Raw genomic sequence first — 144,179 nt, 5'->3', positions numbered from 1 at the left:
CTTCAGTAGGCCAAATGGTGGTCCTTTCCTTCTGAGCCCTGCCATGGGCCCAAACGGCAGTTTATCACCACAAATGGGGTATTGCCGCTCTAAGGACAAATTGGGCAACAAAATGGGGTATTTTTTTCCCTGTAAAAATAAGAAATTTTGATAAAAAATGACCTCTTATTGGAAAAAATGACTTTTTTAATTTCACAGCCCAATTCAAATAGGTACTGTGAAAAAACTGTGCGGTCAAAATGGTAACAACAACCATAAATGAATTCCTTGAGGGGTGTAGTTTCCAAAATGGGGTCACTATTGGGGGATTCCTACTTTTTTGGCACCTCAACACCTCTCCAAACCTGGCATGCTGCCTAAAATATATTCTAATAAAAAAGAGGCCTCAAAATGCACTAGGTGCTTCTTTGCTTCTAGGGCTTGTGTTTTAGTCCACGAGTACACTAGAGCCACATGTGGGACATTTCTAAAAATGGCAGAATCTGGACAATACATATTTAGTAGTATTTCTCTGGTAAAACCTTCTGTGTTACAGAAAAAAATTGAATAAAATTGAAATTCAGCAAGTAAAATGAAATTTGCAAATTTCACCTCCACTTTGCTTTAATTCCTGTGAAATGCCTGAAGGGTTAAACTTTCTAAATGCTGTTTTGAATACTTTGAGGGGTCTAGTTTTTAAAATGGGGTGTTTTATGTGGGTTTCTAATACAAAGGCCCCTCGAAGCCACTTCAGAACTGAAAAGGTACCTTTTAAAAAAAAAAGGCTTTTGAAATTTTCTTAAAAGTATGAGAAATTGCTGTTTATGTTCTAAGCCTTGTAACGTCCAAGAAAAATAAGAGTGTTTGAACAACGATGCAGATCTAAAGTAGACATATGGGAAATGTGAACTAGTAACTATTTTGGGTTGTATAACCGTCTGTTTTAAAAACCGATGCATTTAAATTCTGAAAAATGCTATTTTTTTTCAAAATTTTCTCAATTTTGCAATTTTTCCCCAATAAACACGAATATATCAACCGAATTTTACCATGAACATGAAGCCCAATGTGTCAAGAGAAAAGAATCTCCGAATCGCTTGGATAGGTTTAAGCATTCCGACGTTATTACCACATAAAGTGAAATATGTCAGATTTCAAAAATTGCCTCTGAGCCTTAAGGCCCAAACTAGGCTGCGTCCTTAACCCCTTAATGACCAGCCTATTTTGGACCTTAATGACCAAGCTATTTTTTACGTTTTTCAATCGTCGCATTCCAAGAGCTATAACCTTTTTATTTTTGCGTCGACATAGCTGTATAAGGTCTTGTTTTTTGCGGGCCAAGTTGTATTTTTTTTTTTTTTTTTTTTTTTTTTAAATATCCTTTTTATTGTCAGTTTTCACATTTTCTTACAAACATTTCACGTAAAAGTTACATCATAAGTGTGCAGCACTCAGCTGTCATTGAATTAACTTTGTATTAAATTCAACATAACATAACATATAAACATGGCATAAGTGTCGATCTTCAAATGGACCGAAAACATGACTTCCCCCAACCCCGACACGACTTAGGTCATCAATGAGTGTCTACTTATCATTTATCCCCCAACTAGTTCAAAGTTGCAACCCCCCTAAAGTGCCTGCCAAGAGCTGTGTGCAGTACCACTTTGTGTGCTGGAAAGGCTTAACAATTTCCGCTATTTCGGCTGCTGTACATTGCGATTCTATGAATATTTGCCACTTATCAAATAGCTTCTTGGTTCCCGTTTCCTTCTGCCTTTCCACCTCCACCCTCTCAAGAACTAATAGCTGTTTCAGCCGTGACACAATCAGTTCTAACCCCGGCGTGTCTGCCTCCAACCATTTACTCAGCAGGCATCTCAAGGCTACCAGTAAAATCGTGTGCACCAGCACTGGAGGTGATCTCACTCCTCGAGCACCCTCTTCCTCCGGCGGCCGCGCCTGATGGAATAGTAGCGTTTGAGGTGTCATTGGGAGGTTCGCTTTCCAATGATCCTCAATATATTTTTGTACCATCCCCCAAAATCGTTTCGTATGTACGCACCCCCACACTCCATGCCATAAATTCGTCAGAGGTGTATTGCATTTGGGACAGCACGTAATGCGGTCAGGGAAGGATTGTGAAGGCAAAATATTAAAGCCATATATAGCTGAATGCATCAACTTAAAATAGGTTTCCCTCCAGCTCTCATTTATAACACTCTTCCGTACCATCTCCCAACCCCCCAGTATGATCTCTCCTATACCTGGATCTTGGGTCCACCGTTCCCAGTTTTTGAAACTAATCCTTGATTGCGGACGAACAAAACCATCTCTCAGTGCTCTATACAACCCTGAAATGGTCGCCCGCCCAGTTGTTGGACCTATGACCTCATCTAAAGTGTGCGAGGTAGCTTCCTTACTCAAATCCCTGAGCCTGGAGGTGCAAAATGCTCGTACCTGAAGTATTTGTAAAAAATTGACCCTACCTGCTATGGGTCTGAGTTTAGTGGTGATTTCCTCCCCAATTAACCACCTCCTTTCCTCTATGTGCATAAGATCCCCGGCGTTGTCAATGCCTACCCTCCCCCATGAGGCAAATCCGTCCCCCTTGCCTACTCCCGGTAAAAATTCCGGGTGTCCGCTCAATGGCATATATTTCGAAACCAGGTGAGGTAACCCAAACTGCTTACGTACCACTTTCCAAGCTAGGACTGTATCTCTCAATACAATGGAGGTTTTGAGACGGCACGGAAGAGAAGCAACTCTACAATGTAACAAAGCTTTCAGGTTCCAGGGTGAGGCATACTCCCCCTCCAGATCTAAGTTGGAATAATTACTCGTTTCGTGAAGCGAATCTACTACATGACTAAAGAGACAGGCCACGTTATAACCCCTGACATTCGGAAAGTTCACACCCCCTTCTTGTTTGCCCATCATGAGCTTGGTAAGTGCTATGCGAGGCCTTTTTCCTGCCCATATAAATTTTGTGAATGAGGCCGTCAGTTTAGAGACATCCACATGCTTCAATAAGAGAGGGATTGTTTGAAAGGGGTATAGCAATCTGGGGAAACTAACCATCTTAATCAGTTGGCACCTTCCCAGGAGGGACAACGGCAATTGGCCCCATCTAGTGAGTTCCGCTTGTATTTTTTTAATTAACGGGGGATAATTTAGGCCATACAGGGTGTCCGGCACCCTCCCTATTCTGATACCCAGATAAGTAATGCAATGTTCAACCGGGGATATCCCACACCCCAAGGATTGCCAAAAGGTCTTAGGCAATGGCCTGCCCAACTCTAGCAGTTCGCTTTTAGCTAGGTTGACTTTATATCCCGAGCATTGCCCAAATTCCTGCAAAAATTGAAAAACCGTCTTTAAATGTTCTTGAGGATTTGACATAAAAAGTATAACGTCATCAGCGAACAGGGCTAACTTCACTGCCCGAGACCCTACTTGAATGCCTCTGAACATATCCGATTCCTCCAGAAATCTAGCCATAGGTTCCAATGCAAGATTGAATAACAGGGGCGACAGGGGACAACCCTGCCGTGTTCCTTTATGTAATTGGAAGGGATCCGACAGGAACCCTGAGGAGTGAACACGTGCCTGCGGGTTATTGTAGACACCCTTCAGGAAGACCCGGAAGTCTCCCTGAACGTTCATTTTGTCCAGCACCATCCCCAGCCATTCCCATTGTATGTTATCAAAGGCTTTCTCTGCGTCTAACGCTAATAGTGCCGGCCTGGTACCTGGCTGGGGATCGTGCCTGACTGTTTCTAGCACCGTCAACACTTTGCGTAGATTCATCACTGCTGCCCTGCCCTTTACAAATCCTACTTGAGATTTTCCCACCAGTGTGGGTAGATACATAGCCAGCCGATTGACCAAAATTTTTGTGAGCAATTTCTGATCTTGGTCTATCAGTGAAATGGGACGGTACGACCCCGGGTCAAGAGGATTCTTCCCCTTCTTGGGTAACGCCTTTATATGCGCTACCTTGGCCTCTGCTGGTAAAGCACCCGTCCTTCGTAAAATATTATAGTATGCCACCAAGGTAGGGCTGATTTCTTCTCTCAGAGATTTAAAAAACTCTCCTGTGAATCCATCCGGACTCGGGGCCTTTCCGTTAGATAAGGTCTTAATGGCGCTCCGAACTTCCTCTAATGTAATCTCTGCGCTCAAGTGACCGTTCTGCTCCTGAGTGAGCCCTGGCAGCTTCACCTTCTCCAAAAATTCCCTCCCTTTTTGGAGATCTATGGGTGTTTCTGAGTAAAGGGCTTGGTAGTATTTACTTAATATGGTGTTGATTTTTTTTGGGTCTGAGGTAGAAGTTCCATTAGATTCGTTAAGTGTTGAAATGTGTGACGGTGCATACCTCCCCTTCGCTAATCGCGCTAATAATTTGCCCGCTTTATTGCCGAAACGCATTAGATCGGCATCAAATTGGGACCGGTAAATACTCTCTTTTGTCTAACCACTGATCAAACTGTCGCTTGGCTTCCCTCCATTTCACCCCCAATGGCGGTGATGGAGAGTGTAGAAATGCTGTGTATGCACACCGTAATCTGTCGCTCGCTGCCTTGTAACCTTCGGTCGTCTTGCGTTTAAGATTAGACATAAATTGCATAACTTTCCCCCTTATTACCACTTTGGCTGTACGCCAATACAATGACGGTTCCGAACGATGCGATACATTATCCCCATCAAATTCCATCCACCACCCCTTAAGCTTCTGTATAAAGCCCTCATCCTTTGTCAGAAAGGCGGGAAACCTCCAGATAAAATCCGTTCCTCTAGCTACTGTGTCGGCCAAGGTAATGGTAACCGGGGCATGGTCCGAAATAACTAGATCTTCAATCGCCGCTTCACGTAATCGTCGCGATAATGCGTCATTAACTTGCAAGTAATCAATGCGCGACCATGACTGATGAACATGGGAGAAATGTGTATATTCCTGCGCATCTGGGTGTAGACTCCTCCACGCATCTATTAGGGCCATGTGTCTTAAAGTCGGGCAAGATCCTATCTCTATTTCTCTGCGAACTAGTCCCTGCGCTCCTAGCTTCCCTTGAAGACCTCACAGTGTTAAGGTCTCCCCCCAGAATCAAAAACCTAGTGCGATCCTGCTGGAGTTGGGTTTCCAAATGACCAAAAAAACCTGTGTTAACCGTATTTGGGCCATACACATTATGAATACTGATAGTTTCCCCTGCATGCTCCATCACTAGATGGATCCAACAGCCCTCGTCATCCCGTTCCTGGGACACCAGCGTAAACGCAAAATTTTTATGTACCAAAATTATAACTCCCGCCTTACCCTCCCTTGCCGACGAGCCAAAAACCTGACCCACCCAGAATTTTTGCAAATACTTAAACTCTGGCTCGGTAAGGTGAGTTTCCTGTAATAGGGCCACATCTGGGTGCAATCGTTTCATGTGTCGCAAAAGTTTGGTCCGTTTCTGTGGGGATCTCAGCCCTTTAACGTTCCAAGAGACTATTTTCATGTTATTGGGCCGTGCATAAGATGAGCTAAAATGCCTAAAAGTCGTGATAGGTTCGGGGAGTCAGATCCGCCTTTTTCCAAGAGCCATGTATAAACATTAATAACATAACCAAAACCCGGCTTATAAACCAGAACCAAACTCCATGTCAAGGCCATCCGGCCCTTATCTAACAAAACCATAAAATCACCTACGGCAAGGGTTATCAGCCCCTCAATACCCACTGGTGTAAGTGACTTCACTTTTTTTCTGTTGTGTCAAAACACGCCCCTCCCTCCCCCTCCCCCCCAGACCTGCATATATGTCTCCTTCAATGAGGAAGCAGCACCTGCCCTTACCACCTCATTACCCCTTTGTCGCCTGTGCACACATTTATACATTCTCATACCGTCGGTTTAACAACCTAGAGACCGTTTGGATTATATCCTCACATAACCACATAAATCTTGTTTCGCCTCTAGGTTTCCCTGCCTCCTTTTCCCAGATCTCCTACCGCAACTTCCCCCAGTATGCCATCTGTGGCAGATATAACTAATCCCTTGCGTAGGGGAGGCATTGTACCATTCCCGGTCGATCCCGCCCACAAGCAAAAGTCTCAGAACCTGATCTAACTCCCTCACTAATCTCCTGTAGCGAAAATGCAGGGAAATACCAAAAATGCATACATTTCAACATTGTAACATTATAACATTAGGTCAGCTGTTGACGGTACAGAGTGCCGTATAAGACCGCCAAATATCGCCCTCAAAACGTTCAAATTATCTGCAAACTTATCTGTAGCCGGTCGGAATCTGCAATTGATCTACAGTGTCCACAAAATCATCATCACATCTGGGGTCCGGCCCCACTCTGTGCGCCCTCTCCACCCGGCAGGGACGGGGAAGACCTAAAGCTGCTGGCAATGTCCTCTCACATAGTCGCTGTAAGTCAGAAGATATCACCGCTTCCTTCAGCCCCACCAGTCGCAGGTTGCTCCTCCTGGAGCGGTTTTCCAGATCCTCCACCTTGTCCCCCAACTGCGTAGTAACAGACAGCACCCCTTTCAGTTTGGATTGCAGACGCTCATTTTCATCCTCCAGCAGCGTCATACGCTGTTCTAACTCATCAGCTCTGGTATTGACTTGTGCCAGCTCCGCCTGCACGCGGTTTAGGGAATCTTGCACCGTTTTTTCCAGCGCCTTTTGCAGTTCTGGCGCTATCTGGCTACTTCACGGGCCAGGGCTACAATGGCTGCAGGATGAGAGGACATTATGTGTTCTGCCGGGCTTGAAAGCTGGGACTGATGGTGTTGCAGCTCATCTTCCTGTGTGTATAGCAGGGTCGCAGTGGCGGGAAGCGCCGCCATCTTACCTCCCTTTACCACGGTCGCGGCTGAATCTTCCATGGCAGGCTTCTGCGCGCTTCTGAGGAGGTACCTGTCCATACAGGCACCACCGGGTATGTTTCCGTGTGCAGGGCTGGTGGCTTCACCGCTGATTGTCGTCGCCGAAGCGACTATTGCGAGCAAACAGGCTGGAGGGGAGCGGGAGCTCAGTCACTCGCGTCCTGCATCGCCAGCGCCGGAACCGGAAGTCAAGTTGTATTTTTTAATAGCACCATATTATTTATTGATTAACTTTTATTAACTTTCTTTTGGGGGGGAATAGAAAAAAATCTGACATTTCGCCACTCTTTTTTTGCGTCCTAAATCTACGCCGTTTACCGTGTGGTATAAATAGCACTAACTTTATTCAGCGGGTTGTTACGATTGCAACGATACCAAATTTGTATCGTTTTTGTATGTTTTACTACTTTTACACAGTAAAAACGCATTTTTTCTAAATTATTTGTTTTTGTGTCTCCATATTTGAAGAGCCGTAACGTTTTTATTTTTTCGCCGATGCGGTTGTATGAGGGCTTTTTTTTTGCGGGACGACTTGTAGTTTTTATTGGTACCATTTTGGAGTTGATGCGACTTTTTGATCACTTTTTATCACATTTTTTTAAACTCCGTATTCACAGAAAACAGCAATTTTTCTATAGTTTTTTATTAATTTTTTTTACGGCGTTCACCGTGCGGGTTAAATAATGTAATAGATTTATAGTCGGGGTCGTTACGGACGCGGCGATACCAAATATGTGTAACTTTTTTACTTTATTTTGTTTTTTTAATAGTAAAGCAGTTTGTAAGGGGAAAAGCTGGGTTTTTAATTTTTTTTTTCACATTTTTTTTAAAATTAACTTTATTAAACTTTTTTTTTTCACTTTTTTACTAGTCCCATTATGGGACTATAATATGCGATTCTGCGATCGCATTTATAATACACTGCAATACTTTTGTATTGCAGTGTATTACTGCCTGTCCGTTTAACACGGACAGGCATCTGCTAGGTCATGCCTGCGGCATGATCTAGCAGGCATTCGCTCCAGGCAGACCTGGGGGCCTTTATTAGACCCCCGGCTGCCATTAGAAAAACAGACACTCGGCGATCGTATCGCCGGGTGTCGGTGGGAGAGAGAGGGAGCTCCCTCCCTCTCTCCAAAACCACTCAGATGCGGTGCTCGCTATTGAGCACCGCATCTTTGGGGTTAAACGTGTGAGATCGATACTAATATCGATCTCACACGGCAGAGCAGGGACGCTCCCAGCCCTCAGCTGCCTCTAGCAGCTGAGAGCAGGGAGATTTGACAGCTCCCTGCTCTGTTTACTTATTCCGATGCCGCGACGTAAAAAGTCTATGGCATCCGAATAAGGCCCGTTAGTGACCGACGTAGAAACACGATGGGCCGGTCACTAACCTAAGACAAAACTTAGGGCAGAAAGACCCACAAACAAGCAACAACTGAAGACCGCTGCAGTAAAGGCCTGGCAAAGCATCACAAAGGAGTAAACCCAGCGTTTGGTGATGTCCATGGGTTCCAGACTTCAGGCAGTCATTGCTTGTAAAGGATTCTCTACAAAGTACTGTAAATAAAATGTGTTTTTTTTTAATAATGTTCATTTGTCAAATTACTTTTGAGCCCCTGAAATGAGGAGGTTGTGTAGAAAAATGGTTGCAATTCCTAACCGTTTCACAGGATATTTTTGTTCAACCCCTTGAATTAAACCTGATAGTCTATACTTCAATTGCATCACCGTTGTTTAATTTCAAATCCAATGTGGTGGCATGCAGAGCCCAAATCATGAAGATTGTGTCACTGTCCAAATAATTCTGGACGAACGTTTTGTTTTTTTCACATCCCAATTCTAATAAATTCAGCAAAAACTGCTCACTACACCACTGTGGGGTCAAAATGCTCACTACACCACTAGATTAATTCCTCGGGGGGTGTAGTTTACCAAATGGAGTCACATTTCAGGGGATTTTACTGTACTGGTACCTCAGGGGCTTTGTAAATGCAACATGATGCCCAGGAATCAATCCTTCAAAATCTGCGCTCCAAATGGTGCTTCTTCCCTTCTGAGTCCTGCCGTGTATCCAACCAGCAGTTTATGACCACATAGGGGGTATTTCCCTACTCTGAAGAAGTTTGCTTCACAAATGTTAGGGTGCTTTTTCTCCTTTATTTGTTGAGAAAATGAAAAATTTTGAATTACAGCTAAGTCTTATTGGAAATTGTAATTTTTTCATTTTCACTGCCCATTTCTAATAAAATCTATGGAACACCTGTGGGGTCAAAATGCTCACTACACCCCTAGATGAATTCCTCAATGGGTGTAATTTACCAAATGGAGTCACTTTGGGTAGTTTCCACTGTACTGGTACCAAAGAGGCTTTGCAAAAGCGACATGGTACAGAAAAAACATTCCTCAAAAGCCAAATGGCGCGCCTTTCCTTCTGAGCCATGATGTGTATTCATACAGTAGCTTATTATAGTTTGCTTTAGAAATGTTAGGGTGCTTTTTCTCTTTTTATTTGATGAGAAAATGAAACATTTTAAGCTAAAGCTACGTCTTAGTGGAAATTTTTTATTTTCACTGCCCAATTCTAATAAAATCTATGGAGCACCTGTGGGGTCAAAATGCTAGCTACACCCCGAGATGAATTCCTTGTGGGGTGTAATTTCCAAAATGGGGTATTTTCTTGAGGAGTTTCCTTTGTTTTGACATCACAAGAGCTCTTCAAATCTGACATAGTGCCTAAATTATAATCTAATAAAAAGAAGGACCCAAAATCCACTAGGTGCTGCTTTGCTTTGGAGGTCTGTGTTTCAGTCCATTAGCACACCAGGGCCACATGTATTTCTAAAAACGGCAGAATTTTGGCAATAAATATAGAGTTGTACATTTCACCTCCACTTCGCTTCAATTCCTGTGAAACGCCTAAAGGGTTAAGAAACTTTCTAGGTGCAGTTTTGAAAATGGGGTGATTTATTGGGGCTTCCCAAAATATATAAATTGGACCCAATAAAAAATAGGCTTTTTAAATTTTCTTGACAATGTGAGAAATCGTTGCTAAGCTTATAAGCCTTGTAACGTCCTAGAAAAATAAAATGATGTTAAAAAAAATGATGCCAACATAAAGTAGACATATGGGATATCTTAATTTAGTAACTATTTTGTGTGGTATTACTACCTGTCTTACGAGCAGATGCATTCAAATTTAGAAAAAAGCTAATTTTTGCAATTTTTCTCAATTTTTGTGTTTTTTTTCCCACAAATAATCAATGAATTTATCAACTAAATATTAACCCTGACATAAAGTACAATTTGTCACGGTAAAACAATCTCCGAATCGCTTGGCTAGGTGAAAGCATTCCAAAGTTATTACCACATAATGTGACACGTCAGATTTAAAAAATGGGGCGCTGTCATTTAGTCCAAAACTGACTGCGACAGGAAGGGGTAAACCGAGATCCTCTAATGATTTTTGGGTTGAAAGCTCATATGGACATTCTTCTGTCCTTTTGTGACTATAAGGCCTCGTTCACATCTGTGTTAGGGTCCCGTTCTGACGTTCCGTCGGAGCTTTCCTTCAGAACGGGACCCTGAGCAGACCCAAACGAAAACCAGAGTTTTCAGTTGCCGTCGCCATTGTTTTCAATGCTGACGGATCCGGTGCCCATGGTTTCCGTTAGTCTCTGTTGTGCACCGGATCTGTAGTTTTGCCGGAAGCAATAGCGTAGTCTACCCCCCCAACACAGATCTGAACCAGGCCTTATACTTGTGCATTGACAGGTGTACATGGGTTTTGAAACTTGCTTTTTCTTGTTTTGTACCTCATTGGCGCCACAGAAAATTATATCCTAAACAAATATTTAAATACGGCTTTGAATTTCTATTGTTTATAAATATAGTGGTGTTCATAACACATTAGCGCGCCAGGAGATATTCTGAAGTATATTTTGGTCTGAACGATCATGGTGGTCCATTGGCCATGCTTGTTGTAACATGTTTTATGCACATGCATAGTATATTGGCATATAGATATATTCCGTACCAGTGCAGTTATAATAAAAATAAAGTAAATTGACAGTTTATCTGTTTTTGCATGTATTAACCCCTTAGAGACTAAGCCTATTTTGCACTTAAGGACCTTGCCATTTCTTTCAAATCTGACGTGTCACTTGAAGTGGTAATAACTTTGGAATGGTTAGTTATTTTTTTTCAAGCGATTCTGAGATTGTTTTCTCGTGACACATTGTATTGACCAAATGTTACCACTAACTTAAAGTCCAATCAGTTTATTTGTGAAAAACACCAACATTTAGAGCAAATTAGCATTTTTATAAATTCAAATGTATCTGCTTGTAAGACAGCTGGTAATGCCACACAAAATAGTTACTAGTTAACATTTCCTATATATCTACTTTAGATTCTTTTGATTTTTCTAGGACGTTACAAGGCTTATTACAAGCAATTTCTCACATGTTCAAGAAAATTTCAAAAGCCTTTTTTTTTAGGGACCAGTTCAGTTCTGAACTGATTTTGAGGGCCTTATATATTAGAAACCCCCAAATCATCCCATTTTAAAAACGGAACCCCTCAAAGTATCCAAAACTGCATTTAGAAAGTTTCTTAACCCTTTAGGTTTTCACAGGAATTAAAGTGGAGGTAAAATTTACAAATTTCATTTTTTTGCAGAAAATCTGATTTAATAAAAAAAATTCTGTAACACAGAAGGTTTTACCAGAGAAACACAAATGTAATATTTTTTGCCAAGATTCTGCAGTTTTTAGAAATATCCCACATGTGGCCCTAGTGTGGTAATGGACTGAAGCACCAGCCTTAGAAGCAAAGGAGCACCTAGAGGATTTTGGGGCCTCCTTTTTATTCGAATATATTTTAGGCACCATGTCCGGTTTGAAGAGGTCTTGCCGGTTTGAAGAGGTCTTGTATTTTGCAAACTACACCCCTCAAGGAATTTATCGAGTGGTATAGTGAGAATTTTGGTCACACTGCTTTTTTGCAGAATTTAGTGGAATAGGGCAGTGAAATTTAAAATCAAAGTTGTTTTTTTTCTAATAAAATGTAGTTTTAGCTCAGATTTTTCCATTTTCACAATAGATAAAGTTGAAAAAGAACCCCCAGATTTGTAAAGCAAACACTTCTGTAAACAGCAATACCCCATGTGTGGTCATACACTGCTGTTAGGACGCACGGCAGGGCTCAGAAAGGCAGGAGCACTATTTGGCATGCAGATTTTGCTGGATTGGGTTTTGGCCACCATGTCGCATTTGCAAAATATCGGAGTACAGTGGAAGCCCCGTGAAGTGACCCCATTTTGGAAACTACACCCCTCAAGGCATTTATCATTTGCCTGGACAAGACCGGGCTCAGAAGTGAAGAGCACCATGCGCATTTGAGACTATTTTGTTGATTTTTACAGCATTAGCCCCCAATTGCAGGGCCCTGAGGTCAAATAGTAAAACAAACCCACAAGTAGTAACTCCTATTTTGGAAACTACACCCCTTAAGGCATTTTAGTGCGCATTTTAACCCTGCAGGTATTTTTACATTAGAAATTAGTGCGCAGTGGATTGTGCAAAGTGAAAATTGCAATTTTCCACTGATATGCCATTTTAATGCCCAATAAGTGGTGCACAGTTTGTGCCACTGAAGACAAATACCTCAAACTGTTAAGCGGGTTCTCCCGGGTAAGGCAATGCTATATATGTGGACGTAAATTGCTGTTTGGGCACGCTGTAGGATTCAGAAGGGAGGGAGCACCATTGGCTTTTGGAACGCAGATTTTACTTGGTAGGAGTTCTGTTTGGCCTTTTGCTGGTATGGCTGGGTTCACACGACCACATTAACGTCCGTAATGGACTCCTAGCATCGTACATAACTATGATGCTAGGAGCCCGGCTCTCTGCACTGAGTTCGGTCCGGGACTTCCGGCCGAAATACGTCCGTCCATTACGGACGTTAATGTGGTCGTGTGAACCCAGCCTATTTCAGTTTATAATGTGGAGGCATATTTAAGCTGTGTGGAGCACATTAGGGCATAAGAGGGTATAATAATGTGGTAAATAAATAATAATCCACAGATATGTGGCCAGTGTCGCACTGATAAATGGTGCCTAATCTTATCCGCTTTTGGAACGGTCTGCACATTTTTGGTTGCTTTATTCTGAGAGCTATAACGTTTTTATTTTTTCTCCACTGGAGCTGTGTGAGGGCTTTTTTGTTGCGGGATAATCTGATGCCGATCTACTGGAAAACCCTAAGATGCTGCGATCGCTTTTGATCACAGCATCTAAGAGGTTAATGGCAGGGATCGGAGCTAGCTCCTTTCCGATATCCCTGTTCTGTCACCATGTCTTTTGACATGGTGACCGAAAAGCACCATGACGTAACTAATTCATGGTGCCTTCATGCAGGGCAAACCATGACGTACAGTTATGTCAAGGTGCGTTAAGGGGTTAATATGTAGTTTTACTGGTGATTTGCTTGTGGATTTCACCTATCAGAGTACTGTAGGTGAAATCCAGAACAAATCTGTGGGAGAATAAAGCCTGTTCCAAATTTTAAAATGCATTGTACTGTACTTTGTAACAGATTTTTGGTCCTGCTTTTGAATAAGCCACGTGGAAACATGGCCATAGACCATTTTGATTAGGCCCACTGTTTTTATACTGTAAATTTGAGGGTAAAACAAAAAACACAACAAAGTAATCAACATGTAAAAAATGTAATTAAATAACATACATATTTGGTGTCCACATACGGTAATTGTGACAAATCACACAATAAAATTAGCTCAGGTTTTACCGTGATTAGTGAAAGAAGTAGAAAAAAGCAAAAACTTTGGCAGAATTTTTTTTTTTTACAGCATTTTCTCCATTATAAAAATGTATATAATATATAAATGAAACACTTTTATATGTATCCCAAAATTGGGTCTAAAAATATAAATTTATTTTGAGTAAACACTGTGGGGCACAATGCATTTCTTATGATAGATTTGTGTTTTAATTCTAACCTAGTGCATGTTTGCCGCCATTATCCACTCATCACTTGTAGGAGACAAGGGCACCAAGACCCTCGGACCCTTATTTGTTTGCTAATGTTGCAGTGCATGTGCCATGTAGACCGCTTAGTGCAGGTTCACAGTCTATAATGCAGAGGGATTGGGCCAGCCTGAACTAGGGCGCCTTCTCCTCTAGACCCATAGCCACAGTGGCTGCTTTTTTTTTTTTTTGGTGTACCGAACATTTATAGACTCATTACCAAGTTATATAACAATCAGTATTACATTTAGGAGATTGTGGAAAATATTCAACGCATTCTAATAACTTGTAGAGGGCCAAATGAAATGGGATGACCTGATCTTTGATTCATGCATCAATTTGGTCCTTGCCATGTTTAGAGCTGGGGTGATCAACCCACCACATTATAGAAGCTTCAAGTGTCCCTTGACTGTATCTGAGGGCTGAAGATTACATTCAACATCCCGTTTCAATTTTTGTTTTCAATAGTTTTTTATTAAACAGTTTTTTGTAATATAATAATAACACAGACTCGCAGAGTCTCAACTTTTGCATATCAATAATACAATTAAACAAAGTATTAGACCAACATGGTCTCCAATAAATCTCACATTATATATCATTCATGATGTCAACACTTCTGCCAAATATATAGTATATAAATGCCTTCATTACTAACATAGGTAACCAATCTTGACATCACATTGCTTTATAGAGTACCTTAACATGGCCTCTAAGGAAAAAATATAAGAGAGAAAAACAAAACACACACAATAAACAAAAGAAGGATAAGGAGGGGGGGAAGGAAAGGTGTAGGGTAGAAGGGTCTCCTAACCATCTCTATGTATTCACGAAAATGTGTGGTTCCTCCATGGGTCCCAAATGGCATCAAATTTGTCTAATGTACCCGCCAGCTGATGTGTTAGGCGGTCATTAACCATTATCCATGAGATCTTAGCGATCAACATATCCATAGACAACGTGGGTGTTCGCCAGGCCCTAGCAATAGTTATTTTAGCTGCCAGAAACACATATCGGAGAAATTTACATGCGGGGGCCCGAACCTCGGGAATAGGACCGCATAGCAGAGCCGTAATCACATCCCTGGGGGGTTTGACTTGGATCACTGTGTTAATAAGCTGGTATACCTGGTTCCAAAATGTGGCAACCACTGGACACTCCCATAGAATATGCATTAGTGTACCCTCCGCACCACATTGTCTAAAGCAGTGCTTATCCACCAATGGGTTAAAGCGAGCTATACGAGTAGGGACCATATACCATCTCATTAATACTTTATAACCCGCTTCCACCAAGGATGTATTGATAGATAGTTTTGAGGTCGTACATGCCATCTCCCGCCACTGCTCCAATTCCACTCCCGTACCTAGATCATGTTCCCATCGTGTCATGTAAGGGAGTTTACCTTCCGGAGTAACCAGATCGGAATATATCGTGGAAATTTTATGTCGTAAGCCAGAAAGCCAACACAGCCGTTCAAAAGTGGTCAATGTGCTGATGTCCCCCCTCCTGGATTTCCAGTTCAACAAGAAGTGGTGTATCTGGATATATCTAAAATGCTCCGATGGGGGCATCGAGTGTGAGTCCTTAAAGTAATCCAGAGTTCTGATGTCCCCCCCTACAAAAAAGTCCTTAATCCTGTAAAACCCCTTATTGAGCCACCACCGGAATTCCATTCTACGCAGACCCGGAGGAAAGGCAGAATTACCCGTGATGGTCATGAGCGGATTATGGGGCGATTTAATATGGAATCTCTTTCTAAGCGAGTCCCACAGCTGTAACATCTGAGAAAGCACAGGGGAGAGAACCGGAGGCCTGTCCGAGGACTCCATCCACAGTAGCGTTTCCAGCGGGAAACTGGTACATGCGGCCGTCTCAATTTGCGTCCACTGGGGACAGTATGGTCTCGCATACATATCTGTAAATTGCGCCAGACGTGCTGCGTGATAGTATTGTTGGATATTGGGAACCCCCAGACCCCCCGCTGTTTTAGGGGTGAATAAAGTTTGTCTCTGTATTCTCGGTCTTTTAGAACCCCAAATAAACCCCATGATGAGCCCTTGGATTTGTCTAAGCGCCTTCTGAGGGACCACAATAGGGAGCGTGCGAAAATAATATAGCAATCTGGGCAATATCGTCATTTTGATGGAGGCAATGCGGCCAAACCATGAAAGATTAAGAGGGGACCATCTAGTGAGATCCGTAGCTATTTGTTGAAAAAGTGGAGGGAAATTGTCCTCGTAAAGGGACTCTATGGTAGGTGTCAATTTAATACCCAAATACGTCAATCTACGTGCATCCCAATGAAAATCAAAGTTAATTTTTAGGAGCTTCACTACCCCTATTGGCAATGTAAGGTTCATTGCCACCGACTTGGAATGATTGACCTTAAGCCCAGACAGCTTGCCAAACTGATCAAGAATATGAAAGAGATTCGGCAATGATGTGAGAGGTGTCGATATGAAAAGCAGTATGTCATCCGCGAACAAGGCACATTTGTGTTCTACTCCTCCCACCTTCACCCCCCTAATGTCGGGAGAATCTCGTATGAGGTTGGCCAATGGCTCAATAGCCAGCGCAAACAGGGAAGGCGATAGCGGGCACCCCTGTCGCGTTCCTCTGCATATTGGAAAAGCTCCCGACATAAATCCCCTAGAATTTATTTTTGCTGTAGGAAGACAATATAAGATCTTAAGAATAGACAAAAATCCCGTACCGAAGCCCATTCTCTCAAGGACATAAAACAAATAGTCCCAGGATAGCGAGTCAAAGGCTTTCTGGAGGTCAAGGCTTAATAACATACTTTGACGTCCGGAAGTGCCATCCCACCCCGAACGAACAGCTGAGATAATGTCCACAGCCCGTCTCGTCTGGTCTTCCGCTTGGCGGAGGGGTATAAATCCCGCCTGATCCTTATGTATATATGTGGCTAGGAATGAATTCAATCTAACCGCCAGAATTTTTGTCATAATCTTAAGATCCACATCAAGAAGGGATATCGGGCGATAGTTAGCCTGATCCGTATGATCCTTATGAGGCTTGGGGATAAGATGTATATAGGCTAGATTCGAAAAAGGGGGCAAATTGTTACCCTCCCGATAAGCATTGAACAATTCAACCATGTGCGGGGCCAGGACCTCCCTAAAGTGTTTGTAATAACCTGAGGAAAACCCATCTGGCCCCGGGGCTTTGTGAGCCTTCAGATTTTTAATAACATCCAATACCTCCTCCAATCTAAATTCAGCATCCAGTGTTTCTCTATCCCCTTGGGAAAGTTTAGTAGGGAATGTTTTTTCCAACAAGACCCTAGCCTTATTTTTATCAAACTGAGGTGGAGCTGAGTACAACGCTGAATAAAAATCCTGAAAGGCCTTTACAACTTTTGTGGGATTCTGTGATAAAGATCCATCCGCCAATCGCAGTTTCGGTGGTGTTGAGGTGTTAAATCGGGGCGTGAGGCGTCTAGAGAGTAATGTTCCCGGTTTATCCCCTTGTGTAAAAAACTTATGTTGTGACCAACGCAGACTTTTTTCCGCCCAACTTGTCAGACATAAATTTAATTCTGTTCTAGCTTCTGCTAATTTTGCTTTAATAACTGCTGAGGGGTCTGTTTTAAATTTCTTAGACAGGTCCGCAAAGTTCCTCTCCTTTAACGCCAGAACCTCCTTCAACCGTTTCTTATTACGCGAGGCTATCTGGATGAATTTCCCCCTAATCACTGCTTTGTGAGCCGCCCAATTGGACATAATTGAGGTGTCTGGTGCCTTATTAAGTAGAAAATATGTGTCCAATTCCCTTTGGATTTCTTTAACTATCTCCTGATCCGATAGTAATGACTCATTCAATCTCCAAGAGGAGATAGGCGGTCTCCCACATAAATCTGACAACCGAACCACAATCGGGTCATGATCAGACCAGGGTGTAGCTAAAATCCTAGCATCCGTGACCTTAGGGAGTAAGCTAGTTGACATCATAACATGATCAATACGGGTGTGGATATTATGGGCTGAGGAGAAATAAGTATAATCCCTTGCTGTGGGGTTAAAATCCCGCCAGACATCTATGACGTCCACTGAATGGAAGAAACGTGCTACTTGTATGCTGGTTGACGTAGGAGGTATAAGTCGCACCCTGAATGCGTGGGATTTATCCATGGACGCGTCCAAGGCGATATTAGAATCCCCACCCATGATTATCGGGCCCTCTATCGATGAATGGATCTTGCGCCACATACCCTGGAAGAACGCCGGTTGATTGGAGTTCGGGGCATAGTAGTTAATAAAGGTTATTGGAGATTCATGTAACAGACCCGAGACCAGGATGTACCTGCCATCCGGGTCAGAGATCGTGTTGTGAGGTGTAAACGGGACCGACCGAGACAACCATATGCCCACTCCCCTGTGCTTAGTAGAGGCACTAGCCAAAAATTTTTGTGAGTAGTGTTTATGAAAGTACGATGGAGCAGAGGAGGTAGAAAAATGCGTTTCCTGTAAAAATAGTATATCAACATGAGAGGATTTATAATACAAGAAAGCTTTTCGACGCTTGATCGGGGAATTAAGGCCCTGCACATTATGTGTGAGTAAGCTAAAGGTTTTAGCAGATTCCATGGCCGCCATCATAGAGCAGGAGGTAGAACCATGTGCGTATTAGGATCCCGCCATAGAGACAAAGGTCAGAAATAGGAAAGAAAGGAAAGGGAAGGGGGTAAAAGACAGAACAAAAATAAGACATACACAAGGTACCAGTAGTACCGAACATAGTCTACCGACTAGGCAGTCAAGGAAGACTGCTAACAGGGGGACAGCAGACCGTCGTGAAGGCACAGCATTTCCGAAAATATATATCCAGACATTCAACCCCTTAACCTATATCAACCCTGAGCATAATAGGCATTCACATGTTAAATATAAGGTAAAGCAAACTTTCATATTTTTTTTTTTTTTTTTTTTTTTTTTTTTTTTTTTAAAAAAAAACCAAAACAAACATATCTATAGCCAGAGTACCAACTCACTGCGAACTTGACCCATCCAAACCCTTCCTCGCCTTTTTCGGGTCAGCTTATAAACCAATTTCCATTACTATAAGTGGGAGTCCAGAGAAGCAAAAGAAATCCCCACATCCCCCCCAACGTATGGATCCCCAGCTCCCAGTCCGCTGAGAACTGCAAATGGCGGTATCCGGCTGAAATTCAGCCTCCATGCTGCTTGAAGACATCTCCGGCCGATATGAAGAATAAAGAAAGAGAAAGAAAAATAAACTATCTGCTTCTATAATCGACCTCCTTTCCGTCATGTCGGATTCAATTGTTGCCGACGAGATTCCACCCTCTGTTCCCGAGGAAACTCTGGACGGCCTCCTTGGGTACGCCATATTGGTGACAACGGGGGATCCCGTATGGGGAGTCGGGAGGAACTGGCTTTATCCTGGGGTGGTAGAATATGTAAGTCCCTCAGCAGGTCCTCTCCCTCCTGTAGCGTAGAGAAGCCATATTGCCTATTATTGCGCATGAAGAGGAGACGAAATGGGAATGCCCACCGGTATGGAATCGCATGGTGTTTGAGGGTCTGCAGAACAGGGCGAAGCATCCGCCTTTTTTGAATGGTTTGGGGAGCCAAATCAGCATATATCTGAACCGCTGTATTATAAATGGTGATCACCGGAAGCTTCCTAGCTCTTTCCATCACCTTCTCCTTAATCGAATAATAGTGGAGTTTCACTATAATATCTCTGGGAAGTCCATCCCTCCTCATGGCCGTCAAAGCTCTATGGGCCCGGTCAATTTCCATATGTGATTCCGATATATCAGGTATCAAGGTAGTGAGTAGCAGGCGAACCACCCCCGGTACCTCCGTCTGAGATTCCGGGACCCCTCTGATCCTGAAGTTATAGCGTCGAGAACGATTTTCCAGGTCCTCAATTCTGGTGTTCGCTTCCTCCAATTGCTCCTGCAGATCCTCCATAAATCTAGTATTCTGGTTAACTCTTGCAGTGACTGAGGTCATTTTGGTCTCAATAGCCTGCATATGCGCCCCCACTTTGTGTAAATCTTGATGTACCGCGGCTATCTTGGAGCTTATTTCCCCCATCTGAGCTTGCATGGCTCTTGATATGCAGGAAAAGATGGCGTCCTCTGTCAACCCGGAAGTAATGGCCGGCTGCATGGGCGAGTGCTGTGAGACGTGAACGGGCGCTAATTGCGGCAGTCCCAGGTCTGGGATCGGGCCCTCTTCTTGTAAATCCTCCTGTGCCTGCAATAGTGATGTGCTGCTATTTTCCCGCAGGAGCACAGGATAATCCTGTGATAACACCGCCGAACTGGATTCTATCTGTGTCCCCTGCTGCTGCTGCAGCAGGCCTTGCTCCGCCATGTTCGGCGCCGCCATCAGCATATCTGCCACGGACCTCTGAGCCTGGGTTTGCTTACCCCTTCTTCCACTCCCTCTGGCCATAGGTGGATGCCCGAACCTCTAAGGTACCTCTCCTTTCTTTTATGGGTCTCGATGTCTGCTGTTAGCGATATATATGCTGGAATGCCTTCACGAGGTGCGGAGCCTGGTTAGAACGCGTCCACCATGTTCAGCTGCGCGCATGCGCCCCCCGTTTCAATTTTTGAATGTGAAACATGGAGCTTGTCGGACCCCACCATCAACCATCATGTAATAATATGTCACAAATGTGGTGGGAAGGCCCAAAAACAGACCAGCTTAAAGGGATACTCTGCTATGGCCAATGTCTACTCGTTTAATCCCTTCCTGACCACCCCACATAATTTATCGGGCTGCAGCGCTGTTCTTTGTGCCCGCAGCCCGTTAATTTACGCGTTCTCTAAAGGAGCGCACAGTGATTCTCCTATGCCCGGGATCTCTCAGTACTAAGGCTGCTAGTAGCAGCCAGTACTGAGGGAAGACAACGGGACCGGATCACAGCAGTTCCCGCCGATTAACCCCTTAAATTTGGCAGTCAATAGTGACCGCCGCATCTAAGGGATTATAACCCCATCGGCACCCCGGCAATCGCGGGTTGCCGATGTTTGTTATGGGAACCGAAGAATCACTACTTTTTAGTCACTTCACCTAAAAAAAAATGGAATAAATAGGGATCAAAAAGTTGCATGTACCCAAAAATAGTACCAATATAAACTACAGTTTATTCTGCAAAAATCAAGCCCTCACGCAACTTTCTGTAGTTGTGGCTCTTAGAATTTGGCGACACAAAAAAAGTAATTTTTTAAAAAGTGACTCTATCGTGCAAACACTGTAAAACGTAGAGAAACTATATATATATATATATATATATATATATATATATCTCATCGCCCTGCAGAATAAATTAAATATGTAATTTAAAGCGTACAGTGAATGCTGTGAAAAATAAATAAAAAAACAATAGCAGAATTGCTGTTTTTTGGTCACCATGCCTCTCAAAAAACATAATAAAAAGTGATCAAAGTCGTGCATGTAGCCCAAAATGGTACAGAAAAAAAACATTGTACCGCAAAAAAATAAGCCCTTACACTGCTTAGTGGCAAAAAATAAATAAAAAATTCTGGCACTCTGCACATTTTGTGTCTCCATATTCTGAGTGTTCCAAAAGGGGATAAAATCGGGCACCTTTTATCAGTGTGGCACTGACCACACATCTGTGTATTATTTATTTACTGCATTATTATAGCACCTTATTATACCCTGATGTACTCCCCACAGCTTACATATTCCCTGATGTACTCTGCCCCTGCCTACATATGCCCCCACATTATAAACTGAAATACCAGCAAAACCCCAAACAGAACTACCAAGCAAAATCTGCGATCCAAAAGCCAAATGGCGCTCCCTCCCTTCACCCTACAGCGTGCCCAAACAGCAGTTTACGTCCACATATATGGCATCACCATAGCCGAGAGAACCCGCTTAACAGTTTTAGGTATTTCTTTTCAGTGGCACAAACTTGGCACAACATATTCTGCATTAAAATTGCATATTAGTAGAAAATTGCAATTTTCACTTTGAACCATCCGCCGCGCATTAATTTCTAATGAAAAAACACCTGTGGGGTCAAAATGCTCACTACACCCCTTAAAATGCCCTAAGGGTTGTAGTTTCCAAAATAGGTGTCACTACTTGGGGGTTTGATCTCAAAGCCCTGCAATTGTGGGCCAATGCTGTGAAAATCACCAAAATAGGCCTCAAATGCGCATTGTGCTCTTCACTTCTGAGCCTATTCATATGTCCAGGCAAATGATAAATGCTTTGAGGAATGTAGTTTCCAAAATGGGGTCACTTCTTGGGGTTTTCCATTGTACTCTGGTACCGCAGGGGTTTTGCAAATGCGACATGGCGCCCAAAAACCAATCCAGCAAAATCTGAATGCCAAAGAGTGCTCCTACCTTTCTGAGCCCTGCCGTGTGTCCAAACAGCAGTTTATGACCACATATGGGGTATTGTCGTACTCGGGAGACATTGCTTTTACAAATGCTGGAGTACTTTTTCTCCTTTATCCCTTGTGAAAATGAAAAAATGCAACTTTTTAGTGGAAAAAATGTTGATATTCATTTTTACTGTCTAATTCTAATAAATTCTGCAAAAGACCTGTGGGGTCTAAATGCTCACTATACCACTAGAAAGATTCCTTAAGGGGTGTAGTTTCCCAAATGGGGTAACGTTTTCGGGGTTTCTACTATTTTCATCCCTCAGGGCTTTGCAAATGCGACATGACCCCTGAAAACCATTCCAGCAAAACTTGAGCTCCAAAAGCCGAATAGCGTCTTTCCCTTCTAAGCCCTGCCTTGTGTCCAAACAACAGTTTATTACCACATATAGGGTATTGCCATAAGCGGAAAAAATTGCTTTTCAAATGTCGGGGTGTTTTTCCTCCTTTATGCCATGTAAAAATTAATAATTTCTACATTTTATTGGAGAAAATGTAGATTTTAATTTTCACGGGGTAATTCCACTAAATTCAGCAAAAAAACAACTTTCAGGTCAAAGTGCTCACTATACCCCTCTATAAATTTCTTGAGAGGTGTAGTTTGCCAAATGGTGTCTCTTTGGGGGTGTTTCCACTGTTTTGGCCCCACAAGACCTCTTCAAACCTGACATGGTGCCTAAAATATTTTCTAATGAATGGGAGGTCCCAAAATCCACTAGGTGCACCTGAGGCCGGTGTTTCAGTCCATTACCACTCTAGGGTCACATGTCGGATATTTCTAAAAACTGCAGCATCTGGGCATTAAATATTGAGTTGCATTTCTCTTGTAAAACATTCTGTGTTACAGAAAAAATGGATTAAATTGGATTTTCTAAAAAAAAAAAGGAAAAAAAATTATAAATTTCACTTCCACATTGCTTTACTTCTTGGGAAACACCTAAAGGGTTAAGAAACTTTCTAAATGCTATATTGATAAGTTGAGGGTGCAGTTTGTACTGAACTGGTCCCTAAAAAATAGGTTTTGGAAATTTTCTTGAAAATTGAGAAATTGGTGCTAAAGTTTTAAGCCTTGTAACATCCTAGAAAAATAAAATGTCCAAAAAACGATGCCGATCTAAAGTAGACACATGGGAAATGTTAACTAGTAACTATTTTGTGTGGTACTACTATCTGTTTTACAAGCAGATACATTTACATTTCTAAAAATTAATAATTTTTGCAAATGTTCTCTAAATTTTGTTTTTCACAAACAAATACAGATTTTATTGACCAAATTTTTCCACTAACATAGTACAATATGTCACGAGAAAACAATTTCAGAATCACCTGGATAGGGAAAAGCATTCCACCGTTATTACCACCTAAAGTGCTTGCAGCTGGGAAGGCAATGAAGCTGAAGGACCCATTGCATGGACGTCTTGCGTTTTATTTATGGCACACAGAGGGATTCTAAGAAAAGCATATGTCCGAACCTTCAGACACGCATAAGGACGACCGTGACGGAAAGTGACAGAAGTGGATGAGCCCTGCTGTGATTATCGTAAGAGAAAGGGAAAGCTATTCCGCAACCCAATGTATACAGGGCCGCATCTCGAAACACAATTTAACCATTAGATGTTCCAAACCGAAGTGTCCATTCCTTTTAATTTTATATCCTGCAGATATCAGTCTGTTACAATTTGAAATACTTGAGCAAGTCCGACCCACGCGGCGTGGTGGTAATCGTATATTGAGTCTTCAACAAGAATAATGTTGGATATATGAATTGCAGTCTGTCACCTAAAGGTCCTTATTATTCAGATTATCTCCCCTGTTATTTGTATCCTTTCCTTATAATATTCTGCTTTTCATTATTTTTCTACATTCCATTTACTTACAAATGGGTTTTAACACTGCTAGTAGAGTTTAGCCTTGCTGTTTACTGTCTCCAATAAGACAGTCTGTTGCACCATTCGCTCTCTGATGCAAGAGCAATAGTCGGCTTTCTCGGCTCCTGTGTTCCTTCCCAACTGCGCCTGCAGGCTTCTGATACCTGGCGGTACTACCATCCTCCTGCAGTTCCCTTTATGTAAGTCATATTGATTCTTGTAGTTATTTCTTTGCTTGTAGGATATATATGTATATAATATTCAAAAGTATTATAAGCCGTGGACAAACAATGCTTTCTTTATATGCTCAATCCCTCGGTTTATATCACGAGGCTTGGGTCCTTATATTCAACCATGTTTTACACTTTACTCCAATTCATCAAGATAGATGCCTTTCCTTTTGATGTTTTCTCCTTTTACTTACTTAATAGTAGGTGTTTGCTATTTAAGTATTTGTTTTTCACTTGATCTCCTCTCTATGCTTTTGGTTTGACTAGTTGGACCGAAACTTTGCCAGAATTATCTTCCTGTGGTATCCAATATTGCCAAATAAATGTTTATCGCTAAATTTAAAGGCGTTGTCCTGCCATACTCTCCCGTCCGATCTGACAATGGGCGTGAAGCGATGCAACGTCCGACGCCCAGAGATTATCATGCATGGGTCCAATTAATTAGAATTGGATGCGTGCATGATACTTGCTGGGTGTCGCACTGTTGCCTTACAACTGTACCGCTAGTGTTCAGTTGGATCTGTCCACTCTTGATGTCAGATCAGGTGGGAGTGTATGCCTGAAAAACCCCTTTAAATTCTCTGCTGGTGCTGTTTATGGAGGCACTATGTTACCTTTTTAATGGAGGCACTGCTGGTGCTTTTGTTACCACTCTGCTGGCAATGTTGGAGCAATAATGGTGCTTTTTATGGGGGGCACTACATATACACAAACACACAAAATCAGACTTTTTGGTATTTCTACAGTGAGAGACGGATGTTAATCCACAGGCAATATGCCGTGTCTTTTATTTCCAATCAGTCCTTGGAACACTCAGGGCCTCGACAGCTGTGGCAGACTTTCGTAGTGTACGTTCACACGGTATTAAGTTGAGACTGAAAAATCTGACACTGAATCTGCCTCTAAAATCATTGCGTTTTCCAAGATTTTTTAATGTGCTGATTTAAAAAAAATCCTCTTGATTTTGACACCCTTTTTACGGTGCATTTGTTTGTAGTAATAATTTTTCTTTATCAACTCCCCCTGTTGTCTCTTACATAAACACCTTTATTAAAACAATCTTAATGCTGCTTTTATGAGCTTTTGGAAGTACACAGATGACAAATGCACCGAAAAAATGCGAAATGCGACAAATGTTAAAAGAACAAGTAAAATTATCGCGACTGCTGAAATTAGTAAAAAAACACCACTCAACCCAGCTTTTGGTGAACCCATCCACGAGAACAGGTCCCACTCTAGTTTGTTAAACTTTGATGTTCGCCCTTGAAGCTCTTGTACCTACTGTAAATGCCCTGCTACAATATCAGAGCTATTAGAAATATAAGACCAGCACTCATTCCCCGCCAATGCACACACCACCTTGTGCGGCCAGTGAAAAAAATCATCTGCTATCCTATTTTGCAAAATACCCTGCGTGCCTGTGCTAGTTCTAAAGAGATCCCTGTAAGGGCATCAGATGTTTAGTTAATAACCTGATCCATCTGATCCATTAGGTCAGAGTATAGATTTAACTTTCTCATAATGTTTAAATCCAAGTTGGGCAAGATGGGATGTTAAGACTATGAAAACCTTTGAAAGGCAAACATTTTTTTTATTTCTTATTTTTTAAATAAAAAGGTGTATCTGTGTTTTGGTGCAACTTTACAAACCCTTTTTTATGAAAAATTAGTTTTACCTTTTTAGATACAGCTGCTCTGTATTCTCTATACAGAGCAGCTGTATTCAGCGCTATTCACCTGACTGGTTCCATGACAGCGGGTTCTGCGTGTCTGACCTGCAGGATCCACCTGTAATCTATAAATTTATATGTGATCGCTTATAGGTGGAACCTGCGTGTCACAGATATGCAGGACCCGCCGACACTGAACCTGTCAGATCCGTGGGACTGATGGATTCAGTGTAAAGTGAGCGATACAGCTGTTCTGTATAGAGAATACAGAATAGCTGTATCTCCAAAAGTAAAGCGATTTTTTTTTTTTATTTTTTTTTTTTTTTTTATTTATTTATTTTTTTTTTTTTAAATAAAGGCTAATTATAAAGTTGCACTAAACACACTGATCTATTTATAAAAAAAAACTTAAAACTCAAATGTGTTAATAACCTTTAACTTGTCAGTGCGTCTCTCGTGTGGAACAACTCTTGCATGCTGCTGACTGTTTCTTCTTGGCTGCCTGGTCCCTCGCTCTTTTCACTTGGGTCTTTGACTTTATGTGGATCCAGGTGGATTTCTCCTTTTAGCTTGACGATAGCTGATGTCCGCAGGACTTAGTATGGTCTTTCTCATCTGTCAGACAGTGTGGCTTGTCAGTGTACATCACCGGGCTGTACACAGCAATTTGTACTGTGAGCCTGGGGTGAGTTCCCTCGTAGGTGATTTAGTGGAGTTTTATTATGACTGCCACAAACCCTCCATCTACGTCCTTTTTCTCCGGAAAGTTGCTTGTCTGCAAGGCTGCTTTGATTTGTGATACTGCCTTAATTTCATGACAAGCACGTTGTATTGGCTCAGGCTATACCTGCCAGGTGTCTCTGCGCATCTCAGTGATGGAGTTGATCGTTTTGATAACTCTTTGGATTAAGTTTGCTGAGGACCCAATCTTTGTTAATTTTTCAAATAAATATTCATATATTCATATGGTAATAAAAACAACATGCCCTATGAGACTCAGCCCACACATTGCATAAATACTGCAGATTTTCCACAAAGGAATTAGTTGCGGAAAATCAATACAGTAGTAGCAAAGTGGTTGAGCTAAAACAAATCTCATCCACATGCTGCGTAAATACTGAGCAAAAAAAATGCTCAAATTGACCTGCGGTGCGGAATTTTATTCTGCAGCATGTCAATTGTATTTGTGTAAACGCTGCTTATTTGTTGCGGGTTTTCCTCATTGAATTCAATGGGAAGGTAAAACCCGCGACAACTTCGGTGGGTTCGCAGTGATTCCGCCGCAAAAAAACGCAACTCAGAAAGAAAAAAAAAATCTTATACTTACCCAGGAGTCTGTTACTTCCTCCTGGGATGACGTTTTATCCCATGTGACCGCTGCAGCCAATCACAGGCTCCGCTCTTCTCACATGTGCGCGGCCACAAAGTCATTCAAGCTAGCAGACGTGCGCGCACGCTAGGCACGTCTGCTAGTGCATGCTTCTAACGCTGCCCGCCAGGAACAGAAGAAGCCTGCCTGCGTGTGAGGAGCGGGTGAGCAAGCAACCTTCCCCGATTTGTATCCCGTTCTGAAATTATACAGGGATAATGGCTGCTTTAAACAGGGATGATGGGGGTTAATACAGGGATGATGGCTGGACTACCAATCATCCCTGTATGTAACCCCCATCATTCCTGTATATACTAGCCTGGCTGTTATATACTGGGATGATGGTTGATATATACAGGGATGATGTGGGGTTATATATGGGGATGATATCTGGAGCAGTCATCATCCATGTATATAAGCCCCATCATCTCTGTTCCCAACCTCCTATCATCCCTGTATAGAACTGTATATAACCCCCATGATCACTGTACACAACCCCATATCCTACCTGTATATAACTCAGGGGCGTAGCTAGGGGGGCCAGGCGGGGCATTTGCCCCGGGCGCAACTAGGTGGTAGGGAAGGGGGGGCGGCGCAGAGCAGCTTTAGGAAGAGCCAGAAGATCATGCAGCGGCATGCTGACTGGGGTCTCTGACGGCCAGGGAGTGGACCAGTCCAGTCACCTGATCTGTCACCTGACCTCACGTCAGTGACATGAGGTCAGATGACTCAGGTCAGGTGACTGGACTGGTCCACTCACGGGCTGTCACCAGGGCCGGACTTAGGGGTGTGCGAGCGCAAAGGGCGCTGCACCCTCCCAGCATGTAGGAGGCGCCACTGGGCTTTGTCTCTACTCTGTGCTCTGCTGTTACACACACGGAGTAAATAACAGCCGAGTAGCAGAGGAGGAAGCTCCGCCCACAGCCCGTCCTGCAAGAAACCTGTGATCCTGCCAGCAAGGGACATGGTGAGTGTCTGTGTGTATATGTGTGTGTGTAGTAGGGTATACAGTGTGTGTCTTTGTGTCTGTATGTGTATATTTTACAGTGTGTGTCTCTGCAAGTGTTTGTCTCTTTGTAAAAGTGTGTTCAATATTAAAGTAGAACAGATAAAATGCAGATATCTGTGCTGCCTCCTATATATCCTGCTGCCCCTATATACCCTTCTGTCCCCTATATACCCTGCTGACCCCTATATACCCTGCTGCCCCTTATATACTCTGCTGCCTATATATATATATATATATATATACCTGTGTGTGTATAGTTATCATCTACGACATTATCTGTACTCAGAGTTATCACTGTTATCTGTGGTGTTACATAGGACTGCAGGTAACGCTACTGCATTATATGTGTCACGGAGCGGGTTAGTGGACCCACTAGGCCGTACCGCCGCAGCGGGGAGGCAGCTGGCCAAACAACAGGACACCCCAGAAATACAATGTCCTGCACAAGGGTACCTGAATAGTCCAGATGGTGGCCGCAGCTCTGGCACAGATGAGATGGGTGCAGCAGATGGCGCCAAACGGGGCGGATGACACAGGAGCCGCAAGTTGCGCCAGACGTGGCGGATTCCTCCGGACGTGGCAGATGACACAGGACGTGGCGGATTCCTACGGACGTGGCAGATGACACAGGACGTGGCAGATGACACAGAAAGTAGCGGATTCCTCCGGACGTGGCAGATGACACAGGATGTGGCAGATTCCTCTGGACGTGGCAGATGACACAGGACGTGGCAGATGACACAGAAAGTAGCGGATTCCTCCGGACGTGGCAGATGACACAGGACGTGGCAGATTCCTCTGGACGTGGCAGATGACACAGGACGTGGCACGACTAGATACTAGGGCAAAGCACGGGAAACAGGAACGGGGAACAAGGTACGGGTAACAACAGGAACGGGAAACACTAAGGGACCATTTGCAAGACAGACTGGGAAAACTAACAACGCTCAGGCATCGAACTAGGGGGCTGGACCCCTCTTATAGCCCAGGGTACTCACGGGTCAAAGGTCGTTCAAGATGTCCGGTGCGCGCGCTGCCCCTTTAAGAGTGGGGACGAGCGTGTGCGCGCGCACCCTGTGGGCTCCGGCGGAGGTGAGTGGATGCAAGCGCTGGCGTCTCCTGAGGAGGAGGCTGGGGCCAGCGCTTGCCGACTCGTGGCTGCGGCTGTCAGCGGAAGGCTGGAGCTGACAGCCCGCAGCCACGGACATTACAATATGTACTCCGTTATTACTGTGTGTTATCTGTGGTGTTACATAGGGCTGCACGTTAAATCTACTACATTATCTGTACTGGGGGTATATATGTGTCTGTTTGTGACTGTGCCTTTTTGCTTGTATATATGAACCTTTTATGTATTTGTTCCTGTGTGTGTGTGTGTGTGTGTATATATGTGTCTGTACATCTATATACAGTGAAGGAAATAATTTTTTGATCCCTTGCTGATTTTGTAAGTTTGCCCACTTTCAAAGTCATGAACAGTCTAGAATTTTTAGGCTAGGTTAATTTTACCAGTGAGAGATAGAGTATATAAAAAAAAAAAACAGAAAATCACATAGTCAAAATTATATATATTTATTTGCATTGTGCACAGAGAAATAAGTTTTTCATCCCCTACCAACCATTAAGAGTTCAGCCTCCTCCAGACCAGTTACACGCTCCAAATCAACTTGGCGCCTGCATTAAAGACAGCTGTCTTACATGGTCACCTGTATAAAAGACTCCTGTCCACAGACTCAATTAATCAGTCTGACTCTAACCTCTACAACATGGGCAAGACCAAAGAGCTTTCTAAGGATGTCAGGGACAAGATCATAGACCTGCACAAGGCTGGAATGGGCTACAAAACCATAAGTAAGACGCTGGATGAGAAGGAGACAACTGTTGGTGCAATAGTAAGAAAATGGAAGACATACAAAATGAATGTCAATCGACCTCGATCTGGGGCTCCATGCAAAATCTCACCTCGTGGGGTATCCTTGATCCTGAGGAAGGTGAGAGCTCAGCCGAAAACTACACGGGGGGAACTTGTTAATGATCTCAAGGCAGCTGGGACCACAGTCACCAAGAAATCCATTGGTAACACATTACGCCGTAATGGATTAAAATCCTGCAGTGCCCGCAAGGTCCCCCTGCTCAAGAAGGCACATGTACAGGCCCGTCTGAAGTTTGCAAATAAACATCTGGATGATTCTGAGAGTGATTGGGAGAAGGTGCTGTGGTCAGATGAGACTAAAATTTAGCTCTTTGGCATTAACTCAACTCGCCGTGAGAAATGCTGCCTATGACCCAAAGACCACCATCCCCACTGTCAAGCATGGAGGTGGAAACATTATGTTTTGGGGGTGTTTCTCTGCTAAGGGCACAGGACTACTTCACCGCATCAATGGGAGAATGGATGGAGCCATGTACCGTCAAATCCTGAGTGACAACCTCCTTCCCTCCACCAGGACATTAAAAATGGCTCGTGGCTGGGTCTTCCAGCACGACAATGACCTGAAACATACAGCCAAGGCAACAAAGGAGTGGCTCAAAAAGAAGCACATTAAGGTCATGGAGTGGCCTAGCCAGTCTCCAGACCTTAATCCCATCTAAAACTTATGGAGGGAGCTGAAGATCCGAGTTGCCAAGCGACAGCCTCGAAATCTTAATGATTTACAGATGATCTGCAAAGAGGAGTGGGCCAAAATTCCATCTAACATGTGTGCAAACCTCATCATCAACTACAAAAAATGTCTGACAGCTGTGCTGGCCAACAAGGGTTTTGCCACCAAGTATTAAGTCTTGTTTGCCAAAGGGATCAAATACTTATTTCTCTGTGCACAATGCAAATAAATATATATAATTTTGACTATGTGATTTTTTTTTTTTTTGATTTTTTTTTAGATAATCTATCTCTGACTGGTAAAATTAACCTAGCCTAAAAATTCTAGACTGTTCATGACTTTGACAGTGGGCAAACTTACAAAATCAGCAAGGGATCAAATACTTATTTCCTTCACTGTATTTTCCTGTATGTATATATTCCAGAATGTGTGTGTATGTATATTTGCCTAAATATCTGTCTATGTATGTACAGTATATATGTTCTAGTATGTGCATGTCTATATATGTGGTTAATTTTTGGTTTGTGTAGGGGCGGCAATAGTCCCGCACAGGGCGCCATCCAACCTAAGGCCGGCCCTGGCTGTCACCGACCCTAGTCAGAAGGAACTCCGCCGCTGCCTGCGCCGCATTACCACCTCTGCTCCACCAGTAAGTCACATCAGGCAGAGCGGAGAGTGGTAGCGGTAGGCTACCGCTCGCCGCTCTATTTACAGTGTGGCGCTAAGTACAAGGGTACAAATTGTGAACATTTTTTTACACTTCATTGATTGGTAGAGAAAGTAAACCTGGTGAGGGGGAAGGAAATGTCGAGAAATAAGTTGGGGGGGGGGGGCGCCAGTCTGAATCTTTGCCCCGGGTGCAGGAGAACCTAACTACGCCTCTGATATAACTGTATATAACCCCCACATCCCTGTATCGGTTTGAAAAAATGGATCACATTATTATTTTTGAGTTTGAGCCAACGTGGACATCGACTTGGTGAGTAATATGTTTTTTAAGTGTATTTTCTATGAGTATATTAAAGTGTTTTTCTATCTGAATTATTATAGTTGCGTGCTGTAGGCCTAATTGTGAATGTACTTCTAGCCGCTCACCTGCTCTGCTTCTGGGATTTGTATATGATAAGGTTTATATGATGGATTAGAGCCGATGTTCTCCTTGCTTATATTTGGCTAGTTTACTGCTTTCAAGTATCGAGTTGGTTTGGATGTGTATCTCCTTTTGATATACCTCTGAACTGGTATTCTAGTCGGCTATTAAACTTCTATAGATTAGGATGTGTCTGATATTGAGACGGCTGCCGTGTCTTCTCCTGTTAATCATTCTTCATGTAATAGTCCCCTTCTTCTTTTCTACTTATTTTGCATAATGTAGTAGATGGCATTTAAACTGGGCTATACATGTGTAATGTACTTAAAGGGAATGTCGCTAGAATTTTTTTTAATTTTTTTTAGTTAAACAATTATTTTTTTAGTGATTACACATTGTTTTAATTTTAATTTTTTCACAAGTCAGGAAATATTATAAATTAGATTCTAATTTATAACATTTCCATGTGCTGGGCACTAGAGGGAGCACTTCCCAAAATTGCAGCATGGTCAATGTGGTAAAGCAACCTCATTGCTTTATGCTGCAAATTTGGGGTAGACACTCTCTAGTGCCCTCACACAATCCCCCCTCCCTTATTCTGGCTAGTGCCAGGAGATGGAGGGGGTTTGAATCATCAAACCTCCTACACTGTGTGCCGCAATTTTCTGAGCGAATGCACAGTGTAGGAGGATTAGATGCAGTGCTCACCAGACAGTATAACACAAACATACACGAACGTAAAACACACCACATACACGAACATAACTTACCTGCTCCTGTTGCTGCCTCCGCTCCTATTCCTTGCTCCTTCGCTTCCTTGAACATATGGCCGGAAGCCGCGGCCGGAAGTCGTCCTCTTACTGTCCGGCCGCGGCTTCCGGTCCACATGAAAATGGCGCCAGATTTCACTCTGCCAAAGACCTTCCTTTTGGTCTGTGTGGGAGCGGCGCATGCGCCGTTCCCACACAGACGGCGTACGCTGTAGTGAATGGAACGGCTCCCGTTCAAATTCTCTATGCGGATGTATGTGCCATATTCCATCTCTGCATGTGTCATTAATCGACACATACAGAGATTTAAAAAAAATGGCAGCCCCATAGAGAAGTAAAAATAAAAAAAAGTAAAAAGTAGAACGCACGAACACAAATAATTTTTTTTCTTTTTTATCATACTAAAAGCAATATAATTAAAAAAAATAAATAATTTCATGGCACCTTCCCTTTAAGACAGCCTTTTATACTGCTCTCAAACTTTTAATTACCATGGATAATATAGCAGCGTATACAGTACAGCACTCCTGCTCATTCACAATGATAGCCACTGTGATTAGGATGCGCCTCTGCAGTTGTAAAAATGCTTTGGGGGGGCATACTGGGTTGGGGCCCACTCAGATATGTTTCGCCCCCCCCCCCCCTGTGCTAAACCTCTAGCTACTCCTAAACGGACTTTCTTTTATATATATATATATATATATATATATATATATATATATATATATATATATATATATATATTGATAAACCTTATCATGTTTCCCTTACACATAACCAAAAGAGACTAGGAATGTACCCATTGGAAAATCCACGCGGAATGTGGACCCACTGGGCTACTCCGCGTAACAAAGTAGCTGCTGGCAGACAAGTATATAACGGTCACTGGTCAATGGTACCTTGATGGCAGGCTGGTGCCCGGTTACTGGAAGCTGGCTTGTACCGTATTATCGGAAGCTGGCTTGTGCCGGATTAACGCAAAATGGTTTGTGCCGGATTATAGGAAACTGGTTTATGCTGGATTATCGGAAGCTGAACTAGTCACGGACACTGGACATGGCTATAGGACTGGATAGTCATACACAGGTTACAGGGAACTGGAAACGGAACCTTCGCAGACTACGCTGGGTTGATACTAACATTGCTCAGGCACAAGTGGGCAGAGTTCCTTAAAAAGTCCAGTGTGTACTGGGGTAGGCTGGGGGCAATATTCCTGGTGCACGCGCTGGCCCTTCAATAAGGGGGACGGGGAAGGAGGAGAGCAGAGCGCTGACAGGTAAGATGGCAGCCGCTGGGATGAGGGAGACCTACGACCGCAGGTGCTACACAGATCTTCTACATACTGTATTTGAGTACCTCTGCATTACCAGTTTGCATTGGGAAACCTTCCTGCAAATGGATTGACTGTTGTACAAAAGTCGTGGACTCTAACTTTTTTTTAATACTAAACTATATTTTATATACTTCTCCATTCTCATCTGATAATCCAGAACATTTGATAATCCTACCCCCATCAGGTCCTTCAAACGCCTGATTTTATACCAAAAACGAAAAAATAGTGTTACTAAAATCTGGAATTAAATTAACACTGTTCAGCCAATGTTCGGGGAATAATCGGCTCCTCCCTATCTGAGTCTTTAAAGACTCCTCTATCTAAGGGCTTGTCCACAGACACAACGGAATTTCTGCAGCAATTCCGTTGAAAGTTCAAGGTTTTCAGCTGCGGCAAAAACACACCATTTCCTGTGGTTTTAACAGCAGAAAATGGTGTCGAAATTGCTGCGTTTTTCCCAATGTTAGGAGATGGATACATCTCCTCTGAAAAACGCAGCAATTCTGCACACTTTCCATAGCAGGAATTTACATGCTGCGTTCCAAAAAATACGTACTGCAGGTCAATTTCGGCTCGGAAATCTTACGCAGTATGTGGATGGGATTTGTTAAATCTCATCCAGTATGCTGCTACTGTATTCTAATGCGTTTTTTCTGGCCGAAATTCCGTCCGGAAAAAACGCGGCAATTCCGTTACATGTGGACGAGCCCGAACAGTGTAGCATAGTGCACTCTCACAAACAATATTGTTATCACTGTTTTCCCTATTACCATCGGGGTACATAGGAAATGACCATTAATCCTAAACCCACAGAGAAAAGTTTGTGATAACGAGATAAACTTTGTGTTGGTGTAGCTATTTTCCATAATATGAACTCTGCATAATATAGATTTTTTGAGTGTATGGAGTGTCCTTCGCTGCTGCAGACTCACACATGCAGCCGTGCCCACCCTCTCCTGTATCTTATCGTATATGTGTCCCAGCAAGGCTAAATTATATACAGTGTAATTTACTATGACCGTTACCTAGATACATAGTACGGTTGAAAAAATACATATCATGTTCAACAAAGGTTAGAAGGACTCCATTCTATGTAACAATAAACAATGTGCTCCTTGGCTTGGCTCACTAATGTTGCATTCTGGATGTTCCTATTATCTTCTGAAATGAGCCTCTCCGTACCTTTTGTCCCTCCCTCTTCGTTTCCCCACGGGCCCTCCAGTCTTGGTTATAAGGCCTCATGCCCACTTCAGTTTTTTCCCTTCAGGGTGCTATCCGTTTTGGCACCGATAGCACCCTGAACCCATTCATTTCAATGGGCCCTTGCACACTTCCGTTATTTTGACGGATCCGTTGTTCCATTCCGTCAAAAGTAGAGCTTGTCCTACTTTGGTCAGTGATTCCGTGACCGTGGGGCCCATAGAAGTCAATGGGTCCATCAAAAAAATGGACGGCACAAGGAAGGCTTCCGTGTGCTGTCCGTTTTTGACAGATCTGTTGCCCTAGCAACGGTAGGGCGTGCCAAAGTTCACAGACTGGGATATGTGACAAGTTCGAATAAAGTTCAATACCTTCCATTTTCTTAATGGAAGCGAAACGGAAGCAGAACGTCCATTTAAAACGGAAACACGGAATGGACACGGAGTACACACGGAAACCAAAACGGACACATGGATCCGCCAAAAATGGCAGAGAAAACGGTGATGGAAGTGTGCATGAGGCCTTAAGGACATAGTTATCTGGATTAATCCTTTCATCTCCAGTGTCACTGTCTGCATTGCCCTTTGTAAGACTGACTACTGTCTACAAATACCTCCTTAATCTGGTGAGTAAACAGCCGCTGCGACCCGTAATGTGGTGAAAAAGCATTGGTAATCACACTTTTCTAGACTTTCACCACCTCCTATATGTCCCAGACATATCTCCCATGTCTCCTTTTGTACACGCAATTTAGGCAGGGAACGTCACCTACTTGTGGAGTAATGATCTCCCAGAGATCTATGCCAACTTCCATTTAGAGAATAAAGCAGGCAGTTGCACTGAAATACCAACAACAAGGAGAGCTACTTAACGTATGGGGGCAACGTTGGTACATTACGTGACTGTGGTGCTCACTGACATCTCGGGAACGGACAAGACCACTTGCCAAAACACAGCCTGGAGACACGTTACTGCCTGTCCTAGACAGCCACCCTGTGTGAGGATTGTCCCAACCCCACATTTTGCAACCAAGTTAGTGAGACACAAAGACAAACAATTTAAAGGGAAAGTAAAAAAAAGATCGCCTGTGAGAGAGAGATCGGCATTGTCGCTTGCAGCCAGAGTACCTGAAGCCAGACCCACCTAGGAGGAGAGACTGGTAAGAAATCCCACCTGCGGCCACTTGCAAGGGAGATTAAAGCCCCTATTATACGGGCCGATTATCGGCCAGTGCAGCGAGCGCCGATCAATGAGACATCGATGTTCGGCGCTCGTTTGCTCCTGTCACAATGAGCTATGCATGGGGACGAGCGGTCGTTACTCCGAACGCTCAACCCCCCCCCCCTTTATATGATTTTCAGATCAGCAGCGGGTCTTCCTGCAGGGCAATTATCGGCAACGAGCGTTCTATGAACGCTTGTCTGCCCGATAATCGCCCAGTGTAAAAGGGCCTTTAGGTTTTTAGGTTGCCTTTTGGCTGCTGGACGTGTTTGCATTCTCCAGCAGCTGATAAGGCAATCTTGAACAAACTCTTCTCTCACGTTGAAATTAAATTAAAGCTTTATTAAGAAAGAAAAGCTACAATGTTAAAAGAGAAAGAAATAAGAAAGACATGGCCACAGAGATCCTCTCGAGTTAGACAAAAGATCTAAAGATTGATATTTAGATTAACCTTTTAAAGGTCTTTTCTGGCAAAATGCCATCAAGGAACCGCCTTACAAGTTGACCACACAGGAAATGCATACTAATGACACGTGATTCTATTTACAAGCTTTATGTTGTCTGAAGATCATGTCTGTCTCCAGTAAACTTGGCAGTCTCATATCAGAACGGCCTTGAAGGCCAGGTAAGGAGGCCAGCAGTCTGATATTCAAAAAGTACTGAATGCTGAGACATGGTAAAAGATATGGTATTTACATGGACCTGCAGATGTCCCTTAGATTCCATGGTTGTCAGCCGAGAAGGCTGCTTCAGATTTGTTTGAGGAACTTTGTGAAACTGGAGACATACTGTATTTATTCTAATTGCCTCCGTACCCCCAGGACAACTCTTATTATGGGCGGGCTGGGAGCGTGCTGTTGATAGATGCCTCACTTAATCCCATGAACAAATGCAGTTTGCAGTTGTAGATTCCTGCAAACTGTGCTTTTTTCGGCAGGAGGCAGCCACCTAGCAACGGCTAGTTAAATTAATAGCACACACCTGGTGGTAGCTTTTCAGACATTATAAAAAAGTTCATTATTTTACCCCTGTGAAATTTAGACAAGTCAAGGTATTGCTGTAATGTGAGGACATTACACAAAGAAGGGTCATCTTCGTCCCTTACAAGGTCATATTCGACCAGAGAAGTGTCTAGATGAGTCGTCGTCCTCCCCCTGACCCATTTGTTATTGTAATGGCATCAACTATAATGTAGTTGAGAAAACCTACGAAGCGCTTAATTCAAGTATGTTCAGCCTCCTTCTGTTAGGACACGTGACCGCGGATCTGACTCTCCGATTCTTACAGCATCTGCTGTGTGGACCGGAAGTCTCTATTCATTCCTATGAGACGCTTCATGTCCGATTCAAAGGAATGAAAAGAGAAACTCGCCAAAGGACGCTTCAGGTCAGCGAATGACTTCATTGCTCTCTACCTGACCTTGACCTCTTGAATAAAATTTGCGCTGATTAGATTGGCGGATTCTATATTAGGGAATTCCTGTGCTTTTGGCGCCAAATCCGCCATTCCTGCTGCAGTGAGCCATCTGGCCCTGCATACATTAGCAGCATAATTAAATGCTTGTCCTACTATGAGGACCATTCTGGCTGCCTATAATAGCGGGATCTTAGAGGATAGGAGGTGTCTTATACTCTGAGACGCTACAACCACCTCCTGCTCCGCTTTTGTGAGCATAAAGACCAAGGGACCAGCAGCATCTGCTAGCTTGTATAGGAGATCCTTTAGGATAATATCATTGGGTTCTTGTTGCTGTGAGGAACCCGTAAGAGAGATTAAGACAGAGTTAATATCTGGTGCTAGTAGGGCCTGCATATATCGAACCCCAATATGAGTGTGCAGGACGAGGTCATCCTCTTTAACCATGGTTGAGAAATCTATTGAGGACAAGACACGACCTTCAATAAACAATAAAAAGTATGTATTTTATTAATTGATCCAATTAAAATATACAAACATGTACAAATCCGTAAAATCCGATATGTAGCCTTTCTCTGTTCTGTTGTGAAGTCTACAGTACATATCGGATTTTACTTATTTGTACATGTTTGTATATTTTAATAGGATCAATTAATAAAATACGTACTTTTTATTGCTTGTTGAAGGTCGTGTCTTCTCAATAGGTTCTATTTAATTGAGTTACACATACCAATAGATCAAGGGTTGTTCTAGTTTCGATTTTCTTATGGTTGAGAAATAGTTAATCACCCACCTGTGGGAAAAAAAAAAAGCTTTGTGGGTGGCTCTACTTGCTCTTTTCTGAGGAGGTAGTCGGTGTTAAAACATTCTCAGACTCCACTGTAGTGTATTTGGTGAGATTTGGTGTAGAGAACAAGTCTGAATCCCCTTCATGAGAGTCAGAAACATATTGTACCTGAGCCCTCTTCACAGCTTCTGGCTTTTGCTCAATATAGCTGGCTAAACATGCCAAGCTTGGTTTTTACATATTTCCCCTGCCTAGCGGTGTGGGCCTTAGGGAACATGGTCTGAGGCCGCCAAGCATTTCCATGAACTGGAGAAACCTGAGGAGAGAGTAATTTGTAGGGAGTTTTCCACTGACTATAAAGTAGGCATCTTCCATCTTGACCCCCGAAAAAATCTGAGGAAAGTCTTTCGCTATTGCGAAACTTCTGTCACTTGATCACGGGCGCTATCTATCGAAGATCTTTTCTGACAGACAACTGGGGGACAGCTGCTGTAACACCACAAGTTGTTGCTATGTTGCTGCCTCCCGCCAAATACAGCAGGGGAGTTGTTGGTAAGAGCTGCCGCTAGGTTTGTACAGCAAGTGTAGAAGATATGTTATGTTGCCGCTGGTTGATCAAGGCGAAGAAAAGCATGCGTGGAAGCGCTGAGCAGCCGTCGTACAGTTAGAAACGGCGCCCTCTTTATTAGGAATTGATATGGTCGTCCTGCTCGGTATATACAGTGGATATAAAATGTCTACACACCCCTGTTAAAATGCCCGATTTTTGTCATGTTACAGAATCATTCAGATGAGTATTTTCAGAAATGTTTCCACCTTTTTAATTTCACCTATAATCTGTACAATTATATTGAGAAACAAACTGAAATCTTTGAGTGGGAAAAATAAAAATAAAGAACAAAAATAATGTGGTTGCATAAATATGCACACCCTTAACCCCTTCCCGACATTTGTCGTAAATATACATCATGGAAAGCCAGTGCTTCCCGCAAAATGTCGTATACTTCCGACAAATGGATGGCACCGGCTCAGAAGCTGAGTCGATGCCATCATCCCTGAATGTCAGCTGTATCTTACAGCGGACACCCTGCTGTAATGGCGGGGACCGAAGTTAGCTTCAATCTTCACCATTAACCCCTTAAATGCAGCGGTCAAAAGCGATCCCTACATTTAAGGTGTTTGCAGCTCATCGGCACCCCAGCAATTAAATCGCCGGTGTGTCGGGGGCTGCAATGGCAACCAGAGGCCTAATGGATGGCCTCCCGGTTTGCCTAGTATGGAAAACTTCCAGCGGCCGCCCGGAGGTGGGGCCTAAAAGGCCTCCGAAACAGATGGTAAGATGGCGCTTCCCAGGAGATGAGTCGGCGTCATCAGCGGAGGATGTCAGCTGACATCCACCTGTAACGGCAGGAACCAGAGCTAGCTCTGAACCCTGCCATCAACCCCGATCGCTGCATCTTTGTGGTTGTCAGCAGATCGGTAGCGCTGCCTTGCAATCGCAGGGCTGACTACTAATACTATGGCAACAGGAGACCTAACAATGGCCTCCTGCTCTGCCATTACGGAAGCCAATTAGGCCCCCGCCTGGAGGCCAAGCCTAATCGGCTTGCTGTCAGTGAATGACTGACAGATCTAATACATTGCACTACATTATTATGTTTATTCCACGCGGTGAACGGCGTAGATAAAAACCGTGAAAAACAATGCCAGAATTTCTGTTTTTGGTCACTTTGCCCTACAAAAATTAAAATAAAAAGTGATCAAAAAGTTGCATTTTTTTAAAAAATGGTACATATAAAAACTATAGCTCGTCTCGCAAAAAACAGGCCCTCCTACAGCTCCATCAACAAAAAAATTAAAAAGTTATGGTTCTCACAACATGGAGCCATAAAGAATACATTCTTTTTACAAAAGTAATTTTATAGTGCAAAGAGTTGTAAAACATAAAAAGTGCTATAAATTAAGCATCGCTGGAATCGTACTGACCTGCAGAGTAAAGTTAATATGTGATTTATAACGCATGGTGAACGCTGTATAAAAATAAAATAAAAAACTATGCCAGAATTGCTGTTTTTTGGTCACCTTGCCTCACAAAAAATAGAATAAAAAGTCGCATGTACCCCAAAATGGTACCAATAAGAACTACAGCTCGTCCTGCAAAAAAAACAGCACTCATACCACTACGTCTATGAAAAAATAAAATTGGTTAAGGCTCTAATAAGTCAGGAAATAAAAGCATGCGGTTGTGCAGGTCCGAGGGGAACATTTCTTCTGTTTCGAGAGGCGATTTATCGAGGCCCTAAAATTAGGGAACCAGGAAGGGGAGGGCCCAAACATATCTGCTGGAAGAGAGGTTGCCCATATTATACCAGAACAACACTTCGCACCTTTGCAGTTTGGGGAATTTTGCTGGGGAGTGTCGACCAAAAGAGGGATAAGAAAGGACACCTTTTATCAGTGCAACACTGGCCTGTGCATAAAGGATTGTGTCACAGCGTAACAAATATCTATGGAGTATTTTTTTTTTTACCCCATTATTAAACCACCTGACTATGCCCCTGATGTACTCTGCTCAGCTTACATGTGCCCCCACATTATAAATTGAAATACCAGTGAGGGTATGTTCACACGCTTAACAAAAAAAGTCTGAAAATACGGAGCTGATTTCAGAAGAAATTTGGAGCGTCTTTTGAGGTGTTTTTTGAGTGTTCAATGGAAAATCCGCTCCAAAAAACGCCTCAAGAAGTGACCTGCTACTTCTTTTTACGGAGCGTCTTTTTACACTCCGTTTTTTGAAACCGAGGCGTAAAAAGACGCCCCGTATGAACTAAATGCTGTTTTTCCCATTGATTTCAATGGCCAGATGTTTGTAGGCGTTTAGCTTCCGTTTTTAGAGGCGTAAACGCCCCGAAATACGCCTGAAAACACTGCGTGTGAACATACCCTGAAACTCAAAACAAAACTACGACCAAGCAAAATCTACGCTTCAAAAGCCAAATGGTGCTCCCGCCCTTCTGAGCCCTACAGTGTGCCCAAACAGCAGTTTACTTCCACATATATGGCATCGCCATACCCGGGAGAACCCTTTTAACAATTTTTGGGGTGTGTGTGTCTCCAGTGACATAAGCTGGGCATGGCATTTGCCACTGAAATGGCATATCTAGGAAAAAATTTTAATTTTTACTTTGCACCATCCGCAGCGCAATCATTTACGGAAAAGACCTGTGGGGTGAAAATGCTCACTACATCCCTTAATAAATGCCTTGAGGGGTGTAGTTTCCAAAATGGGGTCACTTCTCAGAAGTTTATTTTATTATTTCACATTAGAACCTCTGCAATTGGGAACCAATACTTTGTAAGTCGCTAAATTCGGCCCTAATTTCGCATGGTACTCTTTCACTCCCGAGCCCTGCGAATGTCGAGGCAAAAGATTAGTTCCCTATGTAGGGTGATTCTAAAACCGGGAAACTCAGCATAATAATTAGAGAGCTGTCTTGTTATGGCGGCACAAACTGGGCACCACATATTGGCACATCTATGGAAAAAAATCCCATTTTCACTCTGGAACATCGAGTGCACACTAATTTCTGCAAAACACCTGTGGGGTTAACATGCTCACTACTACACCCCTAGGTGAATACCTTGAGGGGTGTAGTTTCCAAAATGGGGTCACTTCTGGGCGTTTCCCCTGTTTTTGCTCCCACAGGGGCTTTGCAAATGCGACATAGCGACCAGAAACAATCCAGCAAAATGGCGCTCCTTCCCCTCTGAGCCCTGCCGTGTGCCCAAACAGCCGTTTATGACCACATTTTGGGTATTGCCGTACGACAGAGAAGTTGCTTTACAAATGTTGGGGTTCATTTTTTTATTTTTTTTTCCTTTTATTTGTTGAGAAAATGACAAATTTTGAGCCAAAGCCACGTCTTCTTGAAGAAAAAGGATTGTTTTTATTTTCACTGCCCAATTCTAATAAAATCTATTGGGTCAAAATGCTCAGATGAAATCCTCAATGGGTGTAGTTTCCAAAATAGGGTCACTTGTGGGGGGTTTCCACTGTTTTGTCCCCTCAGTGGATTTGCAAATATGACATGGCCTCCGCATGGCATTCCTGCTAAATATCAGCTCCAAATGGCGCTCTTTCCCTTCTAAGCTGCTGTGTGTCTAAACAGACGTTTATGATCACATGTGGGGTATTGTTTTACTCGGGAGAAATTGCTTTACAAATGTTGCAATGCTTTTTCTCCTTTAGTCCTTGTGGAAATGAGAAAATTAGCTAAACCTACATTTTCTTTGAAAGAATGTAAATTTTCATTTTCACGGCCTACTTCCAATAATTTCTGCAATAAACCTGTAGGGTCAAAATTCTCCCTATACACCAGAATAATTTCCTTTGAGGGGTGTAGTTTCCTAAATGGGGTCACTTTTTGGGGGGATTTCCACGGTTTTGGCACCGCAAGAGCCTTTCAAATCTGACATGGTGCCTAAAATATATTCTAATGAAAAGGAGGCCCAAAATCCACTTTGTACTCCGTTGCTTCTGAGGCCTTTACTTCAGTCCATAAGCACACTAGGGCCACATGTGAGATATTTCCTAAAAGTGTAGATCCTGGGCAATAGATATTGAGTTGCGTTTCTCTGGTAACTTTCTGTGTTACAAAAAAATGTATCAAATATGAATTTCTATAAAAAAAAATAATTTGTAAATTTCACCTCTACATTGCTTTAATTCCTGTGGAATGTCTAAAGGGTTAAGAAACTTTCTAAATGCTGTTTTGAATACTTTGAGGGGTGAAGTTTTTAAAATGGGGTGAATTATTGGGGGTTTCTAATATATAAGGCCCTTTAGAGCCACTTCACAACTGAACTGGTCCCTGAAAAAATAGCCTTTTTCACATTTTCTTGAAAATGTGAGAAATTGCTGCTAAAGTTCTAAGCCTTGTAACATCCTAGAAAAATAAAAGGATGTTCAAAGATGCCAATCTAAAGTAGACATATGGGGATGTTAATTAGCAACAATCTTGTGTGGTATAACTGCCTGTCTTACAAGAAGATACATTTAAATTTAGAAAAATGCTAATTTTGAAATTTTTCACAAAACTTTTGTGTTTTTCACAATTAAATACTAAATGTACCGAGCAAATTTTAACAGTAACATAAAGTCCAATGTGTCACGAGAAATCATTCTCAGAATCGCTTGGACAGGTAAAAGCATTCTGCAGTTATTACCACATAAAGTGAAACATGTCAGATTTTAAAAATGAGGCTCAGTCAGGAAGGGGTTAAACTAATATTTTGTTGAATTACCCTTTGACTTTATGACCGCATTCAGTCTTTTTGGGTAGAAGTCTATCAGCATGGCACATCTTGACTTGGCAATTGTTGACCACTCTTCCTTGCAAAAGCGCTCCAAATCTGTTAGAATGCGAGGGCATCCCCTGTGTACAGCCCTATTCAGGTCACCCCACAGATTTTCAATGGGATTAAGGTCTGGACTCTGGCTGAGCCATTCCAAAACTTTGATCTTCTTCTGGTGCAGCCATTCATTTGTTGATTTTGGAGGTATGCTTGGGGTCGTTGTCATGCTGAAAGGTGAAATTCTTCTTTATCTTCAGCTTTTAGCAGAGACCTGCAAGTTTTGTGCCAATATTTGGAACTGCTTATAATTCCCTGCACCTTGACTAAAGCCCCAGTTTCACCTGTAGAAAAACCGCCCCGAAGCATAATGCTGCCTCCACCATGCTTCACTGTGGGTATGGTGTTCTTTTGATGATGTGCAGTGTTGGTTTTGCGCCAAACATACCTTTTGGAATTCTGGCCAAAAAGTTCAACCTTGGTCTCATCAGACCTTAACACAGTTTCACACATGTTTTTGGCAGACTTTATGTAGGTCTTAGAAAAACATCCAAGCCTGGCTATGTTTTGCATTGTTAGAAAAAGCTTCCGCTTGCCACACTACCCTACCACACAGCCCAGACATATGAAGAATATGGGAGATTGTTGTCACATGCACTACACAACCAGTACATGCCAGGAAGTCCTGCAGCCTCCTGGACCAATTTTTCTCTTGTCTTTTCATCAAGTTCTGAGGGACGTCCAGTTCTTGATAATGTCACTGTTATGCCAAATGTAATCCACTTCTTGATGACTGTATTAACTGTGTACCATGGTATATCTAATGCCTTAAATTCTTTGGTACCCTTCTCCTGACTGATGCCTTTCAACAATCAGATCCCTTTGCTGTGTTTATAAGCTCTTTACAGACCGTGTTTTTTTCTGTCACATGGAACAACAAAACTCAGAATCACTTTAAATAATGGCAGCTGTGTACTGACTACTTTTAAACATGAGTTTAAGTGTGATTGGCTAATTCTGAACACAACCACATCCCTAATTATAAGAGGGTGTTCACACTTATGCAACCACATTATTGTAATTTTGTTATTTTTATTTATCGTTATTTCTTTTTTCCGATCTAAATGATTTCAGTTTGTTTTGCAATGGAATTGTACAGATTATAGATCACATTAAAGGTGGAAAAAGTTCTGAAATTATTCATCTTGGACTGATTTTTTGACAAATGCAAAAATCTGGTATTTTAACAGGGGTGTTTAGACTTTTTATATCCACTGTATGTACATTCCTCCTTTTGTGCAAAGGCCTCTACTTGATTACTGGACTCCTGTTCCTCTCTGGCAGGTAGAAGCAAGGGTCGGGTCTAGGAGATGTGCCTAGCATGTGATTTCTTTCTTAAAGTTACAGCCATGGAAAAGCAGCAGTGGGACAAGTCGCAAATGGCGACAAGACACTAAACACTTCTCGCCATATGCAAATTCTAGAACTCATTGGCAACCATTTTTGTTGCCATCTAGAGCCTTGCACTGTGTTCTGAAGAATAAATATTGTAATCATCCACTAATAACCACAGCACTTTTTTTCAATGTAAGTGATTTAATTTATTTCATTTTTATGTTTGATGGAATGTCTATACCACGTGGCACTGTTATTATCCACTATAACTGACCAACTGGAGAAAGGCAAGGAAGGCACTGCATTGACTGCTGGGGGGGAAGGCATTGCTGTGGAGAGAAAGTCAGTGCTGTGACTATTCGGAGAAGAGTGGAAACCTTGCTTTGACTACCAGGTGAACCCCTTTGGTGACTACTCCACTAATTACAGCAGTCACCCTGCCTTTCCCACAGTGAAGGGATGAGCTGCTGCTGTGTCTACAGGGTAAAAGGGAAGGCACCACTGTGACTAATGGGGTAGAGGGTAAGGTGCTGACTCCTTGGGAAAGTTTGTTTGGCATTGCTTTGAATACTGGAGAAAGGAGGTGTCACTACTGTCAACAGGCATTGTTGTGACTACTGAAGAATGGCACTGCTGTTATGGAGGAGGGGTGGAAGGCCTTGCAGTGATGTAACAATTGGGGGAAGGGGAAGGCAATTCTTTAACCAATAGGGAGAAGGGAAGGCACTACTGTGACTAAATTGGGAGCAAGGAAGGCACTACTATGAGCATTTCAGTGACCAAATAATAGTGGCATTTGGTGATCCATTAATAAGACAAACAGGCAGTGTAAACGTCATTACCACAATGGAGACTAGATAAAGGAATTCCGTACTGCTCAGGTGCATTCAGAGGTGCAATAAGCAACAATAAAATGGAATGATACAGTAAACGTCTTCTCTGATTTTACAATCCCTTTTCCTTTCTTCTCCGTCTGGCTCAGTCATAAAGGATTCTGGCAGTTATTCCTCACCTTTGCAGAGTTTGTTGCATGGAGAGCTTTGGTTACTTTCTATGGCAGCACATCTGTCCCCTTTCTAACTACCCAAACCCCCACTCTCTGCCAGTGCATACATACAAAATATTACTGAACATATGATTGATAAACTTAAGCCTCTGAGAAAACTAACATATTACATTGCAGTGGCTAAAATGTAATCTTTAATATATATACACAAAAAAAAAGCTTGGTAGAAAAAAAAACCAATATGTTAAAAAATACAATATAACAAGGTCCACACGACCAAACAGTATGGTGCTGGAAAAAACAGAGTGGAGCATCAGGGTTCTCCGTGTAATTCTAGGATACACAAGGTTTGGTAAGAGACTTGATAGTTCTTTTGTCCTGACACTTATCTGCCTGTCCTTCTACCAATGAACATCCCTGTTGCTTCGCTCAGTATTTTTTCCTCCACCATGTTGACCTTGTTAGATTGGATTTTTTAATTTATTGTTTTTTCTACCAATTTTATTTTTTTTAGCGTATGTCTTTTTAAAGGTTACATTTTAGGTAAACCATACACATCCCTAGCTGTAAGAGAAAAAAAAAAGGCTATTTTATTCTATTTCTACATTATTACAGAATTTTCCCTTAGTATACTGTACCAACTGTTTTAGCTGAGCTTTTTCCTTTTTAAAAGGGATTTTCCACCAAATACAATTTATCATGCTGATACTCGATTTTTATATATATATATATATATATATATATATATATATATATTATTTTTTTTTATGGAACCAACCGAACACAGCATTATTGATCATGGGTGTGCCAGCAATGACGCCAACAACGATCATACATGTATCTCCTGTGGATAGTTCATGAGTGTATTTAGTGGGAAAATCTCTTCAATCCTGTAGCCTCTTTAGGCTAGATTATAAATGATACTGAGTGAGGAATTTATAATTCAGCATGAACTATGATGTCCTAGCTCCAGGTAAAAAAGCCATTGTCCTTTCCAATATTGTGATGTGACTGCTGACTTTGCTGCACATAGGTATATAAATCTCTCCAAATGGTGGGTGTGAAGAAGGCTGCAGGGCCAGAATTTATCGCACCTAGACTTCTCCAATTTTGTGCATAGACTTTTCCAATTCTGTGCGTTCGATCTGGCACCGGTGTTTTGCAGAATTTTCAACTTGTCTTTTAGTGAGGTAGTGGTTTCGAACTGCCTTAAGAGGTAGATTATTCTACCAGTACTGAAGTTTTGCTTAATGATTACAACCAATGGGGATTTAGTGGGGGCTGGGCATAGCAAGCTGAGTAGGGAGTTGACTAGGAATTAATTTGGACCTAAGAATATTAACCCCTTAGTGACCACTAATACGCCTTTTTACGTGATTCACTAATGGGCTTTAGGCTAGGCTGACGCCTTTTCACGTCAGCCTAGTCTAAGTCCTGCACGGATCTCCCGTGCAGGCAGGAGCCGGGGCTCTGCTGTCTGATGACAGCTGAGCTCCTGCTCCAACGCCCGCGATCGAAGTTTACTTCGATCGCGGCCGTTTAACCCGTTAAATGCCGCCGTCAATAGCGACCGCGGCATTTAACTTTGTTTACAGAGGGAGTGCGCTCCCTCTGTCACCCATCGGCGGCCCGCGAATGCAATCGCGGGTCTCCGATGGGGTGTCATGGCAGCCGGGGGAATGATAAAAGCCCCCAGGTCTGCCCTGGACATATGCCTGTTAGGACGCGCCGGAGGCACGTCCTAACAGATTGCCTGTCAGATTTACACTGACAGGCAGTAATGCTCTGGTATACGAAGTATACCAGAGCATTATAGCAGCGATCGGAACATCGCACAGTAAAGTCCCCTAGTGGGACTAATAAAATCAGTCATCAAAGTGAAATAAAGATTATTAATAAAAAGTACAGTAAAAAAATAAATCCATTTTTTTCCATAAAAAGTGGTTTTATTTAGTAAAAGTGTAAAAAAAAAAAAAAAAGTACACATATGTGGTATCGCCGCGACCGTAATGACTCCATTAATAAAGTTAATATGTAATTTAAACCGCAAAGTGAACACCGTAAAAATAACGCAAAAAACTATGGAGAAATTGCAATTTTTTTCCATTGCCCCCCAAAAAAGTCATAATAAAAATGAATCAATAAGTCCCATGTACCCCAAAACAGTACCATTCAAAACTACGTCTTGTCCCACAGAAAACAAGCCCAAAAAATCACTACATTGATGGAAAAATAAAAAAATTACGGCTCTTGGAAAGCGACGATGCAAAAACAAATAATTTTAGTTCAAAAGTGTTTTTATTGTGCAAAAGTCGTAAAACATAAAAAAACCTCCACATATGTGGTATCGCCGTAATCGTACCGACCCATAGAATAAAGGTCACATGTTAATTACGTCGCACAGTGAACGGCGTCAATTTAAAAACGCATAGAACAATGGCGGAATTTCAGGTTTTTTTTATAATCCCCCCCAAAAAGGTTAATAAAAGTTAATATAAAAATTATATGTACCCAAAAATGGTGCCATTAAAAAGCACAACTAATCCCGCAAAAAACAAGTCCTCATACAGCTATGTAGACGAAAAAATAAAAACGTTATAGCTCTTTGAATGCGACTATAGAAAAACGAATAAAATAGCTTGGTCATTAAGGCCTAAAATGGGCTGGTCACTAAGGGGTTAAAGGTGTCGGTAAGATTAAATGTATGCTGGCGAATGCAAGAAGTCTTGCAAGTAAAATGGACGAGTTGGAGATTCTAATGACCGACATGGATTATGATGTAGGGGGCATAACAGAAACCTGTCTGGATTAGAGCCAAGGCTGGGTAACACTTAGGCCGGAATAATAGCATTAATTCATATACAACAATACAACAACAAAAAATATATTACGAACGACTCTACACTCTAGGCACTTATCATAACCGCTGACATATATAATAACTTTAGATTTGTAAAGTGCTTATCATTAATAAAAAAAATTATTAGTCCCTACTCTGAACCCTGAAGCACACTATCATAGAATAGATTGGATACCCCAATGCAAAACAATCTAGATGTAGAATACAACTTTAACTGAACAACACATTTATATATTCAGCCTACAGCAAATACCCCTATACAAATGAAGATTGTATGTCCCTACACAATACCACATCGTAAACAAACAAGATGCCACTCACCACACAATTTTGCTAGCAAAGAGCCGTTTTCAGCACCTCAGCAAAGTCCTAATAATCCAAAATGGTTCCGAGACCTTGTGACTTGATGGGGCGGAAGTGTAGCCAGTCACTAGAGGTCTGTCTTAACTTTTATTTCCATTGTGGACATGGGCAGTAAAACAATGGATCCGTTAAACGGAAAACATAACTGATCCTAACTGATGGCACATTTTTATTTTGTATCCGTCACCCATTGAATTCAATGCTAAAAAAAACCAGAAAGGTCCTTTTACGTCAGGTTTCCTTCATTTTTAACGGAAACAATAGCGCAGCGGACTACAGTATTTTTTCTGTCAAAATAACGGAAGCCTGATGGAACGGAGCCTGACTGAGCACAGTTGATGCACAAATAAAACCCATTTAAATCAATGGGTTTTATGACGGAAACGTTTGCTTCCGTTCTTGTGGTCCTCTGATGGATACGCCAGCTGTAATTATGCGAGGGTTCTGTTTGTAGACTTTATCTCCGCTTTCAACGCAGTGGTGTCATTATGGTTGGTGGCTTAGCTTGGGAAAACTTGGGCTGTGATCGAAATTATGCAATTGGTTGTTGAGTTTTCTGGCTAATAGGAATCGGGTAGTTAGGGTTGGTAAATCGTTATCAACAGCAAGAAGATCATCTTTGGAAGTAACAGCTTTATTTTCCCTTTACTCCTTGTAGTGTAGAACATGTCCTAAGGGCACGGCCAGACGTGGCGGAATTGCTGTGGAATTCCGCTGCGGACAGTCTTTTTACAGTTGTTTCAATACATTTTTAGGCAAGTTAGTTCAGACGTTGCGGAAAACTCCGCTGCGGACCATAGGCTGCGGTGCAGAATTTTCCCCCCCGCAGCATGCACTGTCTGTTGCAGAGAAGAAGCAGAATTTCACTGCGGATTTCAGCATCTGCAAAGCAAAAACTGAAATCTGTGGCAAGTCCGCTGTGATATCTGCAACGTCTGAATTACCTGTCAAATATGCAAATGTTGGTGCAGATTTGTTGCGTAAATGCCCCAAATCTGCACGAACATTTACAGCGGGAAAAACTCCGCCACGTCTGGCCGTGCCCTAAAGGTACAATTATATTAAAACATGCGGATGACGTGACGTTGGCCAGATTACAGGTGAGGATGAAACCTTATAGAAATGAGATTCCGCATTTGGAAAAGTGGTTTAGGCAGAATAATTTAGTTACATAGTTAGTACGGCTGAAAAAAAGACACATGTCCATCAAGTTCAACCAAGGGACGGGAAAAGGGAAGGGAAATTTGTTCTAGGAAATTATCTAACCCTTTTTTAAAGCCATCTACTGTCCCTGCTGTGACCAGCTCCTGCGGTAGGCTATTCCATAGATTCCCAGTTCTTACAGTAAAGAAGGCTTGTCGCCTCTGCAGGTTGAACCTTTTTTTCTCCAGACGGAGGGAGTGCCCCCTTGTTTTTTGAGGGGGTTTTACATGGAACAGGATTTCACCATATTTTTTGTATGTGCCATTAATATATTTATATAAATTAATCATGTCCCCCCTTAGTCGTCTTTTTTCAAGGCTAAATAGGTTTAATTATTTTAATCTTTCCTCATAACTTAGATTCTCCATGCCCCTTATTAACTTCGTTGCTCTTCTTTGTATTTTTTCCAACTCCAGGGCATCCTTTCTATGAACTGGAGCCCAGAACTGAACTGCATATTCTAGATGAGGCCTCACTAATGCTTTGTAAAGTGGCAATATTACATCCCTGTCCCGCAAGTCCATTCCTCTTTTAATACACGACAATATCCTGCTGGCCTTTGAAGCAGCTGATTGACACTGCATGCTGTTATTTAGTTTATGATTTACAAGTACACCCAGATTCTTCTCAACAAGTGACTCCCCCAGTGTAGCTCCCCCTAGGACATATGATGCATGCAGGTTGTTGGTACCCAGATGCATAACTTTACATTTATCTACATTAAACTTAATTTGCCAACTGGATGCCCAAACACTTAGTTTGTTTAAATCCGCTTGCAATTCATGAACATCTTCCATAGACTGAACTATATTACATAGCTTGGTGTCATCTTCAAAAATAAAAATAGTGCCATTAATCCCATCCTCTATATAATTAATAAATAAGTTGAATAATAGTGGTCCCAGCACAAAACCCTGGGGTGCACCACTTATTACCGGGGACCATTCAGAGTAGGAATCATTTATCACAACTCTTAATTTACCCATTAGACATCTATGAGGGACAGTGTCAAATGCCTTTGCAAAGTCCAAAAACACTATATCCACAGCGGCCCCTCTGTCTAGGCTTCTGCTCACCTCTTCATAAAAACAGATCAGGTTAGTTTGACGTCTGTCCTTGGTAAAACCGTGCTGGCTGTCACTTATAATACTATTTTTTGTCACATAATCCTGTATATAGCCCCTCAAACATTTTCCCCACGATGGATGTTAAGCTTACTGGTCTATAATTACCCGGGGAAGACCTAGAGCCCTTTTTGAAAATAGACACATTTGCACTGCGCCAGTCCCTTGGCACTATACCAGTCACTAGAGAATCTCTGAATATTATGAAAAGGGGGACAGAAATAACTGAACTAAGCTCTTTAAGAATTCTAGGGTGGTCCCGGGGGCCTTGTGCACATTTATTTTATTTACTTTAGCTTGGACCATATCTACATTCATCCAATTCAGTATATTAACAGCACTGGCACCGGCTACATCAGCTGCTCTTTCTTCTGTTGTATATACAGAGCTAAAGAACCCATTTAGTAACTCTGCCTTCTCTTGATCCTCTGTGACCAACTCCCCATTACCACTATCAAGGGGTCCTACATGTTCAGACCTTGGCTTTTTTGCATTTATATACTTTAAGAATTTTTTGGGATTTGTCTTACTATCCTTGGCCACCTGCCTTTCATTTTGTATTTTTGCTAATTTTATTACATTTTTACAGATTTTATTAAGCGCTTTATATTTTACAAAGGCTACAGATGTACCCTCAGATTTGTATTTTTTAAATGCCATTTTTTTCGTCATGAATTGCCCCTTTCACAGAAGGTATAAGCCATGTGGGGTTTAATTTTAGTTGTTACCTATAGGAATACATTTTGCACTATAATTACCCAAAGTAGATTTGAAAATATCCCATTTATCATTTGTCTTATTATTTAACATTAGTTCTTCCCAGTCTATATCCTGAATTGCAACCCTCATCCTGGGGAAATTGGCTTTCTTAAAATTAAATGTTTTTGCCCTCCCAGCCGGTGTTTGTTTTTTACAGTATAGGTAAAATGTAACTATATTGTGATCACTGTTACCAAGGTTTTCACGAACATTGACATTCCCAACAAGATCTGCATTATTAGAAATGACCAGATCCAACAGAGCTTCACCTCTAGTCGGGGCTTCCACAAACTAGCCCATAAAATTTTCCTGCAACAGGTTGAGGAAGTGTCTCACCTTTGCAGTTGAAGCCGAACCATGACACAAATTAATATCCCAGAAATTTAAATCTCCCATTATTACTACAGTACCCGCCTGTGCAGCCCGCTCCATCTGTTTATATAGCTGACCTTCCATCTCCTCAGTCTATAGATTACACCAAAAGTAATTTTTTCAGTGATTACCTCCGTTTCTTGTTCCACCCACAAGGTTTCAACCTCCTCACAGTTTTCACCCACTATTGTATCTTTCACACTCGCCTTCATATCACTTCTCACATACAGACATACACCACCACCTTTCCTATTTGTCCTGTCTTTCCGAAACAGTGTAAAACCCTGTAGATTTACAGTCCAGCCATGTTTCAGCAACACCAACTATATCTGTAATGTCGGGGTAGGGAGACAGACAAGTGAGCCCTAATCTACCCGCCACTCAGTCCCTGCCTACTTGCAACAACCCGCCCTAGGCGACGGGGTACAACTGGGCGACGGTCCCTACACTCAATAGGTGCATGACAGACAAACAGACAAGGGTAAAAAGAAGCCAGGGAAATGGGGAAGTTGCCCACGGCGACACCGTGAGCAACAAGCGAAGTGAACGAGCCGAGTCAAACCAGGAGATGAGCGAGGTACAAAAACGCAGAGCAGAAGAGTGGTCAGTAAAGCCAAGGTCAATCACAAGCAGAGGATCAGTATTACAAGAAGCTGCAGCAGGGCTAGGAAACCAGCAGAGAAGAATCACAAGCAAAGGAGGAACAGGAAAGGCAGGTATAAATAGACAGAGGGCGGGAGCTAGCTCCGTCTGGCCAGGCTGTGATAGGCTCTCCCACTCCTAAGCCTGCCATCCTGGGTGGTGGAAGATGGAGTCAGTCTCACAGACATAGAAGCAGGTGCAGACTGATTACCTATGGACGTCGACACAGAAGTTGTGTCTGGCAGATCCTTTACAATATCTATATTTTCTTCCAGTACCAAGGCCTCCAGCTCCCCCATTTTGCTTGCTAGACTTCTGGCATTTATGAACATACACTTTAACTTGCCTTTCAGTTTTTCACTTTTATTATCAGAAATGTGATTTGACATTATTTGGGCATTTTTATTTTCACTGCTGTTTTGTAACAAAAGGATCTCCTTATCCTGTTGTCTTGTCCTCTCCCCACAGTCTGGTTCTCCCCCCGCCAATATAGTCTGACCCCTCTCTAACCTGACTACCCCTTTTTTTTTTTTTCTACATTGACCTCCCTCCTCAGCCCTAGTTTAAACACTCCGCCACCCCAGCTAGCATTCTCTCCCCAGCACAGCGGACCCCCTTCCATTTAGGTGCAAATCATCTGCAGAATACAGTTTGTACCCCAATGAAAAGTCAGCCCAGTGCTCTAGGAACCCAAAGCCTTGTCCTCTACACCAAGACTTAAGCCATGCATTTAACTCCCTGAGTTCCCGCTGTCTTTCCTGTGATGCGCATGGCACAGGCAGTATTCCTGAGAATACAACCTTGGAGGTCCTTCCCTTCAGCTTGTAGCCTAGTTCTTCAAAATTATTCTTAAGGCTCCTCCACCTACCATTTATTCTGTCGTTGGTACCGACATGGACCACAACAGCTGGATCATCACCAGCCCCTCCCAGCAATTTGTCCACCCGTTCCACCACATGCCGAACCCTGGCACCAGAGAGACCGCAAACCATTCGGTTGAGGCGGTATTGGCGACAAATTATTCTATCCATCTTCCTGATTATAGAATCCCCTACGACTATCAATTGTCTTGGCTTTCCTGCATTACCATCCCGCTGACTACTAGCTGGGCTGTTCTCCCGGCTGTTAGGGAGATCAGTATCCACTAGGGCTGCCATTTCTGAGACCGACACCCTCGCATCATCACCTAACTTGGCAATTTTGCTTGGAATGTCAGAAACCGGATTGGCCTTCCTTTTCTTGGACCCCTTTTTACTGCCCCTAACTACATTAACCCAGCTACTTGCCTGATCATGCTCACCCATGTCTTCACCCTCCAGTTCTAACCCACTAACTGCATGCTCCGTGAGCAGCATGCTCCACTCAAGATTGTCTATCTTCTTCAGTGTTGCATTTTGCTCCTCCAGATCTCTAATGCGAGCTTCCAGGTGACCAACATGCTCACATCTGCCACAGAGGTATTCACCCTGGAACTCCTGCTCCAGTTGTGCATACATATGGCAAACTGTGCACTAAAGAAAACCTCCAATCTTGCTATCCATTATCCCAGTTACAAAAAAACAGTGAACAGTTGTTAATGCAAAAAGAAAAGAAGAGTACTTACTGGGGCTTTAACTCCGGTTTTGTAACTCTACTTGATATACAAACCACTTGTTTTACAAGCCCTCTAGAGCCCTTAAGGCTAATTTTATACCACCTGGGACCAGTTAACCCCTCCCCTAGTCAGCTGCTCAGCAGGAAATAAGCTGCAAAGAAAAAAATGGTTTTAAATTGTGTCACTTTTGCAAACTTATTTTAGCAAACAATTCAGATATCACATACACTGGCCCCCACTTTGTCACACACAACATAGTAAGTCAATCCGGTTTTGTAACTCCACTTGATATACAAACCACTTGTTTTACAAGCCCACTAGAGCAGATAGTCCTTCAGAAACTAAAGAGATGATTAATTTCAGGGAAAAACAATGGGTACATTCGAAGAATCATGGTTGGGAATCTGGTGGATGTGCTAAAGAAGCTCTTAGGGATCATTACTTCTCAATTATTTGACGTGGTTTCATACAATATATGCTCCAGTGATGAAGGCCCAGCAGCATATTTATTTTCTTTAGTGTTCGTTTTTATCAGCGAACAATTAAGAGTATTTTACGGAATTACTGTTTGGTTTGGTATGCCCAAAATAAAGAATCGCGTTTGTTGTGTAGAGTAACCAAAACTTCCCGGTCCATAATTGGTTGTGATCTTCGTGGGTTGTCACGTATTTTTGACAATAGATGTGTAGGTACGGCAAACCAAATTAAAAAGAAAACAGTCGCACTTATCGCACAGTTTGTTTGAACTGTTACCACTAGAACGGAGATATTGTGTGATCAAGGCACACAAATTTAGAGCGTTTTTATCCGACTACAGTGTCTTTTCACCCCTTAACCCCTTAATGACTAGCTTATTTTAGACCTTAAAGAGGCTCTGTCACCAGATTATAAGTGCCCTATCTCCTACATAATCTGATTGGCGCTGTAATGTAGATAACAGCAGTGGTTTTTATTTTGAAAACCGATCATTTTTGAGCAAGTTATGAGCTAGTTTAGATTTATGCTAATGAGTTTCTCAATGGACAACTGGGCGTGTTTTTACTTTTTACCAACTGGGTGTTGTACAGAGGAGTGTATGACGCTGACCAATCAGTGTCCTACACTTCTCATTGTTCCAGCCCAGCTTCTTTCACTGCACAATCACACTGTGCTGTGGATCATGCTGGGCTGGAACAATGATGAAGAGCCATAACTTTTTTATTTTTTCGCCGATGCAATTGTATGAAGGCTTTTTTTTTTGCGGGACGACTTGTAGTGTGTATCGGTACCATTTTGGAGTAGATGCGACTTTTTAATCACTTTTTATCAAATATTTTTTTTAAGGCTGGATTCAAATAAAACCGCAATTTTTGCATGGTTTTTTATTTTATTTTTTTACGACGTTCACCATGCGGGTTAAATGATGTAATAAATGTATAGTTGGGGTCGTTACGGACGTGGTGATACCAAATGTGTGTAACTTTTTTACTTTCTTTTGTTTTTTTTAATAATAAAGCAGTTTGTAAGGGGAAAAAGTAGGTTTTTCACTTTTTAATACAAAGTGAAAAAAAAAAATATAAACTTTTTTTTTTTTTTTTTACTAGTCCCACTAGGGGACTTCACTATGCGATTTATAATACATTGCAGTGTATTATGCCTGTCCATGTAAAACTGACAGGCATCTGCTAGGTCATGCCAGAGGCATGACCTAGCAGGCATACACTACAGGCAGACCTGGGGGCCTTTGTTAGGCCCGCGGCTGCCATCAGAGACACAGACACTCGGCGATCTTCTCGCCGGGTGCCGGTGGGATGAGAGGCAGCTCCCTCCCTCTCTCCAAAACAACTTCGATGCGGTGATCGCTATTAAGCGCCGCAACTGAGGAGTTAAACGGGTGAGATCGATACTAATATCGATCTCACCCGTTAGAGCAGGGATGCCCCCAGCCTTCAGCTACCTATGGTAGCTGAGAGCAGGGAGATTTGACATATCCCTGCTCTGTTTACTTTTTCCGTAAAAAGGCTAATGGATCGGAATAAAGCTCGTTAGTGGCCGCCGTAAAAACACTATGGGGCGGTCACTAATTGGTTAATGACACTGCCACTCTTCATTTTAGTTTTTTTCCTCCCCGCCTTCCAAAAGCCATAACTTTTATTTTTTGTAGACATAGCGGTATGAGGGCTTTTTTTTTTTTTGCCGGGCAAGTTGTTGTTTTTTATGGCATCATTTAATGTACTGGAAAACTATTTGTGGGGTACAATTGGCAAAAAACAGAGATTTATTATTTTTTTTTATTATTTTTGGAGGTTTGTTTTTACGGCGTTAATTGTGCGGTAAAAACTACATGTTCACTTTATTCAAAGGGGTTAATACACTTACGGCTTTTACCACTTTTATAAAAAAAAAAACGATTTGTCTTTTTTTTTTTGCCATATTCTGAGAGCCGTAACTGTTTTTATTTTTCTGTTGCTTTAGCGGTGTGATAGCTTATTTTTTATTGGTAGCATTTTGGGGTACATGTGACTTTTTTTGATCACTTTTTATTCCATTTTTGTGGGGAGCTAAGGTGACCAAAAAACAGAAATTTGGGTGTTTTTAATTTTCTTTTTATGGTGTTCACTGAGCAGGTTAATAACGTTATATTGTAATAGCTTGGACTTTTATGGATGCGGTGATGCCAGTTATGTTAACTTTTTTTTTTTAACATTACTTTGGGGAGAAAAAAAAATTTCGTTTTTTGGAACATTTAAACGTTTTTTTTTAACTTTCTTTTAAAAATCCTGCTAGGGGACTTGAACCAGCGATTGTTGGATTGCTTGCTTTAAATACCGTAAATGCAGTATATCATGATTCTTACAGTCCCCTATGAAGCAGAGCTTCACAGGAATACAAAGATGGCAGACCTGAGGGCCTTTTTTAGGCCCCCAGGCTGCCATGGCGACCATTGGCTTGATGCAAATGCAGGGGGGGGGGGAGGGTGATGGCGCGTCAAACGGATTTTTGTCACATAGAAACTTAAAAACACAAGCATGGTGTCACAGTGCGGGGTGTGGACCCACTGGGCAGTACCACGTAGCGGGATAGCAGCTGGCCAAACAGGTACAGTACAAAGTTTATAGTCCAGAAAGGGTACCTGAGGCAATGCAGGCAGAAGCGGTGATTCAGAGGGTAAGTCAGAACGACGGGCCGAGGCCATAGACGTTACACATGGGTCTTTACAAGAAGCAAAAATGTGATTTGAACAGAGTTTAAATTGAACATTGTGGACCAATTGCTATGAATATAAGCAGTTTTGTAACTGTGGTCCACATTTTATCAATGTATTTGAACCTTTTTTTTCCTCTGGTGCATCTTACTCCAATTTAGGCTGGGTTCACACGACCTATTTTCAGACGTAAACGAGGCGTATTATGCCTCGTTTTACGTCTGAAAATACGGCTCCAATACGTCGGCAAACATCTGCCCATTCATTTGAATTTATTTTGCCGACGTACTGTGCAGACGACCTGTCATTTACGCGTCGTCGTTTGACAGCTGTCAAACGACGACACGTAAATTGACTGCCTCGGCAAAGAAGTGCAGGACACTTCTTTGCAACGAAATTTGAGCCGTTCTTCATTGAAGTCAATGAAGAGCAACTCAAGATTTACGAGCGTCACAGACGCCTCGCAAAATGCGAGGAGGAGCTTTTACGTCTGAAACGAGGCAGCTGTTTTCTCCTGAGAACAGTCTGTCTTTTCAGACGTAAAAGGCACTTCTCGTGTGCACATACCCTTAGCGTCTAATCTGCTGTATTTATTAGCGAATTTGCATTAGAATTTTGAGCCATGTACGCCATGCATGTCAGTTGGTAAAAGTGGATTGAAAAGTGAGCATGGCTTACTCTTTGTTCAGGATTATGATACATTTGTAGAATGCAACATTTTAAAAAAGAATCCAAAAAAGGTTGCATTCTACTAGATGCAGACCCTGGTGTAGAAAGTGTCGTGATTTTAGCCAGTACGAAAGTTAACGGCCGTGATGTATTTTGTGAAGATGGCAGATGCAGTCATAAATTTATTGCAACATACATCAATACAGTAGTGCATCTTTGACATTGGCTAATATGCCGCCAGTTTTGTAAATGTGAGCCTATATCTGTAATTTACAAAGGATTTGTGATCAATAGTGTTGTATTATTTGTAGAGTTCATCATCTATATAGATATGGATTAAAACCGGAGGAGCCACAAAGTGAGGAGAAAGGGCCACAGGTAAGGGGCTATGCATTCCTATGAAGCATAGTTGACTAGCAAGTACAAATGGGTGCTGTAAGGACCTGTTCACATCTGCGTCAGGGCACTCCGTTCTGATCTGTCAGAGGAGCAGAACAAGGGAATGCCGGATGAAACGGTTCCGTTGCAACACGGACCACACAGCAGCCGTCGGAACCCATTGACTTTAATGGGTTCCGTCCGGGTGTCCATAATTCTGCGCTATTGTTTCCGGTAAAACTACGCACTATTGTATGCAGTTATTTCTGCCAGATCTGCGACAGAGGCCCCTAGCGGAGCTTCCAATGCAGATGTGAACAGCACCTAAAACGTGGCTATTTTTTTGGACCCAGGTTCAAGAGTAAAAGAGATCAAGTGCATTACTGGCTGCCACAGGATGTTAACACAAAGTGCTAGAACCTTTTTTAACCCCTTAGTGACCAGCCTATTTTAGGCCCTAGTGACTAAGCTATTTTTTGTAATTTTTTTTTTCGTTTTTCTATAGTCTCATTCAAAGAGCTATAACTTTTTTATATATATTTTTTTTTTTTTGTCGACATAGCTGTATGAGGACTTTTTTTGCGAGATTAGTTGAGTTTTTTTAATGCCACCATTTTGGGGTACATATCATTTTTTGATGAACTTTTATTAACTTTTTTGGGGGAGGGAGAATAGAAAAAAAAACCTGAAATTCCGCCATTGTTCTATGTATTTTAAATTCACGCCATTCACTGTGGGGCATAAACATGTTTCACTACTTTTGCACAATAAAAACTCTTTTGAACTAAAATATATTTGTTTTTGCATCGTCTCATTCCAAGAGCCGTAAAATTTTTATTTTTCCGTCAATGTAGTGATATGCGGGCCTGTTTTTTGCGGTACTGTTTTGGGGTATGTGGGACTTAACTTTGATTAACTTTTTTTCTGACTTTTTGGGGGGGAAATCGAAAAAATAGCAAATTCGCCGTTGTTTTTTGCGTTTTTTTACGGCGTTCATCTTGCGGTTTCAACTACATGTTAACTTCATTGTTTGGGTCATTACGGTCGCGGTGATACCATATATGTGTACTGTTTAAGTTTTTTACACGTTTCCTAAATAAAACTACTTTTTATGGAAAAAAAAATATATATATTTTTTTACTAGAATCTTTATTATTATTTTTTAACATTAGTGACTTATATTTTTTGTCCCACGGAGGACTTCACTGTGTGATCTTTTGATCGCCTGCTATAATGTTTTGGTATACTTAGTATACCAGAGCATCATTGCCTGTCAGTGTAAAACCATGGCACCCCATCGGAGGCCTGTGATTGCATTTGCGGGCCGCCGATGGGTGAGAGCTCCCTCTAAACATGTTAAATGCCGTGGTCGCTATTGACCACAGCACTTAACGGGTTAAACGGCCGCGATCAAAGTAAACTTAGACCGCTACCATTGGAGCAGGAGCCCGGCTGTTATCAGACGGCCGAGCACCTGCTCCAGCCTGCACGGGACACCCATGCAGGACTTAGACTGGGCCGCCATGAAAAGGCGTCGGCCTAGCCTAAGGCCCCTTAGTGACTGCTGTGAAAAGGTGTATTGGTGGTCACTAAGGGGTTAAGGACGGTTCTCGTTTTGAAAATAGGGGATACTCCAAAAAATTGATTAAGAAAGGATATAATAGGGCATCTAGACAGAATAGAGAGGAAATCCTCAAGAGAGGTAAAAAAGATGACAGTGACAGCAGAGTTAGATTCATTTCTAGATATGGGTCCCATTGGGATATACTTCGAAACTTGATGATAAAAAATTGGCCACATTTGACTTTGAATAAAAAAATCAAGTCAATAGTAGGGAATGTACCGAGTATGGTCCCAAAAAAGGCCCCCACATTGAGGGATATGTTGGTGAGCTCGGAGTTTAAGAGAAGGACTCCAGGAAATGAGAACTGGCTACAAAAACGTCCAAAAGGAATGTTCATGTGCGGCTCTTGCAAATGCTGTAAGTACGTGTCAAAATCAGACACTTTTTTTGATAGTGAACACAGAAGGGAATTTAAAGTCCTTAATTTCATTAACTGTCGTTCGACTATGGTCGTCTACTCCATTGTTTGCCCATGTGGGAAACAATATATTGGTAAAACGAAGCGAGAGCTACACATTCGTATCAATGAACATGTCCGGGACATTATTAAAGGTGAAATAACAAATCCCCTAGCTGCACATTTTAAAACATATCATGCACAATCACCGACTGGCCTAAAATTCATGGGGATCTACCAACTATTTCAAGATAGAAGGGGAGGTGATCTTAACCGAATACTCCTTCAAAAAGAAACCATGTGGATCTATACATTGGGAACATTGAATCCTAGGGGACTTAATAATGAAATGAAATTTAATATGTTCCTCTGAGACTCTATCCATTGGGAACTGATGGACTTTCACTGGGATGGCTGTAATACCAGCGTCCGCAGTGATCTCCATTTGCTCCTTTTGGATCTTGGTATGAGTACATTAAGTGGTCTTGTCTCTGTGGTACGGTGCTCCCCCTTTGAGATTTTTTGTTTTTTTCGAGCCACATAGCATTAGCAAACAATACAAATATATATATATATACTCTTCTGAGAGCTCGATATTAAAATCGAATTTGAAACTCGTAGGTTAACTTTTATATATATATAAAAAAACTTTTCCCTTGGAATTGGACATCAATGTTAACAGTGTGCCTCTGGTCTGGATGTCCCATTTTCGTTTACATAATGGAATCTGTTTTTCTGTAGAATGAATGTGAATGGTATTTTCTCAATATAAAATATTCAATCAATTGGGTGAATGTAATAAAATAATACACTACCCACCTCTTGCAATCCTTTGCAGTGGGAGGGGTTGCTTATGGGTCCGCTGTGGGTGGTGGGGACTAGGGACTTGGTGCCCTCTGGGCATCCCTTGGGCATTTGGTCCCTCTCCCTGCCCCCCTTAGGGTTCCTTGGCAGCTCCTCTCATTAGTAACAGCTATATATGTCTAACCAACGATCACGAGATCTAGTGATAAAAGTGTCCCTATAGGACCCTGCCACTATATTGATGGATCACTGTTTTTGAACATTTTCTGGGTTTAGTGGGGACTCAGGTCCTGATGCCTTTATAGGTATGGGCCCTTTCTCCCTGCTTCCCCTGAAACACATTATGAATTCCATATATACATATATAAAGATAGCTGCAAATGGAACAAATTATTTGTTCAGTTTTGAAATACTGATTAATTTAGCTGATTCTTTTTGGTATATAATTTATGATATAGCATAATTATATAAACTGTGTAGCAAGGGATTTTTATGTTAAGAAATTTATCTCTCCATAATGCCGTCACAAGGTTTAAATAATAGCGATTTTGGCTAATTATATTCTTGGATAAATTAATATTAATAATTAGACCTAGATAATATTAATATTCTTATGGAGGATTCATACTCTATTAATATCATTGTTAAAACTGTATGGGGATGCAATATTGATTGCTCTCCCTATGAGAACACCGAATACATTCTCTACATATATATAAACTAATGGATAAATGTACTGTTTATTTGATTAAAAAAATGCCTCTATTTCCTATTGAAATTGATCATTGTATTTTATGAAAGATCTACATGTGACTCCTATAATGTTTCTTGGATTATCCCCATGGAAGATTACTTGTACAACCATGGAACCAATGAATGAACTTTGGGATACTATAAAGGTATCATGTTTGGCAGTATTTGTCAAACGGCTCTGAAGAAATCCCGTACTGGGATGAAACGCGTCAGCTGTCTCAATCAGACAGGGCGGGTAGTGACGTCTATACTTTGCCCTGTGAACTCCTGTCCAGTGTTGGAGACACCACGTGGAAGGAGACATACAATAGAATTTTAAACTTACCTGGCTGCCAGCGTGTGATTCTGCCTTGCCGGGCCCATGTCTTTCGGAGTGCAGTGGCGAATGCCCGTGGAGATCGAGAGGCTTGGATGAAATGTATGGCCATACAGGTGAATTTTGCCTTTTATGAAGATCTTGACCTTCCATCTATTTGGATCGACTGCTCTCATGCAAGGATTCCTAGCATTCGCTGGCTGTTCAAGGTAAAAACCTCTAAAGCTTAAGATTGAGGGCTACACATTGACCCTAAAGGTCTGTGGAAAGACTACCTATCTTCATAAGACTTATATGTTACATATTGACCTCAACAGGTCTGTGAAAGGTCTCTCTATGACCATAAGATATACACAAAAATCAAGGATCCGCTTATGAGGGAAAAAGATATGCGGCAAATTATATCCCCTTAGTATATGGGACTGCTTTCCTATTTTTGAGATTTATACTTCTTATAAAAAGAATGTCTTCAAAACATCATTACCAACCACTCTATATAGGAACTCTGGCCACTTTGTGACAAAAACAACATATATGGTTGAAAAACGCAAGTGTGAACATAACCCAGCGTTTTTGTGTTGAAAATTGTTATCTTCTCAAATATTGTTCCATGCATATATGATGTTTACATACATACTTATGAGGTGATATTATAGAAGCATAGAGGTGCTATTGTATGTCTCTTTTTCCTGGCCAGGAGAAAAATATTTTAAATTATTGTTGTATAAATTATACTGCCGGTATTATCTGGATTTATAAATAAAATACTTTGTTAAATTTTATCCAACCCAAGAGTGCCTAGCTATATTCCTGGAACATTTTTTTTCTTTTTCTTTTTCAATATTCTTTATCAGGAATGGCACCGTGCTATATTATATTGCAATTTTGGGTATGTTTAGGTATGGTTTTGAATAACCACATCTTTTTTCTAGAAAGTTAAGGACGGTTAACCTTTTTTTCTGTTATAATAGATCACATTCATTGTAAGCAAATCTTTGGTCCATGCAGTAATTTCTATATGGACAAACCTTGACGTTGGTGAGATAATGTGGAAAAAGTCTAATATGGATGAAATACAGTGTACCCTTCCTTTCATTACACCCTCATATACAGACTAATGTGGAAATAGTGGAGAAACATCATGGATTGAGTTATTGTTAGGCTTATTAAGGCTCTATTCATATTTACGTTCTTCTCTGTCAGGTTGTTCCTTTCTTAATAGACGTAATAGCATAGCATGCTGCGCTACTCTATCCTTTAGGATAAAACTGGAACTGGACTGACCAATTATCATTAGTCAATATAAGTTCTAGATATATTTACCACTTTTATGATTTGTCACACCAACATTAAAGTAGCAAGGCAACAAATGCCTGTAGTTTCCCTTATGTCTGTTATCTCATCTTGGAGTCATTGATTAACCAGGACTAGAATTGTGAAAAAAACAACTTTATTATCTATATCGTTTCACATAAGAATTTGTGTTTTTACTATTTTATTTAGCACGATCTCTTGTAGTAACTCTTGATGCTTGTCGACTCTTTGCCACTGTTTCAGCTTAAACACACAGAATCCCTCTTTAATGGAGTCACTCCTTTACTCGAACAAGCATCTGGTTTTGGCCCCTGGTTTAAAAAAAACAAGCATTTCATTGGTAAAGTTGCATAAGTAAATGAGTTAAAAAAGAAGCAGGTAGTAAGATGTTATTAATAATATGTGCATAGTGTAGATACTAAAACATTAATTCACAGTGCCAGCCCTGAGATGACAACATTTGTCCGCCTATTAAAAATCCGGCCAGTCAAGCAAACATCCCCAAAAAGTGCATTCCCATAGACAAGTCCCTGGTACATTTTAAATGGTGGCTTAAATTCCGCCAGTACCTACCCAGTGAGAGGGCGAGGTATGGATTCAAAAATGTACAACCTGTGAGAGAGCACCTCAGGGTACAAGTTTCGGCTATATGAAGGGTAGGACACCAGGTTTGAACCCCCAGAATGTCTCCTCTTCCTGGAAGATAGTGGGAGAATAGTGTGGGATTTGGTGCACCCACTGCTGGACCAGGGTTACCACCTGTACGTGGGTAACTTCTACACCAGCATTCCACTATTTAAGTCCATCTCTACCAGAAGTACTGTAGCATGCAGCTCTGCGTGCAAAAACCAGAGAGGCCTCCCAAAAACTCAGTTTGTCCAAAGGCTCAGAAGGGGTGAGAGCAGGGCACTATGCAGCGAGAAACTGCTGTTGGTCAAGTGCTGTATAAGGACAAGAGGGATGTCCTTATATTGACCACAATACACAGTAACGGCAGCACCACTGTACCTGTCCGAGGTACCATTACAATGACCACCCCCAAGCCAGATGGCTTCCTGGGCTATAATAAGTACATGGGTGGGATTGATCTCTCAGATCAAGTGCTGAACTCTAAGGCTGGGTTCACACGACCAGATTAACGTCCGTAATGGACGGATGTATTTCGGCCGGAAGTCCCGGACCGAACTCAGTGCAGGGAGCCGGGCTCCTAGCATCATAGTTATGTACGATGCTAGGAGTCCCTGCCTCTCCGTGGAACTACTGTCCCGTACTGAAAACATGATTACAGTACGGGACAGTTGTCCTGCAGAGAGGCAGGGACTCCTAGCATCGTACATAACTATGATGCTAGTAGCCCGGCTCCCTGCACTGAGTTCGGTCCGGGACTTCCGGCCGAAATACGTCTGTCCATTACGGACGTTAATGTGGTCGTGTGAACCCAGCCTTATAGTGCCATGTGGAAAACAAGGGTGTGGTACAAAAAGGAGGCCATGCACATTGTATAGATGGCATTGTATAGCGCTAACTTGCAAGCCTGAGAGGAACATTCCTTAATTTTTATGAGGAATGGAAACCAGGAAAGGGAGGGCACAAGCACATCTGCTGGAAGCGAGGGCATTCATATTGTACCTGGGAAAAACTTTCAACAATGTTTCCCAAACTGCACAGAAGGGAAAGTCCCCCAAAAAATTGCAGAGTGTATAACAAAAGGGGAATAAGAAAGGACACCACTTATCAGTTCGAAACCTGCCCCAAAAAATCCTGGCCTATCCATAAAGGATTGGTTCAAAGTGCGCCACACTTTTTTTCTTAATTTTATCAAAATTTTTTTTTAATCATTTATTTTATTATTTATGTACCATGTTATTGTACTACCATATATATTTTTTTAAAGAAGGATTTTCAATTTTTTTGTTGGGGAGACAGAAGGGGAACAATACAGAATACAGAAAATACATTATCACGCATTGTAAGCTGTGGGGGAGGAGGGGAGAGAGAGGGAGGAAAGGAGGGTGAAAAAAGGAAAGCGTAACAATATAACTAACTTAGTTAAGTCGCTGTGATTGTAAATAAAGTAGTGCCGATAAAATATTTAACATTTTACAACGTAAGGCCTCATGCACACTTCCATCACCGTTTTCACAGCCATTTCTCACGGATCCGTGTGTCCATTATGGTACCCTTGTGGTTTCCGTGTGTACTCCGTGTCCGTTCCGTGTTTCCGTTTCAAACGGACGTTGTGCTTCTGTTTTGGCTTCCGTGTTTCCGTTAAAAAAATGGAAGGTATTGAACTTCATTTGAACTTGTCACATGTTCCAGTCTGTGAACTATGGCACGCCCTGCCGTTGCTAGGGCAATGGATCCGTCATAAACGGACGGCACACGGAAGCCTTCCGTGTGCCATCCGTTTTTTCACGGACCCATTGAATTCTATGGGCCCCACGGTCATGGAATCACTGACAAAAGTAGTATATGCTCTACTTTTGACAGAACGGAACAACGGATCCGTGAAAATAACGGAAGCGTGCATGGGCCCATTAAAATGAATGGGTCCGGGTGCTATCAGTGAAAAAAATGGATAGCACCCTGAAGGAAAAAACTGAAGTGGGCATGAGGCCTTAATGGCCCCTCCCATCAAATGATCTAAAACCTGAACAGGGATAAAGATGCCTGCGAGCAACCAGCCTTCCGTACATCGCCATCCCCGCTGAAATACACTTTATCATATGGAGTCATGAACAGGAGAGGATCAAAAAGAAATGACTACATGCATGGTCCACAGTTCTCGCCCACACCGAAACAACCAGGATTTTAATCACATTTTATAAAGGTGTATTCCCCAGGAGCACCTGTTCTTGGAACCACATCGTGGATTCAAAGCAGCTTTTTTATCTTCAATGGAATGTTTTGTGGAAGCAATGAAATGAAAGTTTCCCATGTGTCCAAAAATTGTTGAACCTGGAGTTCCTTATGGAGAGAAGCCTCCACCCAGTCAATTTTTAACAAATAGAGTTTATCCAGGAATAATTTAAAGGGCGGGGTCTGTTCAGCAAGCCAAGCGTGCAATATGGCTTTTACCCCTGCTGCAGCCACATAATGAAGTAGTTTGTGTGCTCCGGGGGAATATTTGTGGATCTCGGGGTCCATATATCCAAACACTGCCCACAATGCCGTATCAGGGACAAAAGTCGTAAAGTGAGAAATAGAGAATGTGCGTATACAGGATCAAAATGTGCGAATTACAGGGCAGGACCATAAGCAATGATGGAGATTAGCGTCAGATGCTTGGCATCTAAAACAGTGTGAGGTTTCATAGACACCTATTTTGTGACCTACAAGCAGGGTCAGGTAAAACTTGTGAGCAATTTTAAACCTCATTTCCAGAAAGTGGGCTGAAGGTAGAAATTTGTGTGCCTGTCCCAGAGCCGCTAATATGGTGGTGTGAGTTAGGGACCGATCATCATTCTGCCATTTCGTTAGAGGGGTTTGGGATTTAGAGTAGTCAAGGAGAATATGGATGAATTGATAATTTCTTGTTATCTGGCTATTGGGTGAGTTTTGTCTAGAGAAATGTAGAAGTAAATAGGGATTCCATTCTATTTCAGGCAAGTGTTTTAAAACCTTTTTTTTTATAAAGCTTTTGACTTGGAGATAGCTAAAATGAAAGTATCCTGCGTTCTTCTAGGTGTACAAGTTTTTTTTTTAGGGAAGTGACACCTAACGTGTGCCATCTGTGGAAGATTGCACGTGGATTGCCATCTTGAAAGTAGGGGTTGCAAATTAAGGGTAGATGAAGAGATATCAAGGGGGAAAGCTGGAGATGACGTCTGATTTTTCTGCCATGCTTTCCAAGTAGTAAAGAGCAGGGGGTTAGCTCTCGTATCAATCGATAAACTCTCATATTGGAGGTGCAAGAGACCTGACCACGCTCGTCCAGAAAAACATCTGGAATCCAGAGAAATAGAAGTATAGGTAGAGGTGTTCTGGAGCCAATCAGAGACATATCGGAATAAAGCCACTAGGTTATAGTGCTTAATGTCGGGGAAGTTAGTGCCCCCATTATCTCTAGGTTGTTGTAATATCCGGTAAGGTTCTTTAAGGGTAATTTTATCCTCTTCTCATCCTTGTATTGGAAGGGTATGGAAAATTTAGAGAAGGCAAGGTAACTCCACCATCTTAAGAAGGTTGGCCCTACCCAAATATGAAAGTGTGAAGTGATTCCAAGTGGAAAGCGGTTTTTATAGTTCAGCTATGTAATGTGAGATTCTATAGAGTTTAGCAAGGTGTCTGGAGATCTGGATGCCCAAGTATTTGATTGCATGAACCTTCCAGTGGAACGGGTAAATGGATGCCCAGAGAGGTTTAGAGGGTCCTTTTACCAACAATGTTTCTGTCTTATCTACGTTAAGAAAGTAGCCCTATAGTCGGCCCACCCTTTGTAGATCGTTGAGCAGTGGAGACAACACCGTTTTAGGATCAGAGACTATCAACAGGATATCGTCCATAAAAGCAGCGACTTTAGATCAGTTTCCCACAGTGTGAGTCCCTGGAAAGTTGAGGCCATGGAACGGTGACGTAGAAGGGGGTCAATAGAGAGGTTGAACAAAAGGGGGAGAGGGGACATCCCTGTTTAGTGCCCCTAAAAATATCAATAGGGAGTTGTGCCCATTGACCGTCACACTAGTCGCTGCATCACACTGAAGAGACTGGATTTACTGGGTTAAAGTTGGACCCAGTCCCGTACGGTTTAGCACATTGTCAAGGAAGGGCCAAGCCACCATGTCGAATGCTTTCTCAGCATGGAGGCCCATTAACATGGTAACTGGTCTTGCCGGATCTTGTGCCAAAACTGTAGTGGCTATCACAGCTCTGATATTTTGTATACTTGTCCTACCTCATGTAAAACCTGAGTATCAGAGAGCAGGTCAGGAAGAAGAAACCGGAGGAATCCTCCAGCTCACCCACAGAACATCTCAGTCCAGACTGCGCTCGGATCCTACGTGACGGCACACGGCAAGGCAACAGAAGAACAGAAAAGACCTTTGATCCAGCACTTAGAAGCTACACAAGCCGGGGGCGCTCGCGAGCTGCTAACCAAGATGGCCGCATGCTGAGGTAGCTCCGCGACTCCTGGGCACAACAGCTATCAGACGCTAACATTTGAGGTGAACTATCTCGCTATCACACCCCACTTTCTCCCCCAGTCGACCCCCAGCTCAGTTTGTTCATGGTCCGGAAGAATTTAGTGGGGCGAAAGGACTTAAAACCGCCGGAGTCCTCCGTCCCTGCCCCCACGCCTGAGAGCGCAACTTCTCCCGCCATGTCGGCAGGCTCAGAGGACGACATACAGGCCTCACCCGAGCTCGTAGCAGACTCGCAGGAGGACGGGTCCCAGCAACCCGATCCACAATTTACTACTAGAGATGCCTCCCTGCTTCAAAAATTTAAGCAGCTTCTACAGCAGGAACTACAACTTACAGCTTCTAAGCTGTCCAGGGATCTTACTCGGGAGATACGGGAGCTGGGAGCCCGGACAAATGTCCTGGAGACTAAAATGGATGACACCATAGAAGTCTTAAATGCGCACGATGCTGAATTCGATTCCCTGAGGGCAGATTTGGATTCCACTATGCTCCGACTAGAGGATTTTGAAAACCGTGCGCGGCGGGGAAACCTTCGAATTAGAGGTTTACCTGAAACCTACGAAGATCTTAATTCCTCGGTTACTGCCCTGTTCCAGGAATTGGCGCCAGGCCTCCCTATAGACAGATTGGAGATGGATCGGGTCCACAGATCGCTCGGTCCCAAACGTCAAGATGGTAGGCCACGGGATATAGTGGTGAAACTTACCTATTATGCTACTAAAGAAACCCTGTCTCAAAAAGCCAGAGCTGCTTCATCCCTGCTGTTCCAGGGTCACGAATATCAAATCTTCGCCGATCTTTCCCCGATCACCATCCAAAAGCGGCGGAATATGAAACCCCTGCTGGCCGTCTTACAACATCGTCAGATTAGATACCGCTGGGGATACCCTTTCAAACTCCAATTTTCTGTGGATAATAAGTTCTACTCTGCCAGCTCAGCCGACGACCTCAAGCAACTTTTGGTCACCCTGCAACTCTTACCTGTGGAGGCTGACAGACCGAGTCAAACGTCTCAGGCGCGCCGCGACAGACCTCCTCTTCGCCCCATCTGGGAGAAAGTTCCCCCACGCAGACCACCTGGGAGATTTGGTGCCATACCCAATGTTCGTGACGACCCAGCCTGATGGATGAGTGCTTTTTGCTTGTGGTCTGACTGTCCACCTTTTTGTTTCCAATAACCTTGGATTGTTACTCTGCCTCACTTGCGGTGGTCTGTCTACGATGGGGACTGATTTCTGCAACGGGCAGTTTAACTCATTTGACGTTTTGTCTTGTTGATTTCTAAGATGTTCACTACATACAAAGTACTTCTGGCATTACCCGCACTCATTTTCCACTTACACATTTATGGATTTTTGGTCTGGCCTGCTATGCATGTTTTGCCTCACCACATGGCGGCACTGCATGCATGGCCTGCTGGACATACATTTCAACTGCCTCTTATTCTGTATTGCAGCCGGGAGTTGCGGCCTACTTCTCTCGGGCCGTGGATCAGCCTGCCGGGTACCCCCTGCCTCCCAATGGGGGCGGCGGGTGTCGGGCGTGCTGTTTCCCGGCTCGAGATGTTGTTTCATACACTGTACTTTAATATGCCGCTCCACAACACTGTCTCTGTTTCTGTATACAAGTAGTGGAGCACACCAAGCCTGCCGCAGTTCCATTTTGTGTGGGTTCGGTTAACTTTGCTTTACATTGGCTGTCAATATAATTAAGTTTTATTCCCCTTACTTTACCTCTGCTACATTTTTGAGTTCACCCCAACAAAATGTTGTTACCACACCTTTGTGCCCAGGTGCCGGTGACCCCCTGGTTCTACAAGTAGTATTACCCGTACTGCTATCCACTTCTCTATGCCGTGTTTTGGGCATTTTCCATTTCTCGATGTCTATGTGCATAGTTTTTTTTATATTACTTTTTATTTAGTCTATCTCTCCCTCCCCTTTCTTACCTTCCCCTCTTTCCTTCTCCCCCTGTCGGTCAGGGGTCTTCGTCGGATCATTAAACCATTCTCATGGCCCCTCCTGCTTTGAAAATAATCTCCCACAATGTCCAGGGTTTCAACTCCCCACATAAACGCTCGAAGGCTTTTCATTTCTACAAAGCTAGCCATGCCGATATAGTTTGCCTCCAGGAAACTAGATTTTCTGCCACGTCTAAACCACAATATCTAAGTGCGCACTTCCCCGTTTTTTATGGCGCATACGCTCACGAAAAACGGCGAGGAGTAGTTATTGCCTTTAGAAAGAATCTCCCTTTTATTTGCAACACAGAAATTATTGATCCCACTGGACGCTATGTGATTTTAGTCGGCACACTATTTGATGTAGAAGTGACCCTAGTAGGTTATTATGGTCCTAATGACTTTCAAACAGGGTTTTTTTCCCACCTATTTAAGCTGGTTGACGCTAACCGTCGGGGTCTTCTGGTGGTTATGGGTGACTCGAATCTGGTAATCAATCCCTCAGTGGATAAATCCCCGACCCCCAATCCATCCACATCCCACACACCTTCCATTGAGTTCAGGGATATGTTGCAACTACATGACCTTCAAGATCTCTGGCGTGAACTCCACCCCACCACAAAAGACTTTACTTTCTATTCCTGCCCTCATTCCTCGTTTAGCCGTATTGACCACATATTTACATCTCAAAGATCTCTACCACTATGCTCCTCAGCTAAGATATTGAGCACACCTTGGTCTGATCACAACCCAGTGGAAGTTTCTTTTTCTTCCCTGGTCCCACGGGGGCTCTCCTTTAACTGGCGTCTGAATGACTCCCTTTTGTCCTCTAAAGATACTTTCGCGCAAGTGGAAGCGGCGGTAAAGGACTATTTTGACCTGAATGTGGGTTCCACGTCCTCCCCGATTATATTATGGGAGGCGCATAAAGCCACATTGCGGGGAGCTCTCATTCGACTAGGCTCATTTAAAAAGAAAAATAGAGAACGAAAAATCGCAGAGTTATACCGCTTGTTAGAACAAAAGGAACATACTTGGAAACAGAACCCCTCGACCGCTAATAAAACCTCGGTAGATGCTACTAGGCTGGAACTAGACCTTCTATTGACGGAGCAGGTAGAACGCAAACTTAGATGGTCCAAACAGCGATATTACTCGCAAAGTAATAAACCGGGTAAACTCCTGGCTCGTCAATTGAGGGTCCCTGTGTCGACAAGGGAACCTGTTAGGTTACGAACTTCCACAGGTAATGTTACAGCGGACCCCAATAAAATCACTTCCCTATTTCAAAATTTTCTCTCCAACTTATATTCCTCCCCCCCATTATTTGACTCCTTGAGGGCTGAAGGCTTATTTGCAGACCTGACTTTTCCGGATATCACTCCTTCCAACCTTGTGGCCTTGGAGGCTGAGATATCCGAAGCAGAGGTTCAGGCAGCCATCAAGGAGTTGAAACCCTCCAAATCACCTGGTCCTGACGGTTTTTCCCCTTTATATTATAAAAAACTCTCCCCACTACTGGTCCCGTATTTAACTCAACTCTTTAATGCCCTCAGAGCTGGTACAACCCCTCTCCCATCAACCCTTCATGCTCATATCGCTATGATCCCCAAACCACAAAAAGACTCTCTCCAAATTACCAACTACAGACCAATATCACTCTTGAACACAGATATTAAAATCCTGGCCAAGATTATGGCGACTAGGATAAACTGCTTCCTTGACGTTATTATCCATGGGGACCAGGCTGGCTTTGTCCCAGGCAGACAGACAAGTGATTGCACCAAGAGAGTTATATCTCTGATTCATGTAGCTCGTAGGAGAAATGTGGCCTCAATGCTTCTCTCGCTCGATATTCAAAAAGCCTTCGACACGATATCCTGGTCATACATGGATTTTGCCTTGGGGAAGTGGGGCTTCCAGCGTCACTTTATGTCCTGGGTGCATGCCCTCTATTCCAACCCTACAGCCAAAGTTTGCTATGCTGGCTATCAGTCTGCTCCCTTTCCTATTGAACGGGGCACTAGACAAGGATGTCCGCTATCTCCCATTCTATTTATTTTGGCTCTTGAGCCCTTGGCTATGATGATACGCCAAAATCAGAACATCAAAGGGTTGGAGGTGGCGGGCATGCAACATAAAATGTCCCTTTTTGCTGACGACATGCTACTAATGCTCTCCCAACCTACTGTTTCCCTTCCCAACCTAATGAAAACTTTATCCGACTTTGCCTCAATTTCTGGGCTAACAATTAACCCTACAAAATCAATCGCCTTAAATATTAATCTCTCCCAACAAGTCCTACACTCCATACGTAACCATTTTCCTTTTCAGTGGGCCAGACACTCATTAAATTATCTGGGTATTCACCTGACTCCCTCATATGCTCAGCTATATTCTGCCAATTATCCCTCCCTGATCCGCTCCCTCACCTCTTCTATGACATCATGGCAACACACTTACCTCTCTTGGGTTGGACGGATTTCTGCGGTTAAAATGACCATCCTCCCCAGGCTTCTTTACCTATTTCAAACCCTGCCGATAAAAGTCCCACCACACATGTTACGTCTCCTTCAGAACCGTATATCCTCGTTTATCTGGCGTGGCACACGTCCTAGAATATCCAGGTCCACTCTCTGCTCGCTGAAGACAGACGGGGGATTGGGTGTTCCTAATATCTCTAAATATTATCAAGCAGCCATGATAGCATCCTTGCCTAAATTACACGTTTCGGTAAATATGCCTCTATGGGTGTACCTGGATATTCCGGAGGTGTCGCCCACCCCGATACAATCTCTGCCCTGGATGCCACCATCCTTACGTCCTACACATCTCTCCCCTTCTCTTACACACATTTTAACGGTCTGGGACTCTATCAAATATTCCAGTAGATTGATTTCTCCACATCTTCCCCTTATTTCTATATGGCACAACCCTTTGTTCTCTCCTGGCGCAGACAACTATTATGCCTTTAAATGGTGGTGGTCGAATGACATACTTAGAGTTCACCAACTCCTCACGCCCACTCACTCTCGGATTCTCTCGTTCTGTGAACTCCAGACCTCTAAGCAGATCCCCAGTGGCGAGATATTCAGATATCTACAACTTAAAAACTGGATTACTTCTCTTCTTAACAACAGGGAAACATCTGACTCTTGCTCACAGTTCGAGAGAATCTGTAGTATCTGCCCAACCTCGAGAGGGATGATATCCCTCTTATACAAATGGCTCCTCAACAATCCATCCCCTACCCCTCATACATATGTGGACCGATGGCACCGGGACTTGGGGATGACGCTGGAACTGGCTGAGTGGCGTAGTATCTGGAGCACAGTTTCACATTGCTCTATCAATACGAATATCTTAGAATCCGCATATAAAGTTATGATGCGGTGGTACCTGGTCCCCAGCCGAATTGCGCATGCATTTCCCTCTTACCCTGCTTCATGCTTTAGGGGATGCCCCGCGCCTGGTGACATGTTCCACATATGGTGGTCCTGCCCTAAACTCGTTAGATTCTGGAGCAGAGTCTTTGGTCTCGCTCAGAGTCTGTTTGGTATAATTTTGCATAAAGATCCTAAGTTAGCTCTCCTCCACCTTAAACCCTCTGATCTAACGCATGCACAATTTCAATTGTTTTCTTACATCCTATTGGCTGCCAAAATGACTATTGCCCACTCCTGGAAAAAGCAGTCAGTAATTTTTGCAGGTGTCAAAACCAGAATGGACCAAATATTTATAAACGAAAAACTCACAAGTATTTTATTGGATAGGATTGCCAGATTCGAGTTGCTTTGGCTGCCCTGGATCAATTACGCCTACTCTCACCTACCTGGTGCCATGATCACCGCCTTTTGACAATTTGCTAATGATTTTTCTCTAGATCTCTGGCCGACCACACCTTTACCTTTCCCTGTCTTTTTGTTCCCCTCTTTCCATTCCCTCTTTCCACTTCTCAATTTTGTTTCCTCTTTTTACATGCTCTTATCAACACCGTCCTGACTGTTTGACATACTGCCTAGTACATTTCTGTATCAGTTGCGATATATTATATATTGTGTATCTCCCCCCTTTTTTTTTTTTTGTGTATGTTTATGCAATATATTTCCTTACCTTGTTGAAAAAACTCAATAAAACTTGTTGAAAAGAAGCTACACAAGCCATGAATAAGGACATCAGTGTTGTCCGAAACGCATAGGCTATTGTAACCACCCCCGTGCACTTTTGGAATCTTTTATTTGTTGGAATAAACTTGGAACTCTGTTTCCTTTTAAAATTCTTCTAAGCACTGGATCAAAGATCTTTTCTTTTCTTCAGCAGGTCAGGAAAAAAGAATTGCTATCTGTCCACCAATATTCTAGCCAGAAGCTTATAATCATGGTTGAGCAACGAGATAGGGCGGTATGATTGAGCCAAAGAGGGGTCTTTATTCAGCTTAAGAAAATGTTTGTAAAGCGTTCAAGGGACGCAGAATGTATAAATGCTGTATTATACAAACTAGTCAAAGTGGGGACAATTTGGGGGGCCCATCTGGACCCGGAGTTTTCCCGTTAGAGGCTGTTGAGATAACTCGTCTCACTTCCTCCTCTTGTATTTCCAAGTTCAACAGAGATTGTTGTTCCGCTGAGAGTGAAGGTAAATTGACCGTGTCCAGAAAGGAGTTAATATCTGGGAGGGAGGCTGGGGCAGCTCTATAAAGATTTTCATAGTAATCTGTAAAAATTTGCGCAATCTCAGAAGGGTCAGTGGAAATAGCCCCAGTGAGGGGATTACGTAAAGACAAAATGAGTTTATAGGGGTGTATCTGTTTCATGAGGGTAGCCAATAGTTTACCGGTTCTATTACCCCATCTATAGAATTTATTATCTGTAGTCTTAACCTGCCAATGGGACTCGGGGTGAACAAAAGCATCTAACAAATGTTTAGCAGTGTGGTAAATTTGTTGGTTGTGTGGGGTGGAATCATCTGCATAATTCGGGTGGAGGAGTGAGAGTCAAACATGGAGGTAGGGATCAGGAAATAGTCTATTCGTGAGAAAGAGTTGTGGGCAGCTGAGAGACCTGTATATTCTCGTGCTCCCTCTTCCAATACTCTACAAGGATCACAGATGTTGAGCGAGTTCATGAAAAGAACAAGAGAGGAGGTGGCTGCCTGGGATTGGAGGGTGGGGGTAGACCTGGCCAGGGTGGGACATTGTACCAGGTTAAAATCGCCTCCAACAATTAGGCTATATCTGGGGAGACTCGGTATGATTTGAAGAACTTCTGGGTAAAATACTTGTTGGTCATTATTTGTGGAATAGATATTGACCAGTAGATTTGGTAAGTTTACTATAATCATGTGTAAAATTAGGTCTCTACCCTGGGGATCACTTATGGAGCTTTCCAGTGTGTGCTGTAGGCCCCTTCTGAAGGGAATCGCCACCCCCCTCGAAGAGGAAGAATGCAAAGTAGCAGTCAGATAACCAGGGGGCCACCATTTTGCTCTGTGTGCCGTATCTCCAATGAGTCTCCTGCAAAAAAAAGAATATCAGGGGAGATCCTTTTGAGGTGGTTGAGCACTTTTTTCCTCTTCAAGGGTTTGTTTAGGCCATCTACATTCCAAGAAAAGAGTCAGATAAATGGAGGTGTGTGATATGTGTCAGGAAGGTGTGTATTAGGGGTACACATTCTGTGTCTAGGAGGTAGATGCTGATCAAGTAGCGTAATACCCAATCGCTGCACCACACAGACCCAGAAAGCTGCGTGTACAGCCTAGTCCGGATAGTGCGTTTAAAGGAGAGTACCATGCATCCAGCTATCTGAAAGATTAGAGAACACAGCACCAGCGAGCATAAAGAATATAACATAAACATATAAACAATGTAGATTGCGAACCTAACCTTGGATAACAAAGCATCCGCCATCAAGGAAAGAAGGAAATAATGAACAACCATTTTGAACTGTGTGAAAAGCGAGCACATGTCCATATGTTGAATAAGGGAATTTTCCCTTACGGAGTATGTGGTTTACTCTACACCATTTACTTCAAAGCAGAGTCTCCTCCTAGCCTGAGCCGGGTCCTCAAAAATAAGGGTGTGGTCACCGTCTTGCACTTTCAATTTGGCTGGGAACAGGAGTTGGAACTGTGTGTTCCTGTCAAAGAGTTAGACGGCAGATTGGGGCGAAAGCCCTAAGTTTCCGACAAACCGCCTCTGAATAGTCCTGAAAAGTTTTGATTTTTGAATCATTGATGAGTAAGTCCCTCTGCTGTCTGTAGGCTCTCAATACCTTTTCTTTTATCGCCCAATGTGAGTATTTGGCAATCACCTGGCGAGGTCTGTGATCTCCAACATTCCTGCCAGTTCTCAGAGGGCCCAGTCTGTACGCCCTTTCGATCATGAGCGGGTCACCTCCAAGTTGGATATTCAAAGCATAGGGGAGGTCTTTGCAAAGCTATTCCAACAGTTGCTCACCCGACACCTTTTCCCTGGAATGCAGACAAAACGTAAATTGCTACGTCTGTCCCTGTTCCTCAGGTCATCCAGCTTTTCCCTTGGATCCCGATTTAGCAGCTGGTGTCATCGGTCCCACCTGCTGATGAAGGGGGGTGGGGCATGTTCAGGGGGAGTCAATTGCGACCAGGGAACAGGGGGCCGGTGGCACAGCACATTAGCTGTACAGAGCAGACTGTCAGAGATAGTGATGGGCAGGTGCTGGAGTCTCTCTCCCTGACAGTCTGCTCCTCTGTGCTGCTGTGCACTGTCCCGTCTGTCTAAACCTCCAGCACCTGCTTGATAAAGGCAAGACTGCAAGTAGGAGGCGAAGGACCAGTGGTTACATCAGTCACATGATCAAAGTGCTGGAGGCTGCCAGAGCACAAGCACCGCAGAGGAAGAGGCTCTGGTAAGTGTTGTGTGTGTATAGTGTAAGTCTATGTAGTGTGTGTGTGTGTGTGTGTGTGTGTGTATAGTGAACATAGTGTAAGTCCATATAGTGTGTGCTGTGTGTATAATGTAAGGGTTTATAGTGTGTATAATCTAAGTCTATATAGTGTGTGCTGTGTGTATAGGGTTTGTAGTGTGTTAAATGTAAGTGTATATAGTGTAAGTGTGTGTGTATATTGCATATATGTGTGTGTATAGTGTATATATTGTATAGTGTGTGCTGTGTGTATAATGTATTTCTATATTGTGTGTGTGTGTGTGTGTGTGTGTATAGTGTATATAGTGTAAGTCTATATAGTGTGTGTGTGTGTGTGTATAGTGTAAGTCTATATAGTGTGAATGTATAGTCTATATAGTGTAAGTCTATATAGTGTGTGTATATAGTGTAAGTCTATATAGTGTGTGCTGTGTGTATAATGTATTTCTATATTGTGTGTGTGTGTGTATAGTGTATATAGTGTAAGTCTATATAGTTTGTGTGTGTGTGTGTATATAGTGTAAGTCTATATAGTGTGTGTGTGTATATAGTGTAAGTCTATATAGTGTGTGTGTGTGTGTGTGTGTGTGTGTGTGTGTGTATATAGTGTAAGTCTATATAGTGTGTGTGTGTATATAGTGTAAGTCTATATAGTGTGTGTGTGTGTGTGTATATAGTGTAAGTCTATATAGTGTGTGTATAGTGTATATAGTCTAAGTCTATATAGTGTGTGTGTGTGTGTGTGTGTGTGTGTGTGTGTGTGTGTGTATAGTGTATATGTAATGTCCGTGGCTGCGGGCCGTCCGCTCCAACCTCCCCCTGACCGCTGCAGCCACGAGTCGGCAAGCGCTGGCCCCAGTCTCCTCCTCAGGAGACGCTAGCGCTCGCGTCCACTCACCTCAGCCGGATTCCGTAGGGAGCGCGCGCACGCTCGTGCCCACTCTTAAAGGGGCAGCGCGCACCGGACATTCTTGTTGAACTTTGACCCGTGAGTACCCTGGACTATAAGAGGGGTCCAGCCCCCTAGTTCTATGCCTGAGCATTGTTGTGTTCCCTAGTTTGTCTATGTGATGGCCTCCTAGTGTGTTTCCTGTTCCAGTCCCTGTTGCAGTCCCTGTACTAATACCTGTTTCCAGTTCCTGTTCCTGAGCTGTGCCAAAGTCGTGCTGTGCTGCATCCTCGTCTGACCTGCTCCACCTCGCCTTACGTCTGCCTGCTGCCTAGTCCCAGTCGAGCCTGCCCTGCTGCTGTCTGAGCTGCCACAGGTACCCTATACAAACTATTGACATTGCCCTGCGCCCTGTTGGCCAGCTGCCTTACCGCCAAGGCGGTACGGCCCAGTGGGTCCACAGACCCTTCGTGACAGTATATAGTGTAAGTCTATATAGTGTGTGCTGTGTGTATAGAGTTTATAGTGTGTATAATGTAAGTCTATATAGTTTACGTGTGTACGTGTAGTGTGTGTATATATTGTGTGTGTGTGTGTGTGTGTGTGTGTGTGGTTTGAATATATAATGTGTGGTGTTACTGTGAATTGTATATAGGGTGTTCAGTTTCTAAATTTTTGCGTGTGAAATTGTTTCCCACCCATAGAGCCCTCTGCAGTCAGTCCGACGCTCAGAACCCCCTTGCAGTATAATCTTCCCCATAGAGCCCTTAGTAGTTATTATACTGCAAGGGGGGGGGGGGGGTCAGAGCATCTGAATGACTGCTGAGGTCTCTATGGGGGGGCTAACTCCTTCCCTCCCAGAGCCATAGGATTCAGACGCTCGGACCTTCCCATAGAGCACTCAGCAGTCAGTCAGATGCACTGATCCCCCCCCCCCCTTGCAGTATAATCCCACCATATAGCCCTCAGGAGTTATTTTACTGCAAGGGGAGGGGTGTCTGATTGCTTAAAGGGTAAGTAAACGTTTTTTTTGTTTTTTTTTAAATGATATGTCATAGTGACATATCAAAAGTTCTGATCGGTGGGAGTCCGGGCAATGAGACCCCACCAATCGCTAAAACAATGGCAGAAATGCCCAGGTGAGTGCTGTGCCACTTTGTTTCTGATCATCTTTCCTCTGATAGCCGAGCAAGCGGTGTATGGGCTCAATAGAAAGTCTGTGAGTCCGCTCCGAGGAAAGACTATCAGAAATTAAGTGAAACGGCGCTCACCCGAGCACTTCTGCCGCTTTGTTTTAGTGATTGGTGGGGCCCCCATCGATCAAAACTTCTGACATATCACTATGACATGCCAAAAGTTTTTTAAAAGTTTATTTACCCCTTTGGGGACTGAATTTATTGGTCTGAGTTAATGTATGGACCTGGGGTCTTAATTTGCTTAGGGGTTTGGTCTGAGGTATAAAAAAATGTAGGGTGTTTAGTTTCTGAATTTTTGTGTTGCTATAGACGCTTGAAAATGGCTGCAGAATCGAGGGGCAAAGATTTCTCATCAGGAAACTCTGCAGTCATCAGGAGAAGTCGCCATAGCGGTCTGTTTCAGATGGAGAAGGGAAGAAAAGAGAACGACTCCCATCAGAGAAGAAATCACTTGTGAGTCATTGGATTTATAGAGCTGTCCCCTCTCCTGACATGTCTGTTATAGGAAATCCTTGTATTCTATAAAAAGTCTTTGTGTACCCAGGACTAATAGACAAATGCGTGTTACCATTCCCATTGTCAAGAGGATGTGTGATACTGTCAGCGATGGCTGGGGACTGTCAGTATGTAGGGACACAGCCCTTTATCAATCGTAACGCTCATTTTTCAACGCTCACACAGAAAGGTGGTGTATAATATAGACACGGTGTGGCAGGGCGGTGGTGAAGGGGGGCCCAAGCTTGTGGAACAGCCCAGGGCCTATGGTCTACTTAATACGCCACTGAAAGAGGATAACGAAGTCTCTAGCGTTGTGAACCTCGTTTCCAAGTCAGCGATCTTTTGGAAGTGCGATGTGATTTGTGCCACGGCTGTGTTGATGGAAGTGTGCAGCACCTCCAATCTTTTATCAAAAAGTGGCAACACCATTTTGGAGACCTCTTCCGCCACCAGGGTGGCCTGTAGGGCATCCATTTCAGCGTTATGCAGTGGACTATTCTGTGGTGACAATCTTGGTGGCGTAACATCGTTTCCTGTGAGCAACTCCGGGGAGAACTGTGGTTGCGATGAGGAAGCTTTGGTAGACGAGATTTCGGAGGGCACTTAGCGCTACCCCTGGATTTATGCATATTGAGGGAGTAAGTTGAATGAGACGGCAAATAAATCTGAGAGTGAGTATATCTCCATTCCAAGGATTTTGTTAAATATTTGTCCATGACAAAGTTCCCAGAATATGGGAGGAATGAAGTGCGCGAGGTGGGCGCTGCAGTTTGAAATGCGGAAGGTTATAATGGGGAAGTATGCCTTGTATGTTCACATGATCATTGAGACATTAGAAACATAGTGCTTCAATCCTAAGCATGTGAGGTCATAATGAGTATAGGAGAATATTGAATTTCCAATAATGAGTAGCAACAAGAGAAATAAACGGGCCTTGCGACATTCCACGCCTCCGAAAAGGACTATATATATATATATATATATATATATATATAAAATATGTGTATGTGTGTGTTACAAGACAAGGATGTCCAAGGGTCAAATCCCACATAGTGTCCCAGGTCAGATGGTCCTCACAAGCCCTACAGCCCTCTTGGGAACAAGTGAAGAGAATGGCCTATGTAGTGCAGGCTTAGGTGGAGGGAATGGTGAGCTCCCACTGTCGACTCTCAGGCTTTGAGAGATCAGAGGTAAGGTGTGGAGATTATCCCTCACCTGTAGGCCAGGCTATGTCAATTTAGGCGTCTCCGGGTTGCGGGAGGGTAGTCCCAATTTTGCGGTTGCAGAGATCCCCAAGCTCTCCCGTCACAATCACCAACCTGGAGTCAAGATTTCGGCGGCGATGGCGGTAAGTAGGAAAATGGCAGGCCGGGGCCTTCAGCCTGTATGACCGTGTAGTCTGGGGGATGGAGAGGATCTCCCCGCTCACCTAGAGGCCAGCAAGTACCGCAGGAACACTGGCTTCGGTGAGGTCTCTGGCCAATGGGATCAGAAAAATGGCGACTGGGGCCGTCAGCAGCGGTCCTGCGTAACACCGCCTATGACCCCGGGAAAGACCAAATACATAGCTCTCCAAGGATGCGCACCCTCCACAAGTGCAAGCGGGATATTTGTGGTGATTTCCCTGGCGGGATGTCGGCGATGAGCCGCACATGTTAATTGTACGCTGGGGAGCTCAAGGTGAAAGCTGCATCCACGATGCCTCGCCCCCGGAAGTCCCTATACCACCTTATTATACCCTGATGTACTCAGCACAGCTTATGGATGCCCCAAATTACCAGTAAAACTCCAAACAAAACTGCGACTTCTTATTATACCTCTAGATGGGGATGTCCTAACTGGTGCAGTCTCCAAACTGGGGTCACTTCACGGGGGTTTCCAATGTACCAGTACCTTAGGGGACTGCAAAAGCGACAATGCGCTCAAAAATTAATTCAGCAAAATCTGCAATAATGCTCCTTTTCTTCTGAGCTCTGCCGTGTACCTAAAAAGCAGTTTACCTCTACATATGACATTGTCATACATGGGAGCACCCGCTTAACAATTTTTGGAGTGTTTGTCCCCGGTGGCACAAGCTGACCAAAACCTATTGGGCACTGAAATTATTTGCTAAAAAAATTAGCAATTTTCAAAATCCGCTGAAAATACATTTCTGCAAAACGGCTGTAGCGTCAAAATGCTCACTAAACCGCTACATGAATTCCTTAAGGGGTGAATTTAAAAAATAGGGTCACTTTTTGAGGGTTTCTTTTATTATTTCACCTGAGAGCCTCTAATGCTGTGTATTGGAGCAATCACATGTGGCAAAATTTGTTGTAGAAATTTCTGCAACTGAAAATCCATTCTACTCATCTGAATGGAACTCGCAGAAATTAATGCACCCAGGTTCGCCACCAGGCCAGTGCGACCTGTATTGTTATGGGCCCAGCCGCAATGCTTAAAGTGTAGCTAAACATTCGACAAACTTCTGACATGTCATAGTGACATGTCAGAAGTTTGTATTGGTGGAGGTCCGAGCACTGAGACCCCCACCAATCACTAGAACGAAGCAGCTGAATCGTTCGTGTGAGCGCTCAGCTGCTTCGTGTCTGTTCGGCTATTTCTGGAAATAAATGTATGGGTATACGGACTCAATAGAAAGCCTATGAGCCTGTACACCGATACATTTATTTCCGGAAAAAGCCAAACAGAAACGAAGCAGCTGAGCGCTCACACGAACGCTTCAGCTGCTTCGTTCTAGCGATTGGTGGGGGTCTCCGTGCTCGGACCCCCACCAATACAAACTTCTGACATCTCACTATGACATGTCAGAAGTTTGTCGAACATTTAGCTACACTTTAAAGAAAGGAACGGGCCCTGCAATGTAATGGTATGTTCACACGTTTAGCAAAAAAGTCTGAAAATACAGAGCTGTGTTCAAGGGAAAACAGCTCCTGATTTTCAGCAGTCTTTTAAGCCACTCACGATTTTCGCTGCGTTTTTTGCGGTGTTTTTTTACGGCCGTTTTTGGAGCTGTTTTCAATAGAGTCTATGAAAAACTGCTCCAAAAATGGCCCAAGAAGTGACCTGCACATCTTTTTTGCGGCCGTTTTTTTACGCGCCCGTTTTTCAAAACGGCCGTGTAAAAAAACTGCCCGTCGGAACAGAACGCTGTTTTTCCCATTGAAATCAATGGGCAGATGTTTGGAGGCGTTCTGCTTCCGATTTTTCGGACGAAAATAAGCCGTGTGAACATACCCTAATGCGGCACTTTTTCTTTCTCCGAAGTTACTAACATGGTAGCCTTGCTCTCAAGGTCCTAATTCTGGCCAGCGGGGTCATGGAGCAGGGGCACACAGTAGCTTGGCGTGAGAGATGCAACCTTGGAGCGCCAGTATGAGGAGACTCCATGCGTAAAAAAAGGTACAAAATATGAATAAACAGTGCTGTTCGGCTATATTCTCACAATGCGGTTAAATCACGTTTTTTGCTGTGCAGCATCTGTACTAAAATTCTGCAACAATGTTCAGTACAATGTAGGCGAATAAGGATTGTCACCTTGAATTCCATACATTGCAATGCAATAAGTGAAATAGCGGCTAAAAAGATTTTGGTGCGGATTTGTAGGCTATTCAACAACAGAAAGTTTATATTCTGTGTGAACCCAGTATGTAAATTTGTGTATTTAGTTGTGAGCATGGCTAAGTGTAAAAGTATGTAAGCATGTATAATATCCTTATTTACATATATGTATGTGGCGACATCATGTGTGTGCAGATTATGGTAACATTATTTGTCTATTATGAGGCAGCATTGTATGTGTTTACTGTAAATGGTGGTAATATTTGTGTGTACAATACAGTGGGGTTAAAAAAAAAAAAGACAAAAGGATAAATTTCATTTGTCAGGGTTTCTTTGTTGTAACCCCTGAAAACACCCACAGATAGTGTGCACATAGTGCTACAGTGCCCAAGTAGATAGTACCACACCCCCCTGTACATAGTGCCACACGCCCCTGTAGGTAGTGTCACACACCCCCATGTACATACAGCCACACTCACCTGTCCCCGTTCCCATGTGGGTCTGGGCTCTTCTGACCAGGCCTACTCCAGCGCCTGCATTACAAAAAAGCACAGAGTGGTGGGGAAGGGAACCAATGTTTCCCTTGCCTCATCTGCGCTGTCAATTGTATCCGCCTCCTAAGGACGCGGATACAATTGTGTCCCTTTTGTGAGGGCTTCCCTGGGCAACTGTTCAGTTCTTAAGAGCTATCACACAGATGTCTTTCCGAAAAACGACAGCCAGTGTTCACGGGCCTTTAAAAAAACGACCATGATATAAAACCTAATTGTTCTGAAAACGGCAGTGGGACAGCCCTCACATGACGTTTTTCACTGTGGTGTGAATGTAGCCTTACACTTCTGCCTGCTGGGTCCACTTCTGGTTTTGTCTAAAAAACCTGCATAACAAAACTGCAGTGGCGTCTAAGAAAAAAAGAAAAAAAAACCTCTTGCTGTGCATGGAACTACCCTAAAGCCACATGCACACGATGCACATTTTCCTGCGGCAATTTTTCCGCGAAATACAGTACCACCAAAGTAAATTGACCTGCAGTGCGTATTTTAAAATCTGCAGCGTGTCAATTTATCTTTTGTTTCTGCCTCGGAATTGTATGCCAAGTTTATAAAAGAAAAAAAAAAGGTTTCTGCATCAAAATATAAAAAAATGCACCATTAAGTGCGGATTTTACCTGCGTTTATCAGCGGTTTAATGTGGATTTTCTGCACCAAATTATGCATTGTGTGCATGTAGCCTAAGGGTTCTGCAGACATAAACGGATGCACGGAGTTTATAGAATAAATCTTGACATTTGTACAATACTTACCGTGTACGTATCGCAGATAAGGTTGAATAATGCACTAATGGCTCTATCCTGAAGAGAATCATCGTGTTTCTAAAAATAATAACATGAAATGCTTTGTTATAATAATTAAATATTGTAAGATGATTACATTTAACAGCTGCTCCTAATATTCATAAATGTCCTATAAATTATTGAAGGCTTGTAGAGGCCTAAATGTTGAAAATAGTACCAAAAAGTGGGGGTGTGACAGGGATTTTATTTACATTTGAAAATGGCTTTATACATCTATTATACTACCATTTTTGGGGAAGCCTCATGAATCCTTATTCACATCAGCTTTGTCTTTCCGATGAGGGGTTCCATCTCCGCTTTCCGTCGGGGAACCCCTCAACGGAAAGGCAAACAGAAACCATAGCTTCCGTTTGCATCACCCTTGAGCTCAATGGTAACGGATACTTTGCTAATGGTTTCCGTTTGTTACCGTTGTGAAAGGGTTCCGGTTTTTTGACGCAATCAGTAGCGCAGTCAACTGATTGTACATGTTGGTGATGCATTTGGTCACCCCACACACATTATGACATGAATTATGATTGCAAAAGTTTCAGTAACCACTCTGAAAAAATTAACAACATAATCCAACAATTCTTGCCGGTTGGAAAAGTTTAGGTGAAAGCTCCCTACATTATGCCATTGTCATTTACTGGGTGAATGGAGGATAGCTGTCACATATGGCAGGCATAAGACAAACATGGCTGAGGCAAACTATTTAACCACTTAATGATCAAGCGTGTTTTAGGCTGGGTTCCCACGGGACGATTACGCTGCGTAAAAATCACGCTGCGTGTCCGACCTGGAACCCGTAGGATATTCTGTGCGAAAAAAAATTCTAACTGAAACTCGGCTGCGGAGGAAAGCCATTCATACTTACCCCCTCCCTCCTCTGACGTCCACTCCGGCCTCCCTGGATGACGTTTCAGGCCATGTGACGCTGCAGCCTGTGATTGGCTGCAGCGGTCACATGGGACGCAACGTCATCCCAGGGGGCCGGACTGCATAAAGGAGTGCGTTCTGGGTAAGTATGTTAATTATTTTCTTCCGGCATTGCGATTTTTGCGGTGTAAATGCTGTGATTACGCCGCAAATACCGCAACGCTTGTCTTTCTGTCGCGGGTTTTGCATCCCCATTGAATTCAATGGGGAAAACCGGCAACGGAAAATGAACAAAAACGCAGTATAAATTGACATGCTGTGGAATTAATTAGTAATTCCGCACCGCAGGTAAAGTTATTAACGTTTACGCTGCGTTTTTTTTTTACTGTAAACTCTGCGGAATTTCCGCACAGAATTCCGTTGCAGAAATTTCGCAGCGTTTTTTACGCTGCGTGGGAACCCGGCCTAAATCAACACTTACATACAGCGCACACCGATTTCTAACTTCTTTAGATAAAATGCTAAAACGGACAGTTTTGAGAGAGGCAGGTTTAAGACACCATACTCCACCAGTGTAACAACACGCTGGTGGTTTACTGGTTCCTAAAATCTAGTGACAGGTTTATATGATTTTTCTTCAAAATATTTTATTTGATAGCCTTTTTGATTTATTGTCTTCAAATCTAACAGTAAAACAATAACATACTCCGTCATTTTGGAGTAACTATACATGCAAAATGTCGGGATTATTTTCTTTTTAAGCATGGTTTCCAGATTAGATTTGTTTCAATACTATACGATCACGTTTTGCCAATGACGGTTGTGGGAAAATAATAAAGAAATACGTAAATGAAACCCTTACAGCTTCAATGTCATGTACTCTGTAAAGATAAATAATATAGGTCACACACATAACCACACAGCCATACAGCCCCCCTGTAGATAACGCCATACAGCCCCCCTGTAGATAACGCCATACAGCCCCCCTGTAGATAACGCCATACAGCCCCCCTGTAGATAACGCCATACAGCCCCCCCTGTAGGTAACGCCATACAGCCCCCCTGTAGGTAACGCCATACAGCCCCCCCTGTAGGTAACGCCATACAGCCTATATAAAAAAAAAAGATGTGGTTATACAAAACCATACCTAACATACCCAAAATTGCAATATAATATAGCACGGTGCCATTCCTGATAAAGAGTATTGAAAAAGAAAAAAGAAAAAGATGATCCAGGAATATAGCTAGGCACTCTTGGGTTGGATAAAATTTAAAATAATATTTTATTTATGAATCCAGATAATACCGGCAATATTAATTTATACCACAACAATTTTAAATATTTTTCTCCTGGCCAGGAAAAGAGACATATAATAGCACCTCTATGCGTCTATAATATCACCTCATAAGTATGCAAAACATCATATATGCATGGAACAAATTTGAGAAGATAACAATTTTCAAAACAAAATCGCTGGGTTGTGTTCACACTTGCGGTTTTCAACCATATATGTTGTTTTTATCATAAAGTGGCCAGAGTTCCTATATAGAGTGGTTGGTAATGGTGTTTTGAAGAAATTCTTTTTATAAGAAATATAAATCTCAAAATAGGAAGACAGTCCCGTATGTTAAGGGGATATAATTTGCAGCGTATTTTTTTTCCCCCTCATAAGCGGATCCTTGATTTTTATGTAAATCTTATGGTGATAGAGAGTCCTTTCACAGACCTATTAAGGTCAATATGTAACATATAAATCTTATGGTGATAGGTAGTCTTTTCACAGACCTTTGGGGTCAATATATAGCCCTCGTAATCTTGAGCTTTAGAGGTTTTTACCTTGAACAGCCAGCGAGTGCCAGGAATCCTTGCATGGAGGCAGTCGGTCCAATAGATGGAAAGTCAAGATCTTCACAAAAGGCAAAATTCACCTGTATGGCCATACATTTCATTTAAGCCTCCAAATCTCCATCATCATATCAATTGAAGCTCTCCTCCCTCGGTCTCCGCGGGCATTCGCCACTGCACTCCGAGAGACACGGACTCGACAAGGCAGGATCACACGCTGGCAGCCAGGTAAGTTTAAAATTCTATAGTATGTCTCCTTCCACGTGGTATCTCCAACACTGGACAGGAATTCACAGGGCAGGGTTTAGACGTCACTACCTGCCCTGTCTGATTGAGACAGCTGACGCGTTTCATCCCAGTACGGGATTTCTTCAGAGCCGTTTGACAGATGCTGCCAAACATGATACCTTTATAGTATCCCAAAGTTCATTCATTGGTTCCATGGTTGTAAAAGTAATCTTCCATGGGGATAATCCAAAAAACGTTATAGGAATCATATGTAGATCTTTCATAAAATACAACGATCAATTTCAATAGAAAACAGAGGCATTTTTATGGTCAAGTAAGCCGTTCATATGTCCATTAGTTTATATATATATATATATATATATATAGAATGTATTCAGTGTTCTCATAGGGAGGGCAGTCAGTATTGCATCTCCATACAATTTTAACAATAATACCAATTGAGTATGAATCCTCCATAAGAGTATTAATACTACCTAGGTTTAATTTTAATTTATCCAAGAATATAATTAGCCAAAATTGCTATTATTTAAACCTTATGGCGGAATTATGGAGAAATACGTTTTTTAACATAAAGTCCCTTGCTACGTAGCAAGGGACTTTATGTTAAAAAACGTATTTCTCCATAATTCCGCCATAAGGTTTAAATAATAGCAATTTTGCCTAATTATATTCTTGGATAAATTAAAATCGTTGTATTTTATGAAAGATCTACATATGATTCCTATAACGTTTTTTGGATTATCCCCATGGAAGATTACTTTTACAACCATGGAACCAATGAATGAACTTTGGGATACTATAAAGGTATCATGTTTGGCAGCATCTGTCAAACGGCTCTGAAGAAATCCCGTACTGGGATGAAACGCGTCAGCTGTCTCAATCAGACAGGGCGGGTAGTGACGTCTAAACCCTGCCCTGTGAATTCCTGTCCAGTGTTGGAGATACCACGTGGAAGGAGACATACTATAGAATTTTAAACTTACCTGGCTGCCAGCGTGTGATCCTGCCTTGTCGAGTCCGTGTCTCTCGGAGTGCAGTGGCGAATGCCCGCGGAGACCGAGGGAGGAGAGCTTCAATTGATATGATGATGGAGATTTGGAGGCTTAAATGAAATGTATGGCCATACAGGTGAATTTTGCCTTTTGTGAAGATCTTGACTTTCCATCTATTGGACCGACTGCCTCCATGCAAGGATTCCTGGCACTCGCTGGCTGTTCAAGGTAAAAACCTCTAAAGCTCAAGATTACGAGGGCTATATATTGACCCCAAAGGTCTGTGAAAAGACTACCTATCACCATAAGATTTATATGTTACATATTGACCTTAATAGGTCTGTGAAAGGACTCTCTATCACCATAAGATTTACATAAAAATCAAGGATCCGCTTATGAGGGGGAAAAAAAATACGCTGCAAATTATATCCCCTTAACATACGGGACTGTCTTCCTATTTTGAGATTTATATTTCTTATAAAAAGAATTTCTTCAAAACACCATTGCCAACCACTCTATATAGGAACTCTGGCCACTTTATGATAAAAACAACATATATGGTTGAAAACCGCAAGTGTGAACACAACCCAGCGATTTTGTTTTGAAAATTGTTATCTTCTCAAATTTGTTCCATGCATATATGATGTTTTGCATACTTATGAGGTGATATTATAGACGCATAGAGGTGCTATTATATGTCTCTTTTCCTGGCCAGGAGAAAAATATTTTAAATTGTTGTTGTATAAATTAATATTGCCGGTATTATCTGGATTCATAAATAAAATATTATGTTAAATTTTATCCAACCCAAGAACGCCATACAGCCCCCCCTGTAGGTAACGCCATACAGCCCCCCCCTGTAGGTAACACCATACACCCCCCCTGCAGGTAACGCCATACAGCCCCCCCTGTAGGTAACACCATACAGCCCCCCTGTAGGTAACGCCATACAGCCCCCCCTGTAGATAACGCCATACAGCCCCCCCGTAGGCAACGCCATGCAGCCCCAACCCCCCAAAAAAAAATCAGACCTATAGTGTGTCCTACAAAAGTCATGTATGCCCTATCCACAGGATAGGGGATAAATGTGTGATCGCTGGCAGAGATAGGGAGAACGGGGGACCGGAAGTCCCCCGAAGTTCTCCATGACTAACCTCGGACTTCCGGAGTCTGCACAGCTCAATAAAAATGAAAGGAGCGCTGGTCAAGCATGCGCACAAGTGCGACCGGCGCTCCATTAATTTCTATGGAGCTGCCGACACAGACCCCGGAAGTGCGAGGTTTCTCATGGAGAACTTCAGGGGACTTTCGGTCCCCCGTTCTCCCTATCGCTGCCAGCGATCACACATGTATCCCCTATCCTGTGGATAGAGGATACATGTCTTTTGTAGGAACAACCCCTTTAATGGAAGAGCGGGGAGATACCTCCCTGCTCTGCCGTAGTGTTCAGTGGCATCGCGCAGCCATAGCGGCAGCTAGCGGAGCCTCCGGCCATGGTGGGGGCCCGTGCTGGCGGGCGACACGGGCCCCCTCATGCCGCGGGCCCCGTAGCAGCCGCTACGGCTGCTACAGCGGTAGTGACGCCACTGAATATTGCAATATAGAGTATTAACCTGCAATGAGATCTATCCTGTTATTCTGTGAATCAGATATCTCTTCACTTGACACTTTAAAACATCTGGTGCAGGCAAGTGGTTGAGGGAGATCTAAAGCAAGGACACCCAGAGTTCTTCTAAGGGTATTTTCAGACATTGCGGTTGAGATGCAGTTAAAACTGCATCCCAAAAAACTGCAGACACATCACATCAAATTGCAGAAAAAACTGACACGGTTGTCGGTTGTTTTCAGAGCGCACCTCAACCGCATTGTCTGAATACACCCTAAGGGTATGTTCACACGGCTTAGCAAAATACGTCTGAAATTACGGAGCTGTTTTCAGGCGAAAACAGCTCCGTAATTTCAGACGTTTTTGCAAGTACTCGGGTTATTCGCGGCTTCTTTTACGGATGTTATTGAAGCTGTTTTTCAATGGCATCAATGAAAAACGGTTCCAAACACATCCCAAGAAGTGACATGCACTTCTTTGACGCGGGCGTCTCTTTACGCGCCGTCTTTTGACAGCGACGCGTAAAATTAGACCTCGTGGGAACAGAACATCTTAAAACCCATTGAAAGCAATGGGCAGATGTTTGTAGGCGTAATTCGAGGCGTAAAATGCCCGAATTACGCCTGAAAACAGTGCGTGTGAACATACCCTTAGAGTTTCTATTGCATACCATTGAGTGTATTAGTATAGTGTTGTCATCATCTGAACTATTTCTATTTGTGACCAGTTATTGACAATAAAAGACTTCTGTTTGTCAAACACTTTTTAGATTCAGGTTTTTTTGTGGTGTTCCACGTCTATCCTCTCTGGACCTAGTAATTTCTGCAGTTGTGCAATGAGTTCAGGAAATGTGGGAAAATAAGGCTATGTTCACACGGAGTATTTTGCAGGAGGAATATCTGCCTCAAAATTCCGTTTGGAAGTTTGAGGCAGATTTTCCTCTCCCTGCACGCTGATTTTCGCTGAGTTTTTCGCGGCGTTTTTCGCCCGCGGCCATTGAGCGCCGCGGGCATAAAACACCGCGAAATACGCTCTCTCTGCCTCCCATTGAAGTCAATGGGAGGTCAGAGGCGGAAACGCCCGAAGATAGGGCATGTCGCTTCTTTTTCCCGCGAGGCAGTTTTACTGCTCGCGGGAAAAAGACGCCGACGCCTCCCATTGAAATCAATGGGAGGCATTTTCGGGCCGTTTTTGACGAGTTTTGCGACGCGGTTTCCGCGTCAAAAAACTCGGCAAAATACTCTGTGTGAACATAGCCTAACAGGCATGAATTTAGACCTGGCAAGTTGTTTGGAATGTTCTATTCCATTTCTAAACATTATACATAGTACAACAAAACCCATCAAAAAGTAAACCTGTATCAGCAAGCTTAGGCTTCATTCACATCTGCGTGAGGGCTCTGTTCTAGCGTTCCGTCGGAGCTTCCCTATGGCTTCCATTTGTTTGTCAGGGTTCCGTTCTGACCGGAAGCTCAGACGGAACGCCAGAACGGAGCCCTGACACAGACGTGAACGAAGCCATAGTGAGTCGGTGAAGAGCTGGATTATTTTAGCTCTTGTAAATTACCATGCCATGAAAAAAAACTGTTATCTGAAGAACATTAAAGGTGTTTTCCAGCCAGTAAAAATTGATGGTCTATCCTCAGGATAGGCCATCAATAGCTGATAGCTCGAGGTCCGACAGGCGGGACTCCCGTCTATCAGCTGTTTTGAAGGGGCCACAGCGCTCGTACGAGCGCTGCTTCCCCTTCATTCCGGTTACTGCTCGTACTGTGAATCACCGACACAACAGTAGCAGCGGTTCACAGTATAGCTGAGTTCACACGGGGCGGATATGCTGCGAAATAGCACGTAGCGTATCCGCCCTGTGCACTGCAGGGAATTCTGGGTGAAAAACCGCACCAAACGGTGATGCAGTTTTTCACACGGAATGTCGACTACGGAAAACTGCTAGCAGGCCGGCCTCCTGGGATGATGTTTCATCCCAGGAGACAGCTGCAGCCTGTGATTGGCTGCAGCGGTGGTCACTTGGGAAAAAGCATCATCCGAGAAGGCCGACACTCTGACGTCATCTAGGCCGGCCTCTTCGGATTACATTTCATCCCATGTGACTGCCGCTACAGCCTGTCATTGGCTGCAGCGGTCACATGGGATGACACGTCATCCCAGGAGGCCGCGCTAAAGGGAGGAACACAGACTTCTGGGTAAGTGTAAGATTTTTTTTTTCCTGAGTTGCGGTTTCTGCGGCGGAATCGCTGCGAACCCGCCACAAAAACCATAACTGCTATTTGTTGCAGGTTTTACCTCCCCATTGAGTTCAATGGGGAAAACGCACAAGTAAGCAGCGTTCACGCAAATACAATTGACCTGCTGCGGAATAAAACTCTTCTGAGTGCTTTTCCTGCTCAGTATTTACGCAGCATGTGGATGAGATCTGTTCTATCTCATCCACTCTGCTGCTACTCTATTTGCTGCGGATTTTCCGCAACTAATTCCGTGTGGACCTATTACAGCCTTCTCCCATTCACTTCAAAGGGAGAAGGTTGTAATACTGTAAATCGCAGCTAGAGATGACATTTATTGCCCAGATTCTGCAGTTTTTAGAAATATCTCACATGTGGCCCTAGTGTGCTAATAAACTGAAATACAGGCCTTAGTAGCAAAGGAGCACCTAGTGGATGTTGGGGCCTTCTTTTTATTAGATTATATTTTAGGCACCATGTCAGGTGCACCCCAAAACATACCCCATTTTGGAAACCACACCCCACAAGGAATTTATTTAGGTGTGTAGTGAGCCGTTTCATAGATTTTGTTTGAATTCAACTGTAAAGATGAAACATTTTATTTTTTCCAATAAAACATAGTATTTTTTTATTTCCACATGGACTAAAGGAGAAAAAGCAACCCTACATTTGTAAAACAATTTCTCCCGAGTACAGCAATACCCCATATGTGGTCATAAACTGCTGTTTGGACACACGGTAGGGCTCAGAAGGGAAGGAGCGCCATTTGGCTTTTGGAACTCATGTTTTGCTGGAATGGTTTTTGGGTGTCAAGTCGCATTTGCAAAGCCCCTGAGGGATCAAAACAGTGGAAACAACCCAAAGGTTACCCCATTTGGGAAACCACACCAAAGGAAATTATCTAGGGGTATAGTGAGCATTTAGACCCCACAGTTTTTTTGCAGAAATTATTGGAAGTAGGCCTTGAAAATTAAAATCAACATTTTTTCTAATTAAATGTAGGTTTAACAAAAAATGTTTCCTTTCCACAAGAACTAAAGGCACCCTAACATTTGTAAAGCAATTTCTCCCGAGTACGGCAATACTCCATATGCGGTCATAAACAGCTGTTTGGACAGACGGCAGGGTTCAGAACAGAGGGAGTGCTAGTTTGCTTCTGGAGTGGTTTCTGGGGGTCATGTTGCGTTTGCTGTGCCCCTGTAGTACTAGTTTAGTGGAAATACTACAAACGTTACTCCATTTGGGAAACGACACCCCTTGAGGAATCATCTAGGGGTATAGTGAGAAATTTGACCCCAAAGGTTTTTTGCTAAATGTATTAATTAGAATTCAGCAGTGAAAATGAACATTTTAATTCTGATTAAGATGTAGATTTAGATCAACATTTTTCATCTTCACAAGGAATAAAGAAGAAAAAGCACCCCAACCTTTGTAAAGCAATGTTTCCCGATTATGGCAATACCCCATATGTGGTCATAAACTGCTGTTTGGACATATGGGAGTGTTCAGAAGAAAAGGAGCGGTATTTGACTTTTGGAGCGTAGATTTTGCTGGAATGGTTTGTGGACACCATGTCGCATTTCCAAAACCCCTGATGTACCAAAAAAAAAAGTGACCCCATTTTAGAAACGACACCCCAAAAGGCATTTATCAAGGGGTATAGTGAGCATTTAGACCCCGCAGGTGTTTTTCAGAAATTAATATGCACTGGATGATGCAAAGGGAAAATATAAATTTTTCCACAGATTTTTTTTTTTACCGCACAAGATTTTGTGCCACTGGAGAATCTTACCTTATAAATTGTTAAGTGGGTTCGCCCGGGTATGGCAATGACACACATGTGGACATAAACTGCTGTTTAGGACACTGTATTGCTTAGAAGGGAAGGACCGCCATTTGGAGCATTGATTTTGCTTGGTAGTAGTTTTATTTGAGTATCACTGGTATTTCAGTTTATAATGTAGGGGCATACGTAATCTGTGCGGAGTACATCAGGGCATAATAAGAGGGTATAATAATGGGGTAAATAATACAATTATCCATAGATGTGTGTTACGCTGTGAAGCAATCTGTTATGCACAGGCCAGTGTCGCACTCATAAACGGTATTCTTTCTTATCCCCCTTTTGTAACACTCTGGACCTTTTGGGGACTTTTCCTCCTTTGTAGTTTGGGAAATTTTGCTGGGAAAGTGTTGCCCTGGTATAAAAAAAAAATCATTTGTTTTCTGTGTCAAGGATGATTTTTTTTTTTTTTGCGCGGTGGGCTGACCTTTTTATTGGTACTATTTTGGGGTAAATGTAACTTTTTGATTACTTTTTATTCAATTTTTTGACGAGATATGACCTAAAAACAGCGATTTTCCCTGTGTTTATCGTGCAGGATAAACTACATAATATTTTTATCGTTTGTGTCATTACGGACGTGGCGATACCAATTATGTATATTTTTATTGTTTTTTTTCAATAATAAAAGACTTATTATGGTAGAAAAGGCAATTTTGAATATGCTGCGTAAAAGTACACAGCATATCTTCCCTGGTCCCCGCAGGGAATTCTGGACAAAAAAAACCGCATCAAATTGTGGTGCAGTTTTTAAGGCAGAATGTCAGATGAAGAAAATAGCAGATAAAAAAAAAAAAAGCCCATACTTACCGGCAGTTGTGGCGACGCATCCTGCAGCCCGGCCTCCTGAGATGATGACTCATCCCATGTGACCGCTGCAGCCTCTGATTGGCTGCAGCAGTCACATGGGATAAAACCATCCCTGGAGTCTTTGAGGGCGCAGGAGCATAGACATCTGGTTAAGTATAGACTTTTTTTTTTCTTGAGTTGCTTTTTGTTGCGGGTTTTTACCTCCCCATTGAATTTAACGGGGAAAACCCGCAACAGAAAATCAGTGATTCCGCAGCATAAATTGACATGCTGTGGATTAAAAAAAACAGGTAATTTTCTGAACGTTTTTTTTCCGGTGGGTATTTTACGCACCGAAATCTTATCCACTTTGCTGCTACTGCAGTACTCTGCGGATTTTCCGAAATGAAATCCATTGCGGAAAATCCACAGTTTTAGGCCTGGTTTACACGAGCGTGTGCGTTTTGCGCATGCAAAAAACGCAGCGTTTTGCGTGCGCAAAAGGCACTTAACAGCTCCGTGTGTCATCAGCGTATGATGCGCGGCTGCGAGATTTTCGCGCAGCCGCCATCATTATGACTCTCCGTTTGGATGTTTGTAAACAGAAAAGCACGTGGTGCTTTTCTGTTTGCATTCAGAGTTTGACAGCTGTTGCGCGAATCACGCTGTTCGCACGGAAGTGCTTCCGTGTGACCTTCATGATTTTCACGCACCCATTGACTTCAATGGGTGCGTGATGCGCGAACAGCGCACAAATATAGGACATGTCGTGAGCAAAACTCACGGACTGTCTGCACTGCCCCCATAGACTTACATAGGTCCGTACGACACGCGTGAAAAGCACGCGCGTCGCACGGACGTATATCACACTCGTGTAAACGAGGCCTTACGCTGCGTGTGGACTTACCCTTAGGCCTTATTCACACGAACGTGTTATACGTCCGTGATACGCTCGTGATTTTCACGAGCGTCGCACGGACCTATGTTAGTGAATGGGGCCGTTCAGACTGTCAGTGATTTTCACGCAGCGTATGTGTGCTGCGTGAAACTCACGACATGTCCTATACTTTGCCGTGTTTCGCGCAGCACGCACCCGTTGAAGTCAAAGGGTGCGTGCAAATCACGCACGGCACATGGAAGCACTTCCGGGTGCTGCGCGTGATGCGAGCTACAGTAGTAGAATAAGTGAATGAAAACAGAAAAGCACCATGTGCTTTTCTGTTTGTAAACATAAAAACAGAGTGTCATAATGATGCCGGCTGCGCGAAAATCACGCAGCCACGCACCATATGCTGATGCCACACGGACCTTTTTGCTTGCGCAAAACGCAGTGTGAATAAGGCCTTAGGGTATGTTCACACGCTTTGGGGTACGTTCACACGGCAACGCCAATTACGTCTGAAATTACGGAGCTGTTTTCAGGCGTAAACAGCTCCTGAATTTCAGACGTTTTGACAAGTGCACGCATTTTTCGCGGCGTCTTTTACGGACGTAATTGGAGCTGGTTTTCATTGGAGTCAATGAAAAACTGTTCCAATTACGTCCCAAGAAGTGACATGCACTTCTTTGAGGCGGGCGTCTTTTTACGCGCCGTCTTTTGACAGCGGCCCACGGTCCAAGTCAGCGGGGGCCAAAAATCTGCTCACTTGCAGTGGCCAATGGATGCATGCTTTTGATAATACCTGACAAAATTGTCCGGTCATTGGCCACCGCAAGCGAATGGGTTGTGGCCGCCGATACGTCACACTGTACCCTAAGGCCGGGTTCGCACGTAGCATAAACGCCGCGGAATATCTGCAACGTAATTCTGTGCGGAAATTCCGCAGTATTTAAAGTGGCAGCAAAGTGGATGAGATTTAGAAAATCTCATGCCCACGCTGCGGAAAAAAACCGCTAATAAACGTTAATAAATTGACCTGTGGTGCGGAATTTAATTTCTGCAGCATGTCAATTTATGCTGCGTTTTCGTTGATTTTCCGTTGCGGAAAGCCAAGTGTTGCGACTTTTGTGGCGTAATCGCAGCATTTACGCAGCAAAAATCACAACTTTGTAAAAATAAAAAAAATCATACATGCCCAGAACGACCTCCTTCTTTCCTGCACTTCAGCCTGCTGGGATGACGCTGCATCCCATGTGACCATTGCAGCCAATCACAGGCTGCAGCATCACATGGCTTGCAACTTCATCCAGGGAGGCCATTGTGGACATCAAAGGAGGGAGGGGGTAAGTATGAACGGCTTTTTTCCTCAGAGAATATTCCGTTTGAAAAACCGCACCACAATGCGGTGCGATTTTTCGGATATAATGTACTGCGGGTTCCAGGTCCGACATACTGCGTGATTTTTACAAATCGTATCCGCCTGGGGGAACCCAGCCTAAGGGCTTATTCAGACGAACGGGATATACGTCCGTGCAACGCGCGTGATTTTCATGCGCGTCGCACGGACCTATATTTGTCTATGGGGCCGTGCAGACAGGTTGCGAAAAACTCACGACATGTCCGTTCTTTGTGCGTATTTCGCGCATCACGCACCCATTGAAGTCAATGGGTGCGTTAAAATCACGCGCACCACACGGAAGCACTTCCGTGGGACGAGCGTGATTCGCGCAACAGCTGTAAAACTATGAATGAAAACAGAAAAGCACCACGTGCTTTTCTGTTTACAAACATCCAAAAGGAGTGTCATAATGATGGCGGCTGCGCGAAAATCACGCAGCCGCGCATCATACAGGGCTGACACGGAGCTGTTAAGTGCCTTTTGCGCACGCAAAACGGCACTTTTTTTCGTGCGCAAAACGCACATGCTCGTGTGAATCCGGCTTTAGGTTAACTTCATACGGCCAGTTTTGGTGCACCTTTTTATTTGATGCTGCAATTTCTTTAATTGAGTTTTATTATGTAATTGAGAAAACATGATGATGTTCTGTGTCTTAAATCGTTTTGGTTTCAAAAACAGCATAAAATACTGCATCAAAACGGCATGTGTGAAAGCACCCTCATTAAGACATACAATATCATTATGTTTTCTCAATTATATACGGGACAGTATTCCCGCGGGGAGGCAGAGATACAAATTGTGATCCCATACAAAGAATCACATATGTGTTAACTCATTCAATAGTTTAGTTGTATACAGACTTGTTTAAAGAGAACCTTTCACCTCCCCATACATGTGCAGCTGAGTGCAGCATGTAATGGGGAGGGCTGCACAAACCCTGGGGCACTTTACATTTTTTTTCTACCTCCCACCATTTTTAGATATCGGTGCCATTATATTTGGCGCCCGATATTTAAATAACCCCTGAACAGTCAAGGGGACGTGTCACTGCCACGGACAGTGTAAGAGCTAGGGAGCGCTTACACTGTCCGTAGCAGAGACACGCCCCCTTGCCAGTTAGTCAGACAAAGTACAAGACTGATCTCTCGCAAGAGCTGAAGAGATGAGAGCGCACAGCTCTGTCCGTAGCACTGACACGCCCCCTTGCCTGTTCGGGTGAAAAGGCTGCAATCGCACACACTCTCATGCTGTGGCACTGTCCATAGCTGATTGGACAGTGTCACAGCCATAGTAACACACCCCCTTGACAGTACACTCCCCGTTGACTGTTTGGGGGGGTTATTTAAATATCAGGCGCCAAATATAACGGCACCGATATCGACATTTTTTTTCTACCTCCCACCGTTATTTAAAGTGCCCCTGGGTTTGTGCAGCGCTCTCCATTACATGCTGCACTCAGCTGTACATGCATGGGGAGGTGAAAGGTTCTCTTTAACATGACCTGCCTAGGTAGAGTCGTGTGTTAACCTTAGACCATACTATCCCCCACCCCCATTTAGTAACGACACATGACACCGAGGTTGGATGTGAAATGGCCACAGCAGCCGTTTATTAATTTCACAGTTTTATAAAAACAATTTAAATCCGAAACATTCGGATAACTAGTTAGGAATCCACCCGAGAATTCCTCCTAATAATTCACATGACCCAACATGGGTCAGAATCATAAATAACAATTAAACGTTAACATTAACCCGAGCAGAGGAAGTCCTTGAAGCCCCTTCAGATGTTCCTTTCAAGAACACACCGAATTAGCCATCTGCAAACCACTAATTACCTCCAGCCGTAAACCAGCTCGGAAGCACCGTTCACCTCTGCAGATGGCTCCAACCACTAGAAGTCCACTTCAAGGGGATAACACCCGATGAAGCCCTCAAGTGATATACCGACCACTAGAAGTCCACTTCAAAGGGATAACACCCGATGAAGCCTTCAAGTGACATACCTTCTACCAGAAGACCACTTCAAAGGGATAACACCCGATGAAGTCTTCAACCATGTACCTTTTTTGGGGGACGCATACCCCCGATGCGACCCCCCCACCATTTTGTACTGACTGGCCTCAAGGACTCCCCCCGCCAGCTGCCATGACAACAGAACCTACTCCGGAAAAAAGAAAAACATGTTAAATAAGCACACAAAATAACACACAACGCTCATAGACGGACGTACATAAGACCTAAGGAGTAACAAAACAAGGGTGGGAGGGTGGGAGCTTTGCTTAGTGTGTGTTACTCCTCCCGCTGCTTCCGGCTCAATGCCGAGAAACAGCGGGAAGCGCAGTAACGGCCCCCCGTCCCCCTTAACTCCTCCCCGTCCCTCCTTCAGCTCCTTCAACTTTCCCTCACCTCATAACATTAACCCTTTCCCTACCAGGACGGTCATGTCGGCTTCCCTTAAGCCTGCAGCTGCGTCCAGCCTCTTCTAGAGATTCTTCCTCATCTTGCAATGAGATACTCTAAACAATTTAATAAGGAGCGGAATCTCAACCAGGTGTTAGGAAAATATTTGTCAAAGAAACCTGTATACCCAGTGCAGCTCATATAACCCAGAGCAGCATTAACATTTACATATGACAGTCCTACTTCATCTATAATTTAGAAAACAAATACACTCCTCAACATTGAAATTGCAACACCAAGAAGGAAAAGTTTTGGAATTGTGGAATTCGCAGGATCAATAGACATGTGCATGAAACATGGAAACAAAATATTCCAAACATCTTGATATATTCAGAATAGAGTATGAGCGCCACGCGCAGAAATACACGCCTTGGCATGCTATCAATGAGGTTATTAATGGTTGTCTGAGGAATGTTATGCCACGCTGAATGCACTTGGGCACGCAAATCATCAAGATTGGCTGCTGGCAGTTCCCTTTGCAATTGTGGACCAATAACGTCCCAGATGTGCTCGATGGGAGACAAGTCCGGAGGCGCTGCAGGCCATGGTAGCATGTTTAGGCCACGCAGGCTGCTCACAGTAGCATGAGCAACATGCGGCCTGGCGTTATTCTGTTGAAAAACAGCTTCTGGGACACTTTAGAGAAATGTCCGTACCACTGGTTCCACGACCAAATCAATGTAACTCTGAGCTGTTAGTGTACCTGAAATGAAGACTAGAGGGGTCCGGCTACCATACACTTTGCCACCCCACACCATAATCCTGGGAGTAGGACCAGTGTGATGTTCCCTTGTGAAGGCCTCTTCATGGCATTGCCCACATCTACTCCAAACTAATTTCCGGCTATCATTGCAATCGAGACAAAAGTTGGACTCCTCACTGAAGAGGATAGACCTCCATTCCAGCCTCCATTGTCGTCTTGCTGTGCACCATGATAGCCTTTGTGAGCGGTGGCGTGTGGTCATTGGAACTTCACGAAAAGGCCATAGGCAGACTGTCATGTGCTTGTCTCCTGTTTTTACCTGTCTCAACTTTGAATAAAGAACTGAAATTGATCTTCGAAGGGCGAGTGCCGTGCCTTTACTTGATATTTCTGTAACTTTGGAGTTGATACTTTGAATGCATAGAGCCCTGCCCTGTTAATCATCTGGAGTACCACAGAGCCCAGCAGCGTGTACATCCCAGAGTATTATCACGAAGTAGAGTAGTGGCTAACCTGAACTTTCTTGTGTTTGGAATATATAAAAAAAATGCTTGCAAATACTGCACAGAAAATATAAAGTGTGAATACAGCTTGTTGGTGGAAGAAGTATTAATAGAAGAACAAATACACAGTATTAGTAGAATTGCACAAGATCGGGAAAAACTGATCGAAAACCATGAGGCTGGGTTCACACTGAGTTTTTTGTAGGAGGAAAATCTTCCTCAAAATTCCGTTTGGAATTTTGAGGCAGATTTGGCTCTGCCTGCACGCCGATTTTCGTGGCGTTTTTCGCCCGCTGCCATTGAGTTCTGCGGGCAAAAAACAGTGAAATACGCTTCTTCTGCCTCCCATTGATATCAATGGGAGGTCAGAAGCATAAACGCCCGAAGATAGGGCATGTCCCTTCTTTCCCCCACGAGCCGGTATTTCCGCTCGCGGGAAAAAATCGCCTCCGCCTCCCATTGAAATTAATGGGAGGCAATTTCAGACGTTTTTTGGCGCGTTTTCCGACGCAGTTGCCGCATCACATAACGTGTCAAAAATCTCTGTGTGAACTGGCCCTAATGCTGAATGCTGGTTGCCTACCTTCAATATAAAACATGCTTTGCACTTCTCCTAAAGTTGGCAATACACATATGATAACTGATGGTAAAATGCTATCATCCCCCGACAGTTGGACTTCCTCATACACGTTAGGCCTGATTCACACGAGCGTTTAATACGTCCGTGTGATGGCCATTAAAACAACGGCCGTCACACGGACGCATGTTATTCAATTGGGCCGTTTACACAGCCGTTGTTTCAACGGACCATGTGAAGGGTCAGTTGAAAAATAGAACCTGTCCTAATATCTTCCGTTTTCACGGATGCCTCCATAGGCTCAAATCCACCTCGGACGTGAAAAACATCACGTTTATCACGACCGAGTTTCCCCACGCTCATGTGAATCTAGCCTTAGATTGTTGGTGAATCCCATTGTAACCAGTGTATACTGTATATATTCAAGCTTGGGAGAACGAACAGTCATAGGATGCTCACTTTATCGTGAGATGGAGTAGACCGTGCTATACTTAGTTCCTATTGGTGACTTGCAGTAAATATTAAGCTACAAATTCAATATCCGTGTATGTATTTTGCAAGTTTAAATTCGTTCTTTTAATAATATTGCATGTTGCCACTAGAGTGCCAATCCAACTTATAGCTGGACAGCCTAGTCATTTTAAATAGACTGGTGGCTAAGAATACACTGCCTTAGGCCTCATGCACACTTCCATCACCGTTTTCACGGCCATTTCTCAGGGATCCGTGTGTTCGTTATGGTATCCGTGTGGTTTCCGTGTGTACTCCGTGTCCGTTCCGCTTTTCCGTTTCAAACGGACATTGTGCTTCCGTTTGGCTTCCGTGTTAAAAAAACGGAAGGTATTGAACTTCAGTTGAACTTGTCACATGTCCCAGTCTGTGAACTTTGGCATGCCTTGCCGTTGCTAGAGCAACGGATCCGTCAAAAACGGACGGCACACGGAAGCCTTCCGTGTACCATCCGTTTTTTTTCACGGACCCATTGACTTCTATGGGCCCCACGGTCACTGAATCACTGATAAAAGTAGGACATGCTCTACTTTTGACGGAATGGAACCACGGATCTGTGAAAATAATGGAAGTGTGCATGGGCCCATTGAAATGAATGGGTCAGGGTGCTATTTAGTGACAAAAACGGATAGAACCCTGAAGGAAAAAAACTGAAGTGGGCATGAAGCCTAACAACCACAATCATTTCAGTGGTGTAGTCAGGCAGTACATCCCTGTTTTTAGCTCAAGACAGGACTACTGAATTTAGGGGAAAGGAGGTATTGCAAAATGTAAACCATGCCTAACTGTTACAAAAAATTATAGAAAGTGTTAGTATTTTTGTAAAAATCTACTGTATTTACATGGAGAACCTCTTTAATTTTCAAGATTCATTTGGCTGGAATTAACTAATTTATACAGTAAAACCTCCAGAAGACCACTCTATCCAGACCAAATTTCCTATGACAGATTTGCAGTTTTTCATATGATATGTATAATTGGCCATCTTCTTTGAGGACCACCCCTCTTGAAGACCATTTTTCAATGCAATTTTGGGTGGTTGTCTCAAAGAAGTTTTACTGTATATTATTTCTTCATAGCAAGGTGGTTCATGATATTGGAGAATTGCTGTTGCTAGATACTTTTTTCTTCTATATTACACACAGTACAAAAACACAAAATGTTACGTACTCACAATTGGATTGGCCCTCCCTCAAGGGGATCCCCGGTGGCTCTGACACAATAATGGGCCCAATGATCCACAAGAAGACAACCCCATTTGGAGCTGACTTGGAGCACAATCACTTGTTAATAGGGTCTATTTCTTATGGGATGATTAATAAATAAGCTTTTATTCCTCGATTTGTATGTCCTCTGTGTGCAATGATCGCAACAAAGATTGCCATTAAAAGTGGACATGCACATGTTCTGTATAAATGGAGGGTGCCCTAAGGATCATCGCTGGTGAGCTCAAGGAACTCTACTCCAATATTGTACATACTTACCCCATTAATAACCACCCATGGCACATACTCATGTGGAGGATTTAGTGCATCTGTTTGCATGGCATTCTGGTGCATAATTTTGTTACCCAGGTCACCATTCACACAGGCCATTACAGTTTTGACTGTCAGTTCCGGGTAATAAGCTGCAAGGCACTGTAATGAATAAAATCACATGATCAAAATGGTAATGTGGACATTTAAAAGATACTGTTTATGTTCACTAAACAGCCTTAAAGCTTTATAAACACCATGATTTTGGTCAGTAGTTTGCTTGACATGTCAAAAGTTTTAATAAAGTTTAGTTACAGAATGAGCAGCAATTTAAATGAATAAATTACATTTTAAACGTAATCTTTTCCCACAGACTTATACGATCTGCTCAGCTCCTTCTGCTGTACAACAAGCTATGCGGAGATCAGACTGCATTATGTTGATCAATATTTTGCATCCACATTTGGAAGCCAAAACCAAGAGTGGAACCTATTTATTTATTATTATTATTTATTATTTCAGTTACTTATATAGCGCCAACCTACACAGAGAACAATGTAAACCTTTGCACCTCTTCTGTGTTTTGGCTTACAAATACTGATGCAAAATACTGACCAAAATGCTGCCGTGTGAATGCAGTTTCATCTCCGCATAGCTTGTTGTACAGCGGGAGGAGCTGAGCAGATTGTATAAGGCTGGATTCACACGAGCATGTTCGGTCCGTAAAGGACGGAACGTATTTCGGACCGAACACAGTGCAGGGAGCCGGGCTCCTAGCATCATAGTTATGTACGACGCTAGGAGTCCCTGCCTCGCTGCAGGACAACTGTCCCGTACTGAAAACATGATTACAGTACGGGACAGTTGAACATGTTCGTGTGAATCCAGCCTTAATCTGTGGGAAAAGATTCAGTTCAAATTGTATATTATTCATTTAAATTCCTGCAACTGCATTACATTCATGTAACTAAACTTTTATAAATCTTTTGACATTGCAAAAATGAAACGACAGAAGCGGTGAGCGGTGTGCCGCTTTGTTTCTGATCAGCTTTTGTTGGAAAGCCAAGCGGTCGTCTACGGGCGCAATATTCCGATTCATAAGCCATTTTACGGCACATCAGAATAAGCCCGACAGGGCTAGATGTAATTGGTAACCGCTCGATCCTACGTGTCAGAGACATGCAGGACCCACTGACACTGAAACCGTCAGTCCCGCAGACCGAACGGATTCAGGTTTCAGCGCAGGATACAGCTGCTCTGTATACAGGATACGATACAAAGCAGCTGTATCTCAAAAAAGTAAAAAGTATTTCGAAAGTTGCACAAATCACACTAATACACATTTTTATTTAAAAAAAAACCCAACCATTTCAAAGGTGTTAAAAAAAAAAAGTACACGTTTATGGCATCACCATATGTGTCGCTTTCACTTACTGGCTCCAAAGCACTTGTCAAATTTGAGGAAAATTCGATGCAGAAAATAACAGGAAAAAAGCTTCTTATGTCCTGTAGATGATACATAACACAGGCCTAGAAATATAAAGCGCAAAGATTACTCAGTAAGATATTAATGTAAGTGGTACAATTATGTTGTTTGCACCCCACTAGACGCTTTTTAAGTGTCTAGAAAAACGGCGTGATTTAGTGGGGTAGGGGCGTGGCTTTAAATGTGCCAAAGTGCGCCAAAACTGTGGCACAAAATTCTGTCGCAAAATAAGCCAAACCAAAGGTGGTATAAGTAGGAGAAAGCTAACAGGCTAACGGATTTCATTGCGAAAAATCTGCAGTAGAATACAGTAGCAACAAAGTGGATGAGATTTGAACAAATCTCATCCACACGCTGCGTAAATGCTGAGCAGAAAAACCGCTCAGAAATTGAACTGCGGTGCATTTTTTTTTAATCCGCAGCATGTCAATTGTAATTGCGTAAACACTGCTTATTTGTTGCGAGATTTCCCCATTGAATTCAATGAGGAGGTAGAACCTGCAACAAATGGCAGATGTTGCATTTTTTGCGGTGGAAAAAAAAAGCAGCGATTTTGCCGCAAAAAAACGCAACTCAGAAAATAAAAATCTTATACTAACTCAGAAGTTGTGTTTCTTCATCCAGGCCAGCCTCCTGGGATGACTTTTCATCCCATGTGACCTCTGCAGCCAATCACAGGCTATAGCGGTCACTTGGGATGAAACGTCATCCCAGGGCTGCAGAATATTAGGACCTTGGGAGGGACGCGTCGCCATGGTATGTATCCATTTTTTTTTCTGTGCAGTTTTCCGCATCGGACATTCCGGCCGGAAAACTGCATCACAATTTGGTTCGGTTTTTCGGCCGGAATTCCTTGCAGCGCACAGGACGGATATGCTGTGTGCTTTTACACAGCGTATCCACCCTGTGTGAACATACTCTTTGAGTGCAGTGACACGCGGTAGATTTTGTTGCAGAAATTTTATGTGACAGAAATTCTGTTCCATTCATCTGAATGGAGTTGTTTCTACAGCAAGTGCATACATTTCTGCAATAAAAACTGCTGTGTGTGACTGCAACTTAAGGGTATGTTCACACGGCAGCGTCCGTTACGGCTGATATTACGAAGCTGTTTTCAGGAGAAAACAGCTCCGTAATTTCAGCCGTAATGGCATGTGCAGGCGTCTTTCGCTGCGTCCATTACAGACGTAATTGGAGCTGTTTGTCCATGGAGTCAATGGAAAATGGCTCCATTTACGTCTGAAGAATTGACAGGCACTTCTTTGACATGGGCGTCTTTTTTACGCGCCGCCTTTTGACAGCAGCGCGTAAAAAAAATGACCGTCGGCACAGAACATCGTAAGACCCATTCAAATGAATGGGCAGATGTTTGCCGACGCTTTTGAGACGCATTTTTGGACGTAATTCGGGGCTAAAACGCCCGAATTACGTCCGTAAATAGTGTGTGTGAACCCAGCCTAAGACAGCATCAGTAAGGGTATGTTCACACACAAACTCAAAAACTTCTGAAATTACGGAGCTGTTTTCAAGGGAAAACAGCTCCTGACTTTCAGACGTTTTTAAGCCACTCGCAATTTTCGCGGCGTCTTTTACACCCGTTTTTGGAGCTGTTTTCTATAGTCTATGAAAAACATCTCCAAAAACGTCCCAAGAAGTGACCTGCACCATGTGAACATACCCTAAATGTGGGCCAGTGTTTAAGGAAATGTTGGTAGAACTATTTTATGTAGAACATGTAAATAGTGTACATCTGTTTTTTACATGGGTCTTTCAAAATTGTGTTTTTGCAAGTGGAAGTCTATGGGGATAACCAGACCATACTGTGGTTCTAAAATGCTACATGCTTAAAGGGATTGTCCATGATTAGTTAAAAAAAGGGGTTATCTAGAAACAGTGCCACGCTTGTCAATGGGTTGTGTCTGGTATCACAGCTGCCCAAAGCCGATGCTATATAAAGTAATTTGGGAATGGAACATCACTAACTTATCCGGTTGCTGTGGTGATCTGTGGCTGTAGCTCCACCAAAGTACTGCTTGTGAATTGGCCTTGGCATTGTGACAATAAAATGATTACATATTAATCTAATTATCGGTAAAGTACAACACTGACACAAGTTTCTTATGTTTATACCACGTTACCAAAAATGTCCGCACTGTACAGCCCTGTATTTTTACCCATAGAATTATAGTAGTTACTACTAGTGTAGTAAATGCATTCATGTTAGTTTGCCATGCCAGTGGGTGTCACCCCCACACTTCTGAGCTGGTCTAACAAATGCCATTACTTAGTAGGAGGAGACAGTATGAACAGGGCAAGGAATCTCCCACAAATTGAAATGTTTGCTTTAGGCTGGATTCCCAAAATGCAGATTTTGCATGCATTTTTTAAACCAAAACCAGGAACGGAACCTAAACAGAAGAAGTATATAAAGAAAGGCCTTATAGGTCCTCCTCTCCTGGATCCAATTCTGGTTTGGGCTTACAAAATGCAGGCAAATTCTGCAGCAAATCTGCACTGTGGGAACCCAGTCTTAGGGCTCATGCACACTTCGTTAAAAAAGCAAAACGGATAGCACACTAAGTCATTAATTTTTATGGGATCATTCAAGCATAATTTTTTTTCTTCTTTTGGGGATCCGTGTGTCCGTTCTACAAATTATAGAACAGGTCCTATTCCTGTTCGTTTCTGCAGATCAGTCTCGCCCATTCTATTCAATGGTCCGTTAAATGGTCCGTTATTCAATGGAAGCCATCCATATGCGGTCTGTGTTTTGCGGATCCGTGTTTTGCAGCCGTATAAAAGGTCACGGATGTGTGCGTGAGCCCTGAGGCATGATGGGAGTAACATGTTTTCTCTGATTTATTTTTGTTAATTAATTGTAACTGGAATTGATTGACCACAGCTTTGTAATAATAAGTCTGGCGTGTTTTATGTCAAATGTTTGCGTTAATGTACAAACCTCTATTGTGTTTACATAGCATTCATCTGGTCCATGCTGACATGTAAACTCCCATTTTCCAGAGACATTTTTCTCCTATAAAATAAACAAAAAGATTCTGTGTATGGACAAAATGAGTATATAACACAATGGACTGTGGCACCTTTGTATTCTGGAGCTTCTACATGGTTGCCGGACCTGGATACAAACAACCAGATTCTACAACTTGATCCAGGCAAAAGATAGGAAAACCACCCACGCTGGCCATAAACATAATACTTTAATTAAGCAACACTCCAGTCATACACAAAATGTGATGGCTGATTTTAAATTTTTATGTGTTACTTATTTTTACATTGTAAAGTTTTTGTACTTTCTGTTATTGGATGTTACTACATATTTTCTGCATTACAGCATCGAGTGAATGCTATCTGCATGAGCGCACTTTCACATGGCAGTAGTTTAGTCAGTGGTTTGCATCTGCATTTGTAAACCAAAATTAGGAATGGGACAAACACAGCAAAAAACTATAATGGAAATACTTGCACTTCTTCCACGTTTTGGATCGACTTTTAGTTTTGTTCACAAATACTGTCATGTGAAAGTGGCCTGACTCAATTATTTTCAGGGCAGTAATAAGTATCTCTGTAATCGTACTGACCCATAGAATAAAGGTAACATGTTATTTACGCCACATAGTGAACAGCATAATTTTAAAATGCGAAAAACAATGCTGTTTTGTGTTTGGTTTTTTTCAATTTCCTCTCCTAAAAAAAGTTAGTAAAAGTTAATGAATATATTATATGCACCCAATAATAGTGCCATTGAAAAATACAACTTGTCCCACAAAAAACAAGCCCTTATACGGCTACGTCGACAGAAAAAGAAAAAAGCTATGACTCTTGCAATGCAAAGATGAAAAATCGAAAAAGAAGTCTCGGTCATTAGGGCCCAAATAGGCCTGGTCGTTAAGGCGTTAAAGGTTTGTTCAGGTTAAAAAAAAACAAAAAACCTGACTACAGAATAGTGTTAAAGTAACAAAGCTCTTCAGCCTTCCATGTTTACATGCCATACCGGTACATCACTGCAGCCAATTGCAGTCGCAGTGGTGTTGTGAGTATGTAATGTATCTACTGGAGTGTTCATGTGCTGGCACGGCATTTCATCTCTGCTGACTATATATGGACAGTGCTGTCAGGGGCTTTCCCAGGCTCAGCGATCAAAGTAGCGCTATGTGTGGGGAGTCCTTGGCCAGGATCAGTTTTTACCGACCGTTACAAGGATTGATTCCTGAAAAACGTCCGGTAAAAACTGATCCATTGACTTCTATGAGAGCCGTCTTGCCGTGAAAATGCCCAAAAATAGGACATGTCCTATTTTTTGACAGCTGGTATTCATGGACCGTTAAAAAAATACACCCATAGAATTTCATTGTTCTGAAAACATCCGTGAGACGGCCATTTTTCACTGTCGTGTGAATGTATCGTAAAGTGTAAATAAACTTGATATTACTGGCAGACATATATACAGTACAAAAATATTAAATACAGTAGTGTTAAAAAAAAATAGCACTCCAACATCATTAACCTGATAAATCAATGTTTTTGGTAGAAGTGATATTTCTACATAGTAAATAATTTACTTGTAAGTGTAGTAGAGTAGTAGAAAAAAACCCAGAGCCAACAATTAGGACATGCATGCCGCTCATTCTGAGTCATTGAATCATTCATTGAAAGGGGCTTGTTCAAAATAATAGCATTGTGGAGTTAAATTGGTGAAGTGATTCATTCTGTGGAATAACAGGGGTCAATTTTGGCCCTTATTTACGACATGAAGGTGGCAAATGTTGCACATATTGGTTATAGTGCCGTTCCTTCTGAAATACTGGGGAAAATGGGTCGTTCCAGACATTGTTCTCATGAAAAACGTACTTTGATTAAAAGCTTGTTTGGAGAGGGAAAAACATATAGAAAAGTGCAGCAAATTATAGGCTGCTCAGCTAAAATGGTCTCAAATGCCTTGAAGTGGCAACGAAAACCTGAAAGACGCAGAAGGAAGCGGGGAACTACTTTATGCCCCCAATAGAGGCCAAAATTAATTTATCAGGAAAGTTCTGAAACTGGTTGAAAGCTGCAGAAAGACACATAGGGATGATATGAAGAGAATTGGTATGGAGGAAAATCTCCATGACCTATGGCGCTATATACATGGGGATGAAATCAAGTACACTTTTTTTTCCGGTAGACATAAATCATATTCTCGAATTGACATTTTTTGAACAAGCATCTCTTTAATCAGTCTCATACAATCAACGGCTATATCTCCGATAACTTGGTCTGACCACGCCCCAGTGATATTGGTTTGTAAGATCAAAGGTATGTCAACTAAAATTCATAGATGGCATCTTAAAAACATATTGCTAACCTCAGATAGTTCTGTCTTAGATATTCAAGGAAAACAAACTTATTATTTTTTATAGCTAATGACAATGACGAAGTAACGGATTATACTTTATGGTGCGCACACAAAGCGGTGTTGAGGGGGTACTGTATCAAGCTCATGCACAAATGGAGGAGTGATCAAACTAAAATGTTGGATGCTATGAAGTCAAAACTTCTGTTTTTAGAATCAGAATATAGGAATATTAAGCTGTCCTGTGTTCTGCATGAGATTGAGTGAGTGCGCTCTCAAATTAAATGAGCCCTTTTTGAAAACTACACCGTGTTCCAAATTATTATGCACATTGGATTTAAGTGTCAAACATTTAATTATTCGTTTTTCAATTAAACTCATGGATGGTATTGTGTCTTGGTGCTCTTTGGATCATTGTAATCAATCTCAGACACCTGTGATAATTAGTTTGCCACGTGTGCCCAATCAAAGGAAAACTACTTAAGAAGGACGTTCCACATTATTAAGCAGGCCACAGGTTTCAAGCAATATGGGAAAGAAAAAGGATCTCTCTGCTGCCGAAAAGTGTGAAATAGTGCAATACCTTGGACAAGGTATGAAAACATTGGATATTTCAAGAAAACTTAAAGAGGCTCTGTCACCAGATTTTGCAACCCCTATCTGCTATTGCAGCAGATCGGCGCTGCAATGTAGATTACAGTAACGTTTTTATTTTTAAAAAACGAGCATTTTTGGCCAAGTAATGACCATTTTCGTATTTATGCAAATGAGGCTTGCAAAAGTACAACTGGGCGTGTTGAAAAGTAAAAGTACAACTGGGCGTGTATTATGTGCGTACATCGGGGCGTGTTTACTACTTTTACTAGCTGGGCTTTCTGATGAGAAGTATCATCCACTTCTCTTCAGAACGCCCAGCTTCTGGCAGTGCAGATCTGTGACGTCACTCACAGGTCCTGCATCGTGTCGGCACCAGAGGCTACAGTTGATTCTGCAGCAGCATCAGCATTTGCAGGTAAGTAGCTACATCGACTTACCTGCAAACGCCGATGCTGCTGCAGAATCATCGGTAGCCTCTGGTGTCGATGTGTCCTCGCTCGTCTGACACGATGCAGGACCTGTGAGTGACGACACAGCGTGATCTCTGGAGAACACGGCTGTGTCTGCACTGCCAGAAGCTGGGCGTTGTGAAGAGAAGTGGATGATACTTCTATACACAACGCCCAGCTAGTAAAAGTAGTAAACACGCCCCGATGTACGCACATAATACACGCCCAGTTGTACTTTTACTTTTCAACACGCCCAGTTGTACTTTTGCAAGCCTCATTTGCATAAATACGAAAATGGTCATAACTTGGCCAAAAATGCTCGTTTTTTAAAAATAAAAACGTTACTGTAATCTACATTGCAGCGCCTATCTGCTGCAATAGCAGATAGGGGTTGCAAAATCTGGTGACAGAGCCTCTTTAAGCGTAATCATCGTACTGTGAAAAGATTTGTGGCTGATTCAGAGCACAGACGGGTTCGTTCAGATAAAGGCATAATGGTTTCTGCCAGACAAATTAATAGGATTAGGAGAGCAGCTGCTAAAATGCCATTGCAAAGCAGAAAACAGGTATTTGAAGCCGCTGGTGCCTCTGGAGTCCCGCGAACCTCAAGGTGTAGGATCCTCCAGAGGTTTGCAAGTGTGCATAAAGCTATTATTCGGCCACCCCTAAACAATGCTCACAAGCAGAAACGGTTGCAGTGGCCTCAGAAATACATGAAGACTAATTTTCAAACCGTGTTGTTTACTGATGAGTGTCGTGCAACCCTGGATGGTCCAGATGGATGGAGTAGTGGATGGTTGGTGAATGGCCACCATGTCCCAACAAGGCTGCGATGTCAGCAAAGAGGTGGCGGAGCATTGTTTTGGGCTGGAATCAGGGAGAGAGAGCTGGTAGGCCCCTTTAGGATCCCTGACGGTGTGAAAATGACCTCTGCAAAGTACGTAGAGTTTATGACTGACCACTTTCTTCCGTGGTACAAAAAGAAGAACCGTGCCTTCCGTAGCAAAATTATCTTCATGCATGACAATGCACCATCGCATGCTGCAAAGAATACCTCTGGGTCATTGGCTGCTATGGGCACAAAAGGAGAGAAACTCATGGTGTGGCCCCCATGTTCACCTGACCTCAACCCTATTGAGAACCTTTGGAGCATCCTCAAGCAAAATGTCTATGAGGGTGGGAGGCAGTTCACATCAAAACAGAAGCTCTGGGAGGCTATTCTGACATCCTGCAAAGATATTCAAGCAGAAACTGTCCAAATATTCACAAATTCAATGTATGCAAGAATTGTGAAGGTGATATCAAAGAAGGGGTCCTATGTTAACATGTAACTTGGCCTGCTAAGTTTTTTTTTTTATTGAAAGAGCTTTTGATTTCTGTAAATATGACCTCCTGATGCTGCAAATTCAACAAATTACCATTTTAGTTCTCTTTACAACCTTTAAAATGTTTTGATCTCTGTTGTGCATAATAATTTGAAACAGTGCATTTTGAGTTTTTTACTTATAAAAAAAAATGTGTTATCATTAGGAGGTTTGTTCAATAAAATTTGCATTATACTCCAACGGTTGATGGCATGAAGACTATACTGACTGTCATTTGCATCGACTATTTAGGAAAATCAGCGAAAAATAACATTTGCATAATAATTTGGAATGTGTTGTATAGGGAAAGTCTGTGGAAAAAGCAAGCTAGGTTTTACGAACAAGGAGATAAAGCTGACAGGATTTTAAGCAATAGAACTAAAACTTATATCATTAAGAAAACTATAGAATTTTTAAAAGACCGCAAAGGGAAAAAAAGATTTTCACCCCAGGGCCATTGTCGATACTCTTGCAGATTATTATAAGAAGCTGTACAACCTAAATGGATCAGAGGGCAGTGGTGTAGCTATAGGGGTCGCAGCGGTCGCAATTGAGACCAGGCCCCGAAGCCAGGGGGCCCACGGCCCCCCGCACCACATCAATAAAAAGTTACTATAGTAACTGGGGCCGCGGGCCCCTGTTACTATAGTAGCGGACAGTACTTACCCGCCTGGTTCCGGAGCGCAGCAGAGGTCCTGACATCACAGCGCTGTGCGCAGCGCATGACGTCACAATGCTATGCGCCGCGCACAACATCCCAACCCTGGATAGAGTCAGGAAAGGACCTCCGCTGCGGCAGAAGAGGAGGGTAAGATTAATATCCCTGTCTGCTGAAGCTGATAGGTCGGACCCCGCCAATCAGCTGTTTTGAAGGGGCCGCAGCGCTCGTACGAGAGCTGCTTCCCCTTAATTCTGGTTACTTGATGATACTGTGAATCCGTGTCGTTAACTCACAATGTGAGCAAGTGAGGGAAATGAAGAAGGAGGAGCTCTCGTACGAGCGCTGTGGCCCCTTTAAAACAGCTGATTGGCGGGGTTCTGGGAGTTGGACCCCGACCCATTAGCTATTGATGGCCTATCCTGAGGATAGGCCATCAATGTTTAGGGACTGGACAACCCCTTTAAGCCTACGATGTAGCAGGCTTAGAGGGCTCATGAGACAGGATCACAGATTGTGTGATGCTGTCTGCTGGGCCCTGTATCTAAGCCAATCACATGGTAGGCTTAGATACAGGGCCCATATGTGATACTGTCTGTTGGACCCTGTATCTAAGCCTACCACATGGTAGGCTTAGATACAAGGCTCCAGCAGACAGTAATCTTATACTGTATCAGATTACTGTCTGCTGGACTCTGTATCTAAGCCTACCGTGTGGTAGAATTAGATACAGGGTCCAACAGAGAGATACAGGGTCCATGTGTAATACTACGCCTACCACATGTGTTACTAATATTTTAAAATTGGCCCAGTTCAACTCCAATAACAACGGGTTATGTTGAAGAGGCTGTGGGATAACGGGTGATTTGTTACATATTTGGTGGGGGTGTGGAAAATTAAATACCTTTTGGTCTGAAGTTTCTGCTCTAAGTAATCAAATTATTGGAGAACTTAAAGAAATTCTTATGATAGAATAGCTCTATTAAATATGAGAGTGAATCTAATCGCCAAGGGAAACAGATGGGTCTGTTGCAGAATTTTAGATGCAGCACGAAATGTAATTGCATTCAACTGGAAAAAAATAAAATGTATTTTTATTACTGTAGTAATAAATAAAGTAAATACATATTTTCAGTATGAGAAAGTCCTAGGATTAGATTGGGAGATGGGAAAGTATTTACTCCAGGAAAGATGGATGCCCTGGATAAGAACACACAAAATCAAAAACGTCTAAAAATACAGAGCTGTTTTCAAGGGAAATTAGCTCCTGATTTTCAGACGTTTTTTAAGCAAACTCGCGTTTTTCACGTAAAAGACGCCCCATCAGAACAGAACGCAGTTTTTGTCATTGAAATAAATGGGCAGATGTTTAGAAGCATTCTGCTTCCGATTTTTCAGCCGTTTTTTGGGACAATTATGGCCCAAAAAATGACTGAAAACACTACGTGTGCACATACCCTAAGTGGCTATTTCTTCAGCTTTTTCTTTTCTCAATTTCTTTCTTCTCTCTTCTTTTTTAACTTTTTTCTTATGTTACTTCTATTGCTTTATGGATGTAAAAAGCTTTGTTTATTATTATGAATTGTATATCTATAATTTTATAAACTAAAAAATAATAGCTAAAAAAGAAATTAATTTGAAGTTACCAGTGAGAACTGCTAAAATCAGAAGACGATTAAGTGAAGCCAAGTTACCAGCAAAAACTCCCCATAAAGTCCCGTTGTTCAAAAAAAGACATGTCCTGAATAGGTTAAAATATGCCAAGGAACACAATGACTGGTCCAAACAGAAATGGTGCAACATTTTTGTGGACGGATAAAAGTAAACTTGTTATTTTTGGGTCTAGTGGCAGCAGACAGTATGTCAGACGACCCTCGAGCACTGAATTCAAGCCACAGTACACTGTGAAGACAGTAAAGCATGGTGGTGCAAAAATCATGATATGGGATGTTTCTCATACCATGGTGTTGTGCCTATTTATCACATACAACGGATCATGGATCAGTTTGAATATATCAAAATACCTGAGGAGATCATGTTGCCCTATGCCAAGGAAGAAATGCCCTTGAAATGTTTCAACACGACAATGACCCAAAACACACCAGTATGTGAACAACATCTTGGTTACAAACAGGATTGAGGTAATGGAGTGGCCAGCCCAAGCCCCTGACCTCAATCCCATAGAGAACTTGTAGGGTGGCATAAAAAATTTGGTTTATGAGGCAAAACCCAAAATGCAGAAGAACTGTGGAATGTAATCCAATCTTCCTGGACTGAAATACTTGTTCAGAGGTGCCAGAAGTTGGCCGATTCCATGCAACACAGATGTCAAGCAGTTCTCAGAAACAATGGTTATGCCACTAAATATTAGTTCAGTAAAGTGAAATCTGATTCAGTTTATACATAATAAAATTTTTGAGTTTTTAAAGAAAAATGCTGGCACTGCTATTTTATTGAACATCCTAATGTTCTTTTTTCTTTACTTTCTGTAAAGGATTAACACAAACTGGATAAATGTTGTTAATATTTTGATTTGGAATTGAATGTGTAATATTTTCAGTGCATTTGCATTTAGACAAATAAAAGTTATAATGATTTTGCGCTTTATTTGCTTTTTTAAACGTACTGCTTTTTTTTAACACTACTTTGGAGTCCAAAACATAATTTAACTGTAAATATTGGCTTTTATTCTCACCTGCGCATTCCCATAAGGCACCAGGGTAACATTCATAATCTCATTTAACGTTAGCCAGGTTGGAAAGAGTTGAAGAGCAAGAAATTTGCGGCAACCTCCACAAAGGCTCTCATAGTACAGATCAACCTGTACAGCTGGCTCATTGCTCTTTTTAAGGTCCTTGCGAGAATAGTAGCCTCTGCACTGTTGTTCTACCTGTAAATGAAGTCACACATTGGTCACTTTTCCATCAACAGACATTAGTTGTGCAATTATTAACACAATCGATAGACTAGGTCATAAAACATTAATCGTTGGGTGCCTGACTTCTGGCATCCCTATTGATCCTGAAAATGGGTCCGTTTTACTCCCATTTGCTGGGATATAGCAGGCCATGGTTATGTGGTGTGTCTATAGTGAAATGAATAAGCATTACAGTAAAAACTTTCTTAACTCTCTGATAAAGTCTTGAAGTGAGCTTTTCATGTACATAAAAAGTCTTCAAGTCAGTCAGTCAGTAGGTGATGCAGTGTCACCGTGGCCGATACGTTGGCAGCATAAAAGTACTAGGTCACCGATGATTTTTGTCAGTGAGCTCACATTATTCTTTCCTTTCATTCTCCTTGTATTAAGCGCTTTCACCTTATAAGCTATCCCCTATTATCTAATGAGCAGAAGTGTCACCATTAAATTCTTCATCTCTCTGAACCTATTTGGTTCCTCCATAGAAGTCCGCTACTGTTTCTGGAACCCTAGGGATAGCTTTTCCCAAAGCAAAGTGTCACCAGCCTTCACGGAAGGAAGTCTAAAGATGTTTTGCTCAATTTTTGTGGTGTAAATCTTCAGTGCCTAAGCACATGTATCAGTCATGTAACTCCTGTGTGTGCAGATGCTCTATGACATATCATTACTAATACGTGTACTTGAGTGCCAGTTCAGATGCTCTCATTTTATTGAAGACGTTGTATAAGGCATCCATGTCTGGTGCCTCTTTGCAGTGATATAACTGGCATCTGAGCTTTGACCTCTACTGCTTATATAAACAATGAACCTAAAGTCTGCATCCTAAAAGTGTAGCTTATGAAAAAGAATTTTGTAGTAGAATTCTCAAAAATGTATCTAAATTATTCTGAAAGTTCTCCTAATTGGAGAAATTCGGGACGAAGTATTGATTGGTGGGACGAGATTTTTCTGGCCTTTCTGACAGCAGTCCTCCTGGAGAACATTACAGACAGACAGTCCCCAGCATGGAACCACTGATTACGGGGAACAGTAAACTGTATTATACAGCAAATTTAAATAATACAGATTTAGATGTATTGTGACTATAAAAATACATTAACTTTAATCTATTTTTATATTTTGTTACATCTGTTCATACATTAGCTACTAAAGATGTTGTGTTTTGTTTATTTTTGTTTTTTTACATTAAAGTGGTTCTATACTTTGTATTATAAGCGTTGCCTGCATATTCTTCAATGCAACATGTCTCCTGCTCCAAGTTTGGTATGGTTTACCTGTAAATGGACACTAACTTTTCAAACCACTTATGCTGCTCTGACAGTATACCTGATATAAAACAACTTTGTAATTGACTTACTGTTAAAATGTAGTTGTTTTATTTATGTAAATTATGTGTGAAGTTACTGCCACTAGGTGTCTCCCATCCTATAATATGCTGTTCCCTCTCTGTTGTCAAGCATTGGCCGACCCTAGTTACAGAGAAGAAGTAAAGGCTAAAGAAGGTGGGGGTTTCCTCTTCACTGCCTGGCTATAACTTTTCTATGGAGGGGGAGCAAGAGCAGGGAGCAGACAGAGAGTGAGTCAGAAAACACACACGCTGCATATAACGCCTCATGCACACGACCGCTGTGCCACTCGGGCCGTTTTTGACGGCATCCGAGTGACACCCGACAGTCTTCACGGACCCATTCACTTTAGCGGGTGAATCGGGTCCGTGAAAAATGATCCGAGTCTCCAACCTGAGGAAAGATAGGACATGTTCTATCTTTCCTCGGATCACTGACGGGACTCGGCCGGCGCACACGGTCATGTTCATGAGGCGTAAGTCTATGTATGGGGGTAAGGGTGAGCAGGGGGAGGAAGTAGGAGCATATAGAAACACACAGAGATGCTGCTGGTAAGATGTAAATCTCACCCTAGTGCTAGATTTTCATCTACACTGCTCATTAGTGCTGTATAATGTCCTCCATGCAGCTGCAACTTCTTTATATATATATATATATATATATATGTGATAGATAGGGATAAGGAGAGCAGGATTCTCCTCTGTGTTCTGTGCATAGAAGCCATGATAGCCGTTAGGCTCTGCCCATCAGGTTTGGTCACATGGGATGAAACATCATTCCAGGAGGCCGGCCCTCTGACGTCATCCAGGCCAGCCTCCTGGGATGATGTTTCATTCTATGTGACTGCCGCTACAGCCTGTAATTGGCTGCAGCGTTTATGCAATAAGCAGCGTTTACGCAAATACAATTGACATGCTGCGGAATAAAATTCAGCAAGGCAGGTCAATTTATGGCTATGTTCACACGGGGTATTTTGCCGAGTTTTTTGACGCGGAAACCGCGTCGCAAAACTCGGCAAAAACGGCCCGAGAACGCCTCCCATTGATTTCAATGGGAGGCGTCGGCGTCTTTTTCCCGCGAGCAGTAAAACTGCCTCGCGGGAAAAAGAAGCGACATGCCCTATCTTCGGGCGCTTCCGCCTCTGACCTCCCATTGACTTCAATGGGAGGCAGGAGAAAGCGTATTTCTCGCTGTTTTATGCCTGCGGCGCTCAATGGCCGCGGGCGAAAAACGGCGCGATAATTGCCGCGAAAATCGGCGTGCAGGGAGAGGAATATCTGCCTCAAAGTTCCAAACGGAATTTTGAGGCAGATATTCCTCCCCCAAAATACTCCGTGTGAACATAGCCTTAGAGCGATTTTTCCGCTCAGTATTTACGCAGCGTGTGGATGAGATCTGTTCTATCTCATCCACTCTGCTGCTACTCTATTTGCTGTGGATTTTCACAACAAATTCCGTGTGGACTCACCCTATTACAGCCTTCTCCCATTTACTTCATTGGGAGAAGGTCGTATGAGTATGGTGGATTACAAGGCAGGAAACAGCGAGGACCTGAAGCAAGGGATGTAAACAAACAGAGAGCAGCAGTGACTATTGAAATCAATCAGAAACTTGTTAGAAAGTATGTAGGGGGTTTTAGGGAAGGCAAATAAAGGCTGGAGGACACTTTTTAGAAAATATTTTTTTCTGGCCAACCCCTTTAACTGGATTGTTTTTTTAACAGCATTTTATTTTTTATGATCTATACAATAAATAGAATATCTAATGGGGAGAAGATTTTATAATTGCGGTCATACTTGAAAAAGATGAGTCATGTAACGTGATCAGGGACTTTCTATAAAACAAGTTGTTTACTCAGAAGAAAGACAACAAGGCAAAGACAAATTGACTGTAGAGGAAGTTATAAAGGGGTTTTTCCGAGAATTGAAAAACGTTCCCTGACCGAAGGAAATGTAATAAAATAAAAATACTAAACAATACTCACCTGTTTACTCCCCTTCTCTAGTGTCGATGCTTCGGTGGTTCCTGCCAGTCTTTGTTTACTTTGCTGTAGCGATGACATGCCATACATTAACATGCCAGCTGCAGGCGTGGATGTATATGATCACTGCAGGACAAGTAAACAAAGACTGGCCGGGACCACTGGTGGAACATCTGGGGATTTACCAGGTGAGTATAGAATATTCTTTTATTTTTCCTACATTTCTTACTGACTTTTTTACTGCATAATTTTACTGGGAATTTTATCTTATCTATATTTAGTCTGAAGTATGTTCTAAAGTTACATGTGCAAAGTAGACAAACATATGGTAGGAGGGTGTCCTCATTAGGCCCCATTCGCATCAAATTATTGCACTACGTTTATATTTGTCGGCATTCACGGATGCCTAACAGTGGCATCCTTCACCATAGACTATAATGGTATCCATTAAACGTATACCTCATGAAAAGCTATTCAAAATCTCATGTCGCATATGTTCAATGTATGCATGTGACATATGCCATACAATGGCATGTCACCCTAAGGCTCCGATGTTAAAAGAAAAACAAAAAACTGTATACCGCACAGTATAAATTTTTCTTAACGGGATTAGGTTGTATGGAAAAGCATAGTCTACTACGCTGTTCCATTTAAAAAAAAAATTGGACTGATGCATACCAGCCCAATGGAGGCCAAAAAGTCACTCTTTTGGCCTCCGTCAGGCTAATGGAGCCCTATTAACATGTACTTCGAGAGCTTTTCTCTTTTTTCGAATCCCCGGCCACAGGGGGATTTCGCACCTTCAGCGAGCAACAGTGGTGCTATCTACAGGAAGAGGGGGTGCTACCTACAAGGGGGCTATGGGCTGTGTGGCGCTACCTACAAGGGAGCTGTGTGGCGCTACCTACAAGGGGGCTGTGGGCTATGGGCTGTGTGGCGCTACCTACAAGGGGGCTGTGGGTTGTGTGGCACTATTTACAAGTGGGCTGTGTGGCGCTACCTACAAGTGGGCTGTCTGGCGCTACCTACAAAGGGTCTGTGGGCTGTGTTTGGTGCTACCTACAAGGGGGTTGTGGGCTGTGTGGCGCTACCTACAAGGGGGCTGTGTGGCGCTACCTACAAGGGGGCTGTGGGCGGTGTGGCGCTACCTACAAGTGGGCTGTGTGGCGCTACCTGCAAGGGGGCTGTGGGCTGTGTGGCGCTACCTACAAGGGGGCTGTGGGCTGTGTGGCGCTACCTACAAGGGGGTTGTGGGCTGTGTGGCGCTACCTACAAGGGGGCTGTGTGGTGCTGCCTACAAAGGGGCCTGTGTGGCGCTACCTACAAGTGGTCTGTGTGGCGCTACCTACAAGGGGCCTGTGTGGCGCTACCTACAAGGGGGCTGTGGGCTGTGTGGCACTACCTACAAGGGGGCTGTGGGCTGTGTGGCGCTACCTACAAGTGGGCTGTGTGGCGCTACCTGCAAGGGGGCTGTGGGCTGTGTGGCGCTACCTACAAGGGGGCTGTGGGCTGTGTGGCGCTACCTACAAGGGGGCTGTGGGCTGTGTGGCGCTACCTACAAGGGGGCTGTGTGGTGCTGCCTACAAAGGGGCCTGTGTGGCGCTACCTACAAGGGGTCTGTGTGGCGCTACCTACAAGGGGCCTGTGTGGCGCTACCTACAAGGGGGCTGTGGGCTGTGTGGCGCTACCTACAAGTGGGCTGTGTGGCGCTACCTGCAAGGGGGCTGTGGGCTGTGTGGCGCTACCTACAAGGGGGCTGTGGGCTGTGTGGCGCTACCTACAAGGGGGCTGTGGGCTGTGTGGCGCTACCTACAAGGGGGCTGTGTGGTGCTGCCTACAAAGGGGCCTGTGTGGCGCTACCTACAAGGGGCCTGTGTGGCGCTACCTACAAGGGGGCTGTGGGCTGTGTGGCGCTACCTACAAGTTGGCTGTGTGGCGCTACCTGCAAGGGGGCTGTGGGCTGTGTGGCGCTACCTACAAGGGGGCTGTGGGCTGTGTGGCGCTACCTACAAGGGGGCTGTGGGCTGTGTGGCGCTACCTACAAGGGGGCTGTGTGGTGCTGCCTACAAAGGGGCCTGTGTGGCGCTACCTACAAGGGGCCTGTGTGGCGCTACCTACAAGGGGGCTGTGTGGCGCTACCTACAAGGGGGCTGTGTGTCGCTACCTACAAGGGGGCTGTGTGGCGCTTACCTACAAGGGGGCTTTGTGGCGCTAAATACAAGGGGGCTGTGTGGCGCTACCTACAAGGGGGCTGTGTGGCACTATCCACAGGGGGAATCTGTGAGTGGCGGGCTGATGGTCATTTTACTGTGAGTGGGGGGGCTAATGGTCATGTTATTGTGAGTGGAGGACTGATGGTCTTCAAGTGGTTTCCACCTCTGACCTCCAATTGAAATTAATAGGACACAGAAAATACCTGCGGCACTTGTTTGATGCTTTTGTGCCTGTGTCTTTTGCATTAGCTTCAACGGCTTAAAAAAAAGTCAAATAACATTGTCAATTCCTGAAGGGCTTTTGAGGCTGATTTTTTTTGCCTTATGAAAAACGATGTGTGAAAATACCCTACGAGTGTTTTTAGCCATTTTCTGTCTTTCTCAAAACCATTTTTGGTAGGGGTGCCCCGAGGAAATTGTATTTTTCTAGTGGTGCCTCGAGTCCGAAAAGGTTGGGAAACTCTGTACTGGGCTACAGAATCACGCCGGCCTACGCAAGGATCCCGTCGTGGAGCAGCTCAGTTCATCGTGGGAACGGGCCTAGGTGAGTACAATTTTTTTTTGTTTGGGGGCACTGTCTACAAGGGGGAGGTGGTGGTGTGTATGGCACTGTCTACAGGGATATGGCATAATCTACACGGGGCCACTATCTACAAGAGGGGGCTGTGTGTGGCAGCCAGGGGAGGGGGGCATTATAATGTGTGTTGGCCACTAAGCATACATTATTTTCTGTAGGGGCACAATACTGTGTGGGCACAATTAGGGGACAAAATACTGTGTCCTTGAAGGGGTTATAATATATTCTATTATTAAATATTATTATACTGTATGGGGGCACTAAAGGGGCATTATACTGTGTGGGGGCACTATATAGGGCATTGTACTGTGGGAGGGCATTATACTTTTTTTATGGGGCATTTTTTTTATGATGCTGGTGGGGGAGCCGAAAGATCATTTCGAACAGGGCGCCATCTGTCCTTAGGCCGGCCCTGCTCCTATACATCTAAAATAAGAAATGAAGCAACTTTGCATATCGGGTAAATTAAAAACATTGTATAGTTTTGTGTCTTCAGCTCTTATACAGACCAATAAGTCTCTGACCTCGACCAGGGTTAGCTTCACTATTTTTAGCTGTTGTGGGGGTATATGGTTTTATCATGTATTGTTTTATCTACAAGCATACCCTGTTTAGTCTGTTCCTGCAGTCATATTCCCTTAAATATGTGCCCTAGCTCTTGCACATTTGGAATACTAACAAGGTTAGAAACTTTTATATATGCTAGAGTTCATGGATTAGGCAGTTAAGTAGTTGCCATTGCTATTCTGCATTTCTAACAAATGAGTAATTTCTATTGTTTAAAAGGAAGCTTGTATTGATATTTTGTATAGTTTTATTATTTAGCAAACCTGTCACATATTCGAAAAAGGAATTCAAAACAAGGTACAGCCCAAAGAAACAATAATCAAATTCGATTTCATAAATGATTTGCTACTTTTTTTTTTTAAAGGGAAGAAAGTTCGCTAGAGAAAAAAAAAAATAGACTGGAAACTGGTGACTTAGGCCCCATGCACACGACAGTAATTGCGGATCAAAGTACGGATCCATTCAGTTCTATTGCCCAAGGACACCTTCCCGTATATTTACGGGAAGGTGTCCGGGCCGTAGAAAGGATCCGCAAAAAATGAGACATCCTATTTTTTGAATTTACGAGCCGTGCTCCTATACTTCATAATGAGAGCACGGCCCGCAAATTCTTTTGTGACTTGCCTGCGGCTGTCTGTGCCCCTAATCTCAGACCGTGATTACGGCTACGGCCATGTGCAGGAGGCCCTAAATGGCGATTTTCCTTTACAGTATACTATCTAACGCCTTCCTGCCGCAGCCATTTTTTGTTTTTTCCTCCATGCATTTCTGAGAGCCATAACTTTTTTATTTTCCTGTTGACATAGCCAGCTTGTTTTTTGTGGGACAAGTTGTAGTTTTTAATGGCACCATTTATTGTACCACATAATGTTCTGGGATGATGGAAAACATTTCTTTGTTGGGTGGAGTGGGCAAAAAAACTGTGATTCCTTCATTGCTTTTCGGGTTACGTTTTTCCGATGTTCACCGAGTGGTAAAAACGACATGTTAACTTTATTTTGCGGGTCAATACGATAAGTGCGATACAAAATGTATATATATTTTTTTTGTGTTTTACTACTTTTGGGGCACGTTCAGACGTGGCGGAACTTTTCTGCTGCAAATGTTGGTGCAGATTTGGGGCAATTACGCAACGAATCTGCACCAACATTTGCATATTTGACAGGTAATTCAGACTTTGCAATGCAAAAACTGAAATCTGTGGGAAGTCCGCTGTGTTTTCCGCAAAGGCTGAAATACACAGAGAAATCCTGCTTCTTCTCCGCAACAGACAGTGCATGCTGCGGACTGAAAATTCTGCACCGCAGCCTATGGTCTGCAGCGGAGTTTTCCGCAGCATCTGCACGAAGATAACTAAAAAGGTGTGGAAACCAATGGACAAACTGTCTGCTAAGGATTTCCACTGCGGACTGTCCGCAGCAGAATTCCACAGCAACTCTGCCACGTCTGACTGTGCCCTTACAAGAAAAATGCTAATTGTTAAAAATGTTGTTTTGTGTCGCCATATTCTGAGAGTCATACATTTTTTTAAAATTTTTCCATCGATTGAGCAGTATGAGGGTTTATTTTTTGTGGAGGCGAGCTGTAGTTGCTATTGGTACCATTTTGGATACATGAGACTTTTTGATCACTTTATTCAATTTTTTGTGGGATCTGAGGTAACCAAAAAAACGGCTCCGACCTGTAATTTTACGCGTCGCTGTCAAAAGACGGCGCGTAAAATAACAGCCTCGTCAAAGAAGTGCAGGACACTTCTTGGGACGTAATTGGAGGCGTTTTTCATTGAATCCAATGAAGAACAGCTCCAAATTACGTCCGTAATGGACGCCCCGCAAAACGCGAGTACGAGCAATTACGTCTGAAATTCAGGAGCTGTTTTCTCCTGAAAACAGCTCCGTAATTTCAGACGTAAATGCAGTTATCGTGTGCACATACCCTAATTCAGCTGACAATCACGTTGCTCTAGTTTCTGTGTGGTTTACCTTTAGGCCTCATTACACATTGAAGATTTGGTCAGTATTTTGAAGCCTAAATCAGGAGTGGATGCAAAGAAGAAAAGAAGTATAAATTTTACCCGTATATATTTTCCCTGTTTTTAGGATCCAGTTCTGGTTTTGGCTTACAAATACTTATGAAAAACACTGATCAAATCTGCAACGTGTGAATAAGGCCTATAGATCAAAAACACATATGCAAGCATGTGTCTTTGGGATTCAGATTTCATCATTACAATTAGAGTTGAAAAGGTGAGTATTATATGATGTGTGTACATGGACTTTCCAAAATCGCTACCCGAAAAATAGCTGTTTACATGCAACATTTATCACATAGACAGTGGATAGGAGATACACAATAGATTGGTGAGGGTCTGATCGATGGTACCCTATAGACCATAAGATCACCAATCTGTATGACATTAAACTTTATTATATCGATTTATTATATCGATTTAATTACGGTGTTACCAAATATATATTTTTTGGGGGTTTACTACTTTTGAACAATAAAAGTACCCTTTGTTTTTTTTTAAAAAAGATAATTAGTAGCTGTACTTTTTTTTTCTGTCAATGTATCTGCATGAGGGTTTGTTTTTTTGTGGGATCAGTTGTCGGTTTTTTTTATACCCATTTAAAGTACTCGTTTTCTAAGAGAATTGTTTTTGTGTTTTTTTTAATTTGTATTTTTGTTCTGTAAACTAAATGTAACTTTTTTTTTAATTATAATTCATCTTTGTCCCACTATGAGACTTGAACATGTGATCCTCTAATCTCTTATATAATACATTACAATAGTTCTGTTTTGAAATGTCTTATGCATGTAAGTGTTTCACTGACAGTTTATTAGGCCCTGCCTTATTTAGGGCCCAGTAGGCTTAGGCCGGGTTCCTACGTAGTTTAAACACTGCAAAATTTCCACAACGGAATTCTGTGCGGAAATTCCGCAGCATTTACAGTAGCAGCAAAGTGGATGAAATTTAGAAAATCTCATGCCCATGCTGCGGAAAAAACTGCATCATAAACGTTAATAACTTGACCTGCGGTGCGGAATTTAATTCTGCATCATGTCAATTTATGGTGCGTTTTTGTTCATTTATCATTGCGAGTTTTGAAAAACCTGCAACAGAAAGCCAAGCGTTGCGTTTTTTTGCGGCGTAATCACAGTGTTTACGCCACAAAAATCGCAAAGCCAGAAGAAAAAAATTAACATACTTTCCCAGAACGCCTTCCTTCTTCATGCAGTCCTGCCTTCTGGGATGACATTGCGTCCCATGTGACCACTGCAGCCAATCACAGGCTGCAGCGTCACATGGCCTGAAACATCATCCAGGGAGGCCCGGAGCAGACGTCAGAGGAGGAAGGGGGTAAGTATGAATGGCTTTTCTCCGCAGCGGAATTTCTGTTCCAAAGATCGGACACGATGTGTGATTTTTACGCAGCGTATCCGTCCCGTGGGAACCCGGCCTTACAGTGCATTCGGAAAGTCTTCAGACCTTTCACTTTTTTCACATTTCGTTATGTTGAGGCCTTGTGCTAAAATAAAAAAATTCAAGTTTTTCCTTATCATTCTGCACTCAATACCCCATAATGACAAAGTGAAAACCGAATTTTAGAAATGTTTGAAAATGTATTAAAAATGAAAAACTAAAATTTCTCATGGACATAATTATTAAGACCCTTTGCTATGACACTTAAAGTTTAGCTCTGGGGGCCTCCCATTTCTCTAGCTGACCATTCATATCAGAGCAAAAACCAAGTCATGTGGAGGAAAAAACTGCCTGTAGAGCTCAGGGACAGGATTGTGTGGAGGCACAGATCTGGAGAAGGGTACAAAACTATTTCTTCTGCACTGAAATTTCCCAAGAACACAGTGGCCTCCATAATTCTTAAATAAAAGAAGTTTGGAAAAACCAGGACTCTTCTAGAGCTGGCCGTCCCACCAAAGTAAGTAATCAGGGGAGAAGGACCTTGGTAAGAGAGGTGACCAAGAACCCAATGGCCACTCTGGCTGAGCTCCAAAGATCCTGTGTGCAGATGGGAGAAACTTCCAGAAGGTCAACCATCACTGCGGCACTCCACCAATCTGGGCATTATGGCAAAGTGGCCAGAAAAAAAGCCTCTCCTCAGTAAAAGACACATGAAAGCCCGCCTGGAGCCTGATGAAACCAAGATTGAACTTTTTGGCCTCAATTCTAAGCGTCATGTCTGGAGGCAGGGCCAACCTTAGGGGTGTGCGACATGCGCGGGTGCACAGGGCACTGCAGCCTCCCAGCATGTAGGGAGCGCCACTGTGCAGGCCATTTGAACTCTATATTCTCTGCTCCTCGTTACACACTGAGGAAGCAGAGGCAGAGCAGAGGAGGAAGCTCCGCCCACAACCCGTCTTGCAAGAAACCTGTGCAGCAAGGAGAGATGGTAAGTTCCTTTCTGGGTACATATGTCTGCGTGTATATGTGTCACGTTGGGTACGTGGTGTGTGTGTGTGTGTGTGTATATGTATATGTATACATGCCTCCTGTGTGTATATGTATACATGCCTCCTATGTGTGTGTATATGTATACGTGTTTGTGTGTGTATATGTATACATGCCTTGTGTGTGTGTGTATATGTATACATTCCTCCTGTGTATGTGTATATGTATACATGCCCCGTGTGTGTGCGTGTGTGTGTGTGTTTGTGTATATGTATACATGCCTCGTGTGTGTGTGTGTGTGTGTGTGTGTGTGTGTGTGTGTATATATGTATACATGCCTCGTGTGTGTATGTGTGTGTGTGTGTGTGTGTGTGTGTGTGTGTGTATGTATACATGCCTCGCATGTGTGTGTGTGTGTGTGTGTGTATGTATACATGCCTCGTGTGTGTGTGTGTGTGTGTGTGTGTGTGTATGTATACATGCCTTGCATGTGTGTGTGTGTGTATGTATACATGCCTCGCATGTGTGTGTATGTATGTATACATGCCTCGCATGTGTGTGTGTGTGTGTGTGTGTGTGTGTGTGTGTATGTATGTATATATGCCTCGCATGTGTGTGTATATGTATACATGCCTCCGGTTTGTGTGTGTCTATTGTGACATGACCAGGGGAGAAGTAGTGGACGGAGTATACATCTCACCCAGGTTCCTGTCCTATACATTTTAAAACAACCAGGGAATTGAGCTAGCAAGGAAAATGTGTTTTCCTTGCTCAAGGGTTTTCTGGAAAACCCTGGTAAAAGGGCCTGGTTGTTGGAGTTGGGAGGGTCCCTATTCAACTAGCCACTTCAGGTATTGTATTGTGGCTAATTACCTGCACAGCTAAGGTGTGCTCTAAATAGAGGCAGAGTTCACAGTCTCTCTGCTCCTGGGAAAGCTGGATGTGAGTAAAGCAACTGTGGTGTTGTGTTTGGGAGTTGGAGCTCTAGGCTCAGCTCTTTGTAGTTAGGAACTGCATGTTAGTTAGTGGACAGACGGCCTAGGATTTACTTTATGAATTTATTTGTTTTCTGCTACGGCTTTTCTACCTAAGGCCAGTAGTACCACACTGACTGGACTGTAGTCTGTTCTTACTGTGCCAGAAGTGCCTGTCTACCTCAGGAGACAGCGATCCAGTGGGCTGCCCCCTTACACTATATATATACCATCCCTACAGTGAAGCATGGTGGTGGCAGCATCATGATGTGGTGTGTTTTTCAGTGGCTGGTACATGGAGACTTGGGGTTGAGGGAAAGATGAATAGAGCAAAGTACAGAGATATTCTTAATGAAAACCTGATCCAAAGTGCTCTGGATCTCAGACTGGGCCGAAGGTTCACCTTCCAACAAGGTAATGACTCTAAGCACACAGTCAAGACTACACAGGAGTGGCTTAGGGAAAACTCTGAGTGGCCCTGCTAGAGCCCTGACTTGAACCCAATCGAACATCTCTGGAGAGACCTGAAAATGGCTGTCCACCGACAGTCCCCATCGAACCTGACAGAGCTTGAGAGGATCTGCAGAGAAGAATGGCAGAAAATCACCAAATCCACGTGTACAAAACTTGTGGCATCATACCCAAGAAGACTGGAGGCTGTTATCGCTGCCAAAGGTAATTCAACCAAGTTCGGAGTAAAGGGTCTGAATACTTATGTCAATGCAATATTTTAGTTTTTCCTTTTCAATAAATTAGCAATGATTACTAACATTCTGTTATCACTTTCTTATTGTGGGGTATTGAATGCAGAATGATGGGGGAAAACGTGAATTTTTATTTTAGCACAAGGCCTCAACATAATAAAATGTGAAAAAAATGTAAAGGGTCTGAAGACTTTCTGGAAAACAAACATGGCATAACTGGTGTAATTCATAAGTCCCCTGGCTGAGATGGAAACCCATTGGTACCACGTGATAGTGACATGGGGGTGCCGATAAGTTTAAAGTGAGAGCCCTGCTGTTGACTGTGGCATCTCTAAGGGGTTAAATGGCTGATAACAGAGTTATCTCTGATCCCGGACGTCACACCTCCTGAGTCCGCACCATCATAGTACACAAAGTATGTTTACCCCACCTGGTACTATTACGTAGCAGTGCAGAAAGGGGTTAAAGAAAACCTGTCAGCTTAAAGAAAACCTGTCAGCTGTTTTGACATGTATGTTTTAGTAAATACCTGTATTGCCCATAAAATTATAATTCTAAAGTATATTTTCTTAAAACTCTGCATCATGCCACTCCTCTGTTATACCTCCTGGAAATATATGAATAAATTGACAACTGGGACATGTCCTTACACACTGACACTGCCCAATCAGTGCTGTCCGTGTTAGACTGCATAAGGACAGACCCTAGAAAGGCAACCTCTAAATGTCAATTTCATCATAAATTTCCAGGCGGATTAACAGAGAAACAGCACAGAGTTCTGAATTGTTATTTCAAAACAAGTAGAGTATTTACTAAAACAGACATGTCAGAAGAGCTGACAGGTCCTTCTTGAAGAAGGGTTTGTATAAGAAAAGATGGACTAAATGAGTTGTGGATGAGTATAACATTTGTAATACATGTTTGTAGCTACAGCTATTTGTTTTCATTCAGTACGTCAATAGATGAGATTTGCGTACACAGAAATCTATATATGCGTTGCTTGTCCACGGATGCTACGGTCCCAGTTGCTGAAGCTCTCAGACTCCGAGACTACTGATGAAACACATATTACAAATTTTGATCTCATGCTATTGTAACTTTTAGTTATACAAATTCAGAAAACAATTTACGTTTGGGAGGAACTTTGGTATCATCCACCAGTTAAGAAGAAGTTTTTAAAAACAACTAAATTGATCTGACTATGTACGTCTAGCACAGAGAAAAAGCGATATCTACACGACCCTGAGCATTTTGTATACTCCTGTAAACCTGCCTGATAGAGCAGTCGCTATTAATAGCAATTTATTAGGAAAGTTTTATATAGTTATGCAAAAGTCAACTGAAAGTAGAGCATAGTAAAGCGGAGACCTTCTGTGGAATATAAAAGTGGTTGAATGAGTGAGCAGTGTCAAATTCAAGGCATTTGTCTTACCTGGCAGGCTTTAGCAATCTCCCAAGTGCTGCACCAGTCACTTGGAGGGTGGTCACAAAGCTGCTGAGAGTAAGTACCTGCAAAGTACAAAGTCAAGAGAAGCACCGCAGACTTCATTGTGTCCTGTTCACAGCAGCGTCTAGTTTCGAAACTGGAAGCAACTTGGTTATGATACATACAAAGCCACTCCCTACAATCTCAGCTTCTTCCTGATCCTCCTACAGTACATTTCCCAGTAAAGACAGTCTATATCCAGGATGGAAAAACCTGTTTTATTATTTGGAAACAGGGGATTTCTGTCTGGCTTGCTGAAACTCAAGAATTTATTTTAGTCATGCTCTGTAACTGAGGTGCACAATATTTGTTGTTCCAGAGCCCATATAGATTATACAATTTAGGTACAGTAATAAAACGTAAAGTAGAACTCGTATAGTTTATTAGAGGAAGTTTACATTGCATGCTATTGGCACTGCTATATCAATATCCGGTCTCTGCCCCTTTGCTGGGTGAGGAGGTATCAGGCTTTCAAGGATTAAGAGCAAATATACCTTAGGCTTCATGTGCACGGCAATACTGTATGCACAGTCCCTGTATGGTGCCTGTGAGCAGGTACAATGTGAGCCTACAGATTGCTATGAGTGTTGTATTTAAGCTCCTACGGCCGTGGGCACACAGCAGTTTAATTATGATTTGCATATTAGTAAACTTTGAAGGGACAATATGGTTTAAGCAATGAAATGTTATTTATTGCATGATGAAAAGTTATACAGTGTTCCAATATACTTTCTGTACGCATGGTTTTCAAGATCTCTGCTTGCTATCATTGTGTATGAACCTTTATTATTTACGGACCGTGGATAAAAATGTGTCCTGGTTATGTGACACACACAGGCAGTGACGTAACTAGAGTCCCATGGGTCCCAGGACAAATTTTGCACCTGGGCCTCCCCCCCTAACCCCCCCCCCCCCCCGCCGCCCCCTTGTTGCTCGGATGACAGGCCCCAGTGGCATTACGAGCCTCAAAGACAACATGGTTATATGACAGTTTTCTATGTATGATTCTATATTTCTAAATTATACAGTCATAACGTTACCACGTAATACCACAATCCACTATGCAAGGAACCGATTTCACCATACTGTTACTGAACAAAACCCAGTATTCCAAGGCCAGTATTACCAATGATCCCATTATACAAGAGACAAATACCACCACACGATGACTACATATTACCATTACAAAGTGTCTGAAAAATATCACCGTACTGTTACTGAATAAAATCTACAAAAATACAAAGACCAATAATACCACCACATAGTGTCTAAATAATACCACCATACTGTTACTGAATAATACCGCCACAACATGACCACATATTACCACTACATAGTGACTAAATAATACTACCATACTGTTACTGAATAAAAATGCAAAGACCAATATTACCACCATCCGGTGACTATATAGTGGTAGATATCAGTGATAAACAGGCGCTCTGCAGATCATATAAATTAATACAGTACAGTTACCAGGGCCGGCCTTATGGGTGTGCGCCTGTGCCACTGCACAGGGCGCATCACTCCAGCAGGTGAAAGGCGGCGCTGCGCTGGCTCCCTTCCTCTGCTTGTTTCAGAAGTGCCCGGGCCAGCGACTCAGCAGCTGCCTTTCCGCCCTGGCGCTTTTTCTCTCAGTGGCGTCGCCTACGCTGTAACAGTCATAGCGGCTTCTAGCGGCGACACTAGGCATGAGGGCACCCGTGCCACACATCAGGACACGCCCCCCCTCGGCTGGCGGCACCGCTAGCAACCGCTGCGAATGCTACAGCGGTAGCGATGCCACATTCAATAGTATCTGCATCCTTAGGACGCAAATACTATTGAACACTATAGCAGAGCAGGGAGGTATCTCCCTGCTCTGCTATCTACTAGTGCCACTATAGTTCCCTGAAGGAGTGGAATCCCTGTGTGGCCGGGGATTCCACTCCTGGAGGGAGAGCTTGATGTCTCTGTCCATATATGGACAGTGACATCAGGGGCAACTCCTGAAGCGGAATCCTTGTCCACAGCGTTGCCGACGCTGTGACCGGGGAGGAGTGGAATCCCCGATGCTGTGACCGGGGATTCCATTCCAGGAGAAGCCCCTGACATCACTGTCCATAAATGGACAGAGATGTCAGGAGCTTCTCCTGGGGTGGAATCCCCAGTCACTGTGTCAGCAACGCTGTGGATGGGGATTCCGCTTCAGAAGTTGCCCCTGATGTCACTGTCCATATATGGAGCGGACTCGCCGGCCACAGGGGGATTCCGCTCCTTCAGGGAGCTACAGTGGCGCTATCTACAGGAAGGGGGGTGCTATCTACAAGGGGGCTGTGTGGCACTACCTACGAGGGGGTGTCTGGCACTACCTACAAGGGGGCTGTGTGGCACTACGTACAAGGGGGCTGTGTGGCACTACGTACAAGGGGGCTGTGTGGCACTATCTACAAGGATACTGTGTGACACTACCTACAAGGGTGCTGTGTGGCACTTCCTACAAGGGGGCTGTGTGGCACTACCTACAAGGGGGCTGCGTGGCACTACCTACAGGGGGCTGTGTGGCACTACCTACAAGGGGCTTTGTGGCACTACCTACAAGGGGCTGTGTGGCACTACCTACAAGGGGCTGTGTGGCACTACCTACAGGGGGCTGTGGGGCACTATCTACAGGGGAAATATGTAAGTGGTGGGGCTGATGGTCATTTTACAGTGAGTGGCGGGCTGATGGTGATCATACCGTGAGAGGGGGCCGATGGTCATTTTACTGTGAGTGGCGAGCTGATGGTCATTTTACTGTGAGTCTTCAAGTGGTTTCCAGCTCTGACCTCCAAATGAAAATACCTGTTTTGCTCATTTGGAGTGCTTTTTTGCCTGCGTCTTTAGCATTAGTTTCAATGGCTTAAAAAAATGCAAAAAAAAACAAAACCTGTCAAATAACACTGTCAATTCAAAATCTGCCTCAAAATTCCTGAAGGAATTTTAAGGCAGATTTTTTGTTCCTTACAAAAAACGCTGCTAATAGTGTAGCGCTTGTTTTTAGGCGTTTTCTGTCTTTCTCGAAACAATTTTTGTTAGGGGTGCCCTGAGGATTTTTTTTTTCCAGTGGTGCCTTGAGTCCGAAAAGGTTGGGAAACTCTGTACTAGGCTTTAGGATCATGCCTTCCTACGCAAGGAGCCCGTCGTGGAGCAGCTCAGTTCATCGCAGGACCGGGGCCTAGGTGAGTCCAATTTTTTTTTTTGGGGGGGGGGGCAATGTGTACAAGGGGGAGGTGGGGGGCTGTGTGGCACTGTCTACATGAGGGAGGTGGGGGGCTGTGTGGCACAATTTACAAGGGGGAGGTGGGGGGCTGTATGGCACTTTCTACAAGAAGGAGGTGGGGGATTATGGCCCTGTCTACATGAGGGAGGTGGGAGGCTGTATGGCACAATCTACAGGGGGGACTATCTACAAGGGGGGGCTGTGTGTGGCAGCCATGGGAGGGGGACATTATACTGTGTGGAGGCCATTAAAGCGGACATTATACTGTGTAGGGGCACTACAGGGGGCAATATACAGTGTGGACACAATTGGAGGACAAAATACTGTGTCCTTATAATATATTATATTATTATTTTACTGTATGGGGGCACTATATAGGGCATTATACTGTGGGGGAGCTTTATAGTTTTTTAATGGGGCATTTTTTTTTATGATGAGGTGGGACGCTGAAAGATAATTTTGCACGGGGCACCATCTATCCTAGCCCTGATGGTTACATCCAGTGACTTACAGGTGATGTCTTCTCAGATTGGTGCCTTTTACTTTCCCTTTTCTTCATTATCCGGGCCAGCTTGCTATGATGACTTCTTCCAGCCATGACTTGTCTCTTCAGTATTTACAGCACAGACATCTTTGGCTCCTTGATTTTCCAGCATCCTCTCCACCTATTTGCAAACAATAGTACCCCTTTAGGCCTGCACTGTAATAGTGCTTCTCTTAGTGCACACCAAATAGTAATAGTGCCACCACACAATAGTAATATCCCCATTTGTGACCTCCACACAGTAGTAGTTCTCTTTTGTGCCCCATATAGAGATAGGTGCCCCTATATAGTAGTTAGTTGCTCCCATATAGTAGTGAGGTGCCCCCATATAGAAGACAGGTGCCCCTGTAGTAAATAGGGGTCTTATATAGTAGTTAGGACCCCCATATATTAGATAGGTGACCCTAATATAGTAGGTAGGCCCCCAACAGAGGATCTCTGCTCCGCCATTGCAAACTAAGTGGCGCTCACACGGGGCCAGTGCTGGCGGGCCCCTTTCCCCTCCGTGCCCGTTTGCAATTGCACCCCCTGGGACCACGATCGTTACGTCCTTGCACACAGGTATACAGCTCGCATGGAACACAGAGCTCTGATAACTGCACTGAAACTGTAATTGATAGTAAGAATGTCATGTAATGTACAAGTATGATATTTCCAGGGCTTAATCAATAAACTGTGCTACTAACACTGACAACATTTGAACTTAATTTGCACTGTCGCATTTTAGTCCCATAACCAGTTTTAAGGACTGTACAGTATTGATATATCTTTTGTATATATATGTGTGTGTGTGTGTGTGTGTGTGTGTGTGTGTGTATGTATGTATATATATATATATATACACACAGACACATACCATATAGCACAGTCTATCAGTACACACATTTCAATCTATGCAGCGTCCTTATTAGACATTTATGTGTATGTGTTAACAAACACTTCATTGAAAAAGTTTTAGTACTTTCCATTTTGAAACCATTAATAGTAGTTTTGGAGCCCTGGAAAACACCTTCAAATTTGGCTGCATATGCGGCAGAGAAGTTGAGGAAGCCATACGCATCAGATATATTGGCCAAACTCGCCGATTGTGGCGGGACTGGCCGAACATCAAATGTGTATGGCGGTGTCCAGACTCTTCCCCCCCCCCCCCCCCCCGAAGGCAGATGTCGAGGGAGAGAAGGGTCAGGCATGTTGAATTCCAACATGCCCGATCCTTTTTGCAAGGAGATAAACCGCTGCTAGAGGAGTCTGGTTGTGGCTTTACTCCTTCTTCCTATTGAAAACGCATGCACGGCCGAGCATGAATGTGTATGGGAAAGTCGGAAAGAATAGCTGTCGGACAAATAAGCGTTCAGCGCCAGCTCTTTGAAATGTAGGACCAGCTTAACCCTGTTACATTAGAGAAAGTGTTTTTTACTAAAGTACCTAGTATGCAGTGGAAGAGATAAGATAGTTAAGGGGGGTATTTAACATGGAGTTACTTGAAGGGTTCATCTTTTAATAAAACACAGTCTCAGACCAATTAACCAGAATACTTTCTTGTGCAGGTCCCTACTTGTCTCCCAAGGACCCAGACTGTTACTTTACACAGCCTCATGCCTCTCCCACAGATTTCCCACTTTTTGGTCAGACATCTACCTCTCTTTCCCGCTATTTTTCCCTGGGTGCTCTCTCTCTACTTTCCAATGCTGTCTCTGCCTCTGGCACTGTCCCTGCCCTTGTCTCTTGCACTGTCCTTCGTCTCAAATGTGTCACTCTACAAGGTATAGATTCCAGAAAAAGAAGAAAAGTCACGACCAAGTATTTGCAAAATTACATTCAATCTTTATTTTAGTCAAAAATAGACAGAAAAAAACACATTATAACTATACACAGTAAAAAGAATGAACCCTCATAAAGAGATGGAATCCGAACATGAAAGCAGCCTGGTCCCCCAGATGTTAAAATGCATAAATCAATATTTTTAGGCAGATGCTAAGCATAGTACATTTGCACAGATAGATACCTAATAAAATACATGCAAAGTTCAGTCATAGGCAAACTAATGAGCAGTATACAAAATACAAAGTATATAAAATATTGATTTATGCTTTTTGTGGGATCTTTTGACCATTTTAACATCTGGGGGACCAGGCTGCTTTCATGTTCGGATTCCATCTCTTTATGAGGGTTCATTCTTTTTACTGTGTATAGTTGTGATGTGTTTTTTCTGTGTATTTTTGACTGAAATAAAGATTGTTTGTAATTTTGCAAATACTTGGTCGTGACTTTTCTTCTTTTTCTGGTTTATTATATTAGTCACTGTGACCATCGGCACAATTTGGGGCATTGCTCGGTTTGCTAAAAGGTATAGTTTCCAAGTCACAGTTCCCCGAATCTCAAGGGTCCTGCTTTTTGCAACTGTGCTGTGTTTCCCCCCCCCCCCCTTACTCTCAACACTGCTTTCCAATGTTTCTCCATTAGGCACTTCCACCAGAAGACCTCCAGACCCTGCCTCATGTTTCCTTCTATACTCCTAGTCAACACGGATTAAGGTAGCTGTCTCTCTATGGTCCTGACTCTCAAGTGTTATCAAACGTTAGCTCTCCCACTGACTACTCCATCAGTCCAGACTTTCCCAGGGCTGCAATAACTAGGCCATGTCTCTGGCCTACCAGAAAACCAGTTCTCACTGTAGCTTTCTCACACAAGGAAAAAACTGAGATTTTTTTCATCCTAACATATAAGTTGGAAATTCAATGACAGACTCAGTGTAATGACGGGGTAGGGAGACAGACAGGTGAGCCCTAATCTACCCGCCACTCAGTCCCTGACTATTTGCACGGCCCGTCCTAGGCGATGGCGTACAACTGGGTGACGGTCCCTACGCCCAATATGTGCACAACAGACAAACCGAGAAGGGTACACAGAAGCTAAGGGAAATGCGGCAATTGCCCACGAGCTGAGTCAAACCAGGAGTGTACGAGGTACCAAACGCAGAGTAGGAGCGTAGTCAGTAAAGCCAGGGTCAAAATGAAGCAAGGTCAATAATAATAGCAGGAGCAGCAGAGCCAGGAAACAGGACAGAATTACAGGCAAAGACAAGCAGGAAATGAAGGTATAAATAGACCGAGGGCGGGAGCTAGAACAGTCTGGCCAGGCTGTGGTTCTCTCACTCCTGAGCCTACCAGCCTGAGTGGTAGCAGATCGAGTCACCCTATCAGACCTAGGAGAAGGTGCAGACTGATTAACCACGGGCGTCGACACAGAAGCTGTGTCTGGCAGATCCTTTACAGTACCCCCCCTTTTACCTCGGGATTGTTGGAACCACCAGGTGAAACGGAGGAGAACCGTGGATTAAACCCAAAATTACAGAAAAACGGGAGACCCCTGACGAGTTACTGACCCGGTTATTAGGGAAAATTCGGCAAGGGAAATTAAGGAGACCCAATCATATTGACAGTCAGAGATAAAACACCTTAAATATTGTTCTAGAGACTGATTAGTCCTCTCGGTTTGGCCATTAGTTTCAGGATGGAAGGCCGAGGAGAAGAACAGATCAATCTCCAACTTTTTACAGAAACCTCTCCAAAACAATTAAACAAATTGTACCCCTCTGTCAGAAACAATATTGACAGGAACCCCATGGAGACGCAGGATGTGTTTGACAAACAAGGTAGCTAACGTCTTAGGATTGGGTAGTTTCTTGAGGGGCACAAAGTGGCACATCTTACTGAAGCGGTCTACTACAACCCACACCACCAACTTGCCTTGAGATGGAGGCAGATCGGTTATAAAATCCATGGAGATATGGGTCCAAGGTCTCTGGGGAATGGGCAAAGAACATAGTAAGCCCGCTGGTCGGGACCTGGGAGTCTTGAACCTAGCACAAATTTCACAAGCGGCGACGTAGGCCTTAACGTCTTTAGGCAACCCAGGCCACCAATAATTTCTGGCAATGAGGTGCTTGGTACCCTGGATGCCCAGATAGTGCAGAGTCATGATTTCCCCTGAGTACCCTTAGCCGGAATTGCAGGAGAACAAACAGCTTGTTTTCAGGAAGATTCCCGGAGCTGAACCTTGATCAGCCGCAATTTCGGAGACTAAGTCAGAATCGACAGAGGAAATGATTATACCTGGGGGCAAAACACAAGCAGGATCTTCCTCCGAAGGAGGGCTGGCCATGAAGCTACGCGACAGTGCATCAGCTTTAATATTTTTAGACCTAGCCCTATAGGTGACTAAAAAGTTGAATCTAGTAAAAAACAATGCCCATCGAGCTTGTCTCGAATTTAGCCTCCGGGAAGATTCTAGGAAAACCAGATTCTTGTGGTCGCTAAGGACCGTTACCTGGTGCCTAGCCCCCTCCAGGAAGTGGCGGCACTCTTCAAATGCCCATTTAATGGCTAAGAGTTCACGGTTGCCAATGTCATAGTTACTCTCAGTGGGCGAGAACTTCCTGGAGAAGTAGGCACAGGGACGGAGATGGGTGAGGGACCTGGTACCCTGGGACAAGACAGCACCCACTCCCACCTCGGAGGCGTCAACCTCCACGATGAATGGCTCCATTTGGTTAGGCTGAATGGGCACTGGGGCCGAGATAAAGCACTTCTTAAGGACCTCAAAAGCCTGGACCACCTCCGGAGGCCAGTGGAGGAGATCAGCACCTTTGCGAGTAAGATCCGTAAGAGGCTTAGCGATGACAGAGAAGTTAGCAATAAATCTCCTGTAATAATTAGCAAACCCCAGGAAAAACTGTAATGCCTTCAGGGAGGCAGGTTGGACCCATTCAGGTACAGCCTGAATCTTGGCAGGGTCCATGCGGAATTCATGAGGAGTGAGGATTTGACCCAAAAATGGTATCTCCTGCACCCCAAACGAAAAATTTTCGGTTTTAGCAAAGAGTTTATTTTCCCGAAGGGCCTGGAGCACCTTCCGGACATGCTCAATGTGGGAGGACCAGTCCTTGGAAAACACAAGTATGTCATCAAGGTACACTTCAAGAAATACCCCCAGGTAGTCTCTTAAAATCTCATTTATGAAATTCTGGAAGACCGCGGGAGCATTACACAACCCAAAGGGCATGACGAGGTATTCAAAATGACCTTCGGGCGTGTTAAACGCAGTCTTCCACTCATCCCCCTCTCTGATGCGGATAAGGTTATAAGCCCCTCTGAAGATCAAACTTAGAGAATCATTGGCCCCCTGAACATGATTGAAGAGATCAGGAATCAAAGGAAGGGGATACTGGTTCCTTACAGTGACCTTATTCAAGTTTCGGTAATCGATGCACGGGCTAAGACCACCATCCTTCTTCCCTACGAAGAAGAAGCCAGCACCTACCGGAGAAGTAGAGGGGCGAATGTAACCCTTGGCCAGGCATTCCTGGATATACTCTCTCATGGCTTCACGTTTGGGACAAGAGAAATTAAATATCCTACCCTTAGGGAGCTTAGCTCCTGGTACCAAATCGATTGCGCAATCGTATTCTCTATGACGAGGTAACACTTCGGCTGCCTTTTTAGAAAAAACATCAGCGAAGTCCTGAATAAACTCAGGTAGAGTGTTCACCTCCTCTGTGAGAGAAATAAAATTAACAGAAAAACATGACGTCATGCATTCATTACCCCATTTGGTAAGATCCCCAGTATTCCAGTTAAATGTGGGATTATGCATCTGCAACCAGGGAAGGCCTAAAACCAAATCGGACGATAATCCCTGCATCACCAGTACAGAGCACTGCTCCAAATGCATGGAGCCAACAAGGAATTCAAAAACAGGGGTATGTTGCGTAAAATAACCATTAGCAAGTGGAGTGGAGTCGATACCCACTACCGGGACAGGTTTAGGCAAATCAATCAATGGCATAACTAGAGACATAGCAAATTCCACAGACATAATATTAGCAGAAGACCCTGAATCCACGAAGGCACTGCCGGTAGCAGACCTACCCTCAAAAGAGACCTGAAAGGGAAGCAAGATTTTATTAGGCTTCATATTTACGGGAAATACCTGTGCGCCCAAGTGACCTCCCCGATGGCCACTTAGGTGCGGAAGTTCTTCCGGCTGCTTATTCTTACGCCTAGGACAGTTGTTCACTTGATGCTTGTCATCCCCACAGTAGAAGCAGAGACCATTCTTCCTGCGGAATGTCTACGTTGTTGGGGAGACACGGAGGCCCCGAGTTGCATTGGTTCATCCGAGTTTTCCGTGGAAGAACGAAGCAACAGAACCTCGGGAGCCATCATGGGGGAGCCAGAGGAGAAAGCACAAAAACGTTCAAGTCGTCGTTCCCTGAGACGTCAGTCAAGACGTACCGCTAAAGCCATAACCTGATCTAGAGAGCCTGAAGAGGGATAGCTAACTAACAGGTCTTTCAGGGCGTTCGACAGACCCAATCTAAACTGGCACCTCACGGCAGGGTCATTCCACCGAGAAGCTACACACCACTTCCTAAAGTCAGAACAGTACTCCTCAACGGGTCTCTTACCCTGACGTAAGGTCACCAGCTGACTCTCGGCAAAGGCAGTCTTGTCAGTCTCGTCATATATGAGCCCGAGAGCAGAAAAAAAAAGATCAACAGAGGAAAGTTCAGGGGCGTCAGGAGCCAAGGAGAAGGCCCATTCTTGGGGCTTGTCCTGAAGTCGGGACATAATAATACCCACTCGCTGGCTCTCAGAACCTGAGGATTGGGGCCTTAGAAGGAAATAGAGCCTACAACTCTCCCGAAAGGTGAAAAAAGTATTCCGGTCCCCTGAGAACAGGTCAGGCAACTTGAGGTGGGGTTCAAGAGGTGAGGTGGGGGGCACTACCTGAGTAGCATCATGCTATTTGCACCTCTGAGCCAGGTCTTGGACCTGTAGGGAGAGGCCCTGCATTTGCTGAGCCATTGCCTCAAGGGGGTCCATAGTTGTGTCAGGGACCAGGGTAGAAAAGGTATATGGGCCTGTGATTATGTAATGATGGGGTAGGGAGAAAGACAGGTGAGCCCTAATCTACCCGCCACTCAGTCCCTGCCTACTTGCACGGCCCGTCCTAGGCGACGGTGTACAACTGGGCGACGGTCCCTACGCTCAATATGTGCATGACAGACAAACAGACAAGGGTACACAGAAGCTAAGGGAAATGGGACAGAAGCTAAGGGAAATGGGGCAGTTGCCCACGGCAATACCGTGAGCAACAGGCGTAGTGAACGAGACGAGTCAAACCAGCAGTGTACGAGGTACCAAACGCAGAACAGGAGCGTAGTCAGTAAAGCCAGGGTCAAAATGAAGCAAGGTCAATAATAATAGCAGGAGCAGCAGAGCCAGGAAACAGGACAGAATCACAGGCAAAGACAAGCAGGAAATGAAGGTATACATAGACCGAGGGCGGGAGCTAGAACCGTCTGGCCAGGCTGTGATAGGTTCTCCCACTCCTGAGCCTACCAGCCTGAGTGGTAGCAGATCGAGTCACTCTATCAGACCTAGGAGCAGGTGCAGACTGATTAACCACGGGTGTCGACCCAGCTGTGTCTGGCAGATCCTTTACACTCAGCAGGTAAAATAGTTTTCCTTCCTTAGACAGAACACTTCTTCACATATGTAAACAGAACTTTAGATATCTCACATTCCAATGGAGGTTGTTTTTAAAGAGATACGAATATTATTACCAGTAGCTATTTGATATAACTTGTACTTTAAAAAGACTGTCGACTTTTGTGAAAAATCTAAAATACAAAATGAAGTAGCTTTGCTAAGTGTTGATAATATATTTCCTACCGTATATTTGTCTACAGAATGTTAGTTTGAAGGAAGCAGGGGACAGATGGAAGGGACTATGACTTTGACTACACAGTATTTGTTGGTAGCCTGTAACTATGGAGACTGTATATATCTGCA

At 43.1% G+C, this 144,179-nt stretch overlaps 1 protein-coding gene across 1 annotated transcript; it reads right to left on the bottom strand.

Annotated features, from left to right (window-relative positions):
* Positions 1-65,136: 65,136 nt before the first annotated feature.
* On the bottom strand, positions 65,137-132,619 carry IFI30 (IFI30 lysosomal thiol reductase). The gene is made up of 7 exons (XM_075850034.1): positions 132,482-132,619; positions 118,055-118,249; positions 109,901-109,975; positions 106,890-106,985; positions 105,465-105,617; positions 86,471-86,539; positions 65,137-65,328 (listed from the first exon to the last, which is right to left on the bottom strand). Exons 1-7 carry the CDS (start codon positions 132,596-132,598, stop codon positions 65,257-65,259), a joined length of 777 nt encoding a protein of 258 aa, XP_075706149.1. The 5' UTR covers positions 132,599-132,619; the 3' UTR covers positions 65,137-65,256.
* Between the last annotated feature and the right edge of the window lie 11,560 nt (positions 132,620-144,179).

The sequence above is a fragment of the Rhinoderma darwinii genome, chromosome 1, assembly GCF_050947455.1.
Source record: "Rhinoderma darwinii isolate aRhiDar2 chromosome 1, aRhiDar2.hap1, whole genome shotgun sequence".
Taxonomy (NCBI): domain Eukaryota; kingdom Metazoa; phylum Chordata; class Amphibia; order Anura; family Rhinodermatidae; genus Rhinoderma; species Rhinoderma darwinii.
Note: the sequence above shows the minus strand (reverse complement) of the source record. Positions and strands in the feature narration are given on the sequence as shown.

What these genes read in the sequence shown, in the direction of transcription:
- IFI30 (XM_075850034.1), bottom strand. Translation starts at nt 132,598, where the DNA reads ATGAAGTCTGCGGTGCTTCTCTTGACTTTGTACTTTGCAGGTACTTAC. An exon ending in AGATTGCTAAAGCCTGCCAG is followed by an intron (nt 118,250 to 132,481) that starts GTAAGACAAATG and finishes CTTCATTTACAG; the next exon opens with GTAGAACAACAGTGCAGAGG. An exon ending in GCTATGTAAACACAATAGAG is followed by an intron (nt 106,986 to 109,900) that starts GTTTGTACATTA and finishes TTATATTTCTAG; the next exon opens with GCCTGTGTTATGTATCATCT.